This window comes from Rhinolophus sinicus, linkage group LG06 (genome assembly GCF_036562045.2).
Source record: "Rhinolophus sinicus isolate RSC01 linkage group LG06, ASM3656204v1, whole genome shotgun sequence".
Lineage (NCBI taxonomy): Eukaryota > Metazoa > Chordata > Mammalia > Chiroptera > Rhinolophidae > Rhinolophus > Rhinolophus sinicus.
The window spans coordinates 52,008,822-52,153,000 of record NC_133756.1 but is presented as its reverse complement, the minus strand read 5'-3'; the positions used below and the strand labels follow the sequence as shown (position 1 = coordinate 52,153,000).

The 144,179-nt window shown below is 39.7% G+C and overlaps 2 protein-coding genes across 3 annotated transcripts; one reads left to right on the top strand and one right to left on the bottom strand.

Annotated features, from left to right (window-relative positions):
* Positions 1-62,589: 62,589 nt before the first annotated feature.
* Positions 62,590-138,769, bottom strand: LRRC8C (leucine rich repeat containing 8 VRAC subunit C). 2 transcript variants are annotated; one of them, XM_019753282.2, is made up of 3 exons: positions 138,631-138,769; positions 95,909-96,050; positions 62,590-69,143 (listed from the first exon to the last, which is right to left on the bottom strand). In XM_019753282.2, the coding sequence occupies exons 2-3, from the start codon at positions 96,044-96,046 to the stop codon at positions 66,870-66,872; spliced, it is 2,412 nt and encodes an 803-aa protein (XP_019608841.1). In that variant the 5' UTR covers positions 96,047-96,050; positions 138,631-138,769; the 3' UTR covers positions 62,590-66,869. The 2 variants fall into 2 exon arrangements, with proteins under 2 accessions (XP_019608841.1, XP_074191215.1); XM_074335114.1 differs by lacking the exon at positions 138,631-138,769 and adding an exon at positions 129,573-129,685.
* LOC141572321 (uncharacterized) lies at positions 135,238-143,612 on the top strand. Its single transcript, XM_074337060.1, has 3 exons — positions 135,238-135,263; positions 138,483-139,289; positions 139,758-143,612. Exons 1-3 carry the CDS (start codon positions 135,238-135,240, stop codon positions 139,858-139,860), a joined length of 936 nt encoding a protein of 311 aa, XP_074193161.1. The 3' UTR covers positions 139,861-143,612.
* The last annotated feature ends 567 nt before the right edge of the window (positions 143,613-144,179 follow it).

Genomic DNA, 144,179 nt, shown 5'->3' with positions numbered 1-144,179 from the left:
AGACCCCAAAACATAGTAGCTTAGACAGAGAGAAATCTCTTCCTCTTCCAGAGGCCAGTCCAGAAGGGGATGGGTCAGTGCAGGGTGGCCTTGCTCTTTGAAGCTACCCAGGAACGCAGGTTTCTTCTATTTATGCATTTGTCCCTAAGGTGCTGGCTGACTTCATCTGCATGGTCAAAGCTGGCTCATGAGTGTAACAGAGGGTGGGTGTAGGATGTGGAGAAGTAAACGCTATCCATATAAGAACGTGACCTGGAAATTGCACATGTCGATTCCCATTCTATTGCTTACCTCCCATTGACCAAAGCCATATGGCCATGCCTACCTGCAAGAGAGGCTGGGAGACAGAGTCTCCCTCTGGCTGCCCATGTGCCCTGATCAAACTTGTGGGGTGCAAGGAGAGAATGAATCATGCCGGATAGTTAGTGTTCTAGGTCGCTTAGTGAAAAGACAGCACATAAATAAAGGATAAGTGACAGTAAGATAAGAGCTTCTAGTGCTGCCACTAACTAGTTATAAGACCAGATGTAAGTTACTTATAACCTCTCTAGACCTCAGCTTTCATTGTCTCTAAAATGAGTACATGGGAGTAGATCAGTGACTTCAAACTTACAGGCTTACATGTGGAGGGAACTGTGGTGTGATTACAAGGAATTTTAGGAAATGTTTGTGAATCAAGCTTGTTTTGTCAATGGAATGAATAACATGACATATATATATATATATATATATATATATATATATATAACTAATTTTCAAATTTAGGTGCTGTTGTAATGATTAAAATGCAACATTTAAGGTTTTACTACATTTGTAGTTAATTTTATCCTATTAGGTATTTTCTTTCCTAAAGTGTAGCTTATAATTACTATATCATGTGTGAGACTGGGGTCTTTTTTCTTTTTCTTTTTTTAAATTTTCCAATTACAGTTGACATTCAATATTATTTTATATTATTTTCAGGTGTACAGTGTAATGGTTAGACCTTTATATAATTTATGAAGTTATCTCCCCGATAAGTCTAGTACCCACCTGGTACTATACATGGTTACTACAATATTATTGACTATATTCCGTATGCTGTACTTTACATCCCCATGACTGTTTTGTAACTATCAACTTGTACTTCTTAATCCCTTCACCTTTTTCATCCTGCCCCCCACCAACTCCCCTTCCATCTGGCAACCATTAGTTTTTTCCTATGAGTCTCTTTCTGTTTATTTGTTTGTTTATTTTGTTCTTTAGATTCTACATATAAGCGAGATCATATGGTATTTGTCTTTCTGTCTGACTTATTTCACTTAGCCTAATACCCTCTAGGTCCATCCATGTTGTCACAAATGGTAAGATTTCATTCTTTTTTTAAGGCTGAGTAATATTCCATTGTACAAATGTACCACTTCTTCTTTATCCAATCATCTACTGATAGGCATTTAGGCTGTTTCCATACCTTGGCTATTGTAAATAATGCTTCTGTGAACATAGGGGTGCATATATCTTATTGAATTAGTATTTTGGATTTTTGGAATAGTTACCCAGAAATGGAATTGCTGGGTCATAAGGTAGTTCCATTTTTAATTTTTTGAGGAAATGCCATATTGTTTTTCATAGTCACGGTACCAATTTGGAATCCCACCAACAGTGCAGGAGGGTTACCATTTCTCTACAACCTCGCCAACACTTGTCTGTTGAATTATTGATGACAGCCATTCTGACAGGTGTGAGGTGATGTCTCATTGTAGTTTTAATTTGCATTTCTCTGATGATTAGTGATGTTGAGTATCTTTTCATATTGGCCAGCTGTATGTCATCTTAGGAGAAATGTCTGTTCAGGTACTCTGCCCATTTGACTGTGATCTTTTTAATATTAAAAAGAATTTTTGTACTTGAGTTCCTGGCACACAATAGATGTTCAGTGAATATTTGTTGACTGGATTAAATAAAATATAGGTTGTCATCGAATAAAATAATCACTTTGGTCTTTGCCAACTCTGAAATCTCGTGGATTCTTTACTCCAGCTCTGAGGCAATTTTCCAGTTTGAGTTTTACTATAACCAATCATTTCTACATAATTAAAACCAGCTCTGGTCCACTGCATCAGTTCCCAAATACTGGGAGAGTTTTTCATTTTACATACATATAATAGCACTGCTTATTTAGTATTCACATCTTCAAGGTCTCTTTCTGGAAATAATCTTCCCCTGTTGTAAAAATGAAGTAGGTGGAACTTACACGTCACCCTTTGAAGGTTTTGCATTATAAATTCATTCAGAAACATGAATTATATCTACTTGTATAATTAGGGTAAAATTAGGACACAATGTGACACATCTCCAGTAGGTGGCAGGGAGAATTTCCAATGTTCTTTGATAACCCCCCATCATTTATTATTTGATGCTGAATAATATTATTAAGTTCTAAAATTTTTACATCAAGAAAATGAAATAAAATACATTGGCTTGTGGCCTCAGGAAGCTCCTGGTGCCCCCCTCATCCACCTCTGAAATCTATCCCAGGAGGGGAATGTTTCTGTGGATTAGTCACGTTCCAACCTGTACCCAGGGAATTTCTTGTGCCATGTTTTCTAAGGTGTGGGGCATTGGAGGTGGAGTCCAAATAAGACTTCTGACTTTTTGGGATGGTTTTGTTCTGGAGAAAGAGGGAAGGATAAGTCCTGGCTACTTCATTATATTGTCTTTTTTTTCTTCACTCTCATTTTTTCCTACCTGTCTGAGTAAGTCAGAAGGGTAGTACTGAGTTCATCTGAAGTTTGGGGCTGGCTGCCCAGAGCAGCTCTGCCCTGGCCACTGATACACCTGCAGTCTCACAGGCTCTCCTCTTCATGGTGCTCATTCCTGATTTACCTTGGATTAGTCTTGCCATACCATTGAGTGGTAAAATGAGGGGGGCTGAGACTCAGGTGGTACCTACAGAGGAGGATCAAATAGGCTGTGTGACTGGCTTTATTTCTACGCTCTCAGCCCCTTTACCTGGCACGGCCCTGCCTACAGGTGCGGTGCAGTGGCACTGGAAGCCAAAGCCCAAGTTCCTACCAAAGCTCCCCTTGGCTCTACACTGTCCTCCATGAACATGTGGCCTCCAAAACTCCTCAGAGGGTTAGGGACAAGTGGAGGAGGGATGGAAAAGTTCTGATCTTCTGTCCAGGTCATCTAGTTTTCTTTTTGCAACAATATATCATAAGTTATTTAAGAGGAGGATTTTATGTGGAGAGTATGAGAAATGTACATTAATTTAGACTGTCCATCCTGTGTTTGATTTTGTAATACAGAAAACTGTTTTAACATATAACAAACCATACATTTAAAGTTAGAAGGCTGGGGTTCAAATCCCACTATGTGATATTGGCTAAGATATTTAATCTCTGGTTTCATGAAAGATGTGAGTGTGTGTGTGTGTGTGTGTGTGTGTGTGTGTGTGTGTGATAATATATTATAGGAGAGTTATATTATAGGAGAGTTAGGACTAACTAAGTACCATATGTACCTTATAGAAATAGAAATAGATGGTAAATACTTCTTGAATTTCTGTGATAGTTCAAACATTTTCAGAATTAAAAATTTTGAAATGATTTCTTCTGAACATTTTCAAAGACTTACTTGCTAAATTCATACCCTTCTTTTATTTTCAAAGCAAGGGCTGAAAAAAATTATGTTCCTCAATATGCAGTCCATTTTGGGAACCAATAATTACTTCTTAGATTCTATATATGTATGGCTATGACACACAACTATTATAAACTATAGCTTTTGACATTTAATTTGTTTCATTTACTTTCTTAGAAATGTTGATGCTGATTATGTGTATTTTACCCAAAAGAATTTAAAACACTTCACAAAAAATGTTTTACACATTTTGTGCTTTCATTCTACTAATATATATCAGTGATTTTGACCTAAGTTTTCTCTATTGTTCTAATTTAGGGGGGTTTTGTTATACCGAATCAGTTTAATAAGTAGTCTATGTGTGTGTGTGTATGTGTGTGTGTGTGTGTGTGTGTGTGTTTGTATAATATATATGTAATATTGTGTGTATATATAATATATATGTAATATTATATATATATGTATCTTGTTAACAATTAGGAATTTTATTTTATTCTTGCAATAATGCAATGACAACATCATAGGCAAAATTAGCTATTTCATCATGACTTTTGGAAGTTAAATGTAAGCTTTTTAAGTATGCTATATATACTAAGAAACTAAAAAGTTATAGTAACAATGAACTGCGATATAGTAAACTTCTGTTTTTTTTTTATTTTGGGAAGTAGTCAGGTAATCAGCTTAATCCCTGCCTCAAACATAGAAGCACAAGCATGATTGCTTGAACTTGGAGAAAGCCAATTAGGGTCGTTGACAGTGCCCTATCCTCCTTGAAGAAGGCTGCACCAGATTCCAGACCCACATGATTTTCGTGGGGCAGGCATGGTAAAGGCTAGCACAGGGTGGCCTCAGTAAGCCTCTATTCATGTTAGGCAGGGTCTTCCAGAGATAAGTAATGTCCGCTCTATGCCAGTTCTAAAAAAAAAATAAAGTGGGTGTGTTTTAGGAGAGATCCATTTGCTGCATTTTTGAAAGGATCCAATGTCAGAACTCAAAGTAGAGGGTACTGGCTCCTTATTTCCTTGCAGTGCCACAGGGAGGCAAAGGACTTTGCAGTTTGGATGCATTTTTCCTTAGCTCCAATTTCTAGCTTTAAGTTTAATGTGTCCAAAAATGGATGGGTTTCAAAGTGAGGATCAACTGTTATGGTAAAGCCACCTTTTGCACTTCCATATCCCCTTCAGCCAGGGTAAAGTGGTTCATCCGGCCTCTCCATCACAGGCCCTGATTCTTAATAAAACTAACATTTATTTGGTCATACCATGAACCATGCTAAACACTCTACATAGATGGTCTCATTTAATCTTAAAAGCACACTTAAGGGCTGGACCCGTGGCTCAGGCAGTTGGAGCTCCGTGCTCCTAACTCCGAAGGCTGCCGGTTCGATTACCACATGGGCCAATGGGCTCTCAACCACAAGGTTGCCAGTTCAACTCCTCGAGTCCCACAAGGGATGGTGGGCTCTGCTGCCTGCAACTAAAATTGAACACGGCACCTTGAGCTGAGCTGCCGCTGAGCTCCCGCATGGCTCAGTTGGTTGGAGTTCGTCCTCTCAACCACAAGGTTGCTGGTTCGACTCCCACTGCGCCCTCCACAACTAAGACTGAAAGGACAACAACTTGACTTGGGAAAAAGTCCTGGAAGTATACACTGTTCCCCAATAAAGTCCTGTTCCCCTTCCCCAATAAAATCTTAAAAAAACAAAAAAACAGAAAAACACAGAAAAACCCCACACACTTAAGGAGTAGGCGCTATTATTTTTTTATCCCAATTTCATATATGAGAAAACTAAGCCTGAGACAGATTCAGGGATTGGCCCCGGCACACACAGTTAATAAGTGGGGAAAAGTTAGTGTCCAAATCTGGGCAGCCTGAATCTTAGAGCCTGAACTCTGACCAGCATGCCTGCCAGGCTCCTAATTGATTTCTCAGCCACAGTGATCACCATGTACCCAAATCGTACTGATTTCAACTGTTCTGTCCCTTTAGTCCATGAAGTCACTCCAGCTTGTCAAATTGCATTCCATTTTAAATATTGGTAATATTTTAAATATAGGTGGCAAGGGCCGGCTGGTGGCTCAGGCGGTTGGAGTTCCGTGCTCCTAACTCCTAAGGCTGCCAGTTCGATTCCCACATGGGCCAGTGGGCTCTCAACCACAAGGTTGCCAGTTCAACTCCTCGAGTCCCACAAGGGATGGTGGGCTCTGCTGCCTGCAACTAAAATTGAACACGGCACCTTGAGCTGAGCTGCCGCTGAGCTCCCGCATGGCTCAGTTGGTTGGAGTTCGTCCTCTCAACCACAAGGTTGCTGGTTCGACTCCCACTGCGCCCTCCACAACTAAGACTGAAAGGACAACAACTTGACTTGGGAAAAAGTCCTGGAAGTATACACTGTTCCCCAATAAAGTCCTGTTCCCCTTCCCCAATAAAATCTTAAAAAAACAAAAAAACAGAAAAACACAGAAAAACCCCACACACTTAAGGAGTAGGCGCTATTATTTTTTTATCCCAATTTCATATATGAGAAAACTAAGCCTGAGACAGATTCAGGGATTGGCCCCGGCACACACAGTTAATAAGTGGGGGAAAAGTTAGTGTCCAAATCTGGGCAGCCTGAATCTTAGAGCCTGAACTCTGACCAGCATGCCTGCCAGGCTCCTAATTGATTTCTCAGCCACAGTGATCACCATGTACCCAAATCGTACTGATTTCAACTGTTCTGTCCCTTTAGTCCATGAAGTCACTCCAGCTTGTCAAATTGCATTCCATTTTAAATATTGGTAATATTTTAAATATAGGTGGCAAGGGCCGGCTGGTGGCTCAGGCGGTTGGAGTTCCGTGCTCCTAACTCCTAAGGCTGCCAGTTCGATTCCCACATGGGCCAGTGGGCTCTCAACCACAAGGTTGCCAGTTCAATTCCTCAATTCCCGCAGGGGATGGTGGGCTGTGCCCTCTGCAACTGGAAGCGGCAACTGGACCTGGAGCTGAGCTGCACCCTCCACAACTAAGACTGAAAGGACAACAACTTGACTTGGAAAAAAAGGTCCTGGAAGTACACACTGTTCCCCAATGAAGTCCTGTTCCCTTTCTCCAATAAAAATCTTTACAAAAATAAATAAATAAATAAATAAATAAATAAATAAATAAATAAATAAAGGTGGCAACCATGTATTTATTGAATAGACACTTACATGTAGTACTTACTAATCTAATTGCTCTATTCAAATAAACTAACTTAATTCTTATGTGTAAAGTATGTATTGCCATATCATCTTCATTCTACATAAGGGGCAACTGAAGAACAGAGAGGTTAAGTAACTCCAGCAAAGTTGCAGAACTAACAAGTGGTAAAGGACAGAGGCCACCTGGCTAGTAACCATGATGCCACGTTGCTTCTGTGTTCATGGTATTAATCAATGGAACATTTACTATATGTTTAGCTGTCAATTAAGGGGAATAGAGACATGGACTCTACCCTTAAGCTGCACACAAATTGCAATAATAAATAGTTTGCTCAGAGGAAGGTAAAGTTCACATAGGCTGGAGTAGGCTCTGAAGGTGTGGCAGACACTGCTGATTGTCTATCTCATCTTGAGTTTCTTCCTCTTCCTTTCTAACTGAATGCCTGTGTTGTTTCGCATAACAATGAGCCCAGGGAGAGGCAGCCTGTGCAATCAAGTTCTGACCAATAAGACAGCAGAGGAAGTGGGGCTTCCAGGAAAGCTCTTGATGCAAAGGCACAGATTCAGTTGGCTTGCACCTTTTACACATGTCCCTTGTCCCCACCCCGCTGTTTTCCCTGGGACCCAGACACCTTACCTGGAGTGGAGCAGCCGTCTTACAACCACAAGGACTAAAGTCAGATGCTAGGATGGCGTGACAGACAAGAAAGTTAGAAGCAGCCTGGTCCTGGATGATTTATTTAAGCAGCTGTAGCAGTCCTAACTGCCTACTACTGGACTTCTTGATGTGTGAGGAAAACAAAACCCTTTTGGTTAAAGTAATATAGTCGAGATTCTGTTATACGCAATTGAAGAGAATCCTCATTTATACATTTGCCTTCATAGAAGAGAGTGTCTATCTCAGCTTTGAAGATCAAGAATCTTCAGTTAGGCTGGGGGCGGTGGGGGGGGGGGGCGAGAAGCATTCCAGGAGTGAAGTGCATCCTCCCCAATGACAGGGAAGCAGAACCAGCGCAGTGGTTTCAAGGGAATGTGGGAAATTGGCGGGTCTGGGGCAAAGCGTGGTTAGCACATCTCGGTAGCGCCAAAAGAAATGCAAGAACAATAACGAAGCTGACATATGAAACAGCTCGAAAGGGCCTGAGACGCAGAGACAAGCCTTGGGCCACATCATGGACTTTGAATTACGAGTTTGGACTTTATGACTATGGAGGTGGGAGGCCCTGAAGCATTTTGGCCAACGACATAATATTTAACAGCCAAGTAGAAATACATACAGGCATTTTATATCTGCAACTGGATCTTCATGCAGTCAGTTCACACTTACTTTTGAGCATTCTACTAGGCGCCAGTCACTGTTCTAAGCCCAGGGTGAGCGGTCAAGATCCTTTAAAATGATACAAGTTCAATTTGTGGGCCCCCTAAACAAATATTTTAGAGAAGGGATCTCATTGCCCTCCCTTTAAAATGATAAAACAGAGTGTTTTGAGTGGGACTGGCTTGGTTCAAATTCTGGCTGTTGTCTGGCCAAATAATTCTCCAGATAATCCACCAAAAGAAAATGGTTTATTCAGGAAAAGAAAAGAAAAGGAACCACCAGAGTGCAAGCACACTTGGGGCCGGACTGCCCTACTGCTGCCCACATGGAAAAAAAAAAAAAGGCGAGCTCGAACATGGCTTCTCCCTTTATTCACATCCCCCCACCCCCACCCCCAACCCCCCTGCGAGGTCACCACAGATTTCAACAGGAAGTCAAGACTAGAGAGTCAACAAGGGGGCCCAGTTCCATCCATGGTTCTCCTAGCTCTATGGTTAAGCGTCTTAAGATGTCAGTTTACTTTCAACATGGCTTTGAAAATCTCTGTGCCTCAGTTTCCTCAGCTGCATTATACAGCTAATAAATGTACTTGCCACATAGTTTAATTATGAAGATTGATTCAGTGTTCCTTGTCCAATTAATAGCAGTTCTAGCTTTCCATTGTTCAGTCCCCAAATCGTGAAGTGTCTTTGACTCCTCCCAGCAAATCCCCGTTGTATCTAACTTCAAAATAATCCAAAATCTAGTTGTTTTATACCACATTCACTGCTGTACAGTCGTGACCATCTTCATCTCTGCGGTGGTTACAGGGGTGCCTGTTCCTGCCAGATGTCCTCTTTAGGACTGACATGCCCATTCCCCGCCTGCTGGGAATATTGGTTATTGAAGGCACACAGGTATGTCCCTCACGGGGATTGTTTGGCTGAAGAAAACTGCCTGACTCAAAACTTACATGTTCTCCCAAAGGTCAGCCCCCACCAATGACTGACTGATGCAAGGATACGAAGACCCAGTCAGCTCGGAAGGCAGAAAAATGGCCTCGCCTCTGAAACCTATGAATAGGTTAGGTTGTACGGCAAGGGGGCAGATGCGAGTGCTAATCAGCTGACTTTCAGATGCACAGATTATCTTGATCATCCATGTGGACCCAATGTCATCAAAAGGGTCCATATAAATGAAAGAGGAAGGCAGAAGTCAATCAGAGAAGAAGATATGATCATGTAAAAAGGTAGGAGTGATGCAGTTGCTGGAATGCAGGCAGCCTCCAGAAGCTGGAAAAGACAAGGAAACAAATTCTTCTCTAGAGTCTCCAGAAGGCTTTTAGCCAGTAAGACCCATTTTGGACTTCTGATATCTAGAACTGTAAGATAATACATTTATGTTGTCTTAAGTCACTATGTTTATGGTAATTTGTTACAGCAGGCACAGGAAATTCATACAATTTTGGACATCTCTGAGGCCCAGCCCAACTCTAAGAGCTCTCCTTGGATTGGCTTAGGTCTCAGTTGCCACCATCTTGCAGGCTGGCTACTCCCCCTGCCCTATTCTGCCTTCTTCACGTCCCTACAGGTATATTTCCTGAGCACACTCCCCAGTAGCCTTCTGCATGCAATTCTCCATCTCAGAGTTTGTTTCTAAGCAACCCAATCTAAGACAATCTCTCACTTGAATTATTGTAATCGCCCCCTAAATGTTCTCCAGGCTTATATTCTTAACTCTCTGCAGTCTCTTCTCTATTGAGTAATGCAATGACTCTATTAAAGCATAAATTAGATCAAGACACTCCATAGCTTTCCTTGTCGCTCAGCATGAAGATCAAATTCCTTATAGTGACCTAATGGCCCCTACATAATCTGCCCCAACCACCCTGCCAATACCTCTTCCACTTCACCTCCTATAACCCACCCTCCCTCTTGTTCATTCCAGTCTAGCTACACTGGCATCCTTGCTCTTCTTCAACATGCCAGGCAAACTCCTGCCCCAGGTCTTTTGCACTGACTCTTTCCTTTGCTCACATGCTACTTTTCCACTGGGGCTCCCGATTACTCTGTTTAAAATAGCAATTGCCCCTCCTACACTGGCAGTTTCTATCCCCTCTTATCTGCATTATTTCCTGTTACTTGCATTATTTTACCTGCCTATACCTTTCTCATATACTAGATAATTTAATCACTTATTTTGTTTATTGTTTTTCTCCTCTAGTGGACGATACTATCTATGAAAGCAACTATTTTATTTATTTTCTGCTATATCCCCAATGTTCAGAACTGTGCCGGGCAAATAGTGGCTTCAGTAAAAATTTGTTGAATGAATAAATGAAAAAATGCAGTTATAGTGATTAGAATAGTGTCTGCCACATAGCGAATGCTCAGTAAGTATTAGCTAATATTTTTGCCAGTGGAGAAGGCATCCTGAGATTCTTGGCATTTTGGAAACTACTTACATGCAGTACTTGACCCTGTGATCCTACAAGAAGTAGAAGAAGAAGAATGTGCACTCATTGATTAGATGTGCACACATAATTTTCATTGCTTTATGTATGTGAACCAACCCCAGGGATGAGCTGAATTCCCTTTAGAATAAACTTAAAAGCAAAAGCTTGAGTCTCTGATCTATCCCAGTGCCTCTGGGAAATGCTGAAAGTCTAGCACTTACACTGCGACAGGAAGGCTGATAGTGGTCATACTGATTCTGAGCTCTTCATTTATGGGAAGGACTGCCCTGTTTTAATGGGATTTCTATGAAGAAAGAGCCCAGAGCTCTATCTCAGATCTTTGTTCATGATCTTGAACTGAATGTGCTGTTGGCCAAAAATGGGGTCCTTTCTTGTGGTTGGTTTTGGGGAAAGAGTAACGTAATTTGAAATGGGAAAGTGTTTGAGACTATGTGTATGTAAATGTGTAGGATGTCCTGATTCCTTGGGAAATACACACTAATCTTTAAAAAATATCTGTTCTGCTTGATATAGAGATTTGTACTTAACCATAGAACGACATAGCAATTCTGCCATCTATTGGTTGTGTGAGCACTTCGAAGAAACAGCACTAGCATGTGAGGGGCTTGTTATCATTGAGTCCTTAACTACAAAAAATATATAATGACTAAACTGTCAGGAACAGGAGGGGGTCTTATTTTAAAGATCTTTTGAGAGAGACACTATAACCTTCGCTGCTTGTGCAATCCAAAATTAGACAACACATTGGAATATCCTAGTTGTGTTTAAGCTCAGTTCTGTTTTGATCCCTACTGATGATGTCAGCACCTAATCATATCCCTCTAGCATAATCCTGGAAATTGCATACTTGAAGATATGTGTGAATTAACTCCTGTGATTTTTTTTCCCAAAATAAGGTTAACCTCTAAATATTGAATGGTTCCTTTTAAAGAGATGGGACGAAGGCGCTTTCCTGAAATTTGCATAGTATCCAAATCATGTCACAGCGACTCAGGCTTCATCTCCAGTCGCATAGTTCCTGCTTACTAAAAGCTGAATTCTGCATCTCTTTACAAATTAACCCATCTTATACAAAACAAAACTTTTAAAAATACTCAGTGAGCAAAACATAATACAGAGAATAATACAGAGAAGATTCCTTTTAGCTCTTGAATACCACACATCTTTCTTTGTCATACTTCTGTTAATGCATTCTAGTACCTTAAAAACTTTGAAATAACGCAAGTTGCTGAAGCCTTTTTCTTTCCACTTAGAAAACCTTAATTCTTTTTTGCACTGCACTTTAGTGATTTATTTTCCATCTTGTCTCAGGACCCAAGATGAATTGAGCCAAATATGGAACCCCATCACCCCATCCTTATTGTACGTATTTCATCTTGCTTTTGGTGGGCCATTGTATACATCTAATTTTGATTAATAGCCTCGTCTTTTAAGGTATCACACCTTAAATGATAACCCTGCCCAGTGTCATACGCTCATCCCACCCACCCTTCAAACATCACACTTACAGTTGGAGCCTCATGTCCCTGCTCCATGGACATGGACCGATGACAGATATTTCTAGCCACCTAGGTTCCCCTCTACATAATTTTTAAAAATTGGATTTCTTCAAAGAATCATGAATTAAGGGTCATTTCCACATCTTCAGATACTTGCTGAGAAGAACAGAAAGTGAATAAGTTGCAGCCAAGTACTATCATTTTATGCCTTCCCAACTTCTCGTCTGAGTCTGTGTTAACATGACACATGCTTGAACTTACATTTGTGTTTTTAAAATTTCTGCTTTGGAAAAAAACTCTGCTTTACTGCTCATCATCCTTATCAATTCTGTTGCTCTGTATCTGAAGTATCTTAGCAACATCTTCCAGCAACAATCTAGGCCTGAGTTTCCACATCCTGCAGCACTTAAAGCATCCTACTTGGTTGCTTCCTGAGTTTTTCCAGGAAACTTATTTTTATTTTAGGAATATAACAGGAATCTAGAAGCTAATGACTTGTTGCCCTTATATCTAGTCCTCAAGGAAGCTCTTCCTGCCACAAGCACAATTCCAAGACTCTGTGACAATCTTAAGGAGCTTCTTCTATTTGCTGCTCGTACTCTAGCAGCTATTGTTTTTAAGCTTCCCAAAGAAGGTAGAGCATTTTGGAGAGTTAGTTCAGACCATGTCCTGATGGGAAAAGCCACCAATCACGTACCTACATGAACCCTGTGAACTTTACTAGTAACCAGAGATTTCATTTTTAAGAATTTTTTTTACACATAGTTAATATTTTTATATAACATATAAAACACTAAAGTGTACCAATCTTGTATACACTTAATGAATTATATACGCACACCCATGTAGCCACTGCCTAGATCAAGATACAGATTATTTCCAACACCCCAGAAGGTTTCCTTGTCTCCTCCATGCTGCATCCCAGTTAATACCCCACCCCAGGTAACCATAAATCTGACTTCTATCACCATAGATTAGTTTTGTGTGTTCTGTAAGTGCTTAATAAGTGGAACCATACAGCATGTGCACTTTTGTGTCTGGCCTCCTTTCTCATCAGTACGTCAGCGAGATTCACCCATTTTCATATCTGTGGTAGGACTACACTGCTTATTATTATTATATACTTTATTTATTTATTTATTTTTGCTGTGTCTTATTCCACTGTCTTAATATTCCACAGTTTACTTAACCATTCTATTACTGATGACTATTTGGATTGTGTTTATAATTTTGGACTACTGTGAATAAAGCTGCTTAGTCAGAAATTTTCACATGTAAGCGTTCTTAGCTATACACAATTTCTGCTATTTGGACAATCCTTTGTATAATGATAGATGCAGAATAGAAAACTAAATCAAGAGGCCTAGGATGCTTTTAGAAAATTTTTTAAAATTTATTTTTCAACTATAGTTGACATGCATTGTTATATTAGTTTCAGATATACAACATAGTGATTAGATATTTATATACCTTACAAAATAATCATCCCAATAAGTCTAGTATCCATCTGGCACCATACATAGTAAGAGCACAGGTGACAACAGAAAAAATATAGATCAACTTTATCAACTTCATGAACATTTGTGGATCAAAGGATACTACCATCAAAAAAACCCAAAAATACAACCTACTAAATGGGTGAAAATATTTGCAAATCATTTATCTGATAAGGGATTAATATCCAGAATAGATAAGGAACACCAAAAGCTCAACAACAGCAAAATTAAAAACGCAGTTAAAAAAATGAGCAAAAAACTTGAACAGACCTTTCTCCAAAGATATTCAAATGGCCAATTAGCCTATCAAACATTCTCAACATCATTACTCACTAGGTACACGAATATCAAACCTACAATGAGATACCACTTTACAACTACTAAAATGGCTATACTTTTATAAAACAGAAAAGAAACAAATGGAAGATATGGAGAGAAATATGTGGAGAAATTGAAAACCTCATGCATTGCTGATGGGAATGTAAAATGGTGCAGCCACTGTAGCAAACACTTGGGCAGTTTCTAAAAAAATTGATCCTAGAACTACCCTGACTCAGGAATTTCACTCCTCAGTATATACCCCAAAGAATTGAAAGCAGGGGCTTGAACAGATATTGGTATACCAATGTTCATAGTAGCCAAAATGTTGAAACAACCCAAACACATCCATTAACAGATGAATGACTAAACAAAATGTGATATATATATATATATATATATATATATATATATATATATATGATGGAGTATTATTCAGCCTGAAACAGAATCAAATTTTGACATATACTACAACATGGATAAACCTTGAAAACATGCTTAGTGAAGTAAGCCAGACACAGAAGGACATATATTGTGTGATTCCATTTATAAGTTACCTAGAATAGGCAAATTCATAGAGACAGAAAGTATAATAGAGATTACAGGGGCTGGGGGTAGGCCGAAAGGGGAAGTTGTTGTTTAATGGTCAGAGATTCTTTGAGGGGGAAGGATGATTAGAACCTTTTGGGCACAGGTAATGCTAATGGTTCTAGAACACTGTGGATAAATTTAAAACCACTGAACTGTACACTTACAAATGGTTAAAATAATAAATATTATGCATATTTTAACACAAAAAATTAACTGTAAATGTAAAACAATAGTTCTTTGATATTCAATCATTCTACACATGCTTATTGAATATATGTGGAAAGCAAAGCCCTGTGCTCAGTACTTACGGAAAGAATGATTAATTAAACATATTGTATTAGTTTACTATTGCTGTGATAACAAATTACCACAAATTAAGTGGCTTACAGTAACACACATTTATTACCTTAGAGTTCTGTAGGTTAGAAGTTCAACATGAGTCTCAATGGATAAAAATCAAGGTACGGCAGGCTGGGTTCCTTCTGAAGGCTCCAGAATGTGTTTCCTTGCCTTTTCTAGCTTTGGGGAGCTGCCCACATTCCTTGGCTCATGGCCGCCTTTCATCTTGAAAGACAAGCAATTGCAACACTCCACCCCGGCTTCATTTGTCACACCTCCTTCTCTAACTCTGACTATCCTACCATCTTTCATTTTAAGGACCCTCGTGATTACATTTGGCCCTTGTGTGTGATTCAAGATAATCTCCCCATCTCTACAGCTAATCAGCAACCTTAGTTCCATCTGCAACTTTAATTCCCCCTTTCCATGTAACATCATATTCATAGATTCCAGGGATTAGGATTTGGTCATCTTCAGGAGGCCATTATCCTGCTTACTGCTCATATCTTCCTGATTCCAAGGATTGGAGAGGGAAGGGGGAACAACCAAAACTAAGTCATGAGTGGTGCTATTGAAATGCTTTGAGTTCAGGGTGAGAAAGATTATTCCAGCTCAGAGACTCAAGAAACTCTTTTCAGAGACTACATAGAAACCAGTTAAGACATCTATATAAAGATGCCATATATGTCAAGGACTTTGGGACTCTCAGTGCTTCGTGGCATATGTGAGCTACATTCTACATATAATAGAATCATAAGAAAGCAGCTGATCAGTTAATGCCAGAGAGTGACCCACAGTGGCTGCACAGTGGCATGATTACAGTGGGTCAGCAGCGGGACAGGGCAGCTATGTTGCTGCTGCTTGACAAGCAAGGCTGTCAGGATCATCAAGTCCCAGTATGATGCACAGGAGAACCTTGCACATGGTACTTCCTGGCAAACCAGAAACCCAGAGAAATGTGAATTCTGCCATTTGCATCAAAAGTGAATGTGATAGATCTAGAAATGGCAGCCTGGCCCTGAGATTCTCTTACACACAGTGTGGTTACAATTTGGCTTGCTTACCAGTGTTTGCATTAGTACTGCATTATGAAAAAAGTGACCCCACCAGCATTTTCATATAAATGGTGGCTAATAACAAAACAGCAAGACCCACTGTGTCTTCTGATGTAAGATTTTAAAAATGACATGGTACCCTCAATTGCATCAAAAATCACTTTAACCCCACAGGTTGTGGGCTGGGAAACGTTGCTCTCCAGGTACAGGAGCCATGCATTTGGTGCCTACAACACACTGCCCCATGGAACAACTCTACTAAGCATCCAGGACATCCTGCAGTGGCCACTACAATATCCCTCTCCAACCAGTGTGATTTGGTGGTGTCCTCCCTGTTTATTATTGAATAAATGAATCCACTGGAGATATAAGTGCTCAATAAATATTTCATAAATGCATAAAATAAGAATGAACAAAGGGGGGTGGCCGGATGGCTCAGTCGGTTAGAACACGAGCTCTCAACAACAAGGTTCCTGGTTCAATTCCCACATGGGATGGTGGGCTGTGCCCCCTGCAACTGAAGATTGAAAATAGTGACTGGAGTTAGAGCTGAGTTGCGCCCTACACAACTAGACTAAAGGACAACTACTTGGAGCTGATGGGCCCTGGAGAAACACACTGCCCCCCAATATTTCCCAATTGAAAAAGAAAAATTAAAATTACAACAAAAAAATAAACAAATAACTTCAGGTACCTAAAATTCTTCACCCCAGCCCAGGATGTTGTTCTGAGGGATTGCACCTATCTGATCATATGCGTTTCCTTGCAACGACCACATGTTTACACACATTCTTGTTTAGTCAAATTAACAAGTTTGCTTTCAGTTTATGTGAACTCTACTAGAAAAACACATTTTAAGGATATTAGTAAAATATATTGAAAGGTTGTCTTATAAAATCAAGAAGTATTTTCATTACAATTTTTGCTCTGGTTAAAGGAAAACATTGTTGGACCCATGCAAACCTTGCTTGTGTCCTATCTGCAAGGACGTATCTAAACCACCAATATAGTTGGCTGCCTAGAATCCAGAAATTAGTACTCCTTTCTCTCCTCTACTCAGTGATGTCTAGAAACAATAATCGCCTCCTTCAGCTGTGTGGCTTAATGTTTGCAAGGCCCAAAATATTTCACTGTTTACCCTGAGAGAATATCTGGGAGAGTTGCTTGTGGATCTTTAGACACTGGTTAAAGATGCCACTTCAGGCTCATGGTCCCCTGACAAATGGAACGTATTTGAGGATATATGAAATTCTTCAGAAATTAGGTGTCCCTATCTTTGTTTAGGCCTAGTATAATCTTTTCTGAGTTCCTTCCTTCCTTCCTCCCTCCCTCCCTCCCTTTCTTCCTTCCTTATATTTATTAATTTCACAAATATTGAGCACCTACAATGTATAAGGGGCTGAATAGGAACTGAGGATTCAGCTGGGAACAAGACTAAGTGACTCATACTTTTAGGGAGATTATACACAGGTGACAGAGTGAGGTAATAAACAAAGAAACAAATTAATGAAATATCCTCAGATTATAAGCATCAGAAAGACAGTAAACAGGGTGCTATGATAGAGAATAACCTGGGAGAAAGCATATGATTCCTTATGCACTGAAATATTTGTAACCGGGCAATTGTCTGCAGGTGTGAATAACACTGAACTGGTCTTTCAGGGGCAGCTCCTAGCAGAGAAAGCTCAGGTCAGTCTTCCTGGAAAAGGAGGGAAAAGAACACTTAAAATGCCAGGGCAATGCTATCAGAGAGAAAGGGATTTCCATCTTGTTGATCATAGAATGTCCAGTGCATAGCAGTGTGCTAGCACACAAAAAATGCTTCAAAAGTAATAACTGATGGAAAAACCAACGGACGTCGTAAAGCATACATTTATGGGACAAGTTCTTTCTTTTGTTCTGGGTACAAGAAAATCCAGCAGTCTTGACTGATATCCAGACACCTTTCCATACATGGCAGACTTTGACGGTTCTGGGCTGGACCTCCTAGGAAGGCACTTAGTAAGAGTGGCGTCTGCTTCAGGGATGCAAGAACTTTCTTCACGGCCTCAAGCAACAGGTCAAAACACAGGAGGACATCTCTTGAAAGTATCAAGACATTGGTGCTGGCTGATTGACTATTTGGGAAAGAATTATCTCTTGGGGTGGGATTGCTATTTACTAGAAGAAAATGAACACTCTTGGCTCACCCTGGTAAGGGTTCATTAGGAAAACACAATACCCCATTATAGCATTTACTATCTAGTAATTTATTTAATTGTGTATGCCTGTCTCTTACTCCAATAGACCATAAACTTCTCTTGTGGCAGCTTTAAAATCAGATGGGGAGAAAGGACTAAATCGTATCTTAAAGACAAGAAATATGCATTTTCATTATAAGCATGTGTTTTGAGATTACAGGGGTTAGATCAACAAGGATAGCATTTTCACTCTTCGTAAGACTACACTTTTCATGTGCTATTATCATCATCGTCATGTTATCTGGGTGGCTTTGGGGTGGCTGCTGATTATGGTCAGGCCACCACCCCACCCCTCACCAGAGATCCCCATCCCCAGCCTCTTTCTTGTCGATTTCTTTAAGCCCCAATGTTTAGCACATAGTAAGTAATTGTTGCCTTGAATGTAAACACTAAAAATAAAAAAGTAATGAAAAAAGAAAGCATAGAATACAAGTGTTAATCTTACCTCCCAATACCTGTATTTCGAATATATTTCCCATCAGTAGATATTTTAGCATTTCCAATGTGATATACAACCTGCAGTAGAATAATCATAAGTAATTCAAAAAATTCATTTTAATGTCATTCCAAACAGGGTATATTGGAGACCACAGAGTGGAGAGGCGTAATGTCTTAGAATAGCTCATTTAAATGTGTGAACCACAAAGATATCGTACAAGCTGCCTGCAGGTCAGACCTTTATAACTGCTGCCCCTATTCTCCCACTCCCAACAAAACTGATTTGACCCCAATAGTTTCCAAACCTTCTGTCAGGCCAGGTGCAAGAGGCAGAGACTGAAGAGGCCCTGGAGGTAAATAACCTGCCATGAGAGCCCCATCAGCTTTTCTTCCCCAGGATACGGCATTAGAGAAATGATCTAAGCTAAAATGATTATCGCTGGGCCACTGCCAACACAGACTATCATATTCCCAGCTTAATAAAAAAAAGAAAATGTAAGTTGAATCCAAATGAAATATAATCCTATTTCCTTTTTATCCAAATGATTTCAGTGGACAAAAGATAGGAACTCTGCTGAGAGCAAATTAAATGAGTCCTTGTACTCATCACAGAGGCTTTTATGGCCGTGAGGAGGGTGGCTGGAGAGGGAGGTGAGGACACTCTACCTCCCCAAAGAGAGGGAGGTCAAGGTGAATTAAAGCTCTACTCTACTGATATTCCTCCCCAGGGCAGTGTTCATTCCCTGGAAAATCACTGCTGTAAGCAATGGGGAGTCACAGAAGTTTCTTGAATACGACAGCGGCATGACCAAAGTAGCATTTAGGAAGCTGAATTTGTCAGTTCTCAATAAATATCTGTTGAGCAAATGAATGTTTCAGATAAAGTCCAAGACAGAGATATGAATTTGGCCACTTCTGAATGTGGATTTCAGGAAAGCTCGATGAAAAAAGAAAGATTAGAAAATGATATCCAGTCCATACCATAATTATCACTTTAGGTTTTTTATAGAATTTTACTTACTAATCCTAAAGTTCATGTAACAAAAGTGTTGAACAGATTTGACTTGTGGACCATGATAAAACTCAATGTGTGATATAATCTTTCCTGCTCTGAAGAATTATGACTCACCCATAGGTGACATACGGTCAAGGAGGTGGTCATTTTAAGTCACAAACACAGCCTGAGACCTACAGTAGAATACCAGCCTTGCCAATAATGAAAACCCTGAATTTTATTGAATGTCAAATCTCCCTTTCTCCGGCCACACCACACTTCTCCTTTATTTCACTTTTCTTGTTAGGCTTACCTGAAGGGTTGGAACACAGAGAGAGAAATGGAAAATGGGATCTGAAAATGTTCTTACTTCTGCTGTATTGGCCATAACATGGGTTTGTGCTGAGTTAGGCTTATGTTTAAAGCTGACATTCTGTTGAGAGCACTTTTGGGGGGTCTCCTGCTAGGATTCTGGAGATGTACTAATGCCACTCCTCAGCTGGCTGTGCCGCCGCCCTCCAAGGACCCACCTACACCAGTGGAGTCCCATTGCCCCTTCTAGTGGTCCTCTCAGGTGGATCCTAAAACTGCCTCAGGATGGCAGGTGTCGAGCCTTATGCTCTCGTTGGGAAGACAACTTTTGTCGTGCCACCAGGTGGGGGTGAAGTAATTTCCCAGCCGAAGCCGCTACTTGCCTTGGCCCTACCACCTGCAGCACAGCCTACGAGTTTCTCTATCCTGCGTATGTTCTGGGGCAGAAGTTAGCCCTCAGCTCACTGTGACTTCTAAACTCTAGATCACACATGTCAGACTCTCAAAGTTGCCTTGAGTTGAAGACCCCCAAGGCTTGGTGGGGGAGGGGAGGCGGTGTCAGGCAACCCCTGACCCCTTATTTCCTCATGGGAAGATAGGACTTGAGCTTCTTAGCACAAATTTCTCAAAAGAAATCCTTCTCACCAGAATCTTTCCTCTTGCTTCCCAATCTCCAAAAACCTTTTATATTCTTGAAGTGTAAAAGAAGCCCCTAAATAAATGTCCTAAATTTTTGAAACTGAACCTCAGATTTTTAAAAAAGATTCTTCTTATGGCTTTTCTTCTCATATATACTTTAGTACCTGAGAGCTATAATATCAGTCCCTCTGGAGAAAATGAAAAGCATTTTATTTAATATCAGGTTACATTCACTTAACAAACTCTAGGTAGGGCATTCTATAAAGTAGCTTCAATTCTCCCACTTACTATTTTCTCCTTTCAAAGTCTGAAATTAAAAGAACTTCCAAGGTACCCAGACCAACTGGTAAATGATAGTACAATGCCTGACCAGCAGAGGCACTCTGGGTTGTACAGATTTCATAATTTGGGAGCACTCTTTAAGAAAAAGAATACAAAATTCGGAATATGAAATTGGGTATAAAAGCAAATATTATTAGTACTGAGAAAAAAATTGACAACAAATTATAAATTTTAAAATGCTGACTAAGCAATAATCACTCAAACAAAAAAAGAAAAGGAGAGATTCTGTCACAAGGGAAATAGAGCTTGTCAAAGGAATTCATATTAAAATTGGGTAGACAAAATTATAGGTTAGAGAGCTTTATTTTTAGAGATAAGTTATATATTTTGTCCAGTTTCCCAAAAACTAAATTTTAAAAAATGGTACTTCATTTTAAAAACAAGGACTAGTATTTTATTGTTCTGGACCCATTAAAATTTATATTTGTCAATAATTAAGATAATTTCTATTTTTAAAGAATATTAGTTTTTACATTCTATTCTGCTTACTCTTGAAATTGAATAGCAGTTCATTTTTTGCCCTGTAAAACACTTCATTCTTTTGATGTGTCTAAAATAAGGGGTGGCCGGTTAGCTCAGTTGGTTAGAGCACGGTGCTAATAACACCGAGGTTACTGGTTTGATCCCCGCATAGGCCACTGTGAGCTGTGCCCTTCTTAAAAATAAATAAATAAAATGAAACAAGCTTATGTATATAGTTTTTCCATTTAAATACCAGTCACTTAACAGTTGGTAAAACTGGATGTACTATTTTCATGTTGCCTTCAGTAAAGTGAACATTCTCAGCACTGTTTAACTATATCTTTGAATGTATGTATATTTAAAAAATATATTTGAATATTTGAATATTTTTTGAAAATCTTTAAAAATATATCTTTGAATAGTCTAAAAAAATAAGTAAAATGCTAATACTAGACATCAAAAATCCAGAAAAAATAATTCTTTTATGAATGAATTGTCTTGTACATATACCTTTATAATTTCTTTTGAATTTTGAGATGACTAACGATTCTGAATAAATATTAAAAATTATTTGAAATTAAGGCATACACAGAATAATTAAAATGCATTTTAAAACACCCCTACATTGCATTAAGCTACTTGATTATGTAATCACATTATTCTTATAGTACATACATTGATTTGTTTATAAATATGTAGAATGATTTTGTCACTGGATTGTTTCTTTAGGTTGTTTTGCTCCATTGATGGATAATTTTTCATCTCATTTTGTTTAAAACTGCTGATTTTCTCAGAATATGATATGATCCAATATGTTGAATGTGTAAAATATATACTAAACAAATAGATAGTCATTGTGGAACTGGCACTAGTTTGTGCCCTACAAACACAGGAATTCTGATAAATTCTATTTTGTGTGATTTACATAAAAAATGTTATGTGTTTATAATTGCATGCATTGCTGATTGAGTATATTTCTAGCAGGATATAATGTCTGTTTTGACTAGGCATCTGCGAGAATGAAATCCTGTGCTTATAATTTTATATATCTGGAGATTGGCAGAATTTTCTACAGACTACCTTCTGGCTTCATACTTTTGAAAACATGTTTCTCCTTCAATACCTACATACTTCCAATGCCTAGGGCAATAGATCATGCTCTTATTGCTGCATGACCTCTGGCATTGCAAAAGCGGGCAGTAGGAATATTGCCGGAAGCCATTCCTGCACCAGAATAGCTAACAATAACTCAACTAGACGTGAAAGTGACCACATAAATATAACTTTCTTAACCCAAACTCTATGTATCTTCAAATTAACTTCCTGTTAGCTGAATCCCCAACAGCCTATTGTCTAACACCACCTTACAGAAGGGCAAGTGCAACAGAGGGTAAGATGGAGAAGAAAGAGATACAGGTCTTAACTGAGTGTGGCTAACATCTTACACATTTTAAAGAGCATGTGACCATATAGGCAAATTGTCTGGGTCCCAGAAAGGGCCTTGAAAGGAGCCTGTGCCTGAGAGGGGCCTGGTAGAGTATGAACTTCAAGGGAAACCTGTTCTGCCAAACCAGGGAGGAGCCAGCCCTGTATGGATGAGCCGTCTGTTCACAGCACATTTACATCTACAGGGTTGGCACACAAACAGGGGTGCTTGTGGGCAAATGTAGGTTAGTGTAAGTTACCACCAGAGTTTAGCAGTTGGCTAACCTCCAACAAGAGGAGGAAACTGGGTAGAATTTTCCTAAGTGTTAACTTTTATTCCTCAGCTTCAAGACCTGAGGAAAGTTACCAACCTCATTAGTGTGTTCATATACCTTAGAAAATGAAGGTATTTTAGTAAACTACAAGAGGGAGACTCATGGAAGGACAGTGAAATGGGTAGATTATGCTCAAGACACTGGGAAAATTGAAGAGAGCATGGTAAGATGCCTTAATTATATTTTAAAGATTTTTTTTTTGTACAGTTGTATTCTATAAAGAAATAGTCACAGGAATGATTTCAGCTGGAAGTAACAGAATCCTCAACCAACAGTGACTTAAATAATAAAGACATTGAACTCTTAGAACAAGAAATCTGAAGGTAGGTGATTTGATAATTCTGCTCTTTTGGGACTCTGGGTCTTTGTCTCAATGATTCTCATGGTCAAAAGATGGTTGCCACAGCTCCACACACCCTTTGTCCAAAGTCAGAAAACAGGGGGGCTGTGAGAGAGTGTATGTATGTGCCTTCCTTTTAGCAAGGAGGAGAAAGCTTTTCTAAATGATTTCCCATGAGAATTCCTCTTTAGGCCTCATTGGCCAAAACTGGGCACATGGATACTGCTAGGTGCAAGGGGGAATTGGGAAAATGGGTGTCTTGCAAGGGAGCATGGGAGTTTTATGATTGGCTTAGTCATGCTTCATGTTTCTGGGCTGGGCATATGGCTTCCCTGAATAAAAATATGGACTCTAACAGAGAGGAAGAAAAGGGAAATGGCTATTGGGAGGCAACTAATGACATATACACAACTGGAATGTTTGGGTTGAACATCAATAAAAATATCCTTTACTTATTAATTGTTAAACTAACATGAATTGAGAACATATGCGAATATAAACTATAATTTTATTTTTTATTGGGGAAGAGGAACAAGACTTTTATTGGGGAACAGTGTGTACTTCCAGGATTTTTTTCAAGCCAAGTTGTTGTCCTTTCAATCTTAGTTGTGGAGGGTGCAGCTCAGCTCCAGGTCCAGTTGCCCGTTGCTGGTTGCAGGGGGTGCAGCCCACCATCCCTGCGGGAGTCGAACCGGCAACCTTGTCATTGTGAGGATGCACTCCAACCAACTGAGTCATCCAGGAGCTCAGCGGCAGCTCAGCTCAAGGTGCCATGTTCAATCTTAGTTGCAGGGGCTGCAGCCCACCATCCCTTGAGGGTATCAAACCGGCAACTTTGTGGTTGAGAGCCCATACTCCAACCAACTGAGCCATCTGGCCACCTGGGAGCTGAGCGGCAGCTCCTTGACTTCATTCTAATTGCAGAGGGTGCAGTTTGCTGGCCCATGTGGGAATCGAACCGGCAGCCCCATTGCCTGAAGCTCACGCTCTAACCAACTGAGCCACCAGTCTGCTCCTAAACTATCATTTATTAAGCCAATACTCTGTGCCAGGAACTTGTGCTAGATGTTAGATACCATACATAATCTGTAAGTCTAGCCCTGTAAAATAGATATTATCATTATTTTCAGAGAGATTAGTTTACCTCTCCATTAGGGAAATAAGTAGTTCTACTCTGACTTCTATTAGAGTCTTTGCCGTTCTTGAACTTCAAATCAATTAAATCATCTAGAATGTTCTCTTTTGTTTCTGACTTCTCATGCTCAATATTAGGTCTGTGATTCATTTGTGTTGTTAAGGGGGTGAGTAATTCTTTTTTTTTTATTGCTGTGTATTATTCCACTGTGTGAAAATATCACAATTTGTTTATCCATTGTACCATAGATTGATATTTGGGTTGTTTTCAGTTTGGAGATATTATGAATAAAACTGCTATTAACATTCTTATATGTGTCTTTTGATGGATAGCATTCCTTTGTTGGGTTTACATGCAGGAGTAGAAGAGGGTACTTTTAGCTTTAATAGTTACTTTCTAAAATATTTCCAAAGTGGTTGTACCAAGGTATACTCCCATCAGCAATCTATCAGAGATCCATCTGCCAACGTTTGGTTTTGTTATATAGAAAATGGTTAAGAGCTTACCAAAAGGTAGAATTGGGAAGGACAAAGGGGATTATTAATGCTGGGGGAAAGTGAAACAGGTTGAAATTTTAAGCCTGTAGTCAGGATAGGCTTTTTTTTTTTTTCTTTTTGAGAAGGTGACATTCAAGCAAAGTCATGAAGAAGGTTCGGGACTGAGCAATGCAGGCATATGAGGAAAGTGTTCCAGGCAGATGGAAGAGCAAGTGCAAAGGCTGATAATGGTGTGTTCAAGTCAAAGTAACAGGTCAGTGTGGAAGATGTAGAGTGAGTGAGGGGGAAAGCAATAATGATAACTTGAGAGAGGCAAGTTGTAATGCAGTGTCTCAGGTCCCGCTCCCTGCACCAGAACGCAGGATATGATGAGGCCAAAAAGGAACAACAACAGAGCCATGAATAGAGGTTTCATGCCACTATATTCTCGATGGCAGCTGGTCGAGACGTAAAAGCAAACATCTGCCAGTACGCCAACGAGGGGTCTTCCTGTACTAGTCTCGCTGGCGGCCCGGAAGTAAACATCCGCCAGTTCACTACATGGTGACATGTTCCCAAGCAAACACTCAAGCAGTCCATCAAATCAGGGATGGAAGGCAATTCCCCATAGCCCACATTTATTCGCCAGGGCTGTGCGTTGGCCTCACAATGTGTGCCTTCCCCACAGGGCAAGGGCTCCAAGTCCTCCCTAACCTGGGGGTGAGGGACGACCTTGACCTCACCTGCATCCTCCACCAAGGACTCAGCAAGCATTTCCTCCTGGGACCACAAGTCCCCCACCGGGCTGCCCCAGCTAGCACTTCCCAGCCCAAACGGCCGCAATGACCTTCGCTCCCTCCAGCCTATGCTGGTTGGCGAACTGTCCACATCTTCCCACCCCTCCACGGGGGTCCAACTCCTGAGAACAGTGGCCAACAAGCACCACACACTGTGTGGGGGCCACATGTCCTCCTGCCCAGAGTCAAACATCATTCCTACCTGGCTGGAATCTTGCTTGCCGTACCAGGTGTCCGAGTGGGTGGTGGCCCCAGTGTAAGCTGTCCACAACTCTAGGAGTCCACGGCAGCAGCAGACCACCAAAAGGAAGGCGATGCCTTCTATGGCCAAGAGAGTGGTGTGCCATCTGGAGGCTTGAGTCTCCCAGGCAGACTGCGCCTCCCATTCCCGGTGCCGCTCCTCATGGGCCTCCCGAAGCACTACAGTCTTGTGTAATGCAGGGTCTCAGCTCCTGCTCCCCGCACCAGAACGCAGGATATGATGAGGCCAAAAAGGAACAACAAAGGAACCATGGATAGGGGTTTCATGCCACTATATTCTCAATGGCGGCTTGTCGAGACACAAAAGCAAACATCTGCCAGTACCCCAACGAGGGGTCTTCCTGCACCCCAGTCTCACTGACGGCCCGGTGAGACACAGGAAATAGGATCCACACGATCTGCAATCCGCCATCTGTGCTTGCTAACCCCACTTGTTAGCCACAATCCACTATCTGCTTCTCTGCCAACCAACCAACCCCACTACCGTAGCCACGGCAGTTATATTAGTGGCTAATGGCTAACCAGTAACAGCTGATGGCCACCCAGCCACAGCAGATGGCCATCTGATTACAGCTGATGGCCATCTAATAACCAAGCCAGCACCTTTCCATGTGAGGCCGAGGAGCCTGGAAACTGCTCTCTGGGACTCTGTCCGCACACGAGTAGAGCCAGAGCATGTAGGGTCTTTTAGGACATGGGAGGACTGGCTTTTACTGAGTGAAATGGGGAGCCACAGCAGGGCTTTGAGCAGGTGAGTGACATAATTCAACTTACATTTTAAAGAGGTCATTCTGGTTGCTGGGTGGAGAATAAATGGTAGGGTGGGAGCAAGAAGACCAGCTAATAAACTATTGCTGAAGGTGACGGTTGCTTGGACCAGGGTGGTGACAGTGGACATGCTGAGTCTGGTTAGATTCTGGATAGATTTTGAAGGTACAGTCATCACTATTATTGACATCACCAGCTTTATTATAGGCAATGCTATGGTAATAATAAGAGTTACCGTTTTTGACCTCCTACTATAAAGCTCGAAGATATGAAGCAACCTCCCAAAGACACACATTATATAAAGGGTAGACCAGGGCTTCAATCTTAGCTCTAGCAGATTTCAAAGCTGGTGCTCTTAAAACTGCTCTATCCCCAGGTTCTGGTTTCCTTTTGACCCAGCCCAGTTCCTTGCACATAATAGGCAATCAATATCTTTATTTTGAACTAATGATACCACTTACTTGTTCCTGAACTTGCTGAGATTAAAGTATGTGTTTGCTTCTGAGATTTAAAAAAATATTATTTTATTTTTATATTTACTTTTTGGTATATAGTTCTGTGAGTTTTAACACACGCATAGATTTGTGTGACCACTACCACAATCAGGATATAAAATATTTCCACTACTCCCCACCCCCAAGAAAAATCTCCTGTTGTACCTTTGTAGTCAAACTCTTCCCCAAACCCCAAATCCTGGCAACAACTGATCTGTTCTTCATCAATGGGGGACCTCGGAAGATTCTTAAATAGAGAACACAGAAGATAACAATGCACGTCTGGAAGACGGATTTGCTACAGAAGTTGGAGGCTGAGAATCCAGGAAACAGACTATTGCAGCACAACTAAGGATGGGGTGATAAGGCCAGAGCTAGGGCAGGGGCAACAGAGAAAACTATTGAGAAGAGAAATTGATAGCACCCGGTGGCTAGAAAGATTTGGGGGTGATGGAGGGAAGAATTAGGCTCTAAAGATTTTCTTATTGTGGTTTCCTTTCTGTGTCATCTCACAGGGCTGACTGGCCACTGCAGAGTCCCTGAGCCCTCAAAGCCTGTTATCACATCAGCCATGGCCACTAGAGGGCTTCCCCACCTCTCCTGGAACCCAGACTGCTTCACACCTAGTGAGGGCAGCACTACTGTTTAAAATCCAAGTCAGGCTAGTGCCTGGAACCTTCATGGGAGCTTGGGTTTAGAACAATTGATCTTCATTGATGCAGAACCTTGGAAGGTCTCCCACTTGATTGACAACAGCTGGAAACAGGACCTAAGATGTAACAACAAATTACAGAGTACAGACATGGGTGCCCAGGCGGCCTGGGGAACAAGAATGCTGGAGGAGAAACAGCTGCCTGCAAAACATCAGTAGCAGCTGTGAGCTGGTTCTGGTCCCAGGGCACGGAGGTTGCAGAGATTGCAGACATCATTTCCCAGCTTGCAGTGGGTCACTCAGTTGGGCCAGAAATTGTTTGTTTCTCCTCAATCCCAGGTTTGAAATGGAAAGTAGATGCACCTACTCAGCTGAACCTCACCTTGTCCTCTGGCCAGAGCAAGTGTGTGTGTGTGCATGTGTGTAAATGTGTGTATGTGTGTGTATGCATATAAGTAGTGTGTGTACATGGATGTGTGCATGTGTGTGTACATGTATGAATGCATATGTGTATGAGCATGAGTGTGTATATGAGTAGTGTATGAGTGTGCAAATATGTGAGTGTGTATGGGGAGTGCATGTGTGTACACACGTGGGTGCATATGTGTGAGTATGTGTACATGTATGTATGCTTGTGAGACTGTGGCACGTATGAGTAGGCTTCCATATGTCTGTGTGTGCCTGCTCTGTAGGGGGAATGTTAATGTTTGTTGCTTGGCCTTGACCCAAAAGAGAAACAAATAATGAGATGAACGGAAGTGAACTGGAGTCTCTGTTTCTACGCTAATTAGCCCCCATCAGTTTTGACAGAGAGAAGATACAATTGACACAAATGAGCAAAGGATGAAAATCCCAGGGACCTGGGCTGTGCACAGCTGATGGGAAGCCACTCAGTAGTGCCCTTGGGTAGGAAAAGCCATCTCAGTAACCCAGGTGCCTGGATCAGGTACGTGGCTCATTCCTGCCCTTGGACAAAAACCCGTGCATCATTGCATCTGGCCAGCATCTCGTTTGGGCTGGTCTTGTCTTACTAAAGGCCACTTCACTTTTTGATGGGCTGACGGTTACCTACCTCACCCTCCCTGGGGCAGTTTTCTTGTTCTATTTGTTAGGCTGGCCCCCGTCCACATTTCTCAGACGTGTGGTCACAGCCCTCTTTCTCAGCAGCTGCTCAGACGGACCTGGCTTGGAACTGTGTCTGTGCTTAGTCATGTTGCTCTGTCCTTAGGCTCTCCTTTTGCTACCTGTGAATAGTTGGAAGTAGAATGGTGAAGGCAGCAGCACAGACTATTTGGTGGCTTGGTGAGAGGGAGCTGCTCCTTAATGTCTAGACCTGCACATGTATTGCTGTGTGAACCAGTGGGAAAAGTGGTGGGAGAAAGTGATATTAGAGACACCTCAGGCAGGCCTTCCCCCATCAGCAATAGCTGGGGTCCCTGTCTCTGGGTTCCTCACAGGCCCAACTCACATGGGCTCCAAAGACACGGGTTCAGTTGAGGGAACGAGTGTCCCCAAAATTACAAAGTCTATGCCCTGCCCTCAGAGAACAGGGTCACTCCTGGCCTCTCACAATTCTCTGTGACCACTTCCCGGGGCACTATGCCCTTCAAACAGCATGGCTCTGAGAACTCTATAAACTTCTACATACACAGCAAGTTCTTCTCATGCTTGTATACTTGACTGTGTGTGTGTGTGTGTGTGTGTGTGTGTGTGTGTGTGTGTGTGTATGGGTGGGGGGGATCTTCATCATTTCACTCACATCCTATAAGTCTAAAGAGCAGAAATTTCTTAGGAAATGATGTTCAAACACTTGTGGTTTGTTGATAGTCTTTAAATATTCCCTGTTCTTGTTTGTCCCTTCAGGATACTAGTGGCCCAGTCCCAGTTTTCTTTCTACTGTGGCTCTTCCTTTATAGTTGGCTACACTAAAGAGCAGTGGGAGTTCTCAGACCTTAATAAAAAGAACAAAAGAAGTCTCTTGAGGACTTGTTTTAAATGCAGATTTCTCAGGTCCCACTCAGATCTACGGAATCAGAACGGTAGTGAAGCACAGGAATTTGCAATTACTGAGCCCTCTGCTGCCCTCCTCTATCCCTCCCACCCCAAGATCCCAAGTCGTGTGGTCCACAGAACATGTAATATAAAACATGGTGCTGAAGGATCCTTGGGTCCTTTTTTTTTTTTTTTTTTTTTTTTTTTTCCAGTTAGGTTTTGAGAGTTCTTATATATTTTAGACTGAGGCCTTTGTTGGATCTGTGATTTGTGAATATTTTCTCCCAGTCTGTAATTTGTCTTTTTATCATTTTTACAAGGTTTTTTATAGAGCAAAAGTTTCAGTTTTGATGAGGTCCAATTTACAGTTTTTTCCTTTTATGTATCATGCTTTTGGTATCAAGTCTAAGAACTCTGCTTAGTCTTAGGTCACAGATATTTTCCTATGTCCTTTTCTAGAATTTTATAGTTTTATGTTTACATGTAGCCCACGAGCCATTTAGAGTTAATTTTTTTTTCCCAGTAAAATCTTTACTTTATTTTTGACAACTCAAATGAATCACATAAAAGGAAACTATGGGCACTTTTTAAAATCCAATTACTACTACTACTACTACTAATAATAACAATAACATAACCTCATCTTGTGTTATTTTTTAAAGATTTGTATTAAAAATATAGTTAACATACAATATTATATTAGTTTCAGGGGTACACCATAGTTATTTAACATACCTAAAGAAGTGATCACCATGATAAGTCCAACAACCATGTGACACTGTACTATGCTGTCACAGTATTATTGACTATATTCCCTATGCTGTACATTACATCTCCATGACTCACTTGTTTTATACCTGGAAATTTGAACCTCTTATTCCCCTTCCCCTTTGCCCCTCCTTTAAATTTATTAATTACAGTTGACATTCAATATTATTTTATATTAATTTCAGGTGTACGTACAGTGGTGAGATATTTATATAATTTAAGAAGTGATTCCCCTGACTAGTCTAGTATCCACCTGGCACTATAAATAGTTATTATCATATCATTGACTATATTCCCTATACTTTACATTCCCAAGACTATTTTGTAACTACCAATTTGTACTTCTTAATCACTTCACCTTTTTCACCGTGGCTCCCAACCCTCCCCTCTATTACTTCAACAAATCTAGTACCTATCTGACACCATACATAGTTATTACAATATTATTGACTATATTCCTTATACTATACCTTACATCCCCATAACTACTTTGTAAAAACCAATTTGTACTTCTTAATCCTTTCCTCTTTTTTCACCCACACCCCCAAGCCTGGGGCGGGCTGGACTCTGATAATTTTCCAAGAAAGAGTGAAAAGTGGGAGGGGCTGGCTGCTCCTGGAGAAAGTGCCTCTGGTGGTGTGCAGGTTGGGTGGGGTGGGGTCCCAGTGAGTGAGCAGTGTGGAGCAGCAGGGCTCAGCAGGCCAATCAGAATCAGGTATGGCCGGAGGGGATGGGTTCAATACAGGAAAGATGGCACCTGCCTGCTGGATGCACAGAAGATGGATCCCTCTCCAGGAAAATGCTGACTGTCTTTCAGTCCTCCCCTCAGAAGACACACACCTCAGTCTGCCTCCCTTATATGTCTCTAGGCCCATTGAGTCACTGTCTCTCCACTGGAGCCCAAGGTTAGTGCCTGTGAGTGAGGGAGTCTGTGCAAAGGCATTTCTAGAGGACATTTGGGTTTGGCCTACCCAAATGTTTGGAACCTCCACTGTTTTTCACAGCCAGATGTTGTGGGGGCTCCTCTTCTCAGCATCAGTACTCTGAGCTGGGGAGGCTGGTGTGGGGGTCCGGGGCCCTTTACTCCTCCAGGGGGAACCAAGGAGGCTGAAATATCCCTCCTGATTCTCGACTGCCACACACAGGTGTGGGGCCCATTATGCATCTCCACCCCTTCTACCAGTCTGGACATGGCTTCTTCTTTATAGTTTTAGTTATAGGACTTCTATTCAGCTAGACTTCAGATGGTTCTCCAGGTTGATTGACCTATAATTTAGTTGTAATTTTAATGTGCTCATGGAAGAAAGCAGGCACAGTGTTTATCTATTCCACCATCCTGGATATCTCTAGAGTTAATTTTTATATTAGGTGTGAGGTTTAGGACCAATTATTGCAGCACCATTGAAAAGCTATTTCTCCTCCATTGGATTGCTTTTACTCCATTGTCAAAAATTAATTGGGCATATTTGTGTGGCATATTTAATTGGGCATATTTGCAGTTATATATTATGCTTTAATATTGGGAAGAGTCATTCTTCCCAATTATGGTTTTTCAAAATTGTTTTGGCTCTCCTAGAGCCTTTCCCTTTCCACACAAATTTTTTAATAAGTTTGTCTAGGTCATCAAAGAAAGTTGCTGAGGTATTTTTCTTAAATAGAAATTACATTAATATGGATAAGTTTTAAGAAAAGACTATTTTTTTCTTTCCTTGCAGCAGAATTTTTTTTTGGAGCAAGGTTTAATCAAAGCAGCTCTAAAGTTTAGCTTGTTAAAGGTTTCCCACCTGGGATATATTTTTACTTCCAGCCAAAACAACCTCTTTTCTGGTTACATGGAAGAAACTCTATGTAGAAAATTTGGGCAGCTGTAGTTGGTGCAAGATTTGCTAAAAAAAACTTTGTTCCATCACAGAATCCTGGAATCTATCAGACTCAGTGCTTTAAATTGGCTCCTTTAGGACCCATTGTACCTTTTGGGATCTATACTCTATTTTTAGGAAAATAAAATAGAAGTGTTTTAAGAGAAATACGTTGAACTTGTTGAGCCTGTGAGCACCAAATATTTCCTGCAGTAAAATTGATTCTCATTTCAACTTTGCAGAGAAGGAAGATTTAATGAACTTGGGGGGGACTATTGAAAATACGCCTCTCACCAGCACATCAGGAGTCATTCTGAGGGCGGGGGAAGAAGTGGTGGTGGTGAAAAAAGGATGGTTTAGTGGAAGGCCTTTAAATTCCTCACTGCTCTTCAGTCTCCTTTTGCATTTATTTCATTTTTCAAATCAGTTCAGAAACCAGCTCTCAACATGAAAGCCTCCTGTGTTTTACTCCTTTTCTTCAGTGTCACCACTTCCTCCTACTCACGTCCTTTAGTTCTCCAATCTGCTGTCTTGTTTTAACTCAGTGACCTGGATATTTGGCATGTTAACCTTCATTTCAGTTAACACCAGATGAAGTGAACTTGGTTTCACTTCTGTCCTCATCCAAAGTTGGCCCTCAACTAGTTAAAAAAAATCTCTGAATTCATTCTTGGCCAGTCTAAGCTGTCTGTGCCCCTTTAGTGATCCGATTTATACTGGCTTTTGTGATGGGCATCATATCCTCATAGCTGTACACATTGTTAAAGAAGCATTTGATAAGAGGGCCTACTTACCTGGAGTTTGCCTTCAGTACATGAAAATCCTGACGACTGATGACAGTTTTGTGTATACCCAGATGCTTTATAATTTATTTAACTCTGAATTTTATAGAGAATCAGAAGATTTGTTGAGAGGGACTAACCCCACATGTGGAATGAGAATTGTATCCAGTTAACTAAACAGTTAATTGTATCAATTAACATTTAAAAGTTATATCTACACAATAAGCTTCAAGTAGCGTTCTATGTGTTGTTGCTTTAAATGCCTCCGTATTAAGGAATTAGTGACACCCTTAGTCACATCTGGCTAAAGAAATGACATTACCCAAGCTCAAAGAAGACCTCTTCCACAACTTCTCCCCTCATTATTTTTATTCTGTACTGCTTACCCACTCTCTCATACGTCTTCTGCCATGTCACATTGAAATGGTTGCTTCTAGATGAAAACTGTAGCTGATGTGGTCATCAAATCCATGTCCCCCAAGAGCTCGCTCCTGAGAGGCAAATCCAGGGCCTGAGGGTTGGAACCTAAGGACAATGAGGATGGAGAGTTGCTGGTTGCTGAGCTAACCTAGCAGCAATATAGTCTCGTCTTAGACCATGAGAACACCCAGTTAGGTGTCTTGCTTAGAGATTACAGAAGCTTTTAGGGCAGGACTCAGGGCTGTAGAAACAATTAACACCCACAGGATTAAGGCATCCACTGTCTGTTCTTCCCTAAATTCACTCCCATCACCAAAGCAAACATCAGCCATACCCCTTCTCCCCCAATAAAACAGCTCCTCTTAGCCACCCCCACCTCCTCCACCCTCTCCCCCTACTTGCTAGAGGAAGAAGGGATCTCCTGTGGTGTGCACAGAGAGTGCTAAGTTGCCCAGGTACACTATTCTGTCCTTCTTTGTCCCAAGCTCCTCCTCTTAGTTGCAGAGAGTTCTCAGTTCACAGGGGGCTTGCTGTTTTCACTGTTTGTTCCTTGCAGAAACTGGCCCAGCTGCTATTTGGAGGATGGTACCTCCCACTGAGATTTGCATAGATCCTGTCCCTATAGGCTGCTGGGATGAGAGTGGTTTACAAATCCCTGGCTGCTTTGTAGGAAGGGAGAAACTTCTAAGACTGAGTATAACCTAAAACAGGTTTTCCTCTGAAATCACCGACACTTCCTGCATTGCAGTAACAAACATCCTCCTACCTGATGCCGGATATGGGTTTGGCTGTTTAACACCTTCAGGCTCACTCACTTGGGAGGTGGAGCTGGCAGAGTGAGAGTGGGGGGTACTACCTTTTTATGTAGGCTCCAAGTACAGAACACTTCGTACAAATCCCTTCCTGCTCCTATAATCTTGGCAGTACAGAGCCACCACTGTTCCTCTTTGCTGAGCCCTGCCTGAGCTCAGCACCTCCTTTGCCCTCACTAATTTCCCTCTTCCTTTCAAAATCCAGCTGCCTGTTGAGGCTTCTCTTCCTGCATTTAGAGCCATCTAATCAGCTGGCAATTTACTTTCAATCAGTGCCAGATTCATATCTCCTCTTTCCTCTTTACCATTTGTTTTGTGCTGAGTAATAGTCCTTTAAATATGAAGGTATAACCCAGCAGTTCAAGAGAGCATTTGTTCAAAGGTAAGACTTACATTGCAGGCAAGTCCAAATGCCTGGGACCCAGGGAGAGTCTTTTGTGCTCAGTCTTATGCCTAGTGTCAAGTTCTTCAGTTGTCAGTGTGAAATCTAGATTTCTAGAAGCTCTTTGTCATTTAAGTCCAGCCAGGAATTAATTTCCCTGCCAACTGCCTATAAGGGCAATCCAGAATGTTAGGGGTGGGGAAAGGGGGGTGCAGGGCTGCACCAGGGGGTTCTGTCCTTAAGACCTGAGCTACACCAGTTTGGAGAGACTGCCTGATAATGTTTGAAAAACTGTAGGCCAGTAACAAGATCATGTTTGTGGTTTGTGAGGCTGGCTGAGTTGAGCAGAAGTGAAATCGGGGAGATGAAAAGCGAACAGGTGAAGGTAAAAAGTGAGAGACTGAAGGAGGGGCAGATGCGCTGAGGGTCATTTGTGGCTCATCCATCCAGACTTTCCCCTCGTGCCCATCCGGGACTGCTTTGCTGGACAGGGGATGTGTTCTTAAATATGACTAATGTTAGTAATCTGTTGGCCTTTCCTCTATTCTGAGAAAGACTCTCCTGGTGGGATGGGGGCGGGGCTGGGGAACCGTGGACTGTCAGCATTGCCCTGCTCCATGACAAAAATTATCGATGGCTGCTTTTACACTAGAAAAGCAGAGTTGAATAGTTGTAACCGAAACCATGTGGTCCACAAAGCCTAAAATATCACCTTTCCTGAAACCATTTGCCAGCCCCTAGTCTAGTAGAAATGGTTGATCTCATTTAAGATAGATGGGTGATTTTGTTCCCTATCATCTCATCTGTATGTGGCTTCTTTTCCTCTTTACCAATTTTGATCTGCCTTTACAATTTAACATGTATTCTTTGTAATAAAGAATTCAGAACAAAAGAGACGCCTGCTGCCTACTGTCATTTGCCGACATATATCTTCTGTCCTCATGTAGTATCTCTTCCACATTTGTTTTCTTTATAATAAAGATCATTTATTAGAAACAAAAATTAATAGTTTTTTAGTTCATTAACACTTTCTTTTCTTTTCCAGTTTTATTGAGATGTAATTGACATATAACATTGAATTGGCTTTAGGCATACAACACAATGGTTTGAGATTTTATATATATATATATATATATATCCACAATAAGTTTAGTTAATATCCATCACCTCTTCCACATGTGTTCTTTTATTGCCTTTAAAATTTTTATGAGATGCATTGCACTCTCAGCTTCCTTTTGTAGGTTATATTCTTTCTTGAATGTAACAGTTCTTTATGATTCTCTAAGATAATAACTCACCAAATGGCTCTCTTTGCAGTCATAATAATTCCTTTCTTCAGGATCACTTCCACTTGTTATCAGAATTTTGTTTTTGAAAGTTACTTATCTCTCATGATTGGATCATTCAATTATGCCAGTGAGCTTTCCGTTTTTTCCAGAAATTTCCGTTATCTTAAGAGTTTTGAGAGCATGTCAGAAGCAGTTGAGATGTCCTTCCTCAACAATTTTGGACTCTCAGATGAGAATCTACTCCACTTCCACCCCCAGTTTGCTCATGTGGGCAAACCATGTCTTTGGCTTCTTTGGCCCTTTGAGCTAACCAAGATTCAATGCTGTTTGAACACTGGGAGTTCTTACAGGGAGGAAAATATGTCCACAGTTGCGCTGACCCCATATTGATTCAATTCCAGTGGAAAATAGCAGAAGGCTAGGACCCTGGCCCACAGATGTCCTGTATAATGGCTCCTTTCTTTCACGGTGATTTTACAAACAAACAAACAAACAAATCTGATCATGTGATTGCATCACTCCACCAATGTTCTCCAACCGTATTTATAATAATATCCAAATTCCATATTGTGGCTCAAATGGTCTGATTCCTGCCCCTCTCTCCAACCTCATCTCATATACTTATGCTAATATTTACTTCTTGAAGGCAGAAAACTTTTCCTGTGTCAGGCTGCATCTGTCATGTTAAGAACAGTACTTGGCATATACTTTAATAATTATTCATTGAATAAACGACTCCAGACTTGACTTCCAAAGAATACTAAATTCATACAATGGAACCTGTCATCACTAAATTCTTAAGAATAATCCCCTTTTAGAAATTCCACCCCCATATCCCCATCATGCTTTGGGGATGAAAAGCATTAGTTTGATTAATAAGACGATAGCTGAAGAAGTGAAGAACAATGTCATGTCCAGTTCAAACTCCTTGAGGGAATTTGGTTGGGAGAATGGAATTACCCAAGTTGGACTCTACCCAGCACACTAAGCTTAAGTTATTGGGTAAGAGTACATTAGAAAAGTGAATTTTGGCAGCTGACAAAATATTCTCTTTATGTGGAAGTAAGTGGCCTTGGATTTAGTTTCTTTTATAGGCTGGCTTACTTTGGCAGGGGCAGAAGATGATACTTTGAAGGAGCCAGAATTTTGGAACGACAGCAGCAGTACCAGGAAACCTGTGGGTGATTGTAGAGCATCCATTTCTCAGCATCCATTAGAGTAGGCATGTGATGGACCAAATCTGCTTTTTGTTTTGCCAGTGTTTAGTCTCTTCATTTGGAGACTCACCCAGGACTGTAGCTGACTGTATTCCAAGATTCATGGCTTTGGCACCTGAATCAGATACTTATGGACCAAAAAAAAAATAAAATTATTCTTCTTTCTCTTTTTTACCTCCCCCATTTAACTGTCCCAAATCATTAGTGAATGAGTCAAATGTTTAATATTTTTTTCCACAGAGACTGACGTTGGAAACGCCAATACAGCCCATCATGCTGTTTCTCAACTAGTTCATCGTGACATTCTGGGATTTTGAAAAGACATTGTTTTCGTGTCAAGTCGTCCTAGGGTAGCTCATACCCCTTTGTTCCTTTTTTACAAGATAGATAAAGGACAGGATGATAACACAGCAGGATGAAAGGGATAGAGTAGCTGGATGAAGGATGCTTGCATGAACATTGGGAGTGAAGGGTGCAGATGGAGCTGAGGGTAAATGACAGGGAGTGATAAAAGGCCTCAATGTCTGAATAGCCCCAAATCCTAGCACATCTCTAGAACTGGAAAAGAATTAAAGTACTAGAGGCCTTCTTTTAATGCATTTACATTCTCTGCTAATATGGTCATAAATAATAACCTTTGTTTGCCAATCATGGTGTGATTTGGAGGAGACCACCCAAAATTACCTCCCCTTACCAGCCTGGTCTGGTGCCTACAAGCTCTCTTCACATCCTTTCTTTGCATAAAATCCTCATTGCTCCAAGACCTTGAGAAAATGCTGGTATTTCTCCTGGGAGTGGTGGGAGAGGCGGGCAGGCAGAAGCCACTATGAAAGCTCTGGAAAGGCACGAATGGCAATAAAAGACAACTCTTTGTGGGAGCCAGTGAAGTGAGCCAGTAAAGCAGTGGCAACACATGTGAGTTACACAATGGCTATTGCTTCACTTCTCCCTTTCAGATCTCACACAAGAATATCTTATGGCAATTTTAAAGGAAATGAACAGGGAAGGGAATTCTGGGAAATGCAGTTTGGTCTCGCCAAGTTGACACATATCAAGCTACCATTCTAGGTCAGCTGATTCCTGTGGCCTTTCGACACCACACTGCCCTTCTCTAAATGGCATTTTAAGTTACTTGTTCAACCTTTAAACTCATGAAAGGCATTCTTCTGTGTTTGACTTGATTTAAGTATTGATACCACAGACCACCAGCAGGGCTGGCTAGTGTCTAGGAGGCAACGTGGAGGAGAAAGACTAGGAGGCTAGCATCTTCTAGAGGAGATCCAACAATAGATTAAATTTGAGCCGCAAAGGGAAAGGGTCTCATCCTTGGGGTGTATATAATAGGGGTCAGACATTTTGTTTTTCATGTACTCCTAGACCTCCAAAACCTCCTTCGCACGTAGCCAGCCTCAAGGTACAGTTATGCAGTTTCTGTCCTGCACAAAGATGTCCAACCAAGAGGGACGGATGAGAATGTGCTGACATATAGTTCTGCTTCTCTTACCATGCTCAGAGGTGCTTCAGTCTTGAGGAAAGAAAACTATGCCATTTAGGAAGTCTGTTTTTATGTTCCTGTATGCTCATGAATTCTCTTCTCTCACCCCTTTCTCTCCTCGCTGGAACTTGATCATTCTTCCCTTTTAAAAGTTTGCAGCATGGAGTAATACAAATCATAACAGTTAACACGCATTGCATACTTGGCATGTGTCAGCCATTGTGCTGAGCCCTTTCCATGGGTTATTTATCCAATAATATTTACTTAGGACTGATTATATATTAGGAAATGTTCCATGTGCTGGGGATATAGGATAAAGCAGACAAAAATCTCTGTCTTCGTGGAATTTATATTCCAAAGGGAGAGAAAGAGAATTTTATATGTACAATATATGATGTAGAGAGGATGATAAATCCATTGTAGAAATATAAAATGAGGAAGGGTGCCAGGAAGTACTGGTGAGGGTTGAGAGGGGGAGGGTGTGGCTATTTTTAAATAGGGTGGATTACACTGGTAACTGAGCCAAAGGATGTATCTGTAAGACAGATAAGATTGTTATCATCATTTCACAGATGAAGAAACTGAGGCTTAGACTATAAAAACTTTTTCTCAAAATAGATCTCTTAGCTATTCATATGCTAGCGTCTGTCTCTCCCAGAAATACTTGCTGTAACTTTCTTCCTAGCTGCAATGTTCAAAGCACTTGTACACAGTAATTAATTGTAACACCAAGGGATACACCAAAGGTGTGAGGAAAAGGGAAGATGACACTGCTCGTAGCTCATACACTCAGTTGGTTTGCTTACCTGATCTCCATCTTGCGCTAGAACAAGCCTCCTCAAGATGCTAAGCAGGGTTTTGTGGTTGTAGAACAGACTTAACAAAAAGAGAGAGAAGAAAATACTTAGTCAATTTTGAAAAATAGACTTTATCTTTAGAGCAGTTTTAGGTTCACAGGAAAACTGAGCAGAAAGTACAGAGTTCCCACATACCTTCTGCTCCACACATGCACAACCTCCCCAACTATTGACATTTGGTTAGACTTTTTATTTACAAGGTTAACTTCTCCATCCTGCTCCTTTCTCGTGAATTAAATATGGACTGCAGATGCAAATAATATTGCTCATGGATGCTGAGTTCCCCACGCACACCTGAGCTGGCCCACCTGTCAGGGGCTTGCCATTTTCCTTTTTATAAATGGAGGACCCAGTGCCTGCAGAGGAGGTCAGAAGGACATTTGGGAAACACAGACAGACAGATGGTCAGGTTCCTGAGTGCTTGCAGGGTCATGAGCTGCTGCAGGTCTGAGGCCATCCCTGCCTAGCAGCCCTGTCAACTAAAGCAACCTTCTGTCCACCAAGGTTATAAATACTTCTCTAGGAATTTCTCAGCCCTGGATTTCCCATTTTGCTTTTTAGTTTCTCATCCTGAGTTGGCTCATCTTGCCCTCCAGTCTTGCCTAAAAATTCCTTATTTAACATTGAACCTTCAATAAATTCTCATTTGCCATGGTGTGCTGAGTCACAGTTTGTCACTCCTCACTGACTCTGAGCTGCCTTTTAAGCTGGAGGGCTTGCCCTGTGGCTAAGAGGAAGCAGTGTCCAGCCAGACACCCACACCCTACGGGCAGAGCCTCTTCTGAGAAGCAGCCTGGGTGGAAGTGTGTCATTGGCTGGGGGTGAGGCACTGCGGGATGGGCAGTGACATCAAGCACAATCTTGCCAGGTTTGAGGGGAGTTCATGCTTGATCTTGACTGTCGAAGGAAAAGGAAATGAAGTCATTGATGAGCTTTCTTTACTTGAGATTCAGGGGCTGAGGTTACACCTGGGTTTGTCTTATTTGGGAGAAGAAAGAGTGAGAGCATGCTGTTTCTCTCATTTTATATCCAGGAATGAGAGGGTATAACGTACTAGCATCTGCCTTTTTGAAGAGGCTGGGGAGGTTAGGAAGCCCATCTGCCTCCAAACAAAGGTTTGCCTTCCTCCCCACAAAGCTTGCTCTGGGAAGGAGCCTAAGGGAGCAGCCCCTCCCAAGGCAGCACGGATGCGTGGCGAATTTTGCTTCCTGCTCAGGACACCCAGGGCCACACTATGACTTTCATGGGCTGTGGTTGTTTTTTTCCTTTATGGGTACCTGTCACGCAGGGTGTCATGTGGGGTCTCAGCTCCTGCTCCCCACCTAAGAATGCAGAACATGGTGAGGCCAAAAAGGAACACCCACGGAGCCATAGGTAGGGGAGTCATACCACTGTAGTTTCACTGGAGGCTGGGTGGGAGACACAGGACGCAGGAGCTACAGTATCCACAACCTGTCGTCCACTTCGTTCTGCCAACCAATCTCACTTGCTAACTGCAACCCGCTCTTGCTAGCTCAGCCTCCACCCGCTTATTGGTCCCCATTTTCTGCTAGTGTAGCCACGGCAGTTATATTAGTGGCCAATGGCTTACTGGTTACAGCTGACGGCCAACTAGCCACAGCTGATGGCCATCCAATGACAGTTGATGGCCATTTACTACCCAAATGAGCACCTCTCCATGTGAGGGCGAGAGACTGGAAACTGCACTCCTGGCTCTGTCCCCATAGTCCCTTTCTCCATAAAATAAATAAGTAAATAAAAAGTATATTTTATGACTGTGTTGATAATAAAGATGAATATAATCCAGGCTGGAATCATTATTATGTAAGCATTATTACATTCATTTTTCTTCTGATTTTAAAAGACTGGACTCACCAGCGCAGCCGCGGCAGTTATATCAGGGGCTAATTGGCTAACTGGTAACAGCTGATGGTCAATTAGCCACAGTAGATGGCGGCCATCTACTACCTGAGTCAGCACCTTTCCACGTGAGGCCGAGAGCCTGGACACTGCTCTCTGGGATGCTGTCCCCACAGTGGGCCTCTAAAACTATCATGAACCTTAGGCCCTCCATGCCTAGTGGATAAACTGGACCTGAGTTCAGGGCTCTCCTCACTTTCAGGATGGACCTGGGCCAAGGGGAGAGCACAGAGGACACCCCAGCTCCCCTAACCCCCTCTGCCTGACTGAGAAGCTCTAGCAGGGACTGGGCTAAGAGAACCGCACAGAATGGCTGCCTGCCTTCTTGTACAGACAGAGGGCATGCTGCAGAAGCAGGATGGTCACTCAGGCGGCAGGCTCACCTAAAAGGACTTATTTCACATGACGTGCCCTTAGGCTAAGTCATTCAAGCAGGAGCAGACACTAGTCATTTCCCCAGGCAAAGGCAGAGAAAGCACTCTGTGAAAACTCAATGTCACAGGTAATCAACCAGTGTCCAAAAAACAATAGAAGTTGGGAGTGATCATGTAAATTATTCATATTCATTCATTCATTCAACAAATATTTACTGAACATCGACTCTGGTCAGCACTAGGCCTTGGGGGATACAGACACATTCTGGCTTTCATGGAATTTACATAAATATTATATACTATACATTTGAATTCTCCAAGGTATCTGTTTATAGCCATTGATAAGTTAGGACAAGGGGAAGGGGGGAAAACAATTAATCTGTTAGAAGTCTTGTCACCTCTTACCTGCCAGCAGCCTGCCCTGGTTACGTCACTTGATCCTCTTAACCATCCTATGAAGCGTGAATCACTATTTCTCTTTTATAGATGAGGAAATGGAGGCTCACAGAGGTTAAGAAATATGTCCGTCATCACACACTTCCCAAGTGTGGGCTGGAAAGCAGTTCTCACTCATTCCAAAGCCTGTGACCTTTCCACCTCCCTACTCTGTCTCACTAGTTATGATTTATGTGAAACAGATATTTGATTGACAAATAGTAATCCTAGGCTGTCTTTACCATGCAAAGCTAACTGTATCCCCGTTTTGAAAAGGTGAGGGTAAATTAGCTCGGAATAAACCGAGTTAGGAAGGATCAGAAAAGAGCCTATATTAGGAATGTATGGAGGGCAGAACCTTCTTAGTCTACGTGGGGTGGTGGTGTGTAAAAGTGTGGAGTTGAGGTCCCAGATGCCTGGGGAAGACCACCATAGTCAGGTAGGGAAAGGAGGGGTTGCCTAAGTTTGGGGAGATGTGTGTTTTCATTTAATGAACGAAACTCTAAAGTAAGGTATCTGTTAAGGTATGCCCAGACCTTTGGTGAAGATATGTGCAGTGGTGATTCTGAGCAGCAAGTCTCATGTGTGATTGCCTCACCCAGACCCAGACAGCAACTGGGCACAGGGGCTGGGAGAGCATTAGGAGTCTGCTGGGCAGGACAGTTCCACAAACAGAAGTCAAGTTTCAAGGAGCAAACCTAGCTGGGGTCAAACTCCTGGGATGTCCGGACAGAAATGTTAGGTGAGCTGAGTCTCCTTCAGGCAGGCACCAGGATCTGAACATACACAGGTCAGAAGCAGGCGGTTAGCTGTCGGGACCCGATGCAGCAATGAATGCCAGTCCTGCAGCACTAACACTTTGCTCTTGACTTGTTTTTGCCACATGCTAAGGTGTGTGTGTGTGTGTGTGTGTGTGTGTGTGTGTGTGTGTGTGTGCACGCATGCGTACATCAGCTGGGTTCCAAGCAGTCATAGGAGCCAGGAATCTAGCAGCTTCTGGATGAACCCTGCTGCCCCCAGAGGCAGGGTTAGACTTACGGTGTTGACCTCTCAGAAATGTGAAATTGCTCATTCATTTTCCACTGCCTCTGACATAGCAGCATCTACTGATCGCAAATAGTTAAAATGTACTAAAAAGAAATATAAGTAGTTATGATTCTTCACAGGCCTCCTAATACTGTCTTTGTTTTTCCTTATATGTATACTGAGACTCACATATAACCCAGTCCTGCCCCACACAGGCTTGTCACACAATAGTAACTTGAACAGAATAATCTGCTGCCATCATCTATCTATCTGTCCAACGACTAACCTGTTTCCACTTCTAAGCCCAAACCCCATTATCCATCCAAGGCACTTTAGAAATGAAAAATTATTTTTTCTTCTTTCCCCTCTAACTATCTGTGCAAACCAGGAGGAGAAGGAGGGGATGTCATTGTTAATTAATAAAGCTTCCAAGTGCCGAAACAGAAATCATTACTGCCACCAAACACAATTGGAAGTGAAATATATGAGCAGAATTGCCTAGACCAGTCCTCAGCGAATCCCAGAAGAGCATCAAGGGAGATTCCAGAGCAGCGAAATCCTCCTGCTGCGATTCTAAGGTAGGCGAAGTGACTAATGGGAGAAGGAATGTCTGTGAGCCTCCACGCCACCCAGAGAAGGAGCAACGCCATGAGATACTGGGACTCTCATTCCCCAGGGGAAATACCAGAGAGAGAATGATACAGTGGTTCCCCGCCTCCCACCACCAGGTCTCTCTTTTCATGGTTTCAGTTACCTCTGGTCAACCTCAGTCTGAAAACATCAAATGGGAATTCCTGAAATAAACAGTTCATAAGTTTTAAATTGCAGATGCTGTTCTCAGCATGATGAAATTTTGCGCTGTCCTGCTTCATCTGGCCTGGGACGTGAATCACCCCTTTGTCCAGTGTTTCCAGGCCATATATGCTGCCTGTCATTAGTCACTTAGTAGCTGTCTCAGTCATCACATAGTTATGAGAGAGAGAGAGAGAGAGAGAGAGAGAGAGAGAGAGAGACTATATTCACTAACTTTTATTATTGTCTATTGTTATAATTGTTCTATTTTACTATTAGTTATTGTTGTTAATCTGTTACTGTATCTAATTTATAAATTAAACTTTATTATACTTACGGGTATGTATAGGAAAAAACATAGTATATATAGGGTTTGATACTATCTGTGGTTTGAGGCATCCAGTGGGGTCGTGAAATGTCTCCTCCACAGATAAGAGGGGACTACTGTACCGGACATTTGACCAGACTACACAGAGATGTACCAGACCCCTGGAAGCCAGATCCCTGAGGCTGACATGGGAGTCTTTGGATGGGGTACAGTTGTCCCAGGCTGTATAGTCACTCTCTATTCCTCCGTCCTTCCCTCTCTTCATTCCTTGTATCCTCCATTCCTCCCTTCCATCTTCATAGTAAATAGCATATAGAGAACATAATTTAATGTTTTAGTTAATAATGAAATTATTAGTTAATAATGAAATTATTATAAGTAAAACAAATCTGGAATTTTAGAGTCACCATTAGAAATTATTTTCATTAGAAAAAAATGACATACATTGGTATAGAAGTTTGCAGACTTGTCTGAACTGGTAAAGAAAAGCCCTGATAAATATCTTGAAAGTTGATTATGAGCAATTCTCAATTTAGAGTCACTTTCTTGAGATTTCCCATTTTCTCCTAAAAATCAAAGGCAGAAGAATTACTGATTAGCTGAAGTTTCTGGTTGTTTGGTTTCTGGTTGAAGCTTTCCTTGCATTCTCCTCTCTTCTTTTCCAGATACATCTGGGTTAAAATATTAGGAAGAATCTAACAGATTCTTTCTAATAGAAAATTCTTCCTAGAAAATTTAGATAGAACCTAACAGATTCTTCCTAAAAGAATCTAACAGATTCTTCCTAATAGGAAACTCCTTCTATTTATATAAACCATCCACATATCTGGCTGCCAGATCCTCTTCATATACATAATTATCTCTGGCTGAAAGCATTTTATCTTGATTAATTAAAGCACTTCTGCTGCTACCAACAGCAGGGAAGAGTTTCTGGAAAGGACTCCAAAGTCACTTAGCCTCTTTAAAAGCTCTACTGTCCACAGGTCTAGACTAGCAAATGCCTGCCACCACTTTAATTATTTTATCTAGTGTAGCAGAAGTGTGGCATTTACATACTGCCAATTATTTCTGTTACAGTTGAACACTACCAACATAATTAACAAGCTCAACTTAAAAAAAAATGCTTTTCTACTTTAAATGTCATAGATTTTCATTGTAAAAAATTATAAAATACAGAGAAACATGAAGGAGAAAACAAAGATCACCCATAATCACACTACTAAATGATAAACACCATGAACATTTTGGTGAATATTCCTTAAGTGTTTTTCTATTACTACATTAAAAAATATATATTCAACTCAAATCTTACATTCTAATAAGGATTTGATTTTTTTCCACTAAAAAATAAATCACACACATTTCCCCCATGCAGTTAAGTATTTATATACAACATGATAGTTAATATCTGTGTAGTGTTCAGTTGTGCAGATGTATCATAATTTATTTAATAAATCTACTAGGAACCACTGTTAGGTTGTTGTCATTTGAAGGGGTTGAGAACAGGTCTCCCCAAGATGTGCTACTCTGAAGGCAACTGAGACCCTGCAGGCTCAAGAGAAACTCTGCTGCCCCCCTCCCCTCTACCATCCTTAACTGCATAGAAGAATTTAAATTAGGGCCTTGCCCATAATAAGAGTTATTACCTGAGATAAATTTTATGACTTATCTATATGATAGGGCAAACATCTAATTACTGAATATCTGCTCTTCTTACCCTCCTTCCCTCTGAAACCCCAACATGCCTTGTCCCATACCTTAGCTCAGGATGTCATATATACCTCATTTTACCTGTCTGTCTCTCATGTATGTGAGTTTCTGACTCTCTCATGTATATGTGGTCTCTGACTTGCTCATGTATGTGGGATTCCTGTACCTACATATTTAATTAAATTGGGTTATTTTTGTCTTGTTAATCTGCCTCATGTCAATTTAATTGTTGGACCAGCTAAAAGAACCTAATTACTCCCTTATGGCAAATTTCCAGAAATGGAATAGCTGTCTGATAGGGTTTAAACATTTTCAAGTCTTTTGCTAAAATACTGCCAAACTGGCCTCCAGAAAGGATATACCAATTTGTTCTCCTACAGTCACTTAAGAGAGTGAAGGTTTATCTATATCCTTAACAATATACAGGCTTCAAAGTAAAACTTTACTAATTTAGTTGTTAAAAAACGGGACTATCAGGTTCATTTGAAACTTCTTTAAATACTAGTGAGGTTGAACACCATTTTATTTGTCTAATTGGCCATTTGTATGTGGGCCCTAGGGAATGGACTATTAATGCTATCTACTCAATTTCCTACTGTGATGGCTATCTTTTACTTATCGATTTGTATTGATTAGTAGTTAACTAACTGGTCATTTCCACTGCCAGATCATTTCCAAAGGTGAATTTTATGGCAATGTTTGCTATATGTACTGCCTTTTTGTCACCTTCTCTAAGAAGGTCATGGAAAGTGAACACATGTTGCGTGTTAAAAACTGGCCAAATTACTTTGCTTTCAAATCTACAAGCAATGTGTCTTCTAAGTTTACTCATGTAATTAATCTGTTTGAAATTTTGCAGTGACTCCTTTGCACCTTTAGAATGAAAGTGAAACTTATTAGGAAAAAAACAATGCAAATGATCTAGTAGTGGATGGTGTCTAGAGCTGTGCCGTTCAATATAGTAGCCACAGTAGATCTTATATTTTCTTACCACACACACACAAAATAATAATAAGTAAAGAGGGCAGGAGCAAACTTTTGGAGGTGATGGAGATGTTTATGGCATAGATTGTGGTGATTATTTCACAGGTAATATATTTACCTCCAAACTCATCAAGTTGTATACATCAGTTATGTACAGCTTTATGCATGTGAATCATACCTCAGTAAAGTGGTTTTAAAAGTATACTAGCCATTAGCCACATGAGGCTATGTCAAGTTAAATTATAAAATTTAAATTAAATTAAAATTTCGGTTCCTCATTTGTTCAATAGCTGCATGTAGCTGTGGCTACTGTTTTGGAGAGTACAGATACAGAACTTTTTCCATCATTGCAGATAGCGCTGGACAGCACCGCTCAACAGATGTAACTTTTTCCAGTCCCTGGATCTGCTTCCTGCTACATCTCCTAGCCTCTGCTTAGAATGACTTTCTCCTTTTCTTTGGCTAATTCCCACACATAATACAACATACAGCTTAAACCTCACTTACTCTGGGGAATGTATATATAATTACATATATATTATGTATATATAATTATATATAAAGTATATATATTTGTTTCTTGTAAAAGTGAGATCACACTGTACTTAGTTTCAATTTTTTCAATTAACACATCATGAATAAGTTTATGTGTCAATAAATTTGTCAGTAGCATTTTTAATGTCTGTCTAGTATTTCATTCTAAAAACGTATCATTTACAAAAAATTATTTTGTTTTTTTGGAAGCTAGGATTGTTTCCATCTTTATTTTTTTAATTATTATTCCACTTGTTAATAGCGCTGTGATGGCTGTCCTTTTGACTAAATGTTTTTCAGGATCTGTAGCTCTCAATCTGTTCTCTTCCAAGGCAGAAACAAGTAATGACCTTCAGGGGCATTCGAATGTATTAGGACAGGTGGTTATAAACCTGCCCAGGCCAACATAGGACTAATCCAACCACATTAATGGTCCAGAGTGTTATTCTGAGGTAAGGGGGCCACTGTTACTGGATTCCCTAGAACACATCTGAGGCAAAGCTTACTTGCTAATGCTTCTTTGGGAGGTGCAATGGCAGCGTTGAAAAAATGAGAGAAAAGGAAAATCAAGGTAGAGAAGGAGGAAAGTGAATATTCTTTAATGAGTTGTTACAGCTACGTGATAAAACACAGCTGGTTTCTTAGTGACATGGGGCATCTTCTGCAGGGCATATCAAGCCACTGAACCTAGAAATGATCCATAAGAGGAAGGAAATGGCCAGCACCCTTGGGTCTCATTTCTGTCTTTGGTCCAAGCTCACCCCACAGGGCATAAACTTTCACCCCTTCTGGGTTGTATCACCTGGTTCCTCTGGACAAGCCATGTGGGAGCCATCTTCCACTCACGGGGGCAGTGCTTGCTTTGTGTCTGAAGGTGGTTGGATGAGTGACGGGGTCCCTGGGTGGAGTCAGGGTGAACTCGGGTGAACATGCTCCCACCATGGCAGGCTCACTGGGGTCCTGCCAGAAGCTGAGTCTCACCCGGGGAAGGCAGGGAGTACAAACTACACTAAGAAATGGTACCATGGGGTCGGGGTAGGGGGATGACTGCTAGCTTTCAACCTGTATTTTTCGCAGACGGCCCATTAAAGCCCTTAATTTGGAGAAAAAAGGGATTCTGCAGAACACTAACACTGTCCATAGGAAACTTCAAGTCCCATTCTCCCCAGGAGGTAGAACAAGAATGCAGCATTTATAAGAAAGGAAAAAGGAAATTAAGTTCTGTGGCAGGAAAGCTCCACCTTTCCTCTGGGGACAGAAAAAGAGCAAGAGGTCAGACGGGGACGCTTGGCTGGGCCGAGCCACGTCCTCCTCCGCACCTTTGGTCTCGACCATCAGCCACGTGACTCGGGCAGGCAGCCTGGGCCCGCCCGGGAGCAGGCTTCGGAGAAGATGGGCAGCTCCAAACCGCTAACATCCTCCTCTGCTCTGACACCAATGGCACCACCAAATGAGCGTCCAGCACCACAAGGGTCAGGGGCAGAGGGAGGAGGAAAGTTTTGCCCTCAGAAGGACATTCAGAGTTCAGTTTAACTGAGTGGTTTCCTTTATGACTTTCCAGACTCTGAGCAGGGCAAATTTCCCTCAATCATCTGGACTATTAAAAAAAATAGAAGCAAAGGGAAGGAAAAAAATAGGGTGTGAAAGAGGAGGAGGAGGCAGGGACCAAGGAGAATGACCCTGAGGTCTCCTAATGCCAAGGACTAGTTACAGCAACTCAGTCATGTTTATGAGTCTCATTATGCACGGCCAAGCGTGCTCTGGGCATTGTCAATCTGCCCACACTTCTCTCTGCAGCCTTTGGTTTTCAGAAAGACCAGATGGTCGTTGTTTTCTTTTTACAAGGATTTGAAAACAGAGAGGAAAGTCTCAAGCAGACTCTGTAAGGTTATCCAGACTTTGAATGTACCTGAGGATGGGCTTAAATTCCTTCCGCTTCCCACTACCTGAAGGATAAACTAAAGAGCTCTCTGATGTGGGTGGCACAGACAGGGCACCTGCAAGCTGATCGACCGTGTCTTTCCATCTTGGCTGCCCATTACAGTGGCTCCTGGTCCTTCCCTGCTCCCGAGCCTTCCAAAGACACCATGTTATCTTTCAGGCCTCTGTGCCTACCCCAAACGCTTTTTACCTCCAGTCCTCTCATTTCTGCCTGTGGGTCACCTGCATCCTCTCGGCTCAGCTTCACCTCTTGAAACTTTTCTTATCATCAGGTGAATCTCACCGCATCTTCCTTGTGCTCATGTGTGATGTGAACAGACTTCTAGGTGAGCTCCTGGGACATATTATAGCCATGAAATATTTGGCTCTTTTCCTATTAGATCACGAACTATTTAAACACAGAGAATGTTCATTTTTGATCCTTCAGCACCTAGAACAGTGTCTGGTACCTGGAATGTGCTCAGAAAATGCTGGTTGGTGGAGAAGGCACCTGTGTTTCTAGAGTACTGCATTTATATTCTTGCTGCACCACTTAGCACGCTGCTCAAGGTAACTGCTTACCTATGACTCCCTGGGATGCTCCAGCTCCTTGAGGGCAAAGGTATAGGCTTATTGCATGTAAGACAATGTCTAGCTTATTCTAGGTGTTAAATAAGTGTTGACTTTAAGAAAATATGCAAAATTCTATATTATTTGTTTATTATCCAGAACTCAGTGATCACGATACTGGCAAATTTTTAAAGTAGAGGCATAGAGCTAGGTGTGTTATATACATCACACCACTACTCAACACAACAGTCCTTTAGATGGGAATACACAACCATTTTATAGATAAGAAAACTATGACTCAAGGAGCTAAGTGATTTGCTCCAATACGCACATCAAGTGGCAGAGATGGGATGGATGTAAACTGTGGCTTGAATCCCAAGTCTTGGATCTCATATTACATGGCCTCCTGGATTAAGATGTTATGAGGCAGCAAGAGTTTTGGCTCTAGTCCCTCTGTATATCCAATTACCTGTCAACATTTTAACCAGAAAAAAGGGCACAAGCCATGCTTCCCTAACTCCATCCGGTTTTCATCACAGCCCTCCCTCCCTAAATGCTCCTTGACATAGCTAACCATCACTTGGCTGACTGCCTATGTTATTTCATTGCCTTTTCGTTTTACCTTCTTGCTATAAAACCTTAGCTTATATCATAGAGACCTTGAAAATAGCTATGACTTGTGGCTAAGGATGCAGGTAAACATTTAAGAGTACAGATGGTCTTCACCTTGATAAGAACCAGGACTGGTGATAAACTGTGAGAAGAAATTTGCACTTTAGTCAGCACAGAATTGGGAGTGCTGCCAGCATTAGAATACTTAACATTTTAGTACTTTCTGGGAAGTTGCCAAAATATGTATGTCTTTAAAATAAATAGAGGCCAGAGAGTTTACATTAACTTTTCTAAGGTCATATATCAGGTAAATATATGGTAAGGATTTGAATTCTCTTTGGATTCCAGGGCCTGTGCTGGAAACACAGGTCAGGTCTTAATTGTGTTAGGTTTTGAAAGGCAGGCTAAGGCCTATAGACTGTATTAAGAAGACAGTGGTTGGCATAAAAACAGACACATAGATCAATGGAACAGAATAGAAAGCCCAGAAATATAGGTGTGGACCTATGTGGTCAATTAACGTGTAACAAAGGAACCAAGAATATACAATGGAGTAAAGATAGTCTCTTCAGTAAATGGTACTGAGAAAACTACACATACACATGCAAAAAAAAAAAAAAAAAAGAAAAGAAAAAGATACTGGGTCACTTTCTTACACCATATACAAAAATAAAATCAAAATGAACTAAAGACTTAAATGTAGACCCGAAACCATAAAATTCCTAGAAGAAATCATAGGAAGTAAACTGTCTGACATTGCTCTCAGTAACTTTTTTTATTTTTTTATTTTTTTTATTGGGGAAGGGGAACAGGACTTTATTGGGGAACAATGGTCAAATTGTTGTCCTTTCAATCTTAGTTGTGGGGGGTTCTGTTCAGCTTCAAGTTGTTGTTCTTTCAGTCTTAGTTGTGGAGGGCGCAGCTCAGCTCCAGGTCCAGTTGCCGTTGCTAGTTGCAGGGGGCACAGCCCACCATCCCTTGCGGGAGTCGAACCGGCAACCATGTGGTTGAGAGGACAGGCTCCAACCAACTGAGCCATCCGGGAGCTCAGCGGCAGCTCAGCTCAAGGTGCCGTGTTCAATTTTAGTTGCAGGGGGCGCAGCCCACCATCCCTTGCGGGACTCGAGGAATTGAACTGGCAACCTTGTGGTTGAGAGCCCACTGGCCCATGTGGGAATCGAACCGGCAGCCTTCGGAGTTAGGAGCACGGAGCTCCAACCGACTGAGCCACTGGGCCGGCCCAACTTTTTTTTTTTTTTTTTTTTTTTTTTTGGCTATGTCCCCTCGGCCAAGAAAAACAAAGAAGGAAAAAAAAAACCCCACAAAAACAAATGGGACTACATCAAACTAAAATGTTTTTGCTCAGCAAAGCAAACCATCAACAAAATGAAAAGACAACCTACTGAATGAGAGAATATATTCACCAATGATACATCTGATGAGGGGTTAATATCCAAAATTTATAAAGAACTCATACAACTCAAAACCAATAAATAAATAAAAATAAACAATCCAATTAAAAAATGGACAGAGGACCTGAATAGACATTTCTCCAAAGAGGAAATACAGATGGCCAATAGACATACAAAAAGGTGCTCAATGTCACTAATCATCAGAGAAATGCTAATTAAAATCACAATGAGATATCACCTCACTCCTGTCAGTTGTCATAAAAAAATCAACAAAAAACAAGTGCTGGCCAGGATGTGGAGAAAAGGGAACCCTCATGCACTATTGGTGGATTGCAATTGAGTATAGCCACTATGGAAAATAGTATGTCCCTCAATCCCTCAAAAAAATTAAAAGTAGAACTACCTTATGACCCAACAATCCTACTGTTGGGTATTTATCTGAAGAAATCCAAAACACTAATTCGAAAAGATACTCGTATATGCATCCCGATGTTCATTTCAGTGCTATTTACAATAGCCAAAATATGGAAGCAACCTAAGTACCCATCAATAGACGATTGGATAAAGAAGAGGTGGTACATATATACAATGGAGTATTACTTAGCGATAAAAACGAATGACAACATGGATGGACTTAGAGGGTATTATGCTAAGTGAAATAAGTCAGATAGAGAAAGACAAATACCCTATAATTTCACTTATATATGGAATCTAAAAATAAACAAACAAAACAACACCACAAAAAAACAAAAACAAAAAACTCCACAAAAAATAAATGAACAAACAAAACAGAAACAACTCATAGATACAGAGAACAAACTGATGGTTGTCAAATGGGAGGGAGGTTGGGGGACAGGGTGAAAAAGGGGAAGAGATTAAAAAGTCAAAATTGGCAGTTACAAAATAGTCATGAGCATGTAAAGTACAGCATAGGGAATATAGTCAATAATATTGTAATAAATATGTATGGTGGCAGGGGGTTACTAGACTTATGGGGGGATCACTACCTAAATTATATGAATGTCTAATCACTATGCTGTACACCTGTATACCTGTAGCTAATATAATGTTGAATATCAACTGTAGTTGAAAAATAAAGAAAAAGTTAAACAAAAAAAGAAGGCAGTGGTAAGGTTTTTGAGCAGAGGGGTAATAAGATCAGAGTTATACTTTGGAGAAGTAATCTCGCAATGGAGAAGAGGAGAGAGGAGGATGGAGGCATGAGAGGTTTGTGGGGAAATCTTTTAGGATAGCAGGCTGTTGCCTTCACAATAGTTATGCTTAGATGAGGTTTCCTCTCAGATATATCTTTTAAGCTTGAGATGACAGGAAAGTAGAAATGTGCAGAAGACAAAAGCAGCGAGAGGCAGAGAAGTGCTAACTAGAGGTAGAGATCTGGAAGTTGCTATAGAAAGGCTGCAGACATAGCCCTGAACGTACATGAGGTCACTAAGGGCTCAGGTAAGGACATAGAGGGACAGAGGGCTGAGGATTAAACTTAGAGATTTGGCATATTCAGAGGGAAGGAAACAGATGGAGAATTTTCAAGAAGACAGGAGCAACAGTCAGAGAGGTGCAGGTCAGAGCAACAGGCTGATTAAACAGTTTAACAGCAGACACTAAAATTCCCCTTGTGAGATGGAAGTGTGCTGAGAAAAACTGGTAAGCTATCAGGGTGAAAGTGGTGAGAGCGAGGAGGTAAAGAGCAGGAGACCAAGAAACAAGAAAGAAAGTAAAACTGCCCCGCACTGGACATGAGGAATTTAAGATTGGGGTTATGGAGCAGAGCAAAGACGGGGGCAAGAATAACTCCGTGAACAGGCTAAAGAGCTTGTACCACATGGGCCTTTAAACTAACTTGCATGGCTCTCGTGAATGCTCTGTCTCTCCAAACCTTCATTAAAGTCTCTAAAATCCATAAAAGCCTGGTGTGAGTGCTGGGGGAAAACAAAGCACAGGGTAGACTTGTCTTTCAGGTATAGATGAAGGGCTGAACACGTGGAATGGTGAGGTGATGAGTGGAAGACATTCTATAGAAACAGAGGTTCAGAACCAGTGAAAACATGAACACACCAGAAACTGTGACAGCTTGGGGAGGGTACTGGACTTCCAAAAGGCTTTGAATGGGGTGTACAGCCAATGTCATGTAAGTTTTAAGAGACATTCAGACTCCAGCTGACCTTTGTGGTACAATCTTAGGATGGAGATGTACTATTAAGTCATTATTCTTTCTGAATGAGCTAACTATGTTGGTGGATTTCATGAGTGAACTTGAGGGAGGGGTGCCCTCAGTGAATTGGTTTGAAGATTTACTAGGCTGGAAGGAGAACACAGATCTTAATGCAGCATTACATAGACTCAGTTCACATGAGCTGTAATAGGGCAGGCTGCCCAGCTGCGAGTCATTCATTTAAATTGTCTGCGGGAGAACATCTCTGGGACTTTCTGGGTCCCTTTGCTTGTGAGTAATTGTTTCCTAGAAAACTTTTTCTAACCCCCAAGTGCTCTTCCTGATCTAGAAGGATGGGACCTATCAATGAAGGCTGAAAAGCAAGCGGTGGGAGGTTTCAGAGACCTATTCTCACTGCCTGTCCTTGAGTTGCTCCGAGGGTTTGTCAGGCTGGGGTGGGGTCATGGGGCTAGAGCCCTGGGCAGACTCCTGAACCTGGATAAGAATGGAAGCTGAGCAGATTGGCTAAGGCACCGCTCAGTTCTTTTTATTTTTCACCACAGACACTGATGCGAGTTTTCCTCTTATTAATTTGTGTAAATCACAGACCAGGGGTGTATGGTGTGTGCATGCATGTATACACATGTGTCTCTGTGCAACTTAGGAAATTTTGGCTGACATTCGAGAAGCATATGATAGTCAGATACAATTTGTGCGAGAACCTAATTTAAACCCTGTCAAAAAGTTGATTTTTAAAATGTGATTCAGTAAAATGAAATGATGGCTTTCTTCCAGTAATTTCATAATAGAAGTTCTGTCAGGCTCTCCCAGCTTGTGCAAAGAAATTAGGAACAAAGAAAAGAGGTGAAGAAAACACTAGCTTCCTCAATTTTCTGGTTTTCTACAACAATCACTGGATATGCTGAAAGCTTATGTGAAATTTATGAGTGTTACTTGGCCTCTGTGGATCCTGTATTTCTTATCTACAATTGCTAGTAAATATTAAAGAGTCAGAGAGAGAGATGCTGTCCAATAGTGGAAGAGATTGGTGTGGATAGTGTGACAGATTGTATTTTTCACAGATGGACACAACATTTCCTGTTCCGCACATTCTTCTTATAATGGAACATTGACACTCCTCCCATTGAAAGATGAGGTCTGTGTCCCCTCTCTCCATCCCCTACATTGGGCAAGATTTATGCTTCAACAAATAGAGTGTGGCAGAAGTGATGTACCTGACTTTCAAGGCTAGCTCATGAAAGGTGATGTAGCATTCTCTCTGTAGGAATAGCTGCTTTGGAGCTGTCGTGCGGGAGACCCTGCTCACTGCGCCATTTTTCAGGTGGGGCGGCCTGCGGGGTCTCTGCTCCCGCTTCCCACACAAGAATGCAGGATATGGTGAGGCCAAAAAGGAACACCTATGGAGCCATAGGTAGGGGAGTCATACCACTATGGTCTCACTGGAGGCTGGGCCCACCGGAGGCACGACCTGCCGTCTGCCTTTCCGCCAACCGACTGACCAACGACTCTCCTCCACTCTCCTCGACTCTGTTCCTCTGCTCTCTTCCGCTCTCCTTGGCTCTCCTTGGCAATCCTTGGCAGTCCTCGGCAGTCCTCGGCTCTCCTCCGTAGCCACAGCAGTTATACCAGCGGCCAATCAGCTAACCGGCCACAGCCGACGGCCAGTCAGCCACAGCCGACGGCCATTCACCACCCGAGCCAGCAGCCTTCCACGTGAGGCTGAGAGCCTGTAAACTACTTTCTGGGGCTCTGTCCCCACAGGAGCCCTAAGTTATCATGTAAGATCTCTGACTATCCTGAAGCTGCCATGCTCTGAGGAAGCCCAGGCTGTATGAAGAGGCCCAGCTGAGGTTCCAGCTGACAACCAGAATCAAGTGCCAGATATGGGAGTGAAGAGGCCTCCAAATGGTTCTAGCTCCCAGCCATTGAGTATTTTCAATGAGGTCCCAGACATTGTGGAGCAGAGATGAAAAGCAGTGTTCAGCCCAAATTTCTCACCCACAGAATCTGGGAGTGTAATAAAATAGTTGTTTCACCCTCCTAAGTTTTGGGGTGTTTTTTCTTTTTTCTTTTTACATGGCACTAGCGATTGGAACAGATATAAGACCAGGAGCCCTATGCAGTCCCCAAGTCCTCCTGAGCTACTTTGTTGGAGAATTAGAGTTCTTTGGGACACTATTTCAGAACCTCTGGACTAGTCAATCTTCAAGAGCTCTAAATTCAATGTTTCGAATACATGTGGCATGTAATAGCTTCATCTAGAAAGAGAAGTATGTTGCCCAGTGTTATGGATTGAATTGTGTCCCCCCAAATGATGTTGAAGTCCTAACCCCCAGTACCTGTGAGTGTGACCTTATTTGGAAATAGGTCTTTGAAGATTATCAGGTTAAGATGAGGTCATAAGGTGGGCCCTAATCCAATATGAGTGTATCTTTATAAAAGGGGAAATTTGGATGTAGAGATAGACACATATAGGGAGGAGGCCACACGAACATGAAGACAGAGATCTGGGGTGAGGCATCTGCAAGCCAAGGATCACCAAAGATTGCCAGTAGTTCACCAAAAGGTAGGAGAGAAACCTGGAACAGATTCTCCCTCACAGACCTCAGATGAACCAGCCCTGCTGACACCTTCATCTAGAACTGTGAGATAATACATTTCTGTTTGTTCTCTTTGTAATCCACCCAGTGTGTGGCACTCTGTTATAGCAGCCCTAGGAAAATAATACATCCAGGAACCAGTATGAACAAGGATGATGGCCCTTCACCGTTACAAGGTCCTCAGCTAATAGAGTTAGGCCTCTTGATTGATTCAGCAATATTTTTTCTGAGTCCATGTTGTATAAGTCGCAAAGGGAAGCACTCTAGGGAGATACAAAGATAAATCAGACTTGGTTTCTGCACTCATTGGGCCTCCAACTCCGGAAGGAGAGATATGATAGTTCCTAAAATAACCATAGTACAAGTGGTAAGTGCCCTAAATACAGAGGGAGGTAGAAAGTGTTAGAGAAATTCTAAATAAGTCTTAGACTCTTAAAAAAAAAAAGTCTAAGAATCTTAATATAAGTAGAGCCAAAATTAGATTTGGATGGACAGAACTGAAGAGAGAAGGGGCAGGTATATGAATATCTAATACTCTGTGGGTTCCTGTCGAATCAATTCAAGTAACACAGAGAAAGTATAATTCTTTTATTGCCAGGCCGATTTAAAGCATTATAGAGTCCCATATAAAATGTTGTGTAATATATATATATATATATATATATTTTTTTTTTTTTTTTTTTTTTTTCTTTTTTACTCCCTGTACATATAAGAAGAAATATACCTAAGGTTTGGATACAGCTTTCAGACATTTTAATGCAAGTTCTTGATCAGACTTATAATTAAAGCACTCAATAATTACTAGCAGTTTCTTTCTTTTTAAAAAAAATTAAAAAAAATATTTTAGCAGTTTTATATTTAGTTAGGGAAAGCTATCTGAAAATAATTGTCTCATTGTTTTGCCTACTTGAGATTTGATTATTTAACATTGTTGGTAGAATTTGAAGGGCAACAAATCAGCTTGAATTTTAGAAAGTGAATCAAACGTCCTTTATCAGGAGGTTCCCTGTTAAGTCTAGGGGTCCAGAATGAGTTTTCCCAGAATGTACCACCCTGGTATGTAGATTATTTCAAGCTGAAAACAATTAAAGACCAACAAACTGAAGAAGAGATTTTTTTCTCTCTCCCTTACCTGCCTAAGAAATTCAGATAGAAAAATCTGCTTTAGGAAGGGAGGCTTAGCATATTCACTTTAGCCATATATGAATTAAATGTGGTAGACAGGTAGAAACCAAGCAAAGTCCGTTTGTTACGTTCCCCTCTGTATCCCATTGTTTCTAGGTGGCCAAGCAAGAACTGACCATGTTTGCACTTTCTCATCTACCTGTGAATTGCCTGCTTTTCCTTTGAAATCTCAAAGCCCTGCCTCCCTGTCCTTAGTCCAGAATGGTATATAAGCTTCAACGGGCCAATAGGTTCTAGGGTCTCATATTCTTATGGGACCCCCTTATGTACACATGTAATAAATTTGGTCATTTCCTTCTGTTAATCTGTCTCATGTTAATTTATTAGTTCAACCAGAAGAACTTAGAAGGGTAGAATAAAAATTATTTATCCAATGCGACATAAGCAAGTAGCACTTCCATTTCCTCTCTCCCCTCAACAAATAAAATCTTATGTAATATAAATCAGGTATTTAATCCCTATGTTATTCTTCCAATTTCCCATTTGACATCAATTCAGTTTCTTTGAGAGGTTATCCGGACTTAACAAAATATTTATGTAGCTAAATGTTTAGACTGAGTAGTTCTGATTGAAGCTGAATCTCTAGTTTTCAATTTCATGAGTGTGAACTCGTTTTAAATCCTTCCTCATAAAGTAAAGGCTGTCAACATCCTGCCTTTGTTTCTGGATGCACAGAACAACTAAATCTGTTAGCATCCTGATATTGTTAAAGCTTAAAATGTGACTACTCAGAAAGTCTGAGTCACACCACCAGAAGCTAGAACCTGGGGAGAGTTAAGAAAAAAATCCTGAATAAGTAGTAAGTCCTGAATAAATGTCAGTGTAGTGCAGGGACTCTGGTCCCACTCTGGGCGGGTGGACACAGAATATGGTGAGGCCAAAAAGGAACAACAACGGAGCCATAGATAGGGGAGTCATACCACTATATTCTGGTTAAGACACAAAAGCAAATATCCGCCAGTACCCCAATCAGGGGTCTTCCTGCACCCCAGTCTCATTGGTGGCCGGGTGAGATGCAGGAAGTAGGATCGACACGATATGCAATTCACAATCCGCTTGCTAACCACACTTGCTAACTACAATCCGTGCTTGCTAGTGTAGCCATGGCAGTTATATTAGTGGCTAATGGCTAACTGGTTACAGCTGATGACCAACTAGTCACAGCTGATGGCCATCTACTACCCGAGCCAGCACCTTTCTATGTGAGGTCAAGAGCCTGGAAAATGCTCTCTGGGACTCTGTCCCTACAGTAAGAATAAATTTTTCTTTAACATCACTTAGAGATTATTGATGTACATGGCCTTTCAGGTTTTTGTTGAGATTGTGTCATGCGGGGTCTCTGGTCCCACTCCCCACATAAAAGCGCAGGATATGGTGAGGCCAAAAAGGAACACCAACAGAGCCATGGATGGGGGTTCATACCACTATATTCTCCCTGGCGGCTGGTTTGGAGAAACAGGAAGCAGGAGCCACACAGTGCGCGATCTGCCACCTGCTTCTCTGCCAACTAACTAACCAACCAATGTAACCACAGCAGTTATATTAGCGGTTAATGGCAAACTGGTTACAGCTGATGGCCAGCTACTCACAGCTGATGACCATCTGCTACCCGAGCCAGCACCTTTCCATGTGAGGCCGAGAGCCTGGAAACTGCTCTCTGGGACTCTGTCCCCACAGATTGGCTACACCATAAAGTAGTTTTCAGAAAGCAATTTAAATCACTAAGAAATATAACTTATACATACATTACAATAGGCACAAATGAAACTCATTAACTATTTCATAAATTTGTGAGCATTTATTCCTCGTATCTACAATGAATATACCTCCATGTTTTTGCATTTGTTTTTAATTATTGTTGGACCACATCAGCCTGAGATGTTCAAAGCTGTCCAAATGTTAATTTGAATATTATTTTAACAAAATTACTCCACACAGGGTATGTGAAATTATAATGGAATCCCAAAAATCTTTGCAATTCAAATTGAAGAATGTTATAATTTTTTTCTACACCAAAATTACTGCTGGGAAGTTGACATTTTTTTCCTTAGAACTATGGAGGAGATATAAAATTAAAAACTCACAGATTGCCTCTTTTGTGTCACTTTCCTCAAGATCTGTATTACCTCAGATTACTAACAGGAATTGAACTAAACACTTTTTTAATGATGATGTCTAGAGTAGCTTGATGTGAAATAAAATTAGTTCCCTAAAGGATTAAAGACATAAACTGAAAAGAAAGTCCATCTTCTACTTGTTCCCAAACTTTATAACAGAAGAATCCATGACTCAAAATAATCAGAATGGTCCTTTGTTTAGATAACATCATTGCCTAATGTTGTGTCTTTTATGCAAAATATTCAAACTTTGAAAATACTCCAACACTTACGGTATGCCTGATCATATAAATGTTTACTTGCACCACAATTTGTTCAAATATGTTTAAATATGAAATCTAAAATATAACTAATATTCAAAGATTTACACAAAAATTGCAGCTTATGAACAGCTTTTCACTTTTTTCCTACCTGGGTATTTAGGATGACATTTAAATTGTGGCAGGGCTATGTAAGTACTCCACTGAGTCTACAACTGACTTTAGTGACTTCCTTCTCCGTGTACTTTTCCACCCACACCAAAATGCTTATTTCAGTCCTTGCTAGCCAACAACTGAATCAATAAACAACTGAATCAATTTATTCAATTTCAGTATTTATCTCAATATTCTGCATAAATGAAAGGACTGAAAGATGGAACAGTGAAAGGTGACAGTGGACAGAGTCTTATGTGCAAATTGCACTGAAATCACCAGATTTCTCTAATCTATTGCATTTCTCAGCTTTTGTCTCCAAAATGTCCCCAGGGCTCTCCCTCACTCCCTTCTAAGTTGTTGATACACACATTTGCAGGGCCACTCACCACACTCATAATCCTTCATCTTAATAGGGCTTCAAAGGACTATCAGTTAATTATTAGCAAGATAATTGAGCTGTAAATGACTATCGAAAATTATGTAAAATCACAATTTAGCTTTGAGTTACCAGTGACAATTTTCTTATGCATAAATGATAGGGTAGGTAGAAGACAGAAATGAGCAGGAGAAATTTAGCTCCGGTTAGAAAGCCCCTCGCTACAGCTCCTACCTGGGTCAAGATGCCGGGCAGCTGCCCAGCAGGACTCCAGGCTCACACTTACCTCTAGATCAAAGAGGTAAGTTGTTAAACGTCAGAGAAGGGGGCAGATACATCCTGTTTGTCAGGATCATCAGTCCAATAGGATTCCAGGTTTTTACACACCCTTAAGGGTAGTGTTTACATATCCCCCCCAAATCAAGGGGATGTGTTTACCCAAGCCCCTAAATCCAAGAGGTATGTTTACTCATGCCCCTTAATCAAAGAAATACATTGCTAAGCGCCAGAGGACCAGGCACCTGGGGGGGGGGGGGGAGGGAGATAAGAGAAGGGGTGGGGGAGGCAGTTCTACCCAAATAAAATCCTTCATACAATATAAAGCGAGGCCGCTTCCCTGTCTTGGGCCAGCCCGTTCCCAAGTAGGTCTCAGAGTACACTCTTTTTTACTAATAAACTTCTGCTGTTCATGCTGCACAAATTTCTGTTTCTTGATTCAAGTCTTTCCTTCAAGACGACAAGAGCCAAGGTGTTTAACATCATTTTCCCGGTAACATAAGTGGCACATGAAGTTTTCTTATAACGGGCTTCCCTAAGCCTGGAGTGTATGTGGTTCAGTAGGGGAGGCCTAGCTGTGCAGAACCATTTTGATTCCTTTAAGTAACCACAATCATTACCACCAAGTATTTACTGAAAGCTGGGCAGGATAGCAATTGTACAATCTGACCTGGCAAATGCAGAGAAATTGCACTCCAGATTACATATTAAGGCACTAATTACCCAAATGAAAACTCCAGGGGCACCTTGGGTAAGATGCAGTACAGTGAATTAAGGAAGGAAATAATTAGTAACAATTGCAGAAACTGGCTAAACACAAAGTGAAAGAATGCATGCGGCTCATTTCCTGCAAAGTACAGGTAGCCTTAGTAACAGAATACGCAAAACTACAACAGAAACGCAAAAGATAAACATGATTCTCTAAATGAATAAGAAAGGGACACACCTCAATTTTAAATTACAAAAATGACTTTATTTAAGTTATTTTCTGTTCCTATGTACTACATAGCCAAATAACATTAAGACATTTGATCATGAATTTGCACGATGACAAATCAACTTTCAAGCATTTTCTTGACAGCCTTAGAGGTTCTGCCAGCATTTGACACAATCTGAACACATATAGACAGTGAGAGAAAACAAGTGGCAGAAGGAAAACTGAGTGAGCACATCAGGCTTTGAGTTTCAAACCCAGTAAAAATATTCATGGAAGAGGCAGAATCAGGTGGGAGAGGGAACAGTATTCAGCAGAAAGCAAACTTATCCCAAATTAAAAACATGCATAGGAACTGTTATTTAATATGGTCAAGAAATTAAGTTGTTCAAAGTTACATAACCTTTTTCAAGGTCTTCTGATTGAAAATAAAATTCTTGAGGTGGGAGGAGACCCTCTTACCTTTCCTCAAAATGAACTTCAGGATGTTACCATTATCAGTGAATAGCTTGGGAAGATGGAGTAAGAGTGGATCCCTAATTTGGAAGGCTGGTATGAAATTGTATTAGAAACATGTCACTGAGGCATAAGGCTGAAAAATCAGTGGCAGGTCTGGTCAAGACTGTCCAAGTTTTCTTATAATGTGTCTTCTGAATAGACAAGAAAAGGTGAGAAAATCTTACAGACCTTTGAGGCATCTTCCTTACTAATAACTACTGTTTTGCTAACTTAAGGTTAGTATGGAACCCTGCCCTGAGTTATTGAGATCCTACCCAAATGTGAATAGCATTCTCACATTGCGGATTGACAGGAGAATGTGAATTCAATCTTTAGGCTCTAAACACAAATTGAAATTATATTGAAAATTTATCTTATCTACTTACTACTAAGTACTGCTGACAGTTTCCTTAAAGATGGATCGATCATGAATGTTCACTGTTTAAATAAATATAGCATTACTATTGATCAGATATTTGGTATGAAATTAGAGTAAAATAAACTATTTAAAACTGGACTTTTCTTAGAGTAGAATTAGGAAATAAATAATAGCAACATTCTTGGGGAAATGGAAACAAGAGATATAAAGATTTTGTTTCCTCTTGATATCAGAAATCCTAAGACAGCATATTGCAAGAACTTGAACTTTCCTCAAGGAAGATTCCAGGTTGTTTTTAAGCCCCTCTCTACAAAAATGGCTTGAGAAACAGATAAGGAGGCACCCCTAAATAAACAAAATACTCACAGCAGGTATATTTTCCATGCCTTTCTGAAAAAGCAGGATGCCTTGTTAGAGAACTCATTACAATAGGTACATGGGACATGTAATAGCCAGAAAAAAGGTGGATGAACAATAAGAAAACTTCATGACTGTAAAAAATAGGCTTCATTGCATCAAGAAATTTTATATTAAAAATGTTGTATTAACAAAACAAAACAAAAACACATAACTAGTTTTCTGAGGTGTGGCCTTCTTAGGTGAGTTCCATTGGGATATATTTATATACTCTGTTTCAATCAGACCATAAGCCAGACTGCTCTACACGTAAGCGTTAAAACTGACCAAAAAGCGTACCCGTTATGGGCTTCAAGCAGCCATAGGAATTATGAGTACATATGGTGTTTCTATGTTTACTTAAGCAGTTTCTCATGAATTGTATAGAGGTTGGAGAAATAGAGCTAGCTGTTCTTTTTTTTTTTTTTTTAGCAAGAGCACTTGTAAAATACAGAAAGGGATTAGGTAAACACCCCTTTTATATGGAGTTGATCTGTTAAAGGACTTTAGAAAAGTCAGCAGTTCATTTACCTGAGTTTCCCATTTAAAGGCTAAATAGTAATTGAACACTTTTTACTTAATAATGTGAGCAAAAATCTATAATATCAAAAAGGGCCCGAGTCAGAAAATTTAGACTCTATCAAGATAAAGTTTGAGAATTCTGAATTTTTATAAAGTCTAATAGAAACATCTATGAATTTTCCTTTTGTGTTAAAACATAAAGTCATCGAACTGTACTGATTTATTGGATATTATCTAGGATATAGGTTAAGGGGCAGCCTGTAAAATCATTAAGAAAGCAAATAAAATTCTTTTGGAATTTTGAGTAAATTGTTACAAGTGATAAAAACTAATTATTAGAGACTTCAGTTATAAACCCATATGAGGTTATGAGTTAACACCAGATAAAGACTTCAGCATAAATATGATTTTTGACCTGAATAGATCCCTTTGGAAGGGTGACATAGAAAATAACTATATATTTTATACAGAAAAATACTGCACCCAGTGTTTTGCCAGTAGTTATCTCAGTTTACCTTTCAACAGGGTATTTTTGTCATGCTCAGCTATGGACAATCTTCTAGGTTTTTTGTTTGGTTGGTTGTTTAAATCCGATAGGGCTATGTTTCCAAATACAACATATTGTTCAAAATCAGGATCCTAACAATATTCTGGAATTGGATATTTTATCCTACAAGAAATATAACCATGTTACTATTTTAACATGTTTCAATTCCAGATCAAATAAATCTGCTATACAAAATCACCATTCCAATACAGAAATAGTGAAGCACTTTGGTCTACGTGATTATATTAAATAAATGAAAAGCCTCTCTTTCCCAAACCCTACACTCCATGATGTACTGTAACACTTAAACCAGAATCGAGGTACATATAGCTGCTCAGCAGTTCCTTTAGGTGTATTCCATATATGACTGAAAGTAGCACTGAGCAACGTCACCAGGATCAAGGAGCCAATTTTAAAAGCAACATTTTGAAACCCCAAATCATCTTCCCACTTTCTCTCATTGTTCAGTCATTTCTTAGATGAGGCTACGGCTTGTAAAACGGTCAATGTAATTTGGTAAATAAAACAAAATTCCATGATCAGTAGCACTGGTCTTAGATTGAGGGCACAAATAGTGTTTCATTTTCCTGTTCCAGACAGTTTAATAGCTAGGGAAAAATTTTGCCCAAGACCCATATTATGTTGAATTTTTAAGTAGAAAGATAAATAAAAGCTTTGCTGACCATCAGGCAAAAATTATTCCTAAGTGACATCCACTTAGCAATTTAGTCACACTTTAAAAAAAAAAAAAGAAAAGGAACAGAACCATTTTACATGAGCTACTAATTTTAAGCCAAAGAGAGCAGATGAGTTTCTGTGCTTGCATCACTAGTAATCACAGCAAGGGCAGACTTGAGGGAAATTGATTAATATATAGTCTACATATGTTTTGTGCAACAGGCAGAATTTGAATAGATTCCACTGCTACACTGCCCGGAGGAACCCGTGGGCCTGACAGGCGTGCATCAGCCCTCTAACGGAGTGCTTTAGTAGTGAAATGTTTTTCCATCTAATGTATCTACCTATTATGATATCAAAGATGATTAAATTACTCAAAACCAGGCTTCTAATTCTATGACTTTTAAATTTAATTACCTATTTTAATTAAAATAAATCGAGCTTCTCTAAGGTTGTTCACCAGTACTAGAGAGCTCTATTGAGATTAAAGGGGGGGAAGCCTCTGTATTTAGTTTTTAAGTATTTTTAAAGGTTCGTAAAAATGGAAATCAATTAAATTATAAACCACCAGTTCAAGCATGTCAACTATGGAAGATTATTGTCTTTATTCACTTACAAAATCCTTGCCTAAGGATAACTTTAACTGTCAGGTATATGAAGTGACATAATTTAGGGTTCTGTTGGAGGTGGGGAAAAATTTAAAATAAATAGTCTGTGACAATGCACTTATGTGAATTTAAATTTCAGAGTTTTCTATAGAATGAAGGGCTTGGCCAATGGAGAAGGCAGCTGGTATTAAAATAACTGGCACAGATTCCTTGGTATACACACAATGACAACCAAAACAAGGAACTGTACAGGTGTAAACAAGCTAAAAATGACCTTGGCAAAATATCTTTATCTATTAAAAAAACACCAAAAAGCATGCAACTTAAAATTCCCTCCCTTTCGCAAGAATGAACTGAAAAAAAATACTAAAACAACAGAAACAAATCAAAACAAAAACATATGGAACCATCTGTTTCTGTCAGTAGAAAACAATAATAGGTACATTAGGTTCCAGGACAAATAAAACTTTAAAATATTAATATTGAAAAAATACAATTAAATTTTTATTAAAAAATACATACTCCTGACTCAGATTTTTGTGTACATTTTGTTTCGTGTGAAAAGAAAAAAACAAACAAACATAAAGTAGGAAAGGCATTAAGACTACCTAATTATTTATACTGTATTTGGTAGAAGCATGTTTCAGTCAAACTTTAAACAAAAATAAGTTATTCTGTTTTCATTTGCTCCCGGATATCAGAAGGCAGAGTTTCAAACAGAGCATCTTCCACAACCAAACCAGTTCTCTTCAGAGCTCGACAGTCACCCAGTTCGGGAGGGAGGATTTCAAAGTGATTGCCTTTAACATCTAAGTAGGAAAGAAATAGTAAATTTCCAATTTTCGGTGAAAGTATTGACAGGCTGTTTTTCCCAATCTTCAGAGTTTTAAGTTTCTTGCAAAAGTAGAGTTCATCTGGAAGGCTCTCCACTTTGTTACAAGTGATGGAAAAATACTGTAAACTTTGTAGAACTCCGATTTCAGGTGGGATAAATCGAATGTCATTGTAGGATAAGTCCAAGTATCGGATTTTGTTGCATAGGAAGAGGTGGGAAGGCAGCACCTCTATTTTATTGTGACTAAAAGACAGACGCTCCAGGCTGGTGAGTTTCTTTATATGCTCTGGGATATAGGTGATGCTGTTATGCCACAGTTTTAGCACTGTCAACTTTCTCAAGTGCTGGAAGCTAACGATTTCTTCTATAGATTTCAGATTATTTTCCTTGAGGTCCAATTCCTGGAGGCTGAGCAGGCTGAACACAGCATGAGGAATGCGCTCCAGGTCACAGTGGACCAGTTCCAGCTCTGTCAGATTGGTCATCTTCTTTAAATTGTTGAGCATCACCAGCTTGGTGCCATCGTTATGTATGCACATCTTCTGGAGATGGCTGGAAACATCAACCACTGCCTGAGGGATTTTGGAAACGTTGCTTTTGATAGAGAGAATTTTAAGGCTCTTGAGATCCCGCAGAGACTCAAGGGTGACATTTTTTGAAATATCATGACTTAGAGAGCCAACCAGGTAGAGCTCTTCCAGATTCCGGAGTCCGTACATCCAAGGGGGCAGCTCCCTCATATCATCAAACTTGACGCTCAAGACTTTGAGGTTTTCCTTTAGGAAAGAGAGTGCCGCGCTGTGGATTTTAACAGAGCACTGGTGTAGAGAGAGCTCTTGGAGATTGTCTAGCTGTGCAATGGTGGCTGGTATCATTACGTTCTTAATGATCTCAAGTTTTAGAGATTGCAACTCGGTGATTTCAAACACAGTGTCTGGAAGGCCAGAGAGCATGATAAGAGGCAACTCCAGCCGGTTATGGGCATTTGTCTGTAGCTTCTGCCTCAGTTTATCGGGAGTCCACTCATTATTTAAGTTCAGCTGCTTTAATTTGTTTTCACTTACTTCAGACAAGAACACTGCGAATCTCTTGGAATACAGAGGGTCATACTGATCTATCATATGAAGCATAAAAGCAAAGTCATTTTTCACATCCGGAATATCATCAATTCCAGTCTCCTGCCGGACATACTCAAAGGAGTACTCCCTTAGAGAACGGTAGAACAGCCAGTATAAGGTGTAAAGGCACGTCAATCCGTAGATACTTACAAAGCATAGGTAGCAGAAGGAGAGTTTTGAGAACAAGTGCGCCATGGTATGATTGCAAGAAAAGTTTTTATATCCAGTCATGTCCTGAATGTCAACATTACAGTCCACTGTAAACTGGACTTTGGAAACCAGGGCGCTGTTATATGCAATGATGATTAGGAATTTTATAACCTTAAGTACAGTCTGGCGAACATACATAGCATAGAGTATGTCTCCTTCTTCCACATGCAGCCTGAACTTCTTCACCTTCTCAAATAAGGCCTTTGCTTGCTCCCCTTCCTTCTTATCCAGAGCCCCTGCAGTGGATTTATCAACCACAAACTTTTCAGGAATTGACTTTAACGACTGAGAGTTGACCAGGTTGCCTTCTGGGCCAGACTGGACGGTGTTGGACCTGCTCATGTTGTTCTTCCTGTTGTCCTTCTCTTCTGAGTCCTCCCCAGACACTTCCGATAAAGCCCGTGTAGTCCAGGGAGAGTCAAAACACTTCCCCAGGATGGAGATGAAATGTTCTATTTTAGAGCTGGAGCCAGGGAATTTGAACCAAAAGTTGCTGCAGAGCATGAAGATTAGGGTATGGATGAGGACAAGGTAAGGGAAATACTTGGCATACCAGTGGAGGGCACGCTCATAGCACATCTGGTTTATGAAACTGTACTGCTGAAGGTCCAGGTCTGTCTTCAGGCCCTTCATTTCCACAGTGACGGGGTTAGTCGGAGATGGTTTAGGTGGAGGTAGGGGGGTGGTCCCGGCAACTGCTTGAGAGACATTTGAAACGGAAGAGTGGTTCTGAGAAGTCTGAACTCTTTTCGGAAGGCAAATGATCTTGTCTTGCATGACCTGAAACACAGAAATAATATTTTCAAATTATATTATTCAAAGAGCTTTCATAATAGCATTAGTGCAAAGAAAGCAGCAATCACATCCAATAAATGTCCATTTCCTTTGTCTGGAGAATACAAGGTTTAATTCCAGCACCAAGATTTTATTCTTACACCACATGCTGGAAAAATAAAATACATCACTTTGTTATTCCTGTTTAAATTATGACATAAAACAGCAGTTTTGTTAAGACATAAAACAATTCACAACAAAATAAATATTTAAAGAACAGTCATACATTTAAAAAAAATTTCCATTTTTTCTCTCACTGGAGCCTGGGAGAATCAGTCTTTGGTCTGGGAAGTATATCCCTTTATCAGGCTCAGTCTCGAACTGGATAGCTCCCAAGATTATATTAGCTTGACAAGTAAAAGGACTGGAAGGAGGAAATCTGGAAGAAATCCTGTCTTTATCATTTCCCCTTTTCTATCTACCCATATCCTGGACTACATGCACAGATGGATGTGAATGGCTTTAATATAATGGGAATTTACTAGGCTTTTATAAAAACCATTTCTTCAGAGAGAGGTAAAAGAATACAGAAGTGTTCAATAGCAAAATAATTATGTTTAAACTTGCTAGCTTTTTACATAAAATATTATGTTGAGGACTTCTATCTCTCTACCAGTACTTCAATTTGCTGAAAAGAATATTAAGCTGTGAAAATGTCCAGCAGTCTCCTAAGATTGCAATTTGGGTAAGAGAGAATGTATCCTTTTGAAGATTAGTATGAGGCAGAATACACCTTATATCTTCCTGTAGGAATCATCCTCAGGAAGAAGTACATGTAAACGGAACTCTTTGAACAATAAGTAAACAGTTCAGAGGAGGAATAATAACCAAGGGATTGACAGCAATAAGATGTGGAATTAATAATGCAGGGAAAGTCTATTTGTACCTTAAAATATCAAATAGCTGGAAATCCCTAGTGTTTAGTGATTCTACAACTGCAAAATGCTTAGTGCTTTTGTAACAGGAAAGCCCTTTATATTGATTAGAGAAGTAGAAACTGAATCTATTGCAAAGTGGACTGCTACGGCCACGAGCTGGTGACATGGGAGATACAGCTCACCAGACAGAAGTACAAGGTTTGACAATTGAGTGGAGCACCCAACACCCAGTAGAGTGCCTGATACATAAGAGATCACCAGTATCTATTTAATGGGAAAGTAAATGAATCCAGAACTGACACTAGTACTAACAGTTTGGAGTTGAATAGGTCGGGTGTGGACCATACCTCTCTGAGGGATGAAGATAGGGATGGGGATTACAGTGATGACAGCAGCAAATTTCTGTTGTGTTTAACATGCAACTAACCCTATTCTAAAAATGCCATGGGTATTAATTCTTTTAATTGTCACCTTAACCTAATGAGGCAGGCACTCTTATTCCCATTTCACAGATGAGGAGACCAAGACATAGAAATGTTAAGTAACTTGCTAATGTCATCTAGCGCAGCCCACCTGGACCTAGAACCACATTTCTATTTTATTTTACTGAATTTCTAGGATTAAACTAAAAAGATCCCAATCTGACTTCATCCTAAATTACAAATTACCTTATATAAATTATTCCTGTTTTAGGGAAAGAGCTCACTGCTTCCCATATCCTATGCAGATAACAGTGAAAAAATGAGGTCAGGGGAAGAGGCGGAAGCTCCACCCACCACAAGATTGATAAAAGCTCTGTCCTGGAAGATAAAGCAGGGGCAACTACTTCTTATGTCAATCAAAAGAAAGCAGGGAAGAATAATAAATGTGATTACATTCAGAGGGTTCAGCGGCTACAGAGGTGTGAGAATTGAGTAGTGGTTTGCAAACATTTTTATCACTTACCTTTCTCAGGGAAAAAAATGTTGAGCATGCCCACTCAGTTTATATCTGTTTATTCATAATTATGTCCATTAAATACTGTCAATCCCTATGTCAAATACTAGAAAAGTTTAATTCCTTTCCCTTTAAGATAAATATAAAGTTTTAATTTTTATCTCACATCTCAATGGAGCATCCTTCATATATCTTGGGAGTCAATTCTACCATGGAAACTCCAGGAACAGAAAATAGTAGGAGAAGGCCTACATAAACGCCAGACTATTTTGAAGGAATATAAAAGAGAAACAACCCTGTTTCCCTGAAAATAAGACCTAGCCAGACAATCAGCTCTAATGTGTCTTTTGGAGCAAAAATTAATATAAGACCTGGTATTATATTAATTATATTATATATTATATAAGACCCGGCCTCATAGCAAAATAAGATCTGGTCTTATACTAATTTTTGCTCCAAAACATGCATTAGAGCTGATTGTCCGGCTAGGTTTTATTTTCAGGGAAACACAGAAGAAAGTCATTGTTTGTGTCATGTTCTAGAAGTTTTCCCATTCGTGGTCTCATTAAATGCTTGGACAATCTTTGAAGTAGGCAGAAGGTGGAGGCTTAAGACCAGCGGGGAAAGGAGTGCTTCCCTGAGCACCTTCTCCAAGAGCAACACCTTGGAGCTAATGTGACATTGTTAGTGGTGGGATGAAAATACAGAAGAACCAGCGTGAAAGCAAGATCACTTAGGAGGCAAAAAGGTACCTTATTAAGGTGCTAAATCCCGGCCAAGAAACCAGGCAGGCCCTTTACTGTCCCTCTGCCCAGCCCTCCCAGGCTTGCTCCCAGTGGTGGAAGATGTCTGCATGGCTGGAGCTTGGATAGGTTTTAGGTTACACACTGCACCAGGGTGCCCAGCTAAGGGGCACGCATGGGCTGAAGTCCTGCTTGGCTCCCCTTTCTCAGCTGTGTGCCCTTGGGGCTATGGCCACACAGTGGGGATGCCTTTTTATATTCTGCACAAACACCTGATCAGCTAGCATCTGCCATGTAAGGGAGACAGGTCCTATTCTCCCCATTCTATAGAAGAAGAAATGTAACATACCAAAGTTTGGACAATTAAGCTAATACTTGCCCAAGGTCACACAGCTAGAAAATGATAGAGCAGGAATTTAAACCTGTTCTGTTTACAGCCTAGAATTCTTCCACCACTCCACATGGTCTCCTCACTTCACCACTTTTCTGTTAGGATGCTTTCATAGAGAATGGTCCAGCATAGGAGGGTAATACACATACGATCTCCAGAAGTTCCTTTCAGCCTTCTGACGCCATATTTCTCTTTCAAATTTTATGAAGGTATCATTTAAAAAACGTGCCTACTTAAATCCTAGGACGGTAAAGACAGTGATCTATTTTCCAGAAGGTGTTAACTACTCAGAACTGAGCAGAGAGTAGGAAAAAACCCTGAAATTTAGTCGCGAAGAACAAAAGCTGCTCTTGTTGCTGAGAGAACATGTTGTAGGAAGACTCCAGAGAGACGCAGCTCAGAGTAGAATTCCCAAGGAATGTAATGGCAAGTTGTCCGATCCAGGACTATGAAAAAGAATAGGGCAGATCACAGAGTTCAAGAGTAAAGAGGGTGAAGATTTAAACAGTAAAATAGCCACAGGAGCGAGGAAGGAAGTTAACCTCCATGTTTGATAGAAACAGTCTTTTGGAACACTACAAGTTTAAGAAGTGGGAGAAGGATCCCTATTTTGAAAGGTGTAATAAAAGAGAAAACAAAAAAATAAAACAGACGGGCTTCCAGAAAAAAAAAAAGTAAAAGAAAAGTAAAGGGTGTTTTTGTGGTATGTTTATAAATAACAGCAGTTTGTAAGAACTTGCAAGTTTTTGTGTTACCTCTTCTGCTCTTTTGAGAAGTTTGTCTAATTACACCTACACAGCAGGTCCTCATATAACGCCGTTTCATGCAATGTCATTTTGTCACATCATGGATGAGATGTCACTGGACCTTAACTCTGTTTATATCAATTAGCCTCTGGTAAAATTGTTTATTTTACACATCATTTCACGTAAAGTCACAAAACATATAGACGATGTTAAGTGAGCACTTACTGTATCTACCTCACTTCTCTTTACCTTTACCTTTACCCAGTACTTTGAAGATTAGAGTGTAAACCAAGCATTAAAAAAGGGCTCCAGGCTGCTGGTGCAGGACCAGGGAGAGGGCTTGGGGAAGGCACAGGGAGAAAGCCCCCACCCCATCCCATTCTACAGACCACTGGGGCTCAGACCATCCCAGCTCGTATGCACACATCACAATGAGGATTTCCACCATTTTTTCTAGGGGCAACCCTGAGACGGCTTTTGGAGGAAAAAGGCTTGAGACTAGAGCTACATGGTGTGTTTGTATAGGAGGAGGGAGAAAAGGAGGGAAAAGAAATTGGGAAGAGAAAAAAATTTAAAAAGCAAAATGAACAAGGGAATCTGATCCAAAATATACAAAGGTGAGAAAGTTACTATCCTAAAAGGGGCTATGAGAATAATTCTTGGATGAAATCATCTATGTTAAGGAAAATATCTAAGTTAGTTTGGGAATGAGGAGGAGAGGGACACAGAAGAAGGTGAGTCACTGAGAACAAAGGTCACTGAGAACAAAGCCAAGGCAACAAAGATGGTTAAACTGCCTCCTCTATATTGGGAGAAACAGGTTTGGAGGAAGAGGAGGTGAGTCAGAACAGAGAGGGGATAGGATTGAAGGAAATAGGTTAAGCGACGTGGTGGGGGGCTGGAGTATACACTTATAATTTCTATTTTGAGATGTAAATACCTTTCAATCTTCCCCAAACCTTTGGTAAAATCTGCTAAACACACACACACACACACACACACACACACACACACACACACTTTTTATGAAGGAATTTTCTAGAAATTACAGCAAACAGGGGCTAAATTTCATTCTTGGATCAAACCGTACAGACAGGGACAGTTTGCCTGGGACAGTAAACATCTATAATCTAAACTGTTTCCATGGAAGCCGGAAATGGGACCATGAGAACCTAATCCTTCCAGGAGTCTGCCAGAATTTGGGAAGGGCTGTGGCCTGGAATTTGACCCAATGTACCCTAGATCCTAAGAAGCAGCTGACATCTAGGTGACAGAACTGTGTAAAATGCTCCTCTAGTTTTTACAATTAAAGTCCTTGGAGGAGTAAAAATATACATATAAATTTGTTCCATGACTATGCTAATATATCTAGGTAATATTTCTGGAAAAGAAACCAAAGGGTTGCAGGGATTAGAAAATTGGACTCACTAAAATTTGGATTCATGAATTCTCATTTGTCAACTATTTTGAGATAACACAAGAGATGTTTTTGGAAAAAAAGGAACTCAGCTTCCTTAATTCTAAGGTCAATGAAATAACTGAATTTCTTGCTTTTGCTTTCTACAGGGAAATGTTCTCAAGAGAAAATGAAAAATCAAGCTTCCTTAAACTCATCGAAATCATGCTCTGAAATGCTGCTCATATCCAGGAAAAGAAATATTTAAAATTGTAATTATCAAATTTATACCAGCAAAAGATACATTTTTAAGTGAAGTATGTACATATTTTCTCGCATATTGAATTATCTTGAGCAGTCAGTGCAAAATTAGGGCCTTTTAATAGTAACTTTCACGATTTTAAGTCATTAATATTCATGATCTTTGCATGATATATCTTTGATGGTTACTTGATTTTCAGTCATTTGTTAGAATCATAATACCCATTATTACAATGTAAAAATAATATCTACTTAATTTAGGCAGTTTCCAGAAAAGCAATGCGGTATTTGCTTGAATGAGACACCAGAGAGCTGAGGTTAAAGTAAAACAAAACAAGAACAAAACCAAACCACTCAACTTCAGAAAAACTGCTTGAAGTAACAAAGAAAGAATGACACAAGTAAGGGCCAGCTTACCTATTACATGCCAGGGATATAAATGACATGGATGCGGGTGGGGTAGGACATGTAGAACGTAAGTGCTGAGTCTCAGAGGAAGTCAACCATTTTGGAGGATCTACTATCGGTCATCTATTATGTTAGGGATACCAAGATAAGCCCTTCAAGGTCAAGCACGGGAAAAGACAACTACATCGGTAATTAGTGTGACAAATGCTCAAATTCAGACTTGTCTTTCACAGTGAACTTTATAATCAACGTATCTTGAAAGAAAACAAACCTTGGTGGTACTTTTATTGGGATTACACATTTATAAATTAATACGAAGAACTGACATCTTTATGGTGTTGATTCTTCCTCTCCACAATGTTTCTAATTTTGTGTTTTATAGCTTTCCTCACATAGGTGTTGAACATTTATTGTTAAGTTATGCCTAAATATTTTATTTTTTTGCTATCATAAATCTATTTTTCTTAAAAAACACTTTTTAACACAGAAGGTAGAGTCCTCCTTTAATCTTTCCTGATTCCCATGCCATTCCTTAGTAAGTTCTAATGAGTCTGGAGTATCTCTTCCAGATATGTATCTGCACATTTACATAGTATATATGACATATAAACACATGAAACCTTACTATGTGTACTGTTCCTTCACCTTGATATTTTCATTTTCATAGTATGTCTTGGAGACCCTAATATATTGGCACATAGGGATCTACTTCATTCTAAGGACCACAGAATTACACAGTGTGGACGTGCTATAATTTATTAATCACATTCCCATGATGATGTGCATTTAGGCATTTTCTCTATTAAAACCAGTGCCAGTCTCAAAAAGTTACATGCTGTCTGATTTTACATGGCATTCTGTAAAATAGAAGAGAGAACAGATCAGCAGTTGACAGAGGTGCACTGCAAAGGCTCAGGACCAGGGAATTCCTCAGAGTGTTGAGATTCTTCTTTATGATGTGATGATGGTGGTTACAAGAATTTACATATGTCTTAGAACTCAAATATATATCTTGTTTCGATAAAGAGCGCATTCTTGAAGATGGAGGGCTAAATGCTCTCTGATACTAACAGGGCTCCAACAGCTTTTCTCTGGTTTTTCGTATCATGTTTAATCACTTAGGGGTCTGTTTTATGGGTTCAAAAACAAAAGCAAAAACAAATCACCTCTTTCTTTTCACAAATGAATTCAATCCATTACATTATTTTGCCAACTCATATTTAAATATTTATTAATATTTAACTTTATTTCTGTATTTTTAATTTTTATAAATATCTTTCCTTCCCTTTTCCTGCCTCCTATTGTATTGATAATATTTTCCATATTTTTTATTTCCCATCCCACTCAGCTCGTTAGGAAGGTGTAAACTGTATTTCTATAATAGAGGTTATCTATAATTTCTTAAAACATATACACTTTGAGATTTTCAGTATCCCTATGTCCCATGTTTCAAGTACCACTGAACTACCCTATTTTGTTGTTCCCAGAGTTTGTTTTAGCTTTCTTTTGAAACACCCATTTTTTTTGGATAATCTATGTGTGATTGTGTTTATATATTTATTAAATCATGTGCTCAGCAGTTTCTTAGATCCTGTATGTTCTTCCTGGGCTCATTTTCCTTTTGGTTGAAGTATATTCCTTAATTATTCTTTTAATAAGGGTGTGTGGATAGAAAACTCATATACCTGTATGTTTGAACATGTTTATATTGCATTGTCTTGAATAGTAATAGTTTAGTAAGTTATAAAATTCTCTAATTTCCCTTCAGCATTTTATTATTCCATTTGTTTCTGATTACTAGTAGCCTTTCTTTTGCTGCTTTTAGGATGTCTTTAACCTTGGCCATTCTAATTATAATGTGTCTTGGCACGGGCCTGTTTTGGTTCATTTGTTTGGGACCTCTGCTGCTTCCTGGACTTGTATGTCTATTTCCTTCACCAGGCTAGGGAAGTTTTCAGTTTTTATTTCTTCAAATAGGTTCTCAATCCCTTGCTTGCTCTCTTCTCCTCTGATACACCTATGATGCAAGTATTGCTATTCTTCATGCTGTCCCAGAGATCTCTTATTAATCTGTCCTCAGGTTTTGGATTCTTTTTTATTTTTGCTGTTGCGATTGGGTGATTTTTCCTACCTTGTCTTCCAAATCATTGATTCGATCCTCTGCTTCATCTAATCTGCTGGTGATTCCTTCTAGGGCATTCTTCATTTCAGTTATCCTATTCTTCACTTCTGACTGGTTCTTTTTCATGGTTTCTATGCCCTTTTTTATGCTTGCTATCTCTTTGTTGAAGTTCTCACTAAGTTCCTTGAGCACTATTATAACCATTGTTTTGAACTCTGTATATGGTAGGTTGCTTGCCTCCATTTTGTTTTGTTCTGTTTCTGGAGTTTTCTCCTATTCTTTCATTTGAGATGTATTTCTTTGTTTCCTCATTTTGGCTGCCTCTCTGTTTCTGTATATTAGGTAGATCTGCTATGTCTCCCAGTCTTGGTTAGGTGGCCTTATGTAATAGGTGCCGTGGCAGTCTCCCTGGTCACCAGCTTTAGGTGCTCTAGGAGTGTCCCTTGTGTCAGTTGTGTTTGCCCTCCTATTATAGTTGAGCCTTGACTGCTACTGGTATGTCAGTGGATAGGACTGACCCTCTCAGGCTGTTCGGCTGTGGGGTTTGACCATGTCCACAGGTTACAGGATGCTGTGTGGGGGGCTTGCCACAGTGAATGGGATTCACACCAGTGGGCTCTTGTGACTATTGAGACCACCCTTTGAGTATGCCACTTGTGGGGCTAATTGGGTAGTGTTCTGCTGTGGTCTGAAGCCAACCTCCAAGTGTGTTCATTCTGGTGACCAGTACAGGGCCAGGTCACCCACTGTCTGTGACTGGCCAGGGACTATCTGGTAGGAACTACAAAGTGATCCACAGTTGTTTGCTGCCTGTGTTAACCCTGGAGGCATGTGGGAGAGGCCACACTGCAAACTGAGGATGGTTTCCACCAGTACCGGGCCTGGGGTAGCACTACAAAAAGCAGGATACCCTGAGGCCTGCTGCCACCTGCCCTCTCCCTTAAGGTTCAGCCCCTGATAAAGCCTCATGCAGTACATGACTTAGATGAGGAAGCGTCTCAGGCGTCACTAGAGTGGGAAGAATTGTGGTTAACAGGTTAATGTAGACTCTGGTTTTGTGCCAGTGCTGAGCCTGGAGCTACTCAGCAAAAGTTGTAGAGTACACTGAGGCCAGCTGCTGCATGCCTGGGTCCTGCAGACTCTGACAGTTTTTTTCAAGAAAGAGTGCAGGGCAAGCGGGGCTGGCTGCTCTTGGAGAAAATGTCTCAGGTGTTGGGCAAATTGGGTAGGGTGGGGTCTCAGTGAGTCAGCACGGTGGAATAGTAAAGCTCACCAGGCCAATGAGATTCAGATTTGGCCAGAGGGAGCCGGCTCAACAGAGGAAGGTGGCACCTGCCTGCCAGCTGCAAGGGAGAACGACCACACACCAGGAAAATGGCCACCATCCTCCAGCCCTCACCCGGAAGCCACACACCTCAGTCTGCCCCTTGTATGCCTCCGATGTCCCCTGAGTTACTGTCCTTCTGTTGGAGCCCAAGGTCAGTGCCTACAAGTGAGACAGTCTGTAAACAGGCAGTTTAAGAGGATGTTTGTGTTTCCCGCAGCCTTCTGTCCCACCCGGATGGATGGACTCCCCACTGTTTTTCACAGCCAGATATTGTGGAGGCTCCTCTTCCCGGCGCCAGTACCTGGGCTGGGGAGGCTGGTGTGGGGCTGAGGTCTCTTGCTTCTCTGGGGAGAACCTCTGTGGCCGGTTCTCAACTGCGACGTGGAGGTTTGGGGCCTGCCCACTTCTCGTCTCCACCCCTCCTACCAGTCTCAAGGTGACTTCTTTTTATCCTTAGTTATAAACAAAAGCCATACTTCAGATGGTTCTCCAGGTTGACTGTTCTATAATTTAGTTGTATATTTAATGTGTTCACAGGAGGAAACAGGCAGAGTATTTATCTACTCCGCCATCTTGGATTTCTCTTGAGTTTCTTCTTTAGTGGGCAATCTATCTTTCTCTATGGTAGCTTTTAAGATTTTACCTTTAATCCCAGATCTACAGTTTCACTTTATTTTGAATGTATGTGGACTAATCCTGCTCAACATCTGTAGTAAGTATACAACTTCGGAAAATTTTAGAAGAATCTCTTTAAATACTGCTTCAAAACTTGCTCCACCATTTCTTCCACTTTGCTCTGCAGTTCCTATTAAACGTATGTTAGAGCTTTTCATTCAATCTAACATGGGTGTTGAGTGTGTCCTTTCAAATCCCTTTCTGCTGAGCTCTAGGTAAGCTCAGAACTCTTATCTAATTCATTATTTCTCTCTGCAACTGAATGCAGTCTAGTTATTCTACCTGTTGATATTTTTATATTCAATGACTTTTTTATTTCCAAGATTTCTGAATTTTTTATAACCATTCGTTCTTATGTCATAGCTACCTACTTTTTAAATGTCTTTATCTCTTTGACTATTCTACATATATTTATTTTAACTTGTTCATTTCAAAACTTACTTTCATCTCAAGTGAATCATTTCAACTGCCAGTTTTGTTGACAGCTTTTCTTAGCATAATTTTCTTCATGTGTTCTGGGTGTTAGGCTTGTTCTGAGAAGATTTTCCACCATCTCTCACACACTCTTTTGTGGTTTCCAGCACCCAACCTTCAGCCCCCAGTGTACTATTATGTTTTATCACAGTATTCTGATGTTCCACCATAATGTCAGAATCTCACAGATCCAGTCAGGGAGACAGTAGGCAGGTGACTCAGTTCTTGGTTGGGAGGCACCCCAGATGCACAGTTTCCTCTGAGGCAACAGATCCAGTTAAAGGTAATCGCCATTCTTTTCAGCTTCCTTTTGGAAGTGGGGGCCTCTGGCTTCAAACAGTGACCAGGCTCCAGTCTCTTATCTTTCCCAGTGCATTTTTAGTTCGCTTTACTGGCAGGAGCTGAGCTCCGGGCTGCTACTGCCTACTTTTGGATGAAAGCCCAGCAGTTGCTAAGCCTCAATCAGTATTTCATTTGTGCTCTAGAGAAATCTGTATCTTGTTTTTGAGCCCATGTACACATTTTTATCTCTTTTTATACTTTATCTATCATGGCTATATCCGTTGAACAGAGGGAGTATTTTGAAGTGTAACACTTGCTTTACTATCTTTTCCAAGAGAGTGTGGATGTGTTTTAATATAAAAATTAGTCTCAAGACAAACATTATGAAGAATCAGCATTCCTTGGGTAGTGACCCAAACAAGGTAAACCTGTAATGCCAAATTCCACTCCCCACCAAAAACAAGGGAAGGGAGCTTACACATCTCCCCCTAACAGCGTATGATAATACTTATTTTCCTACAACCTCAGCAATTAAGTCCATTGGTCTTTTTCTATGAACTACAACCCAAAAATTATTTCTCTAGTTTAGACTTTAAAGCATAATTATGACTATATTACCATTGAATGAAGTGAGAAAATTGGCTGTGTATGATAAAACAGCTGATACCATTCCAATACATTAACTTTTGATCCAGTGGTATTCCTTAGAGTGTGGCTTATTCTTCAGACAGTGCTTTCACTTGGGTATGGCAAGTTTGATTAAAACAGGTAGATTGTAGTCATAGAAAGGCATGTAGGCCAATACAAAGGTGATTAACTTTATCCTTTACCTTCTCTCCACCCCACAGATTCAAATACAGCTTGTTCCAAAGTGTTCTATCCTGAAGCTAATAATCCAGATTTGCCCCCAATCTCATAGAACAGAACAAGTTATTTCTGCTGACCTAAGAATGATCAAGCAAGAAATAGATTCCAAAGACGTACTCCCTAGGGTTTGTTCATCAATACTAGGGACAGACTACCCTTTATCACTTAAAACTTACTGATTATCTATTATATGCTAAGCATCATAGGAAAATCAAGGAGGCATAACCAATTGCTCACTGTTCTAAAAGCACTTAGAATCTTGGTGGAGAGACATAAATAGACATGTAAAAGTCAAACAGGAGTGCTAACAAGGCAGTGTTTGCACCATTGAATGGTCTGATAAGTACAATAAGAGCTCGGGCTTGGGGTGAGCAGAGAAGGCTTCATGCAGTAGGAGCAACTTCATTTGGGCCTTGAAGCTACTTGACTTGGACAGTTCATTGGGGAAATGTAAGGTCAGAACCTTGTGGGTTCCAGAGAAAGGAACAAAGGGCTGCATTTTGGAAGAGCAAAGGAAAAGATTAAAAATATGAACTGTCACTCCTCCTCCCTGAGGTAGAACCATGTTTCCTGGGAAAAGAGATACAAAGGAAGGGAATTAACTTTCACATCACTAACTTATCAGTTAATGTACAAACTTAATTAATCATATTCTCCCAGAAGCAACGTGCTGGGAAATAAGGAAAGCACCTAATCTCAAGAGATGTGAGATTTATCCTTGTCAGTGATAGGATTAATTCTGAAAACGCAGATTTTGTTTCAAGGCTAACTGTGTACTGAAAATATTTGAATACAAAAAAAAAAAATAATCACGGTGAGAAAGACCAGGAACTGAAAGGCAGAGAAGATGGTTGCAAAGGGGTGAACATCTAAACGCTTTCATTTTCAGCAAATGTCTTAGTCACGTCTTGCTGTTCTCCAATACTGGTGTATCTGGGGGCAAGCACCACTGGAGCATGCAAATAGACATTCATGACCACAAACACAATATAACCCTCTTCAGCACAAACCAGGTCCTTGTCTCCAGGGGCAACGGAAAAGCATAACTGCAAGGGTGTGGCATCATCATTTCCTGCCTGCTGTGCTCATGGCATCTTCCTTCTTTTTAATGATGTCTGAAACTTAAAGATGGACAGGAAGTAACACACTGTATGGAGGAAGTTTAGACCTAGATAGGAGAGAGAGAGAGAGAGACAGAGAGAGAGAGAGAGAGAGAGAGAGAGAGAGAGAGAGAGAGAGAGAGAAAAAAAATTGGTCTAAAGTAAATTGCCAACTTTGAAAGTATTTATAAATCCAAGGCCTGGGTAAAAGTCTGTTTTTATTGGTTGCTCATTGGTTGCTCATAGCAACAGGAAAAGGAGAAGAAAAAAGAATCATACCCTGGCACCTCTGAGGAATGGAATTGATGGCCAAGGAACTGGCAGGATGAACTGATTAAAACTTGACTTTTTGAAGTTATGAATTCTCCTGGTGGTAAGGTATAACATTAGTACACTTGCTATAGGGTTTGTGTGTACATGATTAAAAACCAGAATCAAGAAAATCTCCTCGAGTTAAGCATCATCAGAAATGTCTATACCTGAGGAGTATTAAATGCCATTATTCTGATAGAGGAATTAAACATTGAAAAACTTACAGCATATTTCCCAAGTTATTATTATACAGAACAAGAATATACACTTAAACAGAACTGGAGCAGTTTTTGAAGTCCCGATTCTCTTTATCTTAGTACCTAAGAAAACATAGTATAATTGTCTATTTTCTTATCATTTTACCTCCCAGACCAGGAAGCTCCTTAAAGATAGGCTCCATCCTTGTTGACATTGCATGGTACAAAGCACGTATGCAGTAAATATGAGATGAATAAATACTGTGCCCCCACCACCCAAAGGAAAACAAACCACAACAATAGCAAGTACATACATTTATAAAATCAGATGCCAGTGAACATCTGGAAATATTTGGCTTCTAGTTACTTTCCTTTAAGATGAAACAATTCATTTCTCACATCCTCCAAATTGCCAAATGATGTCAGCCCAGTGATTCCTAAAGACAGAGCTAAGTGCTGACTCATTTAAGATACACAAAGAGTGCCAGATTTGGGAAGCGCTATCCATTTACTCCTAAGTAAGACAGAAACCATCACATTTACATTAGGATCACGTGTAAATTTTGATATCACTGAGTAAAGGCAATTCTACTACCACTGTAATATAGACACAGTAATTTTCCATGGGTAAGGATTATTACACATACTGTGAGTGTTAAGTCTTGTCACCCTTAGTGAGCCTGAGACTTTCTATCAAGGATGCTTTCATTTCCTGTATCTTAGTTGTATCCACATTGTATTTTCTTCCCCTTCTTGAGGAAAACTTCCAGGACACAAAAAGAATTAGAAAAAAAAAGTGAGGAAGTGAATAAGATTCAAACTGTTTTCATTTTGCTTCATGGCACCCTTCCATAAACCAAGTGGACTAGTGAATTATTTGACCTATGGCAACTTAATATTTAAGTGGAAAGCATCTATTTCAAAGTCAAATCCATGTGAGAAAATTTGGTGGATTTATAAAAACTATGAATAAACATTAGGAGTACACAGTTTATGATTCATAAGAGAAACAGTTTGTTACAGTTGTTTGAAAATTTGAAGTATTTATAATAATGCTCTTGAAATAATGAAGGAAAAGCTCTTTTTGAAGCAATCCCCAGAAACTGAACTCTTCTTTCTGTACTCAACTGAGTTATCTCTGGACATCCTGCAGTTCACTGATAGATCTGTGAGCAGGAGTAAGATGAAAGAAATTGAAACAGCCCAAAGAGAAACATAAATCCTCTGGACTATCCACACAAAATGCACACACAGCACAGAGATACAGAATTCTAAACACTGGCATCATCCAAATAAACAAACAAACAAACAAAAAAACTGTAGTAAGTGCGTATTATTAAAAATGATCATTTATTTTAGAAATTTACTATAATAATCAAAAAACAGTTTGCTATAGTACTTAGCAACGAATTATGTCAACTGCCAGGCTGGGGCCCAATCTACGTGAAAAACAGATGGTACCCTTTAAGAGAGAGAATAACTGTACCTTGTGTGACATCATAGAAGGTTTGCAGGTAAGGCAAGAGTCATGGCAATTCTTAGTCATTTAGATGTGCTGGATGGATGGCAGGACAATTAATTTTTTCAGTCATACGCTTTTTGGATATTAAGCTATCTGGAACCCAGAAATACCATTAATTTGGATAAGAAAAGTTCCACACATTCCAGGCAAATAGATCTTTTACCATATAGGGTGAATTTCAGTTACAGATTTTTCCTTTTCTCAGACTCATCTAGATGGACCATCTCTGGGTAGAACTCCACACTCTTTCTTGCTCCTCCTTACTTCTTTCTAGTAGAAAGAGGGCTAGTAGAGATGGTAACATCACAGGAAAAGTATTGAACTTGGTGTTCATAGGGGTTAAGGCTCTGAGTTCAAGTGGTAGGGGCTCTCCCTTGGGATTAGTCCGTTGGACTCTTTTTAGAACTTCTCCTGGGAGTCATCACTTCAAAGGTTTCTTCCTTGAAACTGATGCGATGTGGGTCTGAAGCTCGTTGGAAGTGGATCAAATACTAGGAACACCTGTGAGGAGGACAGCTCAGACAAACTCTCGCTTGGCTTTAGGGAGAATCAATCATCTCCTCCCCTCTTCCCCTTCTCTTTCCTCTCCTCCCTCTGACTCTTCATGCCTGGTTCTCCTTTTCTTGTTCTGGGCAGGTATAGACGCAAGTGCAGGGAAAGAGGATAAGAAGACTTCATGTGCTGTCCCTCCACCCCCTTCTGGCCCAGGTCACACAGGTCTCCAGTGCTTAGCAAATTGCTTCCAAAAAGGAAGATTGGTGACTTATCTGAGGTCTGGCCTAGCTCACCAGGAGATTGACAGTGAGGTTTGGTTTGGGGCCAGAGCTTAGATTTCACTCATTGTTCTTTTACCTGACCTTGTCCTCTGTCTATGCAGGTTCTGCAGAGACAACTGGGAGAAAGAGGCAGACAGCTATGGGAAGGAAGAATTGGGGCATTGGTCCTTCATCTTAGACCTCCTCCTATCTGTTTGCCAGAGATGCAACGAATCACACTTATGACTGTGTTGGAAATGCCCCAAATGAAGACAAGGCATTTGAAGTCTGTATCTATACTTAAAGAGATATTCTGGCACCATTTTTTGGGGACCACTTTTTTTCCACAATAAATCTGTAAAATGGAAATGACGCCTATCTTGCTCATTAAATCAAACTGAGGCTCAGGAAATATCCATGTGTTTTACCTACAATCATATGAGAGAGTCCATATTCTCTCTTTAAGTTTTGGGGAAAGATTTAACTTTTCTCTTTAAATTTATTTGACCTAGCTGAAATTATAAAAATCAACCCAGGTTTTGCATTTCCAGTGTTCATGTGAGATCTCTTACAAAGTAAAATGATGACGTAGTTGATGGCCTGCTTGTTAGACAAAAGATTTGTGGCTGATAGTGCAGAATTTCTACAGATATAAAATTAAGTGACTAATTAATATATTCATGCACAAAAGTAATCCAGAAGGGAAAATTTCTACAACGGTTTCTCGTCATGCATTAAGCATTTTCTGAGTCCAATATCTAACATCTACATTTTAATAGTCAACATCAACATTCTAAAACATAAAGTAACACATCTGAACTTCAGGTTACATGGCCTTAGCTTTAGGTATCAGTGCAAAGAATCTCACACCAGCTTTGAAGGACTAATATACCTAGAGTAGGCAGATGTCAACTCAATTTATAACATTGCCAGTTAGTACAATTTACTTTTTAGGAAAGTGCATGTTTTGAGTTTGCTATTACATGATGAAAAGTCACTATGTACATTTAAAAGCCTTTATTCCTTTATTCTTAGAAAGAGGAAGTGCTGTTACATCCAAAAAGCTGAAAGCCTTTATTTGCTAGAAGCTTCCAAGTGGACATTTATTACATTTTACTTTGCTTCACAAGTCTTACCTTTATAATACACCATAACGTTTTTTTTTCAGGAATATAATTTAAACCATTCTATATAGAATATCAAGAAACTTGATTTCCCCAGGTGGACTTAACTGTTTTTCCTCTTTTTTAGCCATTGAAATATCTGGTCATTGCAATATGACACCACACACACACACACAAACACACACACACACACACACTGCAGCAATTAGCTTACGTTTTAGAAGAATATATATGAATGTCTGTCTACAGTTTAAACATCTTCAGGACCAAGAGCCAGTTTGTGTTGTCAGAACAGCAGTGTCTATAACATAGCACACGGAATAAATGGGTACAATGAATGAATGAATGTGTCATTTTTCCTCTCCAACTATTTCTTAAGTTTCTTCGGAACACAGACGGAACTTAAATTACTTTGTATTCCCCATAAGACTTAACACAGTGCTAGGAACCTAGTCAACATTCAATAAATATGCACCGATTTATTTGCAGTTAAACAGAGCACTTCTCCCTATTTTGGATATACACAAACAGAAGCTAGATAGTAATCAGTCAAGAACGCTATAAAAGAGATTTTTATATCGAATGGGAACATAGTCACTCTAAATTCTCTCCCACTTTGGAAATTCTGCCATTTTTGTATTTTTAAAGAATTTTACTAGTGCACGACTACAACCATCATAACTTAGACTAAACCAATATCATGAAAATATCAACATTATTCAAGAACACTTGAACTTCAATGAATTTTTAAAAATCCCTGAAAGACTAAAGTATATTAGTTAATGAAGATAAGCAAGTCCTCAAAAGTTCATTTGAAAATTCGTTGTTTGGAATGAAGGAACCGTTCTCGCACAAAATAATGTGGAGGTTTTCAGACTCTTAGGTCAGCTCAGAAAATCCAATCCATGGGTACAAGGATACTAGTACTAACACTAACATCAGGTAATAGAACTTAATCACCACCGGTAATGTGGTTCACTTTGGGATGCCGGCAACGTACTTCTCCACACAACATCTGTATAAATGGGCAATCATCTGGATAAGGAAAACCTGGTTTTCACCATAGCATTCAACTAAAATTTCATTAAAAAACAACCACATACGGCCAAAACATAACTAATACTTACTTCTGTAAAATATACTCCATTGGTCTCACTCAAAAAACTGTAACTTGGTCTTACCAAGGTGCCTCAATTTCCATAGTTTCCTACGTTTCTTTGCCGTAACAGCGTGATTTCTTTTTCTACACAAAGTACAGCTATAGTTAATTTTCCGACATAAGAATGCACACCACCATGTTCAAATCAGGATTTGTTGATCTCTTATTAGCACACTATTGCAGTACATTCTCAAAAGACTTTTCTCCCAAGTTTATTGCTCGAACATAAGGCCCTGTCTCATTTCTTTGGCACTGGATTTATGCTAATTATTCTAAGAATGATGACCTAGAGAAGGCCTGTGGTTAATCTCTGATTCTACTAAAGAAAGAGCATATGCTACTGGCGGCTCCTCATACTTTTGCGGGGAGATCTGGTTTTTGTTACCTCCTCATTAATTACTCCACGCAGAGCTTTCCTCCATCGGTTTTACGATGCAGTTTTAAATTGTATGCTCATATAATTATTTTTATTATTAAGACAATGAATTCTTAGAGCTGCCTAAGCACGTTAATGCATTCACTCAACACATTTCTTGTGTTAGGTCTAAAACAAGCAGGTGGGTACAAAGATGCATGAGACACAAATCCTGCCTTTAGCAGCTTGACGTCCTGTAAGGGCAATGAGACATGCTCTTACCACTTTCTGCCACTCTGCAGCTAGATAAGCGTCAACAAAGAGGTAAATACTAACTGCTTGGGAAGTTCATAAGGTCCCAGGTTCCAAACACTGTGGGATTAAATTCTTTATCCGACCTCTGACAAGTCAGATTTTCAGCTGGAAGCGTAAATCTACAACACCCGGTATTTGTGCTCAATTTAGGTCAATACTGATGGCTAACCCTATAAAAGTATATCCAGGCAAGAGAAGACTGAAAGGGGCTACTCTCGCCCATGCTCCTTCTGTACCTGCCACACTGGCCTCTTTGTTTCGTTTGTCTGGAATGTTCTTTCTCCAGTATACCTACATACCTCCCTCTCTCAGTTCCTTTAGTTCTGTTCAAATGTCACCTTTCCAGAGAGAACTTCTTTGACCACCTTATTTAAATAAAGTAGGACCTCTGTCATGCTCTCTCCTTACATTGCTTTATTTTTCTCAAACCACTTATATCTGACTTGGATGGTTTTGGTGTGGTTGAGAGAATTCAGATACTGCCAGTGTTCTCAGTGAAACGGGAAAGAGAAGACTTTGAGAGGAACCGAGTGAGGGCAGAAGAGGAAGAGTGAGTGTTTGCCTGGTAAGATTAGAGGACTGGGGAAGACCTCCAAGTTCAGGGCCGTGATTAAAAATACAAGATCATCTCCTCTGTATCATAGCAAACCTACTTAAAAGAGACCTTTAAATACAGGTTTTGGTGATTTGCGTCCCAGGATCAATAACGGAGACTAAATATATGGTGAATCTCATTTTGAATCTTACAGGAAAAGAAGCAAACAAACAAAACAAAAACCCAGTACTCTGTGCTTTGTTATTTGAGGAAGAAGATGTATTACTAAACAATCAATAGGCAACATGAGCATAACAATCCATAACAGTGAGATAAAAGGAAATTCTCCTTATTCGCTGACTGGCATGGGGCGGCACAGACAAGCTAAGAAAAGCATTTAGATTCACGCCCTGTGCTAACGCCAGAGGGTGAGGTGAAAGGCACTCATATATTATTTTTGTGGCCAGGGGTTCACTGCACATTAAATTGTCATGGTGATAGATGACAAGAAGTAAGTTCTAGGGAAGATAAAAAGTATCAGTTTGAATAAACCACCATAACAAGGAAGTCCTAACGAAGGCATATTTTTTTGTTACTAGATGTAACAGGGATTTTGAAATAGTGTTTTTTCCCTTATAGCATCCACCATTATCCCTACAGAGATGAGGAAGGCTGTTCTTTAACATTATTTTCACCATTAATTGACTTTTGTTTTATATTTCCCAAAGATCCAAATAAAATGGTGACAGGTAGGTACATAGAAACTTGATAAAACATAGATGAGGTCTTCATTTTAAGCCTACCATTAGTGCTATCTGCTATGTCATCAGTATTCTTAAACAACAGGCTAATCTAAGTAAGAATTTCTGAGCCTCTATCTATAAATCCACATTTGGCAAAAGAAAAACATCCAGAGAAGTCCAGATAGTATGGGACAGCATGGAAGAGGGAGACAGAAGCAAGAATTCAGGACACATGATCAAAAACGAACTCTGAAATTACCCTGGAGTCTAATATTTGCCATGGAGTTGACACTGATGGTTCTAAATCAGAGAAGCAGAAGTTAACTTCAGTATGTACCAAAAATCAAAGTGGTGATCAACTCCAACCAACAAGCTCAGATGTCCCAACCTCTTCTCAACCGTGACCCTGCTGGCCACTTTGTTCCTCGGGATTAGGTTAAGTTTGCAAGAATTTTTTTGTAGGTGGTTTCAAGCCATTGAAATCACTCTCTTGGCTCCCTCCTCCCCCCCTTCCTTAATTCAGAACGCAGGAAATGTTTTTCCTGCCCAACAGTCACTGAGCAGTCCCTCAGGGCTTCCAGGGGGCTTGTATCTTCCAGTTCCTGTTTCTGGTTTCTAAACTGCTAATTCTATATTTGGTAGCCGCCTGCCTGTGGGCTGTTTTGGATTTGGCCATTATAGGACAACCTGGAGTCACTAAGCAGAGATCTAAAGCAATCTTATTTTTCCAGGAAGCAACATGCTGACCTTTCAGGATTTGGTCTATTTTATTGAGTGTGTTGAGCTTTTGAATAGAGTTGTTTTTATAGCACAGAGTTGGGTGTTTACACTATTGGTCCTTGAGGGTATATGACTGTACAGGAATAGGATACTACATACACTCTCCTGGTTTACAATGAGTTTATATTTGTTTTTTACGTGGGCTGATGTAATCTAAGGAATGTTCTTTATGCATGCTCTTATTCCGTGAAAGCCTTGAAAATAGCTACTTGCTCAGAAATGAACAATATTTGTCAGAGGAGTCAGATAAGAGCACTAATTCTTTTACATCGGCGCAAGAAAGACTCAACACCCTATTGCTAGATAATAACTTCCACTTTCCCCCCGTATTTTCAAAGCTATGTAGTGTTAAACCTGCATGAACACAATATTTTAGGAGCAAACATAATTATTTGCCATGAAAAGAAGTGACTTACAAAACAGTCTAAAAGCTACTGGATTTTCATTTTTATCACCGATGAGTGATCTTCTCACCCTCTTAGATTTTGCTTTGTTCTGTTTTTGAACCCTAAGAGTTAACTCTTTTTGTGAATAAGACCAGAGAGAATGCATTTTCATTTTATAAAGGGAAATTCAAGGCATGAAAACATATATTAACCATTGTTATATCACCTTGGAAATGGAAAAGGAACTTGAGCTTCACAGAGAACCTTTGTTTATGAAGTTATCAGTAGATTGAGTCAAATTCAGAGGATTATCATAGCACAGTTCAGATAAGAACTTCCATCCTCCCCCTAAGAAACATTACTTTCCTTACATGGATGCTGGGTGGTTTTACTTTCTTTAGTAATGCACATCGTATTTTATTTCCTGTTTCTTTAATGTTTACTATAGGTTGAAAGTTATTCTTTTTTTTATAGCAGGTACGTAGTGAATAATCTTTCAAAAACTTTAACTGCAAATAAGAAAATTCACTCTTTTAACTTTCTATTTTCCCTTTTAGTCACTTTGTGATTAAAGGATTAAGTCCATCCTGTTTTAGAAGCCACCAGATGGCCACACAATTTGTGCAACTGTAATGGTTCATAATATTCCATAGCAGTGTGCAGAGGGCTGAAAGGCATGCTGGAGAAATCAACCTGAGACTTGAACCCTTGTGGCTTCCCTCTTGGATTTCGGACAAGTTACTGAACCTGCTATTCTTCAGAATTCTCATCTGAAAAATGGGGCTAACCTATCTCCACAGGTTAGTTATGGGAGTTAAAGTACATACAGATTCTAGCACAGGTTCCCTTACCAGTGCCACGCAATGGAAATGCTATTATTAGCTTTCTGGATAGGACAATTTTTGTCGTGTGTGGAAATGTCCCACCCATTGCAGGATGCCCCGTAAAATGCCATCTGTGCCAATCAATGAAGGCTTTGTGACATGATCATACTACATTTGTTTACACTGACTTTTCTTCCATTCCTCTTTTAAAAATATGTATTTTGATTTTGTATACTTATTCTTTGAGACTTAGCTCAATTTTTACTGCCTCAAGCCCCGAACTTCCAGTAGCTGAGATGACAACATCATATTTAATGGCCTTGAAGCCTACCACCATTAAGGCGCTTACATACTGAATGGCATTGCCTATGTATTTCTACGGTCTGTAGACTATTCGCAATCTGATGGCAGGGGCTGTACTGTATTTCTCTTTCAGTGGCCAGCACCCCACACAATGCCTGATACGTCAGTGGTGCTCAGAGTCATTTGCTGAATTAATTGGTCCACCCCAGATGAATTCTGAGCCTGGTAGCCTTCAGTTCCTGAAGCAATATTCCTTTGGGGCATCTCACTCTTTTTAGAATCTTGACATCTCAGGCTACTCTTCCTGTACCCAGTCAACTGGCATCCATTTTCTTTTTAAAGGCTGCAGGGAGAAAACAGGTCTCTGTGTGAAGTGACCAGGTTAGGTCACCTATCGGCGAAGCAGGCACGGAACGTGGGAGGAGGTGGTGGTGGTGCTGGGTGGGGTTCTAAGTGGGAAGAGCCAAGAGCTGCTGTACAGCAGAGGCACACGATGCGGCTGTGGTCCTGGAAGATGATTCTGACCAAGGTACAGGAAAAGATCCTTAAATTGTGCTTGAATTCCCTCCTGCATTCACTGAGGACGCATCTCCTAAATGACGTTCATTATAGATATTTCCATAGGTACACACTCTCGTTTTCATTCATTTTGTTCCAAGTTAACTGCGCGTTCTTAAAGATTTTCTGGGAGGTTTCTCTTATCTGCATTTCATCCTGCCATGGAATATGTCAACAAGAGAAACGATTCCTGTGTTTGCGAAGCAGATCCTGCGGTGCTAAGCTGGGTGCTATGGCCCCGTAATAAAGTAGGGCAGATGTACAGCCTTCCTGCTGATCTATAGAGGGTGCCAAAAAAATGTATATACATTTTAAGAGGAAAAAAACTGTATTAAAATTGTAATACTCAACATATACCGCTAACAAACGATGAGTACAAGTCATGTGTATACAATTTTTTTGCACCCCCGGTATGTCACCTCCTTCAACAATTTCCCAAAGTGCCCATTCCAAATCTCTGCCCTTCTCCTCAAGGACCCACTCCACTACCTTCCTTGCTGCCACATCCTGCTGCCTCTTTTACCATCACAACTCTGAGGAGACATGTCACTTTCTACTTCACAGAAGCCGTAAGGCATACACTCCCATCTTTCTGTGCCTCTCTCTTCCCTCCTCCCCCAATACAATGCACCTGCAGCCACCATTCTCATGTTGGTGGAAGATGCGTCCTCCATCCAAATCAAGGATAATCCTTCCACATAGATCCATCACCTCCTGCTTCCTGAAGATGACTATCCTTCACTTCCCTGAACTCCTGGGTCTTATATTCAACTGCTTACTTAACATTTCTATTTGGACACGTAACACATATCTCACACTTAACACGCTCAAAAACTTTTCCCAGTTGCTTAGACCTAATGTAAAAAGTCATTCTTGACTTCTCTTTTTCTCTCATACCTCACATTCAATACTTCAACAAATCTTAGTGGTTTTCTACAAACTATATCCAGAGCCACTGCTTCCATCCTAGTCCAAGCCATCTGACTTGCCTGGATATTTGCACTAGCCTTCTAAATAATCCCCCTGCTCTGTCCTTGTTCCTACACTGCACTTTCAGCAGCTAGAGTGGCCTTAAAACCTAAGTCACATAATGACAACCCTCTCCTCAAAGTCCTCCAAACATGTCCCATCTCACTCAGAGCAAAGCCAAACCTTCACAATGGGCTGCAAGGCCCCAGCTCCTGTGGCCTCTCTCGGGACTCCTTCTCCACTCCTGCCCTCACTCACGCTACAGCAGCACACTGGCCTCCTGGCTTTTCCTTCAACATGCCAGGGATGCCCCTGCTTTAGGCCTGTAACATCACCAGGGGTCTTTCTAGGGTCACCTCTACATTCAGACTTACAAGGTTATCATATACCTCAATTGGCAGCAGCATCACTTAGAAAGCCACAGGCCTGGCGTCAGCTTGCCAGCAAGGCAGCCTCAGGCTTTCCCCGGTTGGGGGAGATCGTCACACTGTCTGTGTAGTGTTCTGCGCTACTGCCCAGGAGCTAGTCTCCCCCCAAGACGCTCCTCCCTGGATTGTCTCAGGTGCAAGGAAAAGAGCCACTGTGGGGGAATTCTGCATTTACTGGGCCTGAAAGCCCTATGTGCCAAAGGAGCCAATATCTCTTGTGACTCAGTAGATACCATGTTTCCCCGAAAATAAGACCTAGCCATACAATCAGCTCTAATGTGTCTTTTGGGGCAAAAATTAATATGAGACCTGGTATTATATTATCTATTATATTGTATTACATTATTATATTATATTATATTATATTATATTATATTATATTATACCTGGTCTTATAGTAAAATAAGACTGGATATTTATTATATTAGTTATATATTATTATATTATATTATATTACATTATATTACATTACATTATATTACATTATACCCGGTCTTACATTATAGTAAAATAAGACTGGGTCTTATATTCATTTTTGCTCCAAAAGACGCATTAGAGCTGATGTCTGGCTAGGTCTTATTTTTGGGGAAACGCGGTACATCTTCCATGTGTCAAAGGAAGTAACACATGCTCAGTTAGGAGTGTCACCACAATCACAGAAGCCCCACAGTATGGCTTCCTACTGGGCATTTATCATTCCCCAATCCAAATGCAGTCATTTATACCATAAGCTGTGTTGCCTAGTGACACTGTAACATTCTACCTTTATTAGGTCTCCAGGGAAACAGAGCTAGAAAGTTCAGAAAGTCAAATTCTCCTCCCGAAGGGGAATGGTCCTGTGAATGCTCTATGTGTCCGTTGCTCTTGCTGTTCCCTCTGCCTGGAAGCCTCCTCCCCGGACATCTGCATGGTTTGTTCCTGCTCCTCCTTCAATTCCTTGGTCAAAGTTCCCTTCCCAGTGAGGCCTTCCCAGGCCTCCTCATTCGAGAATTACAACTGCTAACCTCAGCTGCTGGGACCTCCGATCATCCTCGTATGTTTTATTTCTTTTCCATTGGTCTTATTACCTTCTAATATACATAATTTACTAAATTTTCCTTATTTTGCTTGTTTTTCCCATAGGCTATGACATTTATCTATTTTTTTTCCACCTGCATTGGTAATTCTTGGTACCTAGAACAGTGCCTGGCACACAGTAGGTTCTTCAACCAATATTTGTTTTATTTATGAATGAATTTATGCCCTTTCTTTCAAACTCTAGTTTTTCATTGGCATCCTTTTGAGGGGGTAGGGGATGGGGAAGCGCAAATTTTTTTCATCTGACAAACAAAAGGCAGCATGGTGTTAGGGATTGAGAACAGGGAACTGGGGGCCAAATTGTGTGGATTTGAATAAGAGCATTGCCACCCCAGGCACCTCATCTGTAATTAGGGATAATGACAGTACCGCCATCTTAGGTTTACCATGAGAATGAAATGAGTTAAAACATGTGTAACGTGTTCTGAAGAGTGCCTGACACATAGGATGCACTCTGTGTTATTAAAATCAACTTTAAAAAGCCCTTTATTTCTACTCTGTACCACTTCTAGCTATTTCTCTCTCCCAAGCTCCTCTTCCTCTCAGCTGATTTACTTGAAAGTTACATCTACCCTCCAAACTTCTACTTTCACTTCCATTTACTTTTCCTACTGAAACTAAGACTTCTAATGACCTAGTTGCTACTTTTCTCTTCTTAGTCCATGAGTTAGTTGTACTGCCTGCCATCCTTAACCATACCTGCCTTTGATTCCTGAGACCCTCCTTTCTCCTGGTTTCCACTGGTTCTTACAGCGGCCCCTCTTCAGTCTTCTTCAGCAGTGCCCCCTTTTCCCTTTATTACTCTTTAATATTATTCCTAACATCATCTCACTCGCCACACTCTCCTTGGGTGATTCCATTCACAGGCATGGCCTCCACTCTCACACTGATGACACAATGAGAGCCAGCCCTACAGACAGTTTCCCAAAGATGCCATGTTCTTTTTCACGTCCATGACTTAGACATTCTGTCCTCTCACTGGCACCTCTCCCCACCCTCATCTCCCTCTCTCTGACTCACTTCAGTTGGTTCTCCAAATTTTAATACAACCATCCCCTTTTATTATGTTCCCAAGCAAGTGTCCCCCCACCCCCTGCACTCCCTTAGTGCTTTAGAGGGATGCCTTTGTCATAGTATAACCCAACCTTTTCTGATTGCTGGTTTATTTACTTTTCCCCTAGAAATGAACTGCTTATAGACATATATGTCCTCAAAGTATGGTGCCCAGCACATAATAGGTACACAGAAAATCTCTGGATTTAATATATGAATATATAGCATCTATGTAGAATAAATTTTGATTGGGTTACATTTTAATTCCGAACTAAACAATGGGTAAAATAATAATATTTCATCAAAATGTTCTTCCAGAAAATCTTATTAGGGGTTAATTTAAGAGGTAAAGAAAAGAAAGTTCCATTTTGGCAATATAAATGGCACTGTGTATACACATGATATATTTTACTATGAAGCCAACTTTGAAAGATAAGGGACTCCCTTTGATGTTAGTGACATCGAATATGACGTGATTCCAGTCGACTGCTGTTTGTGCTCAGTGAAACCTTCCGAGTACCAAATCCATCTTATTAGGAAAGTTCAGTAAATCAGTGTTTCAGGCTCCCTGCCATGATTATAAACACCATACACAAATAGAGAAGAACAACTAATATTTACTTGGTTAAAAATCGCCCAGCCAACTCTGTTAAGAGGAGTGAATGGCTGTCTTGCTCTGGCTCCCATTCTGACTGGAGTCTAGCACCTACCTGTAAAGTACATCCAAACACGCCGATCATCAGCATGGCCACTGAAAGGTAGTCGGTAAACACATCCCACCATGGCTTCAGCACCCGGAAGGCAGGCTGCTGCTCAGAGAACTGCCGGAATTCTGTCACTGGAATCATGTTTCTGAGAAAGGAGAGGTTACTCGTGAGTTAACTGATCTTCATGCACGACATAGTCAATTGTTAACATCAGTCGAAATGCTGCTTCAACCCACCAGAAACAGTGGTCTGAGTTAGATAGACCAGGAGCTGTCTTGGCACCTCTGTGTATGCACAAGCCACTGACTAAGACAGTTGTAATATGGGACCCTACCTGAAGAACACAAGTGCCTTTACTAACGATTGTCCCATAAGCAGGCTCCATGTGGACCAGAGACAGACCATGGCCAGAGCAGTCTCCGAGTCCGTTATTTCCTAGACTCTTCCCTTCCCCTAAACAGAACATGAGGATGCCAGTAAGAGCAGAGCCCATCCTTTGAGATGTTTTGCTATTAATCCTACCATCTTCGATTATTGCTTTAAACGATTTTTAAGTGTAATCTCAGCATTGGTTTGTGTTAATAATCTACTGAGCTCTATTTGTGAAGCATTTTGTTTGCTCCCTGGGGAAGGCAGATGCCTTTGCCACATGGTTCTTGTCCTGGAAGAGGGAAGATTTCATTGGTGGTGGGGGTAGGGCTAGGGAGGGCTTCATTTTCTTGTCCCCTCTTTTTTGGTCCCTGTACTTTTGGCTTCATTTCTTTTTTCTATTTCCTTTACTCTTCATATTTCACCGTGAATCTCAAACTTCAACTGATCTTCTCCTCTGGGAAATCAGTTGGCCCCCAAACACCTTCTCTACCTAAAGGACAGAAGATAAATGAATAGGGTGCATCTGGCTCTGGGAAAAGGGAAACGTGTGCCTCCTTTCCTTACTCTGCATTCTCCTCCCTTACTGCTCAGGCCGCTGCCGTCAGGACTCGAGGGTAATCATCCTGCTCCTGTGAGAAGGAACACTGTTTCCTATTTGAAGGCAACGAATACGGATGGAAAATGAGGGTTAATAAGAATATTTCTCTCCCTTTTGCCATCTTTGGACCCAATAATCTAGCTCTCCATATTTGTCCTTGTTATTAAAAAGTCTAACTAAAGGGCAGGGGAAAAGCTACATTTTGTGCTTATTCTCCCAAGCCTTGTTTCCTAGCTCTTCCTTCCCTAACACCAAAGGAAAGGCTGTACAATAAACAGCGCAAATAAAAGCAAAGACAATCCTTTGAATTCACAGGTGGTTATCCGTGGAAACTATTATAATGTTATCATTTTGTCTTGCTGCTTTATCTGACTTTTTCTTAGGCAGTAATTGTCTTTCTTTACACAATATTGAAAATTAAACTGCTTGGCTCTGCTCTCACCTACAGTCATCTGTGCAGTACCTGATATGATTTTCTTATTGTACCAAAACACAACTTTCTTAACGTCATTCTGCTACTACCACTAGGATGCAAGCTTCTTGAAGGTAGAACCTATGTAATGCATACGTGTGTTCTCAAAACATATGTTATAGTCAAGCCACACAAGCTAAATATCTGTATATTCCTAGTGTCAGTAAAATTTCATACTAGTTCAAACTTTGATTTTTCTGACATTTCATGACCTCTTTTCTTCTCAATGAATCATTACAACCTCACTGCCCCAAATGTTTTCTAGTCAGTTGTTCCAGCAGCAGTCACAGGCAGGCACTAACTCATCTTGATTTCTAAGTTAGCTTTTCAGAAGCTATTGTCTTATTCTATTTTGCATCCCCATCACTTACCACGATGCTTGGCAAGCAAGAAGCCCTGAAAAACTGTCTGTTGGATAAATGAATGCGTAATTCAGATGCTCTTTCATGGAGTAATGCTTGTCCAAATCAGAGGTGGGCTGACCCTATTCAGCTGCTGTGAAGTTCAGTACCTGTGCTCTAGTCTATATTCTTTGACAGATTTGTTTGCTGAGTACTTCATGGTAAGTTCCTGGGCAGCTTGGAGGGACCCAGGCTTGTTTTTTGAATTGGAGAATGATTTCAGGAATAAAAGGCACTGCAGTAGAGCAATGGTTCTCAAACCTTTTGATCTCAGGACTCCTTCGCATTCTAAAATGCAGTAAGGAGGACCTCAGAGAATATTTTTTACATGGGCTATCCCTACCAATATTTACCATATTAGAAATTAAGGACAATAAATTTTTATTGAATTTATTTGGGTAATATTTGTTAGTAAGATTATCTTTAAATATATATATATATATATATATATATATATATATATATATTCATTTAAAAATAATAAATCCATTACATGTTAACATAAATTATACTACGAAAAATAACAATATTCTCCACAACAAAAAATTAGTGAAAATAATGGCATTGTTTTACATTTCTGCAAATCTCTAACATTTGTCTTAAAAGATAGCTAGATCCTTATATCTGCTTCTGCACTCAACCTGTTACAATATGTTGTTTTGATTGAAATTTATGAATCAAACAGACATGTGATTGCAAAAGGGAGGAATATCTTCACAGCCTTTTCATATAATTGTGGATATTAATTTTTGATAATATATCAAAATGACTTGGTTAGTTGCAACATGGAATCTAAAACTACATCAATGAACTTTTCAAATGCCATGATATTAAAACACATTCGTCTATGTTGCACTTAGAATGGATCTTTTACCCATGCATGATTTTGTAATAACATCATGCTTTGGTCATCTGGAAAATATTGGATCACTGAGTTATGCAGCTCGTCCAAATGTTGACAAATTGTATTTAAAAATCACATTCGTTAATGTTGCCACTACTTTTATCAGAAAAGTTTTTAAGTAATGGGAAGCTGTCAAACTCATGGTGGTGAACACAAGTTTTCCAAAATTCTAATCATCATTTGAAAGTCTGAATTTCATTTCTGGCAGCTAATATTATCAGTTGTTTTTCTTAAAGAGTTAGGCTCACTTCATTCATTTTGAAAAAAATATCTTCCACACACTCAAGTCTGAATAATCAGTTGTTTTATTCAAGTAAAAATGGTGTAATATGATAAAGGAGTCAACTCAACTTTCAACTCAAATAAAGACTTTTGCGTGAGACACCCATTGTACTTTGAAAGTTAGCAGAAGTACTTAATGTGTTCTTCCCCCCATTACACCGTGTAGTAATACAATATGCAGCCAAGGGTTGCGTTATTAAAATAATAATTTTATTGCTTCAATGAGGACATTAGATGAAATTGGCAATTTTTAAAAAAAGTTGTGTGTGCCAATGAAGAATACAAGCTCATCAGTGAAAAAGGCAAAAAACATCTCAGCATTAAAAAACAGTTTTGACCTTATGGACCCCCAGAAAGGCTTAGGTTAAAGCACACTTTGAGAACCACTGAGGGAGAGGCTCAATGTTCCTTTCTTTATCTATGGCTCTCCTTGAGAAAGCAAAACCTGAGCACTCATTATAGGTGAGGTGCCCTAAGAACTTTGCTACGTTGCCTGTACAGGCATCATTCTCTTAGTATGGAAAATAAAGACAAACTAAGACTCTAAGAAACTTAAGTACTACCAGTATCTACTGCTTCCGAATACTGGCACAGCCTAGTTAAGATGGATTAGAAGACTTATTAGAGAAACAGCTGGTCCAAATGACATAGCCTTTTAGTGTCATAACTCAACTCTTAATGCACTTAACCTCTTTTGGGTAAGTGTGTGTGTATGTTTGCATTTGTATGTACATGCTCATATATGTATGTACATATATACTACATATGAATGTATGTAGATAGATGTCTAAGATACACACAGATGTATAATACACACAGACTTTATTGTTTTAACATATTACAAAGCTCAAAACCAATATCTAATACAATATTAATTTTTAGAATTATTTTTGATGCAAAAAGTGTGGAGGGAGGTAAAGGAGGAGTTCATTAAAAAACTCCAAAACTGAAAAGAGGGTGAATGGACCTTTGGCTTTCTTAATTGAAAAAATTTTTAGTATTCTTCTTTCACAAATTTCAGCACCTCTGAAAGTCATGCATTATAGTGACAACTGTACGTAATTTCTCTTTCATTATCATTATAGTTTCCAAGTGATTTGTGACCATTTCAAGAGTTATCATTTTAAGATGAAGGGGCCACTTCTGAACAAACTGCTAGGTTTAAATAGTTTTTTTCCCCTGAAGATCAATCAGCATAATTTCATTTCAATTTAGTTTTTTTTTTTTTTTTTTTAGAAATGGAAATAATTATCTTTATACTTCTTCCAACTCCAATTTTTAACTTGTTATATATGATTTTAGCTTGGTTAATTAAATAATGTCATTGGAAATATGGTATTTCAAATTCAATCATGAGATTCTGGTATCCTAATTAAAAATACATAAAGTTTTACATTACCTCTGCTTCTGTGTTCTTTTGCAGAAATCCATGTGCATTTCCTTTATTAAAAATACTTATTATTAAAAGTCATTTTATTGGCTCCATTAGCCACAAATCTTTACCTCTCAAAGACATCATATTATATAATCCTTTGGTAAAGAATATTGCAAACTTAGTTGCAAACTCAGAGTTTACTTCTTTCATCTATTTACGTCTTCCGGAAACAAACTGTCTTTCATTCCTTCTCAGGAAAATTTTAATATCTTCTTTCCTAGAATTAATTACACAGAGCAGATTCTACTCTATTAACCTATGACACTACAAATATCAAACTTATTACTTTGATTTAAACATGACTGCTAACACAGTTCTTCTATGGCTATCCAGTGGGGACGGCTAACATTTGCTTTGTTTTACTTTTTTTCTGGCATCACCTTTAGACAGTATAATTATATACCATTCAAGGAAACAAGGGTCAATTCCAAAAGATAATAAGTATGACATGGTGATAAGTACGACACCCCTTACAAAGATGAATAAAAAAATTAAATAATTCCTGAGCACGTGAAATATGAGTTCTACAGAAAAGAAACCCACATATATTATTAATTTATGTTGGTAAATCTAAGTCAATTCTCAGCCCTCACCTGATTTGCTCTATCAGCAGCATTGGCGTAATGTAACAATTCTGTACTTGACTTTCAGGATGCCAGAGCCTTTAGGTTTTCTTTCTACTTCCTGGCTGTTCCTTCTTTAACTCCTTTGCTGTTTCTTCCTCTTCTCCCTGATCTGTCTTTGGATTGCCCAGTGCTTAGTCTTTTGTCCTTTCTTTTCCCTAATTCATTCACTCACCTAGTGACTGCATCTAGTCACAATACTTTAATTAGAATGTATACTCAACACAAATTCTTATCAGTATCCACTCGTGGACCCAACTGCCTACTTGACATCTCCATCTGGATATCCACTAGACACATGAAATTTAGTGTGTCCCAAACCAACTCCAGTTCCATTTCCTTATCCCCACCTTCCCCATCCCCAGGAAAGCCCTTCTCCTTTTGCAATTTTCCTAGCTCAGTTGATGGCAACTCCATCTTTTCAGTTGCTTAGGTTTAAAATTTTGGAGTCATGTCTGACTGCTTTGCTTCTTACACCCAAAATCCAATCTGTCAACAAATACTTGTTACGTTCCTTAACGTACTGTCTGTCTTCTACAAGAATGTTACGTTTCATGAAGGCGGGGAATTTTTTTTTCAGTTCTATTTTGCACAGTGATATATTCCAACTACCATGAAAATAATGCTTGGCATATAGCAGACACTCAGGATTTGCTGAATAAATAGTGAAGACGTAGTAATTATAATGAAGAAAGGGGGGAGGTGCAATGGCCTTTAGTTAGAAGTAGGCCTTGTAAAGGCGAAGTGTGTGTCCGAGTAACGGCATGGAGGACAACCCGCAGAGCAGAGCCAGCGCATGAGGGCATCTGGGGCCAGTATGGAGAAAGAGTGCAAAAAAGGAAGAGCCCAGAAATGCCATGATTTATTTATGGCTTCTTTTCAGTTGTACCCAATGGCTCCATAAATCAAAATAAATAAAGTCATCAGGATGTACTCAAAACATCAATTATGAAACAAACTATTTTTCCTCTAGCAGTGCAATGATAGAAATAAAAAAACAGGAGAAAAAGCCAAATTTTCCAATTACATAAAAATGGTATCTTTCTCTTTTGGGAGAGCATGACTCTAGATTGTGTTTTATTGTGTAGCTGGGGTACACATGTCAAACTTTTCTATAAAAATCCACTGAAAGAAGACCGCAATTATATGGTTCTATAGAAATATATTTCATTAAAAGAAAATTATAAATGGGTTATAAAATGTTAGAACCTGAAAGGCACTTCAAAGGCCATCCAGTCCATAACTCTCATTCAAGGAGTGGCAAACTTGAGCCAAGAGAGATTAAGTGACTTGCTCAGAAACACAGCTAATGGTAAGCCATGACTTCTCACCAAATCTTACTCCTCACTCTATTGCTCTTAGTTAATATTATATCATGTTGATTCAATTGTAAAGAATCTAAAATATACTAAGAAATAAACAGTTTAAATAGAATCTCTCCTATATGCAATTTCTCTTTTCATGTTCATATTTGACAATACAAAATTTTTAAAAATAACTATTATTAATCCATTTAAACGATTCTTAAGCTACAGTGCTCTTACAGCCTCATAAATGAGAACTTTAGACTCAGAAGGAATAGTAAGAAGCAAGTTAAACTTGCAATCCAATCAATGGATTCTTCTGTATTATCGCCTTTGATATTTCCATGATATTATATGTTAATTAATGACCCTATCACATTATTTGGAAAATATTCAAATTGAGCCTAGCATGTTTTTCTAAGGGTGATGGTGATGGGGAGCAAAAATAACTCCTACCTAGCAGTTCTCATTCTCTCTTAATCAAGGAAGATATTAAACCTCTTTCTCATTACACTTTTCACATATTTAAAGACAAATCCCTTTAATCACTCAAGGGCTTTGCTTTACATGATAGTTTCCACAGTTATGTTTATTGTAGTTATAAGCTTTTGAATCCACTAAAAATTTGTTATACAGTATGGTCAGTAGCTGATTTTTCTCTTTCATAGCACAGATTACTTTCATTTATTCAGGCACTTGCTAAAAATAATTATGAGACTGTAAGATATGTCAGGTACTGTGCTAGATCCTGGGGGAATGGAAGTGAACAGACAAGGTACCTGCCCTCACCCATGTGTACTCTCATGGGAGAACATGCATTACAGAAATTCCGATAAAAGCATGAATTATAACTGATCCTCTCTGTACACGTGATTATCGTTTCCTGTTTAAATGGTGCTTTTAAAGAGGTTGTTGTTTTTCACTGAGAACAGGGTTTATATCTTGTTTATTTCTGCATCTTCTAGAAAATGGCACCATGCTTTAGAAGAGACCCTCAATAAATATTTGCTAAATTGAATTAGGTCTAAATATACACACATACTCACACACAGATACACACACACAATGAAGCATTTTGTAGTAAAGCCCAAACTCTTCTACTATGTTGTTATCCTCTGTTATAAAGTTTGACGCTGCAATAAATAACAGTGACCATTACCACATAGCTTCACATTGTAAATAACGATTATTCAAAGAACATCCACTGCTGAAGAGAATGCTTGTGAAGAGGAAAAGAGTCAGGAATAATTTATAACTTCAAAGTTAAAGATCACTGAAATTTTAATGCACAATGTTCTGTCACCAGTTATAGAGAGGATGTGTTGATCAGTGACATCTTAGGTCTCAGCTTGTACCCAATGGCTAAATTTTGTGACTCCTTGTCAGAATTACCTTGTTCAGAAACAAGTGACATAAAACAGACCCAAATATAAAAGTCCTGTTTACAATATAATGGTTTAAAATACTGCACTTATAAATCTTGGTGAGAGCTTGGTGAGATTTTATTTCTTTGGGATTTTTGTCAAAGAGTTTCAGCTATATCTGTATGACACCAATAATTATTTAATGCTTATTCTGCACATTTTCAGTCAATTTAACTTCAGAAATATTTTCTGAAATGAGGCCAAATTGTGACTGAATAGTCTTTTCAAAACTGACCAGAAAAGATTATCACCAAATGTTACTCATTCCCTCCCTTGTCTCTATTGTTCTGAATATACCTAAAGTCTGGCTGACAAATAATGGCTTCAGCTCTCTGCATCCCACTGGATTTCTTGGTCTCCTCTTCATTCCATGTTGTTTCCATCTCCTTTAAGCCAGGTACAATCTTCCAGGAGGTAGGGTATACTCTTACCACCCTCCCACTAAAGGATCCTAAATCCTTGAAAAGACTGTATGTTTTCCCTCAAATTCTCGATATCATTCAAATGTAATTTAGACAAGATTTCAGTTCTTAACAGTCTCAACGTCCAAAAACTAAGTCTAGGATTCAATTAAGGAAATCTGTAATGACTGTTTTTGAAGACTATCTATCTCTTCCTCCAATGGACACAAAGCAATTGAGGATTATCTCCAATCCAGTTTTCTTCCTTGAGCAAAGAAAGCCCAATAGTTCTAAGCAGCAGACATGCCGATAACATACATTGAGGGTCAGAAAAATCCAGACAAAACTAGTGCAAAAAGTCTACAAGTGCAGGAAGGCTCCTTTCTTCTGGATGATGGGATCCATGGAGAGGAAAGTGGAGAAGACAGGAAAATTCCTGTCCTCTAGAAAATTCATACTAATGTTTCTTGTTTTTTTTTCACCTTCTGGAGTTTAGAGTAGTCTGAAAAGGCAGGTGTCACCTTCTACTTCATATTGTTAGCTCTAGGGCCTAAAATACTCAATAGTTTGTTGAGTTAAATTTCTAATAATTCTATGGAGGGACACTTGCCTTTTATGTTCCAACAGGAAGTTTGGTGTTTTTTACAAAAACCTTTTCAAACATAGATAGACTGGTACTTATAAAAACAGAGAGTCAACCAAAAATGTGACAGGGAAGCTAAAGCAACTTGTTACCCAAACTTTCCCACTAAGCTTTTTATTTTCAATGGGATAAAATTTTAAATTTTCAGCTGTGTTAAACACAACAACTAGGAAACAAAGTAACACTGTTCAGGAAACAAGAGATTAGTGTAGATTAAAAGACAATGGATTTATAGTATGATCTTTTTATTGTCTTTTTAAATTAAATTCTATTAAAAACTTCCCTTTTAAGATCAGGACCATTGAAAGGTTCTTAAGCAGAAAAACTAACTGGTGAATAATTCTCTTTGGGGCTTTTCAAGAAGGTTCTCAAGTAGTCAGCTCTTGGTTTGTTTTTCTTGTTGGATGTGTTCAATAAAATCCATGATGGAAAGAAGAAGTTTGGGCCTTCAAGCCGCCAGGAAAAAAACAAAAAAACCCTCAAATCTGCAGGAGGAAATCAACAACTACCAGACTTTTATTGTCAGAATATTAAAACTGATGTGAATGCACCTGAAAGTTAGAATACTTGGTTTTTGTCCATGCAGCCAATAGATATTTACTGCAAGGCTTTGTGCCTACGAGAAAAATATTTGTTGGGTTCAGCTCTAAACACAACATATGGATTCAATGGCCATTTTTTCCAAGTTAGACATTATATGAGTTCCCTCTTCCAATTCTTATTTCTCACAGCAAAGCTAAATAAAATCTAATGTGAAGATATTTGATACTTCCATTGTCTCAGATTCTAGAAGCTGAGGGGAGGCATAAAAAGGTTTCTTCATAAGAAGGCTCTAGGAAAATATGGTCAAAGGCTACTTGCCTCTCAAACCTAAATTGTGCCAAAAATCTAAATGAAAGACATGCTTGGAAAATATGAATCATTCATTAAAATACACCTGTTTCTGAAGACATGTTATTTGGTTAACAAAAAACAAAACAAAACAGAACAAAAACTTCTCCCTACCTGCAAAGAAAATAGTGAAACTAGGTGATATACGTTTACAAGAGTCAAGTGATATTTGTGGCTCTTGAAAAATCACTACAAAGGAGATACAGGCAATTGTAGCAGGGCCTGTGGTGCTAGTCCTGTAACTGGAATGTACTAATCCTCCTTGGCTTTGCAGATCCTATGTATTCTACAGAGGGCTGGGGCTCTCGCACCACTCGCTCGGGATCTGACTACCTGACTAGGTCAAATCCAGCACTGCAGGCTCTCAGAGCACTGTGGGTCTTCCTTGATGGCCCCTGTCACAGACACCATTTTCCACTTATTTTTGTGATGCTTGGATTAATGTTGGTCTCCATTGTTTTCCCAGTACCTAACAGTCTTTGGCACCTATAGGTGCTCAACATATATTCATCAAATAAATGATTAATTAAAAACAAAGTTACCAGAACAGTGTAAGTGCAAGATCCCAGACTTATTCATTTGACTACTTTGACAGCAAAAAGAAAATAGAGGGGGAAAAAAAATTGAAGTCTATCAGTTAATTTGGAATAAGACCCAAACAGTGCTATCTTTATAGACAAAGTGATAGTATTTTGAAATAGTTTATTTGCAGTTGCTATTATTATGAAGAAAGATGGTGTGGGGCCAGATCAAGTCTTCCTGAGAAAACTATCTCAAAAATATTGAGAGCCCTGCAAAACACATTTTTAAAAAATGGTTGAAAGACCTAGAAAACAAGATATTGAAGACCAGCAGTATATCAACTTGTACGGTGACACCTAGTTACCTAAAGAAGGTTTCAGAAGTGGGTTTATTCATTTCTGGGATAAAAAGGTGGATTGGGGATGCTTGAAAGGAGCAAAACTAATTTAAGAGTTGTTAAATTAGGAGGTTTAAGTATTATCACAAATACTAAAAAAAAAAATGTGTAGAAAGGTCATAGGAATTTATTTAAAACCTTAGCTTAGTAGGAAAGAGTTAAGGAAGAAACAGAAAAAAAACTTACTTTTAAAAATCAAACATTTCAAAACTGAGAGATCTTTGGAAGTTCTGAAGTAAAGCAGGATTTGGGAAAGAGTGCATGATCTTTTGGGTGGCTCAGGGCCAAGGGAACAGACAAGGTTTATGGAACAACTGTAGGGATTTGTTTGTTTTTATTTGTTCTGTAATCTTTTTTTTTTTTTTTTTTTAACTTTTATTTATTTTAAGTCTGTTTTTCCAGGACCCATCAGCTCCAAGTCATGTAGTTGTTTCAATCTAGTTGTGGAGGGTGCGGCTCACAGTGGCCCATGAGGGGATTGAACCGGCAACCTTGTAGCTAAGAGAAGCCTGCTCTAACCAACTGAGCTAACTGGCCACCCCCTATTTGTCCTGTAATCTTGATCCTGTGTTTTTGATCCTATTTTCAGATGATCCATGTTAAAAACTTAATAGATCACTGTTTTAGGGACCTGAAGAAAGTTTACACAGACATAAGTTAAAATTGTTTCTGTAAAAACAAAATAAATGTCCAATCAACAAAGAAACAGAAACTGGTTTTCTCCTATTCAATGTCCTTAGATACAAACAGGATCAGTGCTGGGATTCTTTTGGGAAAGAAGTGGGATTTGGGGAAATGAGGTGGAGAAAGCCATAGGACCATGATTTATGCTTGGTCCCTTTTGGAGGCTGAGAGAGGGATACATTATCATTAGAGATCGCTACTCCAGAAGCACAAATTTTCTCAAGGATACATGCAGTATCTCTGAAAAGCTATGTATCTCTAGCATCTACCACAGTACCTAGCAGCTTTACTCATTCTTTCTCCAAGTACTAGAGAAGCTTTTATCTACCAGATATCGAGTTCACTAATGTGGATATACCAATGAGTAAGAGAGACACAACCCGTTTTTATGAACCTTACATTATGGTGGAAAGACAGATAGTAAACAATTACACACAACCGTTTAATTAACACAGTTGTGATAGGTATGACAAAGTGGAAGTTTAGGAGACTGACAGTATACTGAAGTACCTGAGCTACTGGGGGTTTAGGAAGTGATGGCTGCATGGAAATATGAACTATAGGTAGGAATAATTGTCTAAAGTTGGGGGCCAGAACATTCAAGGCAGGGTGGCTTTTTGTCCCCCTTTTAAGATGTATCATTTTGCCCTCTATCACTCATACATTTTTTGTTTTTGTTTATTTTGCATAAGGTTGGACCTCATATTTTCTATCTCTGGAGACACAGGGGTTGGGGAAGTTCCAAGCTGGTCCAAATTCCATGAGGCAAAGAGGGCAACAAGTTACATGTTTTTAGGTGGAAATGGCAAAAAAAGTCACCAAGACGCACCAACAGTCTATTTCTAAGGTATGTGTGAAAATTTCCCCAAAGTAACCTTGTTGCAGAAGCACAGAGATCACAGCAGCTTCCCTTTGTTCCCTGCTGCTAAACTGCCTTCTAAACACTGAACCAACCTCCACTGCACCTCCTGGATTATCCTCCACACCGATGCCTCCACTCTTGTTAATTCAGTGTAAAGATGCCCCAAAGTTCTGGCCAAGTAGCCCATGGTTGGTATAGAATTCACAAAATTCTTGTCATAAGTAGTGAACATTGTTCTAGAATCTCAGTCATCGTCAGTGAGGGGGCTGCTTGGTCATTTCCTGGGACTGAACACAAGTAGCATCGATAAGGGCCCACGGCCATTCTCCGCCCCTGCATCGGTCCACACGTGTGCCAGCCTGCAGTGCAGTCCCCTCCGAATTCTTGTAGAATGCCTCCTTAGGGACTGACTTCCTAGTTACAGGAAATTCAGTCTTTGGTCAGAGGATAGTCTCCGTTGGTCTGTTTTTAAATTTATTTCTTCGCTCCCTTTGATACATCCTTCTTTCTTCCTCCTTCCCTCCCTCTCTCCATCCGCTGTCCTTCTTTGAACATTTGTTATCTAACTACTATGTGGCAAGTACTGGGGATACAAGATAAATAAAAACGCTATAGTCAAATATGTTGGCAACAGAACTGTAAACAAGGAGACTCAAAATATGTTATCCTTTCTCTTTGCTCCTCAGCTCTCCATACGATTCAAAACCGAAGGGTTTGTGTGAGCCAGACCAGCACTGGGAAAGATGCATGCCAACTAGCCATCTAACCCCGCAGGTAGTTTGCCAAGCGACAGAGGACAGAGATATCAAACCAAGCGTGAGAATGCCTTGTGATGACGTAAATATGAAAACGGAAATAAACAGGTAACTTAACTTTCACAACCTGAACTCAGAAACAGAATAAATGGGGAGAGATTTTTCTGATAAATCCCCTGCTATATACAACACTTGCAACTTGCTATTCAAAATGCAAGAACCAAATAGATATGAATAATAAGAGATACTATTAGAGGCACTATTTATTCAACATTTCCATCCATTATTTCTTTTTTAAATTGGCATATAACACTGTAACAGTTTTAGATATAGAACATGATGATTTGATATGTGTACGTATTCTGAAATGATTACCAGAATAAGTTTAGTTAATATCCATCACCACGTATAGTTACAATTATTTTTTTCTTGTGATGAGAACTTTTAAGATCTGCTCTTTTAGTAACTTTGAAATACACACTAGAGTATTGTTAACTAGTCACCATGGTGTACATTACATTTCTGGGACTTATTTATCTCATAAATGGAAGTTTGTACCTTTTGACCACCATACTCATTTCACACACACAACACACAACACACACACAACACACACACACACATACACACTCCCCTCCAGTAACCACCAATCTGTTCTCTGTATGAGTTCAGTTTTTTTTCAGATTCTACATATAATTGAAATCATATAATATTTGTCTTTCTCTGTTACTTATTTTATTTAGCATAATGCACTCATGTTGCATAAAGTCTATCCATGCAGTTGCATATGGAAGGATTTCCATCTTATTTATGGCTGAGTAATATTAATATACTATGTCACATTAGCTTTATCTAGTCATCCATTGGTGAACACTTAAGTTGCTTCCATATTTTTAGCTATTGTAAATAATGCTACAATGAACATGCGGGGTGCAGGTATCTTTTTGAGTGTTTTCATTGCCTTCAGATAAATACCCAGAAGTGGAAATTCTGGATCATATGGTAGTTCTATTTTTAATTTTTTGAGGAACCTCCATACTGTTTTCCATAGTGGCTGCACCAACACAAATTGCCACCAACAGTGTACAAGGGTTCCTTTTTTCCCACATCCTCGCCAACACTTGCTATTTCTTGTCTTTTTAATAATAACCTTTCCATTAGTGTGAGGTGGTATCTCATTATGGTTTGGATTTGCATTTCCATCATGATTAGTGATGTTTAGCATCTTTCCATGTAGTAGCTGGCCATCTGTATGTCTTCTTTATTGAGATCTGCTGCCCATTTTTTAATCAGATTTTTTTTCTATTTAGTTGTATGAGCTCTTCATATATTTTGGATATTAACCCCTTATTAGATACATGATTCACAAATATTTTCTCTCATTCTGTGGGTTGCCTTTTCATCTTGTTGATGGCTGCCTTTGCTGTACAGCTTTTTAGTTTGATATAGTCCCACTTGTTTATTTTTGCTTTTGTTGACTTTGCTTTGGTATCAAATTCAAAAAATCATTACCAAGACTGATGTCAAGAATCTGACCCCCTACATTTTCTTCTAGGAGTTGTATGGTTTCACGTCTTAAGTTCAAGTCTTTAATACATTTTTTTTTTTCTTTAATACATTTTTAATTGATTTTTGTGTATGGTGTAAGACAGCAATCCAGTTTCATTCATTTGCATATAGTTGTCCAGTTTCCACAACACCATTTATTGAAAAGACAACCCCTTCCCCATTGTATATTCATCCATTATTCTTTCTTTTTAAAAAGCTTTTTAAAATTAAATTTATTGGGGTGACATTTGTTAATACCCTTATATAAGTTTCAGGTGCCAAGTCTATAATACATTATCTGTATATTGCATTGTGTGTTCCCCACCCAAAGTCTAGTCTCCTTACATCACCACATATTTGACCCTCTTTACCTTCTTCTTCCTCCTTTCACCCCCCTCTGGTAACCACCATCTGTTGTCTGTGTCTATGAGTTTGTTTGTTTTGGTTGTTTGTTTGTTTCTTTCTGTTTTATATCTCACATATGAGTGAAATCAGATGGTTCTTGTCCTTTTCTGTCTGACTTATTTCATTTAACATGATAAACTCAAGATTGATCCATGTTGTCACAAATGGCTGAGTAGTATTCATATATATATATATATATATATATATATATATATATATATGACATCTTCTTTATCCAATCATCCATCAAAGGACATTTAGGTTGTTTCCATGTCTTGGCCACTGTGGATAATGCTGCAATGAACATAGGGGTACATATATCTTTACAAATAAATATTTTCAAATTTTGGGGATAGATACCTAGAAGAGTAATTGTTAGGTCACATGGTAACTCTCTTCTTAATTTTTTGACATTCAATATTATTTTATATTAATTTCATGTGTATAGCATAGAGGTTATACATTTATATAAGTTATGAAATGATCCTGTGACTAGTTTAGTACCCATCTGGCACTATATATAGTTATTACCATATTATTGACTATCTTCCCTATGTTTTACTTTACATCCCCACAACTATTTTGTAACTACTAATTTGTACTTCTTAATCCCTTCACCTTTTTTACCATCCCCCAACCTCGTCCCATCTATCACCCCAAAAAATCTAGTACCCATCTGACACCAGGCATAGTTATTAGAAAATTACTGACTATATTCTTTATGCTATACCCTACATCCCCATAACTACTTTGTAACAATCAATTTGTACTTCTTAACCTCTTCCCCTTTTTTCACCCAGCCTCCCATCCCGCAACCATCAAACTGTTTTCTGCACCTATGATTTTGTTTCTGTTTTGTTTATTTTGTTCTTCAGATTCCACATATAAGTGAAATTGTATTGCATCTATCTTTCTGTCTGACATACTCCACTCAGCACAATACCTTCCAGGTCCATCCACGCCTCCGCAGATGGCAAGAAAGCATTCCCTTCCATGGCTGAGCAATATTTCATTGTATGTATGTATCACCTCCCCTTTTCCATTCATCCATTGACAGACACCTAGGCTGTTGCCACATCTTGGCCATTGTAAACAATGCTGCAATGAACATATGGATGCACATGTCCTCTCAAAGTAGCATTTTGGGTTTCTTTGGATAAAAACCCAGAAGTGGGATTATTAGGTCCTTCTTTGTCTCTTGTTATAGCCTTTGTTTGGAAGTCTATTTTGGTATAAGTATTGCTACCTCAGCTTTTTTTTTTTCATTTCCACTTTTCATGAAAGATCTTTTTCCATCCCTTTACCTTCAGTCTGTGTGTTTCTTTCAATCTGAAGTGATTCTCTTGTAGGCAGCATATATAAGGATTTTATTTTTGTATGCGTTCAGTCCTATGTCCTTTGATTGGAGCATTTAATCCATTTACATAGAAAGTAATTGTTGATAGATATGTAGCTATTGCTGTTTTATTATTCACAATTTTGATTTTTTTTTCTTTGCATCTTAAAGAAGTCCCTCTAAAATTCCTTGCAATACTGGTTTGGTGATGATGAACTCCTTTAGCTTTTTCTTATCTGGGAAGCTATCTGTCCTTCAATTTTAAATGATAGCCTTACTGGGTAGAGTACCCTTGGTTGTAGGTCGTTGCTTTTCATCATGTTAAATACTTTGTGCCAGTCCCTTCTGGCCTGTAAAGATTCTGTTGAGAAATCATCTGACAATCTTATGGGAGCTCCCTTATAAGTTACTAGTTGCTTTTCTCTTGCTGCTTTTAGGATTCTCTCTTTGTCTTTAACCTTTGCCATTTTAATTATAACGTGTCTTGGTGTTGGCCTGTTTGGGTTCATCTTGTTTGAGACTCTCTGCACTTCCTGGGCTTGTACGTCTATTTCCTTCACCAGGTTAGGAAAGTTTTCAGTCATTATTTCTTTAAATAGGTTCTCGATCCCTTGTTTTCTCTCTTCTCCTTCTGGTACCCCTATGGTATGAATGTTGATAAGCTTGATGTTGTCTCAGAGATCTCTTAAGCAATCCTCATTTTTTTTAATTCTTTTTTCTTTTTGCTGTTCTGATTGGGTGTTTTCTGTTTGTCTTCCAAATTGCTGATTTGATCCTCTGCTTCATCTAGTCTGCTGGTGATTGCTTTTAGTGCATTCTTCATTTCAGTTATTGTATTCTTCACTTCTGATTGGTTCTTTTTCATGGATTCTACGTCCTTTTTTGTGCTTACAGTCTCTTTGTTGAGGTTCTCACTAAGTTCCTTGAGCATCCAAACCATTGTTTTGAACTCTGTATCTGGTAGGTCACTTACCTCCATTTCATTTAGTTCTTTTTCTGGAGTTTTCTCCTGTTCTTTCATTTGGGATGTATTTCTTTGTTTCCTGCCTTTGTGTTTGTTTCTATGTATTAGGTAGATCTGATACATCCTCCAGCCTTGGCCAGGTCGTCTTATGTAGTAGATTCCCTGTGAGGCCCAGTGGCACAGTCTCCCTGGTCACCTGTATGGGTGCTCCAGGAGTGTCCCTTGTGTGGATTGTGTGTACCCTCCTGTTGTAGGAGAGCTTTGATTACTGTTGGCATGTCAGTGGGTGAGATTGACCCTCAAGCTGATTGGCTGTGGGGTTTGGCCAAGTCCACAGCTTAAAGGCTGCTGTGCAGGGGGCTTAACCCACTGATTGGGATTTACCGCAGTGGGCTTGGTGCCTGTTGAGACCTCCCCCACTTTGTGTGTGCCACTTGTGGGGCTAATTGGGAAGTGCTCTGCTGTGGTCTGAGGCCAACCTCCATGTATGTTGGTACTGGGGCCTCTTGGGAGGAGCTCCAGTGCAGGCCCAGGTCACCCCCTGCTTGTGACCAGCCAGGAACTACCTGTTAGGAGCTACAAAGTGATCCATGGTTGTTTCCTGCCTGTGCTAAACCTGGAGGTGTGTGGGAGAGGCCACACTGTGAACTGAGGCTTTCTGCCACCAGTACTGGACCTAGGGTAGGTCTGCAAAAAGCCAGGACACTCCAAGGCCTGACGCCACCTGCTGGCTGCCTGTAAAGCTCAGCTGCTGATAGAGCCTCATGTGTTACGTGAGTTGGATGAGGTGGGATCTCAGGGAGTCACCAGAGTGGAAGGAGTTGTGTTCATCAGGTTAATGTAGATTTTGGTTTGGTGCCAGTGCTGAGCCTGGAGTTAGTCACCCAAAGACTTAGAGCACACCAAAGCCAGTCATGGTCTACCTGGGGCCAGCAGACTCTGATAGTTTTACAAGAAAGAGTGTAATACAGGCGGGGCTGGCTGATCACAGAATCAGTTGGATAGGGCAGGTTCCCTGTGAGTCAGCAGGGTGGAGCAGTAGAGCTCACCAGGCCAATCACATTCAGATTTGGCCGTGGTGGGGGCAGGCTCAACACAGGAAATATGGTGGCTGCCTGCCAGCTGCACGTGAGGATCCCACACAGGGAAAATGGCAACAGCCCTTGCCTGAAGCTACTCACCTCAGTCTGCCCCCTCCGTATGCCTCTGATTCCCCCCTCCGAGTAACTGTCCCCACGCCAGAGCCCTAGGTGAGTGTCTGCAAGTGAATGAGTCTGTACCTGGTTCCCTTAAGAGGACATCTGGGTTTCCTGCTGCTTGCCATCCCATCCAGATGGTCGGAATCCCCACTGTTTTTCACAGCCAGATGATGCAGGGGCTCCTCTTCCCAGCACTAGTAGTCCAGGCTGGGGGGCCTGGTGTTAGGCTAGGGTCCCTTGCTCCTCTGGGGGAATGTCCACAGCCAAGATATCCCTCCTGATTTTCAACTGCCACAGGGAGGTTTCTGGGCAGGCTGTTTTATATCTCTGCCCCTGCTACCAGTCTTGATGTGTCTTTTTTATATCCTTAGGTATAAAACTTCTGTTCAACTAGCCTTCAGATGGTTCTCCAGGTTGATTGTTCTATAATTTACTTGTTATTTTAATGTGTTCACAGAAGGAAGAAGGCAGTGTTTATCTACTCTGCCATTCTGGATCTTTCCCATCCATTATTTCTTAAACTGTTTTTTTTTTTTTTTTTTTCCTGGTGAGAAAGGTCCATAGTGCTTTTCTAATCCTCAGTGGGATTTGTAATCCCCCAAATACTTAACCACTACACCAACAGTACATCAGCTATTATGACTAAAGAAAAGCAGAAAACATCTGTGTAAAGAAAGTAGCTCAGGAATTGAACTAGAAAAAAATCATGAGAACATGATTGAGTCAACATAAGGATATAATAGCATTAAAGGTATCAGCTTCAAAGAGAAAATGAAATTATTTGGGTTGCCCTAGTAACACCAAGATAAAAATGTGGAAGTGAGAATGTGGGATTTGACATTAAGAAAACCTTCTTCAGCACTAAGGTCTCCCACATCATGGAATGAGCTTCCCCATGGCAACAGGCAAAACCATGTAAATGGATTAAAGAAAGAAAATATCCAAGAGAGTGGAAGCATAGTAATAAGGACTAAGCTGAGCTAATAAATATTCTGTACCTTTCTTTTCTTTAATTCACAGAATTAAATTGGGGGGGAGGAGGCGGATGGTGGAAGCAAACCGTCTGCAATAAAATGAGACTTTCTCCAGTGACATGTGATTTTAAATGATTTTAAAAGTTCAGCTTTTATATTATTCTACCCACTCACTTTTTTCCAAATGGTGTAGAACTCCCACCCATTCTAGAGCCCTGGTTCTATTACTAGAAAAGGCAAAAGAAAAAACAAACAAACATAAGAGATTATATTTTTTCATGCCCAATCTCTACTTTTTTGGGAGGCGAGATATGTCCCTAGTAATTAAGGCAAGAACAGACATTCATATTAATACACTACTAGAGTATTAAAGAATTACTCTAGTAGTATAGTGGTTGGGGCCACAGCACTGAGGTGAAAGTGCCTCAGTCTGAATTCTGGCTCTGCCACTTGTGAGCTGGGTGACCTTGAGCAGGTTACCAAGTCCTTCTGTTTCCTCATCATTAAAATGTGGAAAAGGGTAGTATCTTCCTTCAGAGCTGTGAAGTGTATAAGAAGTAACTGTGGCAAACACTACTTGCAGTACTAGGTAGGAAATTAGCACTCAACATATGACAGCTACTATCAACCAAGCCAACAATCAAATTAGATAAGTGTAAAATGGAGTTTACTATCAAGAATAAGAATTCCTTGGTGCTTGTAGCCTTCACTTTTAACTTGAGGTATCACACTAAAATATAATTCTTTATAAAAACAGAAGAAACAAACTTTGAAAGAATCATTTTTTAAATGGGAAAGGAAAGGTATAACAATGAACATTTAATATCATTGTGCCTATTAATTCGCAGTCATTATGTATGTTATTTGTTTGTTTGTTTGTTTGTTTTTTTACTTCCACATTAAACCCATGATGTAGGTATTATCTTGCCTCTACAGTAGAGCAAATGTGCAAAGAGAGATTAAATAATTTCTCCAAGGTTATAAAGCCTATGAATGGCATAGCAAAACTTCCGACTTACGCCTGTCAGATTCCAATGTCTAAGCTCATTGCACTTCATGAGAGAAATTATTTTAGTCTCTAACAACCTCCTTTATGGGAGATTCAGCCTTGTCTTCCATTGGCAAAAACACCTATTTTGGGAGCTAGTAATCTGAGGACTGAATTGAGGGCAAATTTCAGATTTGTATACTCCAGCCTAAAATCTGGCACTGAGAGGAGGAGTCCAGTCTGAGGAAAGATTTTTTTAAAGGTTAGAAAGGACTCTGTTTCTCTCCATTAGGGAATGACTGATATAGGACTTACTCTTCTTTGTAAATAGCTAGTAAAACAGAATTTTACCAGAGCCACAGGAGGTCTTTACGTTATACTCTGTATTATACCTATTTTTTGTTTGATGCTAAGCCCGTGGGTGGAGAATGCAATCCCCAAACTTTACACTGTTCCAATCTCCTTTAGGGGGATATGAATGTGATTTCCAGGAACTCAATACAGTAAAACAGCAGAACCTTCTGTACTGAGAATTTGAATACCGAGAATCTACTGGGAAATGTATAACAAATTAAAATAGAAGGACAGTGACTACTTCCTTTTCATTGTTCTTGTTCAAATTAATTTGGTCAAGACAACTATTAACCACCTCTTGCCTCTAGAAAGTTATTAGAATCTCCCTTCCCTGATGTTTCAACACGATGTTTTGCTTCATTGCAGACATGCCCACAAAGAGGATTAGTTTTTCTTCAAAAAAAAAGAAAGAAAAAATCGTTCAAATGTTCGCTGCTTTTTTAAAATTATGACTCTGCATTTCTGCTTTCCCCACCCAGGTCCCACAATGTTTCCAGAGGCAGGGGATAAAAAATGCTTTAGGTGAAATTTATGTAAAAAATTCCCAAGGGTACCCTAAAGTCTCTGTCCAATCCATGGGGCTACAGCCTTAGTTCTGCCAACTAATTCTTGATGTTAACACACACCCAAACATATGGGACCACTCTGAAGTTGTGGCTCTTTTAGGGGGATCTGACTTACGATGTGATTTCACATCAACCTGAATCCCAGGGCTCATGTTCCCTTAGCTTCAATTTTCTTAATATCTCAAATATGAAGATACTTCTGTTACAGCTCTGCCTTCTATTTTACCTCCATTTCTTCATCCCAGTCTCTAAGTTTCTCCTTTTCTACTTTTCCCCAATATAAGTAACTCATGATCTACCTGATGGGTCAATGTAGGGTTTGAAGAGAGGGAGATGAAACCAAGATTTTTGACTGAAAAACAGAAGGATGGAAGTGCCACTTTATATAAAGGGAGAGGGAAGCTACCGATAGAACAGGTTTGAGGAAGGGGAGATGATTTTGGTTATAGACATGTTAAATCTGAGATGTCTGTTAGACATCCAAGTGGAGAGGCTCCATAAACAGTTGGCTATATTAGGCTAGAAGGAGGAAAAAGATCTGGCCCAGAGATACAAATTTGGGAGTCACCTGGGTATCGGAAGTGGTTACAGCCATCGCACAGGATGAAATCACTTCGGAAGTATATATAGAGAAGAAAACTACCTAAGGACTTACTGCAGCAAGGAGTATTTTCCAATCAGATGTAGAACTGAATCACTCTCTCACTATTCAAAGTTTCTGTGTAAATATCGTAGTATCAGAGACAACTTCTCTGGTCACCCTATTTAAAATATTAATAGTAACTTACCACCACCAGTAACCCACCACCTCAGCATTCCCCTTTTCATTCTCCTAAGTTACTTTTCTCAAAGCATTATCTTTATCAGATGTACTACATATGTGCTAGTATTTTTGTCTGTCTCACATTATAAGGCAAGTTCCATAAGAAACAGGGACTTTGTTTTCTTCAATCCTATCTCCCAGTGCGCTGAACGGTGCCTGGCACACAAAAAGTACTCAATAAATAGTTGCTGAATGAATGGATGAAAAATGAGGTATGCATATTCTGAAATTCTCCCAGTTGTGAAAAATGTATAACAGAAATATTTCTATGAATACCAGAGCTTAGAGTTAGGTGCACTTAGCTTTGGGGAAGAGAACTACCAGATTTATTTTGCAACACAATGCGTTTTCTCATGATACTTGCATTCTGCTTAGGGGTACAGGGGAAGCAAAGAAAGTATAAAAGACTACCTGAGAGACTTATGTGGTGGTCGAAAAGGAAAAATTTTCTTTTTTTGCTCTCTTTAAGGATTTGGGAGAAGGGAGAAAGGAGTGGAAAAAGAGGTATTCTTGGTCTGATTTATTTTGAACGCCGGGCTCCTTTATAATAATATTAGCAGTATCATGTTCTTTTCTCTTACTCCCATTGCCTGCCTCAGTCACCTTCAAGGGACCTGCCATAGAATAAGGTAAAGACCACAAGAAGGAAAGGACAGGTGTTTACTAAGCAACAGCAATGCAATAGTGATCATTGATGGCTTGGGTCAAGATATTCAATGGCAAATGAGCAGCAATACACAACACAGAAAAATGGGTGAGTGAGGACTGTGAGAAGTGAGGGTGAATCAGAAGTGAAACAAATCAGCAATACTGTCATTCTTAAAACGAAACAAAACAATATGACACTGAATTTGTGGTATTTAAAGGGTCAGAAAGTTAACCATTTGCTATAACTAGCATTATTCAGGCCCCTTACTAAAGTTTGAGTATCTTTTAAAAGGAGGGTGGAAAAATATTAGATAGACACTTATTTAAGAGCAATAAATTCTACCTTCAAAAATATATCCAGATTTAACCATTTCTGACTATCTCTATTGCTTTTACCCTGGCCCATGCCATCATCATCTCTCAACTAGGTGATTGTAATAGCCTCATACATCACTGGGTCTCCCTGCTTCCACCATTGACGCACATAGATTAGTCTCAACTGAGCAGCCAGAATGATCCTATGAAATTATTGGGTTTCTCCTCTGCTCAAAACCATGTAATAACTCTCCATCTCACTCAGAGAAAAAGCCCGACTCTTTATAAAAATCCCACAAGGCCCTATGCAATCTGCATTCCCCCATCCCCAATACCCACGTTGTAGCCCTCTCCTTTCTGCTCCAGCCACACTGGTTGTCTTGCAGTTCCTTGAACATCTGGTTCACTCCTGCCTCAGGGCTTTGCATGTGCAATACCTGCTGCTGGAATTCTCCTCTTTCTAATACTCTCTTTCCCCAAAATAAGACCTAGCCGGATAATCAGCGCTAAAGCCTCTTTTGGTAAAAATTAATATAAGACTATTATATTATATTATATTATATTATATTATATTATATTATATTATAGTAAAGACTTTGTCTTATAGTAAAATAAGACTAATCTTATATTAATTTTTGCTCCAAAAGATGCATTAGAGCTGATAGTCCGGCTAGATCTTATTTTTGGAGAAACACAGTAGCCGGACAATCAGCTCCAATGCATCTTTTGGAGCAAAAATTAATATGACTGTATATATATTATATTGTATTGTACGTATTGTATTATATTATAAAGACCTGTTCTTATATTATAGTAAAATAAGACCGGGTCTTATATTAATTTTTGCTTCAAAAGACGCATTAGAGCTGATTGTCTGGCTAGGTCTTATTTTCGGGGAAACATGGTATCCACATGATTCAATCCTTGGTCTTCTTCAGGAGTTGCTGAAACTTATCCAGATTCCAACCAATTTTCACCATCTGTCTCACCACCACTCTGGTCCAAGCTTTCACGAGCCCTTGCTTGGATAACATGGTAAAGCCTATGTAATATTATAATCCCACCCCCGGAAACAACACTCCCTTTCCTCCTGCCCTGCTTTATTTTTCTCCATAGCATTTAGCACCTTTGAACATTCTACTTATTTTAGTTACTTATGTATTTCCCTTCTGCCTTCTCCCACTTGAACGTAAGTCCCAGGAAGGCAGGAATTTATGCTTGATTTGGACACTCTTTTGTCCCTGCTGTCCAGGAGAGTGCCTGGTCCATATTTACATTCAATAGATATTTATTGAATGAAAGAGTAAAGTAGGAGAAACATAATCTACACAGAAATGTTGAGAGAAGCAAAGGAATATATAAGATAAGTGAAGAGCCTCTAAGTATCTGAAAATACTGACATACCAAACAAAATGCTTCAACGTGATATATAAAAACAGACTTCAAACAACTGCATAAGAAATTAAGGAAGAACCTGTTAAATGACTGAATAGAAGGTTCTAGAACAAAACTTGTGGGTTGGTTTTGTCATGGAGATATGAAAAATAGGACAGTACATTATGTTTTGAGGGTAAGATTAGCTCTCTTAAGGCCAGTGCTAAATGAGAAAGCACCCTGCCTCTCTGCTCAGAACCTAAGATGAGTATTTCTCCAGGAGTCAACATCATTTACTAAAACAGCAGAAAGTACCATGTGTTTCCAAAGGGAGAACACATGGACTGATATTAAATTACGAAGTGCCAAATGGAAAAACTACTGACAGAATCTGGGCTGAGCCAGTCCCTTGAGATTTATTAGAACATCTTGAAGGAAACGGAACCCAGGGCGAGTAAAATGGTGGCTCTTAACACTGGCTGCACATTGGAATCAGCTGGAAAGCTTTAAAAATACTAATGCTTGGGTCCAGTTAGATCAGAAGGCTTGGGGTGGGACCGAGCATTTGGTTTCTTTTTAAAGATCCCCAGGCGATTCCAATATGCAAGTGAGGTTGAGACCTACGAGGTTGGACCCTTAAATTCGTGGACTCATCCTAGAAAAAGTGCGACATATTCATTACTGAGTATCACTACGGTCACCTTCGAAGTACTCCCCTTGGGAAGCTATGCACCAACACCAGCACCTAGTCCACCCTTCAAAGCAATTTTGGAACTCTTTTTCTGGAACAGCCATCAGAGCTGTCATCGTATTACCCTTGATGTCCTGAATGTCATCAAAATGTCTTCCTTTAATATTCCTTTATCTTCGGGTAAAGAAAGAAGTCATTGGGGACCAGATCAGGTGAGTAGGGAGTATGTTGCAATAGTTATTTGTTGACTGGCTAAAATCTCCCTCACAGACAGTGCTGTGTGAGCTGGTGTATTGTCGTGATGCAAGAGCCATGAAGTGTTGGCGAAAAGTTCAGGTTTGTCTAACTTTTTCACGCAGCCATTTTCAGCATTTCCAAATAGTAAACTTGGTTAACTGTTTGTCCAGTTGATACAAATTCACAATGAATAATCCCTCTGATATCAAAAAGGGTTAGCAACATCACTGCAACAAGTTCGCAAACTTAATTGTTGGAACTCATATTTCCCTAGAAACATCTTATTTCCTCTGCTTGTGATAAAAAGACAACCTAAGCACCAGATGAGGTCTTAAGGTAAAACCAGAGCTTCATCAGGGCCTACCAAAGTAGAGCTCACCTACTTAAAATGCTTTCAGTACTCCATGAATTTATAGGTTAATAAATACCATGTTTCCCCCAAAATAAAACCTACCTGGGCAATTAGCTCTAATGCGTCTTTTGGAGCAAAAATTAATCTAAGACCCGGTATTATTATATTATATTATATATTATATTACATTACATTAGACCCAGTCTTATATTATATTAAAATAAGACCAGGTCTTATATTAATTTTTGCTCCAAAAGACGCATTAAAGCTGATTATCCGACTAGGTCTCATTTTCGGGGAAACACGGTATAAGGAATAGGTTAATCACACATTTAGTTTATATGTACCTCAGATCCTACCTCTGCCCAGATCAACACATCAAGACAGACAGGCTCTCTGACGCAGCCTACCCTCCAGTGGGAAGAACATACTGCTAGGCTAACATGTGAAAGGGTCTCAGACTGTAAAGTGCAGTGTTCTATTTTGAAAGCCTGCGGCTGGGGATTTTCATATGCAGTCCAAGATCAACACACTCCTTACCTGCTCTGTTCACTCCTTCACTCCCCTGGGTTATTTATATACCCATCTGTCTCCCCTCCCCCACTCTAAATTCTGTACGGGCAGAGGCTGCATTGCTCATTGTGGCACTACTAGCCTCTGACCTAGCTGTCTGAGCAGTAATGGTTTTACATGACAAAGAGCTCCACAGGTATAGCAATGATTCCCCCTCCAGAACATTTTCTGAAGGTAGAAGATGCTCTGATTATTAGAACTGTCCTGTGTTTCCCCGAAAATAAGACTTAGTCAGACAATCAGCTCTAATGTGTCTTTTGGAGCAAAAATTCAGACAAGACCCGGTCTTATATTTTATTATATATTATATTTATTATATTGTTATATGTATTATATTATAATTGTATTGTATTATATTATTATATTATATTATATTATATTATATTATATTATATTATATTATATTATATTATATTATATTATATTATATTATATTATATTATATTATAGACTCGGTTTTATAGTAAAATAAGACCAGGTCTTATATTAAGTTTTGCTCCAAAAGACGCATTAGAGCTAATTGTCCAGCTAGGTCTTATTTTCGGGGAAACACGGTAGTTCTGGTGGGGTCAGTGTTTCATTTTAGAATAACAGTCTTACCTAGCAAAGATCTCTGTATGGATAAAGGAAAACCCATCTCGATCACAGCACGAGTTAAGGCTTACTATGTACCTGGACGGTGTCAATCGTTTCACATGTATCCTATTATTTAATCCCCCAACATCCCTAGGCTCTAAAACTACTAGCCTACTCTTACAAAAGAAACTGAGACTTCAGAAGGTTCAGTCTCCTGCCTGGGTTACCCAGCAGCAGGTACCGGAGCCTGAACACAATGCAGGTAATCTGCTTTTAGAACCAATTACTCTAAGTCACTAAACCTAGCATTCCATGGACAACAGAAACAACTAGAGACTGAATTCCTTCTTGATTCAATGTAGGAATTAGCAAGAAAGAGTGTTTTCCTTTACAGAATGATTTCTTAAAAACTGGGAGTGATACTCGTTAAAATGTCCTATTAACTTACATTACATCAGAGATAACTTTCTTTTACATTTATATTATATTCAGAGTGGGATATATTCTCAGAGATGTTTTCTTTTAAGTTTCTGTTTGCTTTTCCACTGGCAGTGCCGCCTAACTCTTTGGCTTTAAATCTCTTAGCTCTTTAGTCTCTTGGTCAAGCAGTCAATAAGTTTAAACAGCCTAAAGGGTTAAATCTACTTCATCCAAGAACTAAGGAAGAGTACAGATAGTCCATTTTCCTGTTGGAAAAGTATCCACTTTCAGCACACTGTGCATTCATAATTTTAACAAACATTTTATAGTTTATCACTTGATGAAAGATGATATACCAACTGCTTAGTTTTAGAAAGATGAGGATTTGTTTAATCTTGTTCATAGGAGATTCCAATATAAAAATACTAATGGTGCTTAGGTATAATCTTTCTAAAAATGAGGACATAGCTGTCTATTTTAAAAATATTGTTTCTGCTACCTTCCCCACTTTCATTAAATAAATGCCTTGGATGGAATATGAGATGTTGAGAGATGGGGAATGACTATTTTAAAACGTTATAGAGGTTAAAAATTTTCTAACTCATTTTCAGATTATATTCTAAAAACAAACATATTCTAAAACAGGCTTCATTCCAGGTTTCCAAGCAAACACACCCAAATAGATTAATTAATATATCAGAGTCTTAGACTGTTTTCAAATGCTATACTTATACTGCTTATGATGTCACACAAATCATTTTGATTCAGTTTGAATATGTCAACAGGAAGAGGTCTGGCAAAACATAAAAATTCTAAGCAAACTAATTCTGAGACTCAAGCAATTCCATTACCAGAAATGTTAGTGAAACCAAACAGTGTGGCCAAAGAACATCAAGGAACACCACTGTTTTCAAGATCTGTGGTTTCCTCATATAAGGGACCTATTCTGCTCTTGTTTGCATGTGGCACAAGGGGATTTTTGGAAAACATGGTATATTTTAATTGAAAGAAAAATCTCAATACAGCTGAGTAAATGTAAAGATGCTTTCAGTCATACACTTACATTCCTGAGATCCTCTATAAATACATCGGCTGCTTCACATTAATAGCACACCTTACTGCCTCACCTAAAACATTTTTAGTTCTGAGTATAAAATAGTCTAATGCGATATGGCCCTATGTGCACACCTCCAGCTTGGGTCTAAAATTCTTTTTCACCTCTATTGAAGAATAGGTCCCCAGAAAATTTTGCAGACACAGACCGTCATCATACTAAGCATCTTGCTTTTAACCCACAATGGCCACTGCTTAGTGAGCCCACTGTCACACATAGGTAGGCCACTCATAACGATGGGTTATGCTCTTACTTAGGGCATGGACATGATATTAATTGCATTTTAATACAAAATTCAAGGTTATTTATGGAATTCTGTTCTCTATGAAGTGATTACAGTTATTCTGTACATTTAGGGTGATATGAACTCTTTAGTCCAAAACAGTATATGCCAACATTAAAACTAATAAAAATACTCCTGGTAATACCTTATATGTATATGTTACCTCACTGAACATCTGCATTCCCAGAATTCTAAGTTTAGTCATAAGTTACCACATAAACCTAAAAAATAAAAATAAAAGCAAGTCACTTCTACTCACCATTTTGTTCAACACAATGCGGGGGTTACAATGCAAATTTTACAGCCAAAAAGACTGAGGTTTGAAATCTAGCGCTGTGCCAACCTATTTAAATTATACACACTTAGAAAAGCACTTGGCAATGAATGATAATTATTAGTTTCACTATTTAATTAAGAAAATATTAGGTAGGTTTCTCTCTTGGGAAACTTCTGGATTCTGAAAAATCCCATTCCCTGTATGTTCCTCTATATTTACTGTTCATGAAAAGTGCCTAAAAGTACCCCTAGTTAAAGCTCTTTGGGGGTCTTCAATAATTTTTTTAAGAGTGCAAAGGCCCTGAGACCAAGAAGTTGGCTAATGGCTTCTCTACACTGCAGCCAGAGTGATCCTTTGAACTCCAAGTGAGATTATGACCCTCATTTGTTCAGAACCCTCTAAAGACTCCTCATCTCACTCAGAATACAGGTGGACAAGACACTCCTTGAGTCTACAAACCCTGTCGTAATAGCTACCCCTGTCCCCTCACTCAGTGCCCTCTGCCATCGCAGCCTTCTTGCGGCTCCTCCCTCATGCTTGGGACATACCTTTATGTTTACTGTTCCCTATGCTTGCATCTCACTTTCCTTACCTATGGACGGCGGCCTGCACTCCTCCAGGTCTTTGCTTTATAAGACTTAGTTTTAATTGTTTCCCTTTCTAGATATTTAAATACTTGCAAATGTTTTCCCAGTTTTCTCCCACATCTTTGCCACATGTATATTTGTTGACCCTACCCCCGCTGCCAGAGAGCAAATCCTCAGGAACAGTGGCTGCTTTGTAAGCTTCTCAAAGGATGGCATATCTGGTGGTGCTTTGCACCCAATATGGTCTTGAATGAAAAACACATGGCTGGGGGTTATCTGGCTAAACCTCCAGGCAATACCAGACTCACCCCATGGCAGAGGGCCCCTTCTATTCTAGTTTTAAAATCTCCCAAAGACCCAGCCTCTATGAAAATTTGTGGAAAGGCTGAAAACTTGATGTCATAAAATTTTTTATTTTAAATCCTTATGCTTCAGGTTAAACTTTTCTCTCTTTTCAGAAGAGATGTACCATCACTCTTCATACTCAGTTGGAGATCCCTTCATACCCCTGGAAGTAATTATTACATTTCTCCTTGTTTCCTTCATCTTAGCAGAAACATTCCAGTTCTTTCCATTTGTTCCCCACAGATTCAGTTTTTCAATGTCCTGACCTTCTTTGTGATGGTCTTCTATCTCTTCCAAGTTTTCCATCTTCCTACGAGTTTACGTAGTTTTAAAATTAAACTGTATGAGTAAGCACAGCATGATAAGATCCCTAGAGCCTGCTTTTCTTTTACTGTGTCCCAGTGTACGCTTTTAAACTATATTAACACAGTGCCTTATGAAAGTTGTCTCAAATCAATTTGTACGATATAACTTGCAACCTTCTCCCAGAACGAAACAAATGTTCCTGATACAACACTTATGTAATTGAGTCTCATGAACTTTAATGACATTAAGAAACTCTGGGAAATTAGTTACCACCCACGCAGCTGACCAGCTGTCAATCAAGAGTTTAGTGGCTTTTAACGAAATATTTTCTTTTGACATGGAATCTAAGGCTTTTCTAACCATTCTCTTTTATTATAAAATGTCCCTACCCTACCAAGAGCAAATCTTTGAATTAGCTTACTAGAGAGCTTTTCTTTTACAGGAAATTCATTATAAAACTTTGATACATGCTAACAACAAAGTTGTCTTTTTATTTTGTTTTGTTTTGTTTAATGCAGGGATCAGTAAACTGTTCTATAAAGGGAGAGATAGTAACTATTTAGGCCTTACCGGTCACAGCTGGTCTATGTTGCATATTCTTTTAAAAATTTCTAAACAACCCTTCAAAAGTGTAAAAACCAATCTCAGCAAGTGGGCCATACAAAACCAGGTTGCAGACCCAAACTGTTGGGCCACAGCTTGCCAGTACCTGTTGTAATGGTGCTTAAAGGTTCAATAGGGAGTTGCTCAACTCAAAAGAAACAGCTATTGGCAGTCTTTGGGTCAAGGAACTTCATGGCATTTGTTATTGAGATCATTTGTGTTTCTCTTCTGAGCCTTGGATTTTTTGCTGTTTTATGGCTATTTGAGCATTGAATGTCAAGGTCTAATGACCATCTAAAACAGGGGTGTCCAAACTTTTTCAACGTTTTTTACCAAGGGTCATATGCGGTAAAATACACAAACAGCCGGGCCACTCACTCGAGGTGAAGTATGTATTGCCTCACCTGGTTTATTTAAGTAAACTAAATATGTTTTTGGAATTTCCTGCGGGCCAATAAAAAATGGATTGTGGGCCGCAGTTGGCCTGCGGGCTGCAGTTTGGACAGCCCTGATCTAAAAGAACTCTCTTTCTGCTGGGCATAAGATGACTTACCATCTAAGTTGAAAGCATGGAGAGAAGTTTGGGCCCTAAGAATTGGTTAAACTTGAGTTTGGAGTTAAAACAGAACTCCCTCCCAGGATGAGATTAGAGAGAAATTTTTTAAATTAAATTTATTGGGGTGACATTAGTTAGTAAAATTATATAGGTTTCAAGTGTGCATTTCTATGATACATCATCTGTATATAGCACGTGTATTCACCACCCAAAGTCAAATCTTCTACCATCGCCATATATTTGACACCCTTTACCATTTTCTACCTCCACCCATCCCCTTACCCTCTGTAACCACTAAACTGTTGTCTGTTTCTATGAGTTAGAGAGGAATTTTGATGACTGAGTGACATAAGGCACCCCCAGAAAGGGAAGTCAAGTGCAGAACCCAAAGTTTCTGTTTCATGTCTTAAGTTTGAGATCTTCCATGGCCAGTGTTTTGTATTTGACACATTCCATGGCTAATGTCCATTATATTACTAAGAAACCACCAAAGTCCTTAATCGGAAAGTTTATGATGCATAAGTATGCATTGTTAAAGAAAAAAAGTAAAACTTGGAAATGAAGCACGGGGAGGGCAAAATGCCCTTTTATTGTAATACTGAAGAATTGTTTAACTGGTCCATTCAAGAAATGACCCACACCAAAAAGAGGAAAATAATGCACAAAAGGGAAGTTTGGAGTAAATGGGGTGGTATCCAGGTCACTAAGGATAAGGAACCAAAAAACATGCAGATAGCTATCTGGTCAGCCGTCAGCAGCCCTTTCTGTATTTCTTAACTAGAACTTTTCATCCAAAGAGATTTAGTGTAGAGCTTTAAGATTACTTTGCAAACTACAGTTAAATTATATAAAATTCAATGTTCCATTGATATTCCTGATGATGATGATGAATCCTTGGGCAAGTTAAACTATTTTGCTAAATTTCATTAAAAAGACAGTTAAATGTCTTAACCCTGAATTTGTACTAGTTTAGGAGATGATGCAAAAATTATACCTCATTGAAGTCAAATGGTAAACACAGAGATACCATATGACCCAGCAATTCCACTACTATAGCTAGATGTCCAAGAGAAATGAAAACATGTCCACAAAACTTGTATACGAATGTCCATAGAAGCATTATTCCTCATTGCCCCAAACTGGAAACAACACAAATGCTCACCAATTGATGAACAGATAATGAAAACATGGTATATCCATACAATGGAATATTATCTGGCAATGAAAACGAATGACACGGTGATACGTGCTATAACATAGAGGGACCTCGGATATGCTAAGGGAAAAAAGCAAGTACAAAAGACCACACACTGTATAATACCAGTTACATGAAATGTCCAGAATAGGCAAATCTACAAAGACAGAATATAGATTAGTGGCTGCCTAGAGCTTTGGAGAAGTTGGAGATATTGTGGGGATTGATAACTAATGGGCACAGGCTTCTTTTTAGGGTGATGAAAATGTTTCAAAATTAGATTATGGTAATGGTCTCACAATTCTGTAGTAAATACACCAAAAACCACTTAATTGTATACTTTAAACAAATCAATGCTATAGTATGTAAATTATATCTAAATAAAGCTATTAAAATGTACTTTAGTTCATGCATGACTAATCTGTTCTCTGATGCAATGCCTATTTAATTCGAAGTTACTAAATTCCTTGTTTTTGTCTCTTATGTCAGACCATTATTTACACTAAAAATTTAAGTCTTTGTTGACATGTTTAACATTGAATTATAACTAGTTATACCTAGACTGTTTTTTAATGGTTGTTATAAATTTCAGGCACTGCTGCAGTAATATGAAACCACGGTATGTCATATTTCTCTGATTAGTTTTTAATATGAAGAGTGATACATTATTAAGTAGGAATGTAAATTGTAATTTAAGATAATTAATTTTAAGACCTGGGACTAGTATTAAAATTAACTATTAATGAATAATCTTCGGCAAAATACTACCATATGAGAACTTTAACCTATGTATTATATATTATACATAAACATAATTGATTCTTCATAACATTCAAATAATAAGATTATAACCATTATCTTACGAAATGCCTTAAAAATTAATTTTATCTTAAAAACTAAAGTTTAACATTCTAAATACCGTCATCTGCCATTGTTGAGCTTATGTGATTTGTGATGAATAACACATATTGAGATAAAATTACTTACTTTTAAAAGTAGCTTAATAGAATAGATACTGGTAACTCAGAAAGAAAAATTATTTTTATGAGGCCTTTACTCAATATGAAGCTGTAAAATTATTTACTTACCATATGTTCTACCCAGATGATAAAAGTTACTTTTTTCCTCATCCAACCCCAATGTGTTCTTTCAGAAGGGGCAAATAGCTTTCTTGCTTCTTTGCTGCTTTTGATATTTCAAAATTATAAATAACTGAAAGCAAAAAGCAGGTTAATAAGAGAGACTCTTGGCCTCTAAAGAAATTGGAATTCTGAGATTTCTTATGTATCTTCTGATTTAGCTGTTACTAGTTAATAAGCCAGCCATCCATATGACCTTCTTTTATTGATGTGCATCTATATTCTTACCTGACATTTGAAAATGTTGCTTTAAGATTATGTTCCAAACTTAACAATAAAAAATAGGAGCAATTTTTTTTTATATTCAAAACATGTTCGATACACACTAGACAGTCTCTAAGTAGCACCAAATGTTCTGCTCCCTCTTCTATAATTCAGGATGTGGCTCTCACAAGTAAGAGGGATGTTAGAAATAATTAGTTTTAATTGATTTGTTCCTAATTCCTTAATTAGATCAACAGTAGGCTGTTCTGTTTACTGCAATGACATTTATGGGGAAAACCGTCAAGTTAAAAAAAAGTTAACATGCAAAATGTTATCAATGTGATTATATTATTAGATACTCTTTTAGGATAAGTAAAATCATCTTCACGTTCCTGTAACAAGGGCTAAGCGAAACACACATCTAAAATTTTTTCGCAAATTTTAAATAGCGGCATGTCAATTAAAGACTAGTGTGGCATGTATTTTTAGTTGTTGCTTTGTAGATTCCTTAGGATGTGTGTGTCATGTACCGTTCCGTCTATTCCGACTTGTGGAGACCCTATAAATGAGTGACGTCCACAGGGTCCTGTCCTCAACAGCCCTGCTCAGCTTCAGTAGACTCAGCCTATGGCTTCTGTTATGAAGTCAATCCATCTCATATTTGGTCTTCCTCTTTTCCTGCTGCCTTTTTCTCCAGCATTATTGTCTTTTCCAAAGAATCTTGCCTTCTCATGATGTGCTCTAAGTAGGACAGCTTCAGTTTTGTCATTTTTGCCTCCAGCAAAGTTTCAGACTTAATTTTCTCTGGGACCCACCTGGTCATCTTTCTGGTGGTCCAGAGCAGAGCTCTCCTCCAGCATCATATTTCAAATGAATCAGTGTTTTTCCTGTCAGCCTCCTTCACTGTCCTTAGGATGTGGAATCATAATTGCTAATCACAAAGTTTGTAAGAAGAGATATTTTTACTTCTTCCTTTCCAGAATTTATGTCTTTATTTATTTATTTTTTTCATCCTTATTGCGCTGGCTAGTCTCCTACATAATGTTGAATGGGGATAAGACTTGTCCATGGAGACCAGCTAAAGAGTCACCCAGTTAACTGTCAACTAACTGTTAGTCACGAGCCTAGTGATGTTGAAACCACTTTTTATCTAGTCTAACAATGATATCTAACCATCCATTATTCTTACAAAATGTCCTAGCAGGAATGAATTTTTGAACTGACCTACCAGAAACCTTTCTTATATGTAAGGGTAAAATAAAACTTGAACATATGTTCGTAAATGATTTGTCCAAAAAGTTTTTTCTAACAGTCTATTCAGTCTACTAGTTATCCCTCACCATCTCCTTAGGAATAATTTTACTTTTGCCCTAATGGTACATCGTTAATTTTTCTCCATCCTGCATTTCACTCATTTATTCATTCAACAAATATTTACTGATCCCTTCTACATACTAAGTATTGTTGTAAATACTAGTGATACAGAAATGAACACAACAAAACAAACAAAAATCTAGTATATTTGTATGCTGGGTTTATTTATTTTTTTCAAGATATACCCCTATACTTTGCTTAAATGAATTTCATTACTTAGTTTTGACTATTTCCTTTATTTTTCATTTCATTTCATTTCATTTTTTTTCTTTTCAACAAAGCTCATTTCCAATCCTTACTTCAACACCATGCTGCTCTATCCACCATGGAGCCGCTTCTAGAAATATTAGGTATGCGTTTTCTATTATGCCTAGAACCTTAAATAAGATGCTTCAACATTCAACTCAGATCCAAACTCTAGACCCACCTCCAGCTGCTAGCTCCGCAACTTTAAACTAATTTCTGGTTGTAGGGATCCACCTAATTGTGCATTAACTAGAAAGTTGCATGTGCAGGATAGTATTTATTAACTTTACTGATAAGAACATTATCCTGGACCTTGCTAATGTCAAGGGAGATAATACAAATTAGCCTGACAGTGTTTTCCTAATGAAGCTATCCTCATAGTTATTTTTTAAAATCCAGGAGTTAATAGCTAAATAATTTTCTATACTATTCTTGCAGAAGTGAGATTTATAACTTTTATCTTTCCCATTTATAAAAAGATATTTGAAATTGTTATTAATTTTCATAAGTTTATAAGATATTTGAGAAAGACTTATTAGTAATTTTTATTGATTTGGCAAGTTCTTTAGATACACAGGGGGAACTCACAAGACCCATGAAAACCCATGAGTTTTCATATACTTAGCTTATTTAGCGACTAGGATTTATTTTGGTGTCCTGACTTTGTATTTTATATACTTGCTCCTAATTTCCAATCACATATAGAAATATTTTCATGGACATATTTAGTGACTCTATTAAGAAGGATAACTTCTGATTACATAATCCAATTTCATTACCAGAATTTAAAATAGTAGAAAGGGAAATGGATACACTCCAAGATGGTAGGTTAGAAACGTTACTATAAAATATATCATTAATATTTATTCCACAACTATTTCTTAAGTAGATATGTCCCATGCATTGTGCAGGGGCTGTGGATACAGAAATGAACAAAAGACAGCCTATACGGTCTCTGCCCTCATGGAAATTTCAGTACAGATCCAAAAATCAAACAAAGAGCAAAGATGCTGAAAAACAAAGATATTTCTGAAAGTTTGAGGATAAAGGAAAGGGAAAAGTATAATATGGTTAAAGTAAAAACTGGAGGAAAAGATGAGTTGTTTTGGGGGAAAGGAACAAGCAAGAGCCAATGTCTAAAGAAGCCAAACTCCTCTAACTCTTAGAGCTCCCAAGATTAGACTTCCGAAGCCCAGGCTATGCTCCCTAGGGAACTGAAGCAGGAACCGAACATGAAAAAGCTAAGAATGACTTAAGAAGCCCCACCCTCCCCAAATATCTACTTATGAGCTGAAATCTCTTCCATAGGGAACATAGTGTTTCATAATTACAAATAAATGGCTTAAAATACAAATGCTCTAATAAGGACAAACAAATTTATACTCATATGTAATTGAGCAGTAGCAAGAATTAATGGCTAATATCAGAGCCTTCCCAGAATAACTGAAGTAAATAAAGGATGTTAAACATTTAAAGTTTGGGGAGGGCTTCACATCCTGGAAACAGAAGAATGCAAGTAGACAACTTTTTGAATTTAATAATTTTGCCAAGGTGCAATTGGGACGACTAGAAGTCTTGTATTTTTTTCATATGTATTTCAGTTTAAGAGCCAATAAGGTATGCTTTTTTTAAAATAAAGGCAAAAAAAGCAATCTAATTCCAGAGAATTTACTTAAGGTATCATATGCATTCATAGAAATTACACACACACACACACACACTATTCTTCATGTCTTTTGTGGCTCCTTTTTGAGTTTCAGACATAATATAGAATCATGCTACGCCATGTCTTCTTAGTAGGGGGGCAATCTTGCCCCGTCAAAAACTAGTTCTTGAGGGCAAGGTAAAAAATATCTTAAATAGTGGTTTGTAGCAGGCCCTAAAGCCACCCTACATAAAAGATATCCAGTATATCTATGGTATTATAATTTACCTAAAAAAGACTTGGGGAGGAGGGGTAATGATGAAAGAAAGGTTGAGAAACATTTCTCTGTGAGCTCTATTATATTCTCTCCAGTGTTTCAAACCCTGGGGGAGTTTTTAGTTTAGCCAAAGGAACTTTCCTCTTTGCTCTACCTTCCCACCCTTCTCCAGTGTGGGAATGGCCTTGGTTCTTCTGACTCCTTAGAAGCGTTCTTTAAAGGACACATAGTTCTGGATTCTTTGACTCAAAATACTTCAGCTGCCTGGGACACTTTCAGCTACTTCCCCAAGCTTTTTTACTTAATATTGATTTTTGAATTTTGCCAATTCTCTCTTTTCTTTTCTGAACTCTATTCATTTTTCTGAACCCATATTACCATTTCTCTACCAACTGCCATTCACAGTTAGAACCACCATAGACTATAAAACCATATTTTAAAAGGACACCCATCCAACACCAGAAAATGATCCTAAAGTCACTCCTAGAAGGTGTGACAGTATGTTATCTTTTTATGTAGATAGCTCGCGTTATTTTTTTTGTTGCATGCCTGATATTGGAAAAGAGTTCAGTCACTCTGTACCATTAATACTTTGGAAATTGTTAGTACATTCCTGCCAAACTATCTACTTGAAGCAAAGCTCTGAGATTACCTCTTGCCCTTCTGTGCCAGTCCTGGGAGCATATGGGAGGACGTTAATGTACTAGGCATTCAAGACCATGCTAGTTTCTCGTGTCCATCTTGATCCCACAGTCTCTGTCCTATGTCTACAGTCCAGGAACGAGCAATACCTAGCAGGCCTCAGTCACACAGTACTACAGTCATGCTTCATTTCTTTTACTTTTTCTTCCACCTCTCATATTGTGGTGAGACTGCTGGGTTTTTCCTCTGTGTTAATTCTCTCAAGAAGGTCACCTCTGGTCGGAGCCCCTGTGCTGTGCCACAACTAGTCCTACTTCCAACCAAAGGGGTTTGAAATCCTTCTTGTTTATTATCTCAACCTTCTCTCTAAGATAGGTATTCCTCTCCTCCGGTAAATCTTGTTCCTAATTAAAGAAATTCACCTGGACTGTTTCACCTGGACTGTTACCCCATCTAAAATGCCAAACTACTCAAACACTGTTGACGTGCTCAATATACCTACTAATGAGGTTATTGTATCACCATGGGAGCAATTTATTAATGAAACATCTCTTTCTTACATGGTACCTAATGGCCAAAGCTTTCTTTAAGAACTATGGCCTTCCAGTAAATATAATGCCAGTGAAATGTGTGGTGAAGGCTGGGACAAACAAGTCCCAAAATAAAGAGGAAGGTGCCACTAACAATCATGTAACAGAGTCAAATAATTGGGTGTCTTCCCTGATTACTGTAAGGTTCTCTCTCAGAATATCTGACAATAGTTTCATTCAGGAAATAGAAACCACTTATGTTTTATAAACAAGGCAAAAATTGTAAAGAAATAGAAAATGTCCCTGTTCTCAAAATCTTCAGTCTTTCATAGTATATTACTTGGGCAAATAACTAAAAAGTGTTTTTGTTTTTTTTAATTTATTTTAAAAAGCATTAGGGGTGCATGTTGTCTGAATTATAAGTGAACAAAGGATTTAAAATGGAAGGTACATGAGCTCAGGAAGGATGCAGCATTTAGGCTGAGCCCTGAAGGAGACACAGAATTTCAGCTGGTACAGGTTTGTGTAAGGGTGAGATGTGAGGAGGGGAGACACTGGGTTTGTCATGGTGCCTTCCCTGAGTGATAAGCAAAGCTGAGAAATCAGTAGAGGTAGAAAACAGGAAATGTTTTTGCCAAAACATACAAATTCCAACCAACTGAAACATGGCTAGTAAAGTTCTAAAAAATGTGCAGAATGGAACAACGGAAAAACTACATAAGGTGAGTACATGTTTATAAGTCAGGACTACAAAAAAGGATGTGATTCAAAAGTTAAAGTTGTTAAAAACTGGATTGGACCTTTGTATAGCCATATAAAGAGTGAATCACTGACAGCACTGGCTAATCACTATGTGCACATAAAATATACAAAAAGTGAAAAAGTGTATAAATTGTAATCAGTGCTGGAATACAAGGGTGTTAATCCCTCCCATTTACTAAGCACCTACTAGGTGACAGGAGCTGCCCTTTGTATGCATTGTTATATGTAATCGGATAATGATCTAGCCAGGTAGGCTTTAGGAACCCCATTACATATGAGGAAACTGGGGCTCAGGGAAATTGAATAATGAGAATTAGTTGGCACTCCTACTGTACAGTAGAGTCAGGATTTGATACCAGCTTTCCTGTTTGGTAGTTACAAAATAGTCATGGGGATGTAACCCCATGCCAATCTAGAATGATTTATATTTTAAGATAAATTAAATGGATTCAAGGATACCTCTATAGTAATGTCACCCTCACTGGTTGCAATATGCTTTCATGAGTGATCCAGGGCTGGAGATACAGCTGCACTCCAGGGTAGAAAGTCTTTGGGAGTGTGATGTATGTAGCCCATGAGGCCATCATCTTCATGTGGATAAGAACAGCTGATGAGCTGAAGTGAAACGTCCATTCGGTTAAGCTTTTAATCAGTCATTTAATAGAGAACAGTGGCAAGAACAGCAGTTTGGGAAACAGATGGCCCTGATTCCAAATTTGAATTCTGCTATACGTATACCAGTTACATGAAAAATGATGGACAGGTGACTTCACCTCCTTGACCTCAGTTTTTTTCATACCGTCATAATGTAAGTTAACAGTAAATGTATGTAGGAAAAAAAGACGGAGCTTTTGATAATGGAGAAGTACATCATTAAGGCTAAAAAGGCTTGGCCTCATTCAGGCGTTAATTTAACTGAATGATCTTGGGCAAGTCACAAACTCTGAGCCTCTTTCTTGTTTTAAAATTTTTGTTGTTGTTGTTCAGTTACAGTTGATGTTCAGTATTATTTTATATTAGTTCAGGTGTACAGCATAGTGGTTAGACATTTATATAATTTATGCGCTGATCCCCCTAATTAGTCCAGTACCCACCTGGCACTATATATAGTTGTTGCAACATTACTGATTATATTCTCTATGCTGTACTTTACATCCCAGTAACTGTTTTGTAACTACCAATTTGTGTATCTCAATCCATTCACCTTTTTCACCCACTGAGGCTCTTTCTTGGTGAAATGTGGATGGCATCATTTACCTTTAGGGTGTGTTGTAAGATTCTGAGATACTGTGTCAGGCACCTAGACTATATTATACTAATGTACCATATTTAAATCATTAATACAATGCTTGACAAAATATGTATAAGTTTCCATCCCATTTCCTTTTAAACTTGGGCTTTATTATAATGTTATTGGTGACTACAACTTAAAAATACTACTACTATAACTTAAAAATACACTACTAAAAATCATAACAATTTGGTAAAAATTGGGTACCTAAGAAGTTAAAAATATTGCTAACTTTGTATTCTTTTTGAAAGATAAACTTTGCATAAGTGTAAAATTATTCATTCTTTTCTCTTACAGTCCCTATATATTTTTTTTGCTAAATTTGTTCCCTTCTAAAAACATATTTCATTAAGTAAAGTGCTCAGTTAATCTCAGAAATAAGACATTAGTACCATTAACAAAGGCTTTGGTAATTCTATTCATAAGAAAATTGTTAAACATGCTATCTGATAGGTCTGTTGGATTAGTGGGCCCTATTTGTGGTCAATATCTATTATCTGAACCATGAAAAATATCCATCCTTGCAAAGCTACTTCCCATCTCCCCCCACCGCCCACCCCGTTAAAAGTAAACAAACAACGTAACCTAGTAAATGAGTTTAATCAAAACAAATCAGGGTTACACACTTGGTCTTCCCTATTTAAACAAGGCACAAAAAAATGCAAACATCACCGATTACAGTTGTATACATCTAATCTGTTATCTATGTCCACATATCCAACACAAGGTTTCTGAATCTGAGCAAATTTGTGAAGTTCAGCTTTCATTTTGGGTTTACACAAGTCATTAAAAAAATAGAATGTATACACCTATAAAGCTGATTGGCCCTGGCGATTTTGCAGTGTTGTTCCCACTTCCTCCTTTCTCATCTAGATGGCCTTTTTAATGACTTATCCATGAAGAAGGCTCAAGTATGCATTAGATAACTACTACATACCTGTCGGGAATTGTGACGGTTGCTTAAGGCTACATTTCCTACATTACTGAGGGCTGGTAAGAAGTGGGTGATTAACATGGGACTGCCATTTCCTGTACCTATTCCTCCCCTATAAGGCTGCGTTAAATGGGGTCGTTCAAATCTCCCTCTGCCCCAACGCCAGCACTCCCACAAAGATTGATTGACTCTCATTTTTTAGTTTTAGGGGCATGGGGGACATGAAAGTGTTTCCTAACTGGTTTGCTGGGAGTTTAAAATGCTTTAAACGAATTTGAAACCAAGTGAATTTGGCCCCAACACTCTGAAATATCGTCCTGGGATGGGGGCTAGGTGTCGGTGTTTTGAAAGAACTAGAATCCGATGTACCCAGGACGGCATGGGGTGGGGGAGGGAAGAATTGGCTGAGGGAGAAAGGAAAGGAATTAGCGTCTACAGAGCACATCCTAAGGCTCCTGAGCTGCTCATGCCATCCCTAACCACCTCCTTGCTGGGAACCAGTTGGAAAGGGAAACACCGGCGAGCCTGGGTTTGGGTCCAAGGCAGTGGTCCTGGCCTCACACGCCGGCCTAGACACCTGGCTTGTGGGGCCCGCGCAATCCGGCTCGACCCTCTCTTCCCTCGGGTCCTGCAAGGAAGCGGAGACCTTCAAATTCCTCTCCCCAAAGTGCTAACTTCAGGGGCTCGGGGGTAGCAAGGGCAGAGCAGATCAGAAGAGACAGGCCCTGGGGTCTCAGGGATTTTTTTAGGCAGTAAAGAACGACGAACGCCCCCGGCGGTGGCCCCGTTTTCTCCTTGTTCCCCCCTCCCCCAAGTCCGCAGAACCTGCCGCGGCCGCGCTGCGCTTGGCGCCAGGCGGCGGACCCGCGCCCGGACGCTAGTGTGGGTGGGGTAAGGGTTGGCGGGTCCCTGAGCCCTAGCAGCGAATGGCTCCAGGGACCACACACTGGGTAGGCGACTACACTCAGCCCGCCGGAGAGCCGGGAGAAGCCAGGGACGCGAGCGAGGCGGGGCGAGTCCTGGCTCCAGCGCACCTAGCGGACCAAGCCCGCCATCCTCTGTGGGCCACCCCTCTCCATCCCTCCGCGGTCCCCGCCCTTACCTCTGGGCGCGAGGGTGCCGGGTGCGGAGGGTGCTGGGGAGCTCCGAGGTGTCTCTCGGCCGGGATCAGAGGCGGCCAGCGACAGCAGGATCACCCGCGGAGCCGCTGCTCATGGCTTGTCGCGCCCAGAGCTCTGCGGCCGCGGCCACGGCGGCGCCTTCCTCCCAGTCCTCTTCGCGGGCTCCGAGCCGGGACGCAGCTAACGCCTTGGCCCCGCAGCCTTCCTCCCCTCCGCCTCCCTGGCACGGACGGAGCCGCCTCCAGCGCCGCCCCGCGCGCAGCCGGGCCAGCGGCAGCCAGCGCCGCCCAGCGCCCGGCCCCGGGGTCGCCGCCGCCGCCCGCCAGCCCACCCCGCGATACCAGTCCCGCTGTGACGCAGGCCGCGTGCCCGGGAACTTCCTCCCCTGCAGAGAGCACCCGGCGCCGGGACCAGCGGCGAGGGCTGTCGCCCGCCGCTGGGGACTTTCTTCAGGACGTGAAAAAAAATCCTCCCACTGCTTCCCGACTGGGCCACTCCGGCCGCTGATCCGCCCACCCGGCGGCTCCGCAGTGGGGGATCGACTGGGTCTCGTACCTTCCCTACCATCCCTAACAATGCGCGGAAAACCCGAGGCGTCTCTGCGCGCAGCGTTTGATCCGCTACCGCAGCCTTCTCGCGGGTAAGTTAGGTAGGGGGGAAGCTACCACTAAAAATAGCCCTTGTGGGAATTCCCGGGATGGACTGGGGTTACTGTAGAGATAATCCCGCCTCCTTATTTCCCTACCCCCATAAAAACAGAAGAGTGGGAGGGGTCGTGGGACCCATTGAGGTAGACTCAGAAGGAAGACGGCAAAAGCCAATTTCTCTGGACCTGTAGCCCATCAGCCCTTTGACACACGAGTTTCCTCTCTGGCAGGAACCCCCGTGTTCCCGGACGCTGACAGCCGGGCTCCCTGATCTCTCAGCAGCAGGTTCTCGGGATGCTGAAATTGAATGCGCCGCCTACAATTTCATGCCGTGCAAAAAGGATGTGCATGACGGTGCACATCAAAACCACCTGTTGTTTAAGAGTATGGGGGAGGCGTTCGCCATTATTTATTGATCTGAACCATTCTTTTCTTCTCCCCATCCTCCTACCCAATTTTAGGCTGAAAAAGCAAACTGCCTTCTTGAAAGCTGACAGCTATCTATACGGAAAATCTGCCCGGTGGAAAAAAAGACAACAACAAACGTACAGACAAGGTTACTAAGTAACATAAAGTCTTCTGGGATGCCTTATCAATACCATCTATTCTACGAGCACCAAAAACTAAACTGTTGCTCTAACTTGGCAGTCAGGAAATGACAGATGTTCGTGAATAGAGCAATTAATAGACAACTAATCGTCTTTCACTAGTTGGTTTGTTCTTATACAACAAACCTTAAGAAAGCAGGCACCTCCTAGTACCCCATTTCTATTTTCAAGCTAAATTGAAAATTTGTCCAAAAGTTGTGCTCTTCGGCTTTTAACTGCTTTCCCCTTATTTTCCCCCGCTAGTGGCAAATTCCTACACTTTTCCAATTCCAGTACTGTTGTTGGATTTCCTTCCCAGAAGACAACCTTGAACCCTCTTAGGCCTTAGGGGATGATTATAACACCAGCATTAATCTAGATCAAGACAGTAATCTATGGTGGGGCCTTCCTCCTAGATAGAAGGTGGAAAAATTTGTAGAGTGTTCCTAGGGAAAAGGCAGAAGCTGACTTTAAGAATTTGCTAAAATAATTCGAGTACCTTGCAAGCCAGCAGGTACTATCTGAGGTAGCCTCAGCTCTTAAATATATTTAAACCCTCAATGAGGCAAGTACTAAGGGCACATACCTCCTGTGGAGGGCCTTATTCTGCAAGTGCTTTCTGAGTGCACCTCTATCCTTCTGTACCACTGGCACCTGACCTCAAGCTTAGGCAACCCTGTAATGCTCCCTCACTACCCAGTGTCAAGGAACCCTTCAAGCCTAGACTTTGGACTCAGGTGAACCAGAAATAAATCCCTACTCTTCCTGTGTAAATGTAAGGAAGTAACTGCTACTTTTTTTCTTCCATCGTCAGTGATATAACTATAGTATTATAGGGTACTATGAGAATTAGATAACATGCTTCAAGCAGCAAGAACAATGCCAAGCACTTTATAAGTAGTTAATAAAGGTAGCTGTCATGTACTCTCATGAGTCCTTATAGCCCTGAAATCAAAAGGACTTGGAACAGCAACAATGTTTGGAAACGGGATATAAGCCCCACAAGTTAAGTCTCCTCACTCTCCCCCTCCACTGGCTTAATTACAGTGCTTTTGTCTACTTTGCTTTCTAATAGGGTGAACTGGACAGGTCTACATGCAGTCATGATTCATATACACTACAGTCTGAGAGGCACTAAGTCTGAAAACCACTATGTTATACTGCTTAGTTCACCTCTTTAATTTTTATCTTTTAATTTCATAGCATTTAAACCTTAAGTCTAGTCACCTCACCTCAGTAAACCTAACTCAAATCAACTACCATAGCTTTCAGTAAAACACCGGGAGAATCACCAATTAGCCTACTTCTGTGAATGCTGGACCTTGAGTGTCTCAAAGAAGTATAAGGCTTATTCCCTGACTTCAAGGTATTCACAGAGCATGGGAGAGACCGTGGGTCACAATAAACCATTTCAAACTAAATGTGGTTGAAGTTCAGAGAAAGGAGAGGGCGCTGTGGATTAGGTCAACTGTGTATACAGAGCTACCACCTTGAAATTTCACTTAATACGCAATTCTTTAAGCCAAAGTTTGACATTCTAGATGGGCTTCCAGAGTGAGTTCCCACACTTAGACTCCACAGTGTTACAAGTTAACCATGTACTAGCGGACAATAGGGAGCAGAACTAGATCTTTCCAGGCAATGCAGGGCCCTGGTAAGTGATTTGGAATGATACAGATCTGGGCTCAAATCCGGGGTTCAATACTCAGTAGCTATGTGACTGAGCTTCTTAATCTTTGAACCACCTGTCTATTGGAACATCAATTCCTACTTTTTAAGGTTCTAGTGAGATTTAGAAAAAAGTATCTGCAACTTCTCTAGTGGGTTGTATGCCAATAGTATTTATATTACATTGGTTTGTTGTTAGCTACAAGAAAATGCAAGCTGGGCTATATCATTCCTTGAAGGCATATTTCAAAAGTTGGCTTCTCTGTGAAACTTCTGCAGGCTCCAGGCAATTCTCCATTCCTCGTGCTCCCACAGCATTTACATTTGAACCTCTATTTATACTTACCTTGGTGTGCTGCCATTCATCTCTTTATATCTATATTTTTACTCCATCTTTATTCATCTCTATGCTGACACCTAGCATAGAGTCTGGTATTAAATATGCAAAGAACAAGTTTTAAAGTGTTTCTATTTCTTGTACAGGTTCAGACTTTCAGTGTAACTTGTATTAAATGGAAAACTCTAGAACCTGAACCCTTTAGCTCAAAGAGTACACTAAAATATTATGTACATGTATCTGCTTAAACCTTTAATGTTTCAATACTGGGCTTGTTCTTGAAACAACCTGCTATTCTTGTTTCGTTTTGTATTTGATGCCGGTTGATCCTGCCTAGTAATAGTGAAAGTAAAATCTAAATTCTAAACCAAAACCACCAGCATTTTCTGTTTGCCCTGTGCACATCTGCTCCCCAGACCATTTCTGAGCTTTGTGGGAAGGATGCGGAGCCAACAGAAAACATTGTTGTTTTAAGTTTCTGTTGTTCACACTGTCGCAACCATTAGCACTTTATGAATTAAGAGCCACAAGATAAAACACACCTTTAGCAACAGTTTTGAAATCCTTGACTCAATGTCATTAAAAATGGTAGAACAGGGAGAGTTAAACCTCTCCTAGAAAAACGTCCTGTGAGACGGTTGCCCAAGAGGTAACGTGGTAAATGTGGACATGACCCTAAAAATGGCAGTTGAATTTGTGCCAGAGGAGAGGGTGGTGGTGCTAAGAATCTAAAAATAGGATACTGTAAAACTTTGGGTCAAATTCTTCCAAAATCAGCTCTTTATATTTTAAACCCCTCAACACACACACACGCACATGGTAGAAGTGGTCAGTCCTATTACCTTGTGAGACATTCTTTGGATATAATAACGAATAAGCACTTACTAGGTACATCCTATGTACTAAGTAAGTACTAACTTTATATGTGGGGTCTCATTTAATCACCATAGCTATCCACTAGGTAGGCCGTGTTGTTTTCTCCTAGTGACAGAGGAAAGGAGGCATATTCTAATCATGTAACTAGCCAAAGGTCATGTGACCAGTGAGTGGAAGAGTTAGGATTTGGACCCAGGCAAGTCTAATTTTAGAGTTCTCATGCTTAACCCCTACTTAATCACATGGAAAATGTATGTTTATTTTTAAATTGAATCCATCAAGTATATTCGATAAGATTAATGATGTACTTTTTTAGTAGCTTTTGAAATTGCATTCATTTGGGCTTTCCCCAACAGTATACTCAACATCTTAAACATGCCTACGTGAGGTGATTTTACAGCTTACTCTTTAATTGAAAAGCATTTTATGACGGAAAGCAAACTTCTTAATGAAAGAGCATAAAGTGTCTGTGGCTCTGAGTTTAGGCAGTATGAACTATAACAGGCAGACAGCCTCATTCTAAGAATTATTGTTTATATGAGCCAGTGATAAATAAGCAACTTTCACATAGTAGATGTGCAGTACACGTTTAAAGTAAAATATGAGTTTGACATTTTTAGCACTGATTTTTTTGTACCCAAATATCACTAGTATAACTGCATTACTAAATAAAATTTGCTTGCTACTAAAATTTATATACAGCCATAGATCTAAAAACTTTCATGTATTAACTCATTAATTAAATCTACAAATGACTTAGCTCTAGCCCTGAACTGAATTATTCTAAAGATAATGAAATACCTTTAAGGGCTTTAGAACTTGCTTATTTATTAAAAAAAAAAAAAAAATATATATATATATATATATATATATATATATATATATATATATATTTTTTTTTTTTTTTTAGGATATATATATATATATCCTAAGAAAAGTAACTCATTTTTCACAGGACTCAAATTTTCAGCCTTTTCTTGACACCAAATTGTAGATAGAATGTACCATAGAACATCTCAGATTCAGTTAAACATTAACTTGCTTCAAATTTCAGTGACATCAGCCCTGACAAAGCACATAATTTCAAGCCTAAGGAATTGCTTTTTTCCTTTGACTAAGAAACTGCTCTCCTTCTTTGGAGCATAAAGATCTATGGCTCAAGAAACCTTATCAGAGCAGTGAAATTGAAGATGATGCTTTTATTTCTTACATAAACATGACTCTCTTTTTGGAGAAGTGTCATGGATGGTGCTTTGCATACTTAGACAATGCTATAACCACGCCCAGACGTGCTGTTCTTAAAGATACTACCCGTACTGACACAAGATCCATTTTCGTGAGCCTTTTCGGAATTCACTTATTAATTTCCTAAATTTACTCAAGTTGTTTACCTCTCTGGGAAAAACAACAACAAG

What these genes read in the sequence shown, in the direction of transcription:
- LRRC8C (XM_019753282.2), bottom strand. Translation starts at nt 96,046, where the DNA reads ATGATTCCAGTGACAGAATTCCGGCAGTTCTCTGAGCAGCAGCCTGCC. An exon ending in TGTTTGGATGTACTTTACAG is followed by an intron (nt 69,144 to 95,908) that starts GTAGGTGCTAGA and finishes TCTGTGTTTCAG; the next exon opens with GTCATGCAAGACAAGATCAT.
- LOC141572321 (XM_074337060.1), top strand. Translation starts at nt 135,238, where the DNA reads ATGGAACAACGGAAAAACTACATAAG. An exon ending in CAACGGAAAAACTACATAAG is followed by an intron (nt 135,264 to 138,482) that starts GTGAGTACATGT and finishes CACACTGGGTAG; the next exon opens with GCGACTACACTCAGCCCGCC. An exon ending in CTACCGCAGCCTTCTCGCGG is followed by an intron (nt 139,290 to 139,757) that starts GTAAGTTAGGTA and finishes ACCCAATTTTAG; the next exon opens with GCTGAAAAAGCAAACTGCCT.